The 125836-nt window shown below is 68.4% G+C and overlaps 2 protein-coding genes across 4 annotated transcripts; both read right to left on the reverse strand.

Annotated features, from left to right (window-relative positions):
- Positions 1–54270: 54270 nt before the first annotated feature.
- On the reverse strand, positions 54271–89424 carry KIF26A (kinesin family member 26A; the record flags this gene model as incomplete). Of its 3 annotated transcripts, XM_081107160.1 has the most annotated exons (16): positions 54271–55319; positions 55531–55681; positions 56020–56040; positions 56118–56320; positions 56807–59525; positions 60000–60159; positions 60436–60598; positions 60688–60859; positions 60967–61229; positions 61484–61577; positions 61996–62208; positions 65140–65326; positions 70435–70625; positions 76236–76688; positions 86500–86745; positions 87059–87100. In XM_081107160.1, the coding sequence occupies 16 exons, from the start codon at positions 87098–87100 to the stop codon at positions 55138–55140; spliced, it is 5460 nt and encodes a 1819-aa protein (XP_080963286.1). In that variant the 3' UTR covers positions 54271–55137. The 3 variants fall into 3 exon arrangements, with proteins under 3 accessions (XP_080963286.1, XP_080963285.1, XP_080963287.1); XM_081107159.1 differs by lacking the exons at positions 56020–56040; positions 87059–87100 and adding an exon at positions 89287–89424 and having other exon boundaries at positions 56085–56320; XM_081107161.1 differs by lacking the exon at positions 56020–56040 and having other exon boundaries at positions 56085–56320.
- Positions 89425–102184: 12760 nt separating this feature from the next.
- On the reverse strand, positions 102185–120212 carry ASPG (asparaginase; the record flags this gene model as incomplete). Its single annotated transcript, XM_081106989.1, has 16 exons — positions 102185–102397; positions 102905–102985; positions 103300–103399; positions 104862–104948; positions 107102–107265; positions 107421–107516; positions 109955–110068; positions 110579–110692; positions 110925–111107; positions 111646–111758; positions 115233–115359; positions 115730–115813; positions 116078–116203; positions 118039–118150; positions 118635–118743; positions 120185–120212. The coding sequence occupies 16 exons, from the start codon at positions 120210–120212 to the stop codon at positions 102377–102379; spliced, it is 1659 nt and encodes a 552-aa protein (XP_080963115.1). The 3' UTR covers positions 102185–102376.
- Positions 120213–125836: the final 5624 nt, after the last annotated feature.

The following is a 125836-nucleotide window of genomic DNA, read 5'->3' on the forward strand; positions in this document are numbered from 1 at the left end:
AAGGCGCTGCCTGAACCCCCAGCTGCCTCTGCTCAGACCGGGCAGGAAGCCGGCTGCCGCCGCCTGGGGCCGGGGGGCTCGCTGGGGGACCCCCAGGTGCCGGCACACCAGAGCTAAGCCAGGGCCAACATGCGCAAACGCAGGCTTTCCCGTCTCAGACCCCCACCCCAGGGTGTTCCCGGGCCTGGAGGGGGCCCTGTCACGGCTGCACACAGTAGGGGCACAGCAAACCCAGCAGCCTCCAGCCCCCTTAGTCCCCGCTCGGCCCGTGGGGAGCAGTCCGTCCCTCACCTGTAAGCCCCACCCACCGGGGCCCGCTCCCTGTGCTGGGCCCTGCCTGCCAGGCTCTGCTCACCTTCCCAGACGGACAGGAGCCCCAGGCGACAGGGCCACTGCCTGCACCCCATCAGCTCCCCCGTCCTGTCCTGAGCGAGGCGCCTGCCCAGTGCACCCAGCCCAGCCTGTCCCGCCCTGGGACCCACACAGCCCCCCGCCCCTCTCACTGGGACCCACACTGCCCCCCGCCCCTCTCACTGGGACCCACACAGCCCCCCCCCGCCCCTCTCACTGGGACCCACACAGCCCCCCCCCGCCCCTCTCACTGGGACCCACACAGCCGCCCCCCCCGCCCCTCTCACTGGGACCCACACAGCACCCACCCCGCCCCTCTCACTGGGACCCACACAGCCCCCCGCCCCTCTCACTGGGACCCACACAGCCCCCCGCCCCTCTCACTGGGACCCACACAGCCCCCCGCCCCTCTCACTGGGACCCATACAGCCCCCCCCCCGCCCCTCTCACTGGGACCCACACAGCCCCCCGCCCCTCTCACTGGGACCCACACAGCCCCCCGCCCCTCTCACTGGGACCCACACAGCCCCCCCCGCCCCTCTCACTGGGACCCACACAGCCCCCCGCCCCTCTCACTGGGACCCACACAGCCGCCCCCCCCGCCCCTCTCACTGGGACCCACACAGCCCCCCCCCCGCCCCTCTCACTGGGACCCACACAGCCCCCCGCCCCTCTCACTGGGACCCACACAGCCCCCCGCCCCTCTCACTGGGACCCACACAGCCCCCCCCGCCCCTCTCACTGGGACCCACACAGCCCCCCGCCCCTCTCACTGGGACCCACACAGCCGCCCCCCCCCCGCCCCTCTCACTGGGACCCACACAGCCCCCCGCCCCTCTCACTGGGACCCACACAGCCCCCCGCCCCTCTCACTGGGACCCACACAGCCCCCCGCCCCTCTCACTGGGACCCACACAGCCCCCCCCGCCCCTCTCACTGGGACCCACACAGCCGCCCCCCCCGCCCCTCTCACTGGGACCCACACAGCCCCCCCCCCGCCCCTCTCACTGGGACCCACACAGCCCCCCGCCCCTCTCACTGGGACCCACACAGCCCCCCGCCCCTCTCACTGGGACCCACACAGCCCCCCGCCCCTCTCACTGGGACCCACACAGCCCCCCGCCCCTCTCACTGGGACCCACACAGCCCCCCGCCCCGCCCCTCTCACTGGGACCCACACAGCCCCCCGCCCCTCTCACTGGGACCCACACAGCCCCCCGCCCCTCTCACTGGGACCCACACAGCCCCCCCGCCCCTCTCACTGGGACCCACACAGCCCCCCGCCCCTCTCACTGGGACCCACACAGCCCCCCGCCCCTCTCACTGGGACCCACACAGCCCCCCCCCCGCCCCTCTCACTAGGACCCACACAGCCCCCCCCCCCGCCCCTCTCACTGGGACCCACACAGCCCCCCGCCCCTCTCACTGGGACCCACACAGCCCCCCGCCCCTCTCACTGGGACCCACACAGCCCCCCCCCCGCCCCTCTCACTGGGACCCACACAGCCCCCCCCCCGCCCCTCTCACTGGGACCCACACAGCCCCCCCCCCGCCCCTCTCACTGGGACCCACACAGCCCCCCGCCCCTCTCACTGGGACCCACACAGCCCCCCCCCCCCGCCCCTCTCACTGGGACCCACACAGCCCCCCCACTGCCCCTCTCACTGGGACCCACACAGCCCCCCGCCCCTCTCACTGGGACCCACACAGCCCCCCCCCCGCCCCTCTCACTAGGACCCACACAGCCCCCCCCCGCCCCTCTCACTGGGACCCACACAGCCCCCCCCCCGCCCCTCTCACTGGGACCCACACAGCCCCCCCCCCGCCCCTCTCACTGGGACCCACACAGCCCCCCCCCTGCCCCTCTCACTGGGACCCACACAGCCCCCCCCCCGCCCCTCTCACTGGGACCCACACAGCCCCCCCCCTGCCCCTCTCACTGGGACCCACACAGCCCCCCCGCCCCTCTCACTGGGACCCACACAGCCCCCCCCCTGCCCCTCTCACTGGGACCCACACAGCCCCCCCCCCGCCCCTCTCACTGGGACCCACACAGCCCCCCCCCGCCCCTCTCACTGGGACCCACACAGCCCCCCCCCCACTCCTCTCACTGGGACCCACACAGCCCCCCCCCCCGCCCCTCTCACTGGGACCCACACAGCCCCCGCCCCTCTCACTGGGACCCACACAGCCCCCCCCCCGCCCCTCTCACTGGGACCCACACAGCCCCCCCCCCACTCCTCTCACTGGGACCCACACAGCCCCCCCCCCGCCCCTCTCACTGGGACCCACACAGCCCCCCCCCCACTCCTCTCACTGGGACCCACACAGCCCCCCCCCCGCCCCTCTCACTGGGACCCACACAGCCCCCCCCCCACTCCTCTCACTGGGACCCACACAGCCCCCCCCCCGCCCCTCTCACTGGGACCCACACAGCCCCCCCCCCACTCCTCTCACTGGGACCCACACAGCCCCCCCCCCGCCCCTCTCACTGGGACCCACACAGCCCCCCCCCCACTCCTCTCACTGGGACCCACACAGCCCCCCCCCCGCCCCTCTCACTGGGACCCACACAGCCCCCCCCGCCCCTCTCACTGGGACCCACACAGCCCCCCGCCCCTCTCACTGGGACCCACACAGCCCCCCCCTGCCCCTCTCACTGGGACCCACACAGCCCCCCGCCCCTCTCACTGGGACCCACACAGCCCCCCCTCCGCCCCTCTCACTGGGACCCACACAGCCCCCCCCCCCGCCCCTCTCACTGGGACCCACACAGCCCCCCCTCCGCCCCTCTCACTGGGACCCACACAGCCCCCCCTCCGCCCCTCTCACTGGGACCCACACAGCCCCCCGCCCCTCTCACTGGGACCCACACAGCCCCCCGCCCCTCTCACTGGGACCCACACAGCCCCCCCCCCCGCCCCTCTCACTGGGACCCACACAGCCCCCCCCCGCCCCTCTCACTGGGACCCACACAGCCCCCCCGCCCCTCTCACTGGGACCCACACAGCCCCCCCCACTCCTCTCACTGGGACCCACACAGCCCCCCCCGCCCCTCTCACTGGGACCCACACAGCCCCCCCCCCGCCCCTCTCACTGGGACCCACACAGCCCCCCCGCCCCTCTCACTGGGACCCACACAGCCCCCCCCACTCCTCTCACTGGGACCCACACAGCCCCCCCCGCCCCTCTCACTGGGACCCACACAGCCCCCCGCCCCTCTCACTGGGACCCACACAGCCCCCCGCCCCTCTCACTGGGACCCACACAGCCCCCCCTCCGCCCCTCTCACTGGGACCCACACAGCCCCCCGCCCCTCTCACTGGGACCCACACAGCCCCCCCCGCCCCTCTCACTGGGACCCACACAGCCCCCCCCCTGCCCCTCTCACTGGGACCCACACAGCCCCCCCTCCGCCCCTCTCACTGGGACCCACACAGCCCCCCCCCTGCCCCTCTCACTGGGACCCACACAAACCCCCCCCTGCCCCTCTCACTGGGACCCACACAGCCCCCCCCCCCGCCCCTCTCACTGGGACCCACACAGCCCCCCCCCTTCCCCTCTCACTGGGACCCACACAGCCCCCCCCCTGCCCCTCTCACTGGGACCCACACAGCCCCCCCCCCGCCCCTCTCACTGGGACCCACACAGCCCCCCCCCTGCCCCTCTCACTGGGACCCACACAGCCCCCCCCCTGCCCCTCTCACTGGGACCCACACAGCCCCCCCCCCCCGCCCCTCTCACTGGGACCCACACAGCCCCCCCCCTGCCCCTCTCACTGGGACCCACACAGCCCCCCCCCTGCCCCTCTCACTGGGACCCACACAGCCCCCCCCCCGCCCCTCTCACTGGGACCCACACAGCCCCCCCCCCCGCCCCTCTCACTGGGACCCACACAGCCCCCCCCCTTCCCCTCTCACTGGGACCCACACAGCCCCCCCCCTGCCCCTCTCACTGGGACCCACACAGCCCCCCCCCCGCCCCTCTCACTGGGACCCACACAGCCCCCCCCCTGCCCCTCTCACTGGGACCCACACAGCCCCCCCTGCCCCTCTCACTGGGACCCACACAGCCCCCCCCCCGCCCCTCTCACTGGGACCCACACAGCCCCCCCCCTGCCCCTCTCACTGGGACCCACACAGCCCCCCCCCCGCCCCTCTCACTGGGACCCACACAGCCCCCCCCCTGCCCCTCTCACTGGGACCCACACAGCCCCCCCCCCGCCCCTCTCACTGGGACCCACACAGCCCCCCCCCTGCCCCTCTCACTGGGACCCACACAGCCCCCCCCCTGCCCCTCTCACTGGGACCCACACAGCCCCCCCCCCCCGCCCCTCTCACTGGGACCCACACAGCCCCCCCCCTGCCCCTCTCACTGGGACCCACACAGCCCCCCCCCTGCCCCTCTCACTGGGACCCACACAGCCCCCCCCCGCCCCTCTCACTGGGACCCACACAGCCCCCCCCCTGCCCCTCTCACTGGGACCCAAACATCCCCCCGCCCCTCTCACTGGGACCCACACAGCCCCCCGCCCGTCTCACTGGGACCCACACAGCCCCCCGCCCCTCTCACTGGGACCCACACAGCCCCCCACCCACCCCTCTCAATGGGACCCACACAGCCCCCCCCCGCCCCTCTCACTGGGACCCACACAGCCCTCCCCCCACTCCTCTCACTGGGACCCACACAGCCCCCCCCCTGCCCCTCTCACTGGGACCCACACAGCCCCCCGCCCCTCTCACTGGGACCCACACAGCCCCCCCCCTGCCCCTCTCACTGGGACCCACACAGCCCCCCCCCTTCCCCTCTCACTGGGACCCACACAGCCCCCCCCCTGCCCCTCTCACTGGGACCCACACAGCCCCCCCCCGCCCCTCTCACTGGGACCCACACAGCCCCCCCCCTGCCCCTCTCACTGGGACCCACACAGCCCCCCCCCTGCCCCTCTCACTGGGACCCACACAGCCCCCCCCCCGCCCCTCTCACTGGGACCCACACAGCCCCCCCCCTGCCCCTCTCACTGGGACCCACACAGCCCCCCCCCTGCCCCTCTCACTGGGACCCACACAGCCCCCCCCCCCCGCCCCTCTCACTGGGACCCACACAGCCCCCCCCCTGCCCCTCTCACTGGGACCCACACAGCCCCCCCCCTGCCCCTCTCACTGGGACCCACACAGCCCCCCCCCGCCCCTCTCACTGGGACCCACACAGCCCCCCCCCTGCCCCTCTCACTGGGACCCAAACATCCCCCCGCCCCTCTCACTGGGACCCACACAGCCCCCCGCCCGTCTCACTGGGACCCACACAGCCCCCCGCCCCTCTCACTGGGACCCACACAGCCCCCCACCCACCCCTCTCAATGGGACCCACACAGCCCCCCCCCGCCCCTCTCACTGGGACCCACACAGCCCTCCCCCCACTCCTCTCACTGGGACCCACACAGCCCCCCCCCTGCCCCTCTCACTGGGACCCACACAGCCCCCGCCCCTCTCACTGGGACCCACACAGCCCCCCCCCTGCCCCTCTCACTGGGACCCACACAGCCCCCCACCCGCCCCTCTCACTGGGACCCACACAGCCCCCCCCCCGCCCCACTCACTGGGACCCACACAGCCCCCCGCCCCTCTCACTGGGACCCACACAGCCCCCCGCCCCTCTCACTGGGACCCACACAGCCCCCCGCCCCTCTCACTGGGACCCACACAGCCCCCCCCCCCGCCCCTCTCACTGGGACCCACACAGCCCCCCGCCCCTCTCACTGGGACCCACACAGCCCCCCCCCCCGCCCCTCTCACTGGGACCCACACAGCCCCCCCGCCCCTCTCACTGGGACCCACACAGCCCCCCGCCCCTCTCACTGGGACCCACACAGCCCCCCGCCCCTCTCACTGGGACCCACACAGCCCCCCCCCTGCCCCTCTCACTGGGACCCACACAGCCCCCCCCCTGCCCCTCTCACTGGGACCCACACAGCCCCCCCCTGCCCCTCTCACTGGGACCCACACAGCCCCCCCCCCTGCCCCTCTCACTGGGACCCACACAGCCCCCCCCCTGCCCCTCTCACTGGGACCCACACAGCCCCCCCCCTGCCCCTCTCACTGGGACCCACACAGCCCCCCCACCCCTCTCACTGGGACCCACACAGCCCCCCCCCTGCCCCTCTCACTGGGACCCACACAGCCCCCCCCCCAGCCCCTCTCACTGGGACCCACACAGCCCCCCCCCTGCCCCTCTCACTGGGACCCACACAGCCCCCGCCCCTCTCACTGGGACCCACACAGCCCCCCCCCCCCGCCCCTCTCACTGGGACCCACACAGCCCCCCACCCGCCCCTCTCACTGGGACCCACACAGCCCCCCGCCCCTCTCACTGGGACCCACACAGCCCCCCGCCCCTCTCACTGGGACCCACACCCCCCCCCTGCCCCTCTCACTGGGACCCACACAGCCCCCCGCCCCTCTCACTGGGACCCACACAGCCCCCCCGCCCCTCTCACTGGGACCCACACAGCCCCCCCCCTGCCCCTCTCACTGGGACCCACACAGCCCCCGCCCCTCTCACTGGGACCCACACAGCCCCCCCCCCCGCCCCTCTCACTGGGACCCACACAGCCCCCCACCCGCCCCTCTCACTGGGACCCACACAGCCCCCCGCCCCTCTCACTGGGACCCACACAGCCCCCCGCCCCTCTCACTGGGACCCACACCCCCCCCCTGCCCCTCTCACTGGGACCCACACAGCCCCCCGCCCCTCTCACTGGGACCCACACAGTCGCCCCCCCTCCGGCCGCCCTGAGACACCAGGAGCTGCCCTCGCCCTCACCGGCCCCCGCGTGTGTCTGGCCGCAGCACAGACAGTGACACCGTTTCTGGGGCGCCTGCACCGAGGAAGCGTCTGGAACAAACGAGATGGGATTTTATGGTTCTCTCACCGTGGGGACCACCTTTTAATGAGCTTCTACCGCAGCATCTTTGGCGACGAAACAATTCACGCTCCCGAGCCCTGGCTCCAGCCAGGTGTGCCCAGCGGCCGCCTCTGCCCCAGCCGGCTTGCCCCAGTCGGAGCAGAGGCCCCGGGACAGGTGCCCAGTGACCCGTCCTCGCGGCAGACGGCCCTGCGGTCCCCGCGGTGCTGCTGCCCGGGGTGCTGGGGGGGGGGGGGGACAGGAGGGGATGGCCGCGGGTGTGCCTGGGGGCATCACTCACGTCTCCGGGCCAAGGGAGAGCACCCCACCCTCCAGGTCACCTCCTCTGGGCAGGCACGGACGCCGGCCCCCATCCTGTGACCCAGCCCCCCAGAGGCCCCCCAGGACAGCACACCCTCCGGCCCCCACCCAGGGCTCAGCTCTGACCGGCACCATCAGGGCGTCAGGGAGGCCGTGTCCCAGCGACCCCTCCTCCCTCCCTCACTAACCCGGGCGTCAGAGGTGAGCACAGGGTCCGCATCACAGGACACCCCCCACGCCAGCCCAGAGCACCCCCACACCAACCCAGGGCACCCCTATGCCAGCCCAGGGCACCCCCACACCAGCCCAGGGCACCCCCACGCCAGCCCAGGGCACCCCCACACCAGCCCAGGGCACCCCGACGCCAGCCCAGGGCACCCCCACGCCAGCCCAGGGCAGGCCCCAGACCACGGAGCTCGCACAGCCCAGGGACCGCCTGCCTGCCAAGTGCGCCCGCTTCGAGGGGCTCGGGCTGTGGCTCTCAGCCAGTCCCCACCTGGAAGGGGGCACTGTGTCCACCCACCTGCCCCCCCACAACCCAACCCCACCCGGAGCTCAGCCCTGCCCCTCAGCCCTGCGGGGGACAGAGCCCTGAACCCAAACCATCCCATGTTTACCCCCCTGCGCCCCCTCCAGGCCTCCTGCCCAGACTCAATCACCTCCCCGCAGTGCTCAGCACGCAGTTTCCTGTCCCACTGACTCCCACACCCCCCGCTCCCCGGCCACCCCCGCCCCCCGCCCAGCCCCCCGCGGGAGAGCGCTCCCTCCACCTGCTCTCTGGAAGGAAACATCTGGGGGTGACGGAGCGAGCGCCCTGCGCCCAGACGTGCTGACCTCATTACAGAGACAGCATCTGGTTAAATCACCCCGCAGCCAGTGGAACCCTCCGGAACCCTCCCCGCTTTCCACATGGGAAACTGGGGCTCAGAGAGGTCAAGTAACTGGTCCAAAGTCACACAGCAGTGACGCGAGCAGGTGTCTGCCTCCGACTCCGCGCCTGCACCGCCCGTGTCCGCGGCATTTCCTCCTCAGCGAGGCCGCAGGTGCACGCACGCCACGGCCTGCATCGGGGACTCAGAGCCACCCCCCCAACCCCGCTTCCAACCCTTCCCGGGCGGGGTGGGAGGGACCGCCTCGCTGTGAAGTTTCTCCTGAAGGCAGACCGCCATGCCCCCCGCCCCCACGCGACTTTTAAGAAATATCACCTAATTAAAGGATGGCTGGCTCTAGGCACTGCCAACCCCCTCCCGCGGCGTCTGGCCCCAGCCCGGGCGCTCCCATATGCCGGCAGCCCTGCCAGGGAGAGCTGGCGCCCGCTCCGGCTTGGCGAGGCTGCGGCTCCCATGCCTGAGCGAGTCCCCGGCCCCCCTGACGCACGATTGGGGGTGCCACCCGCGGTCTCCCAATCCCAGCCGTCCCCAGATGGCACCCCCAGAAGCACCCCAGGTCTCCCAGCGGGAAAAGCAAACATTTCTCATCTCTCTCTCTCTCTCTCTCTCTCTCTCTCTCTCTCTCTCTCTCTCTCTCTCTCCTTCTCTCTCTCTCTCCAACAAGCCAAACATCCTCACTTTCACTCTCCTAATTATTGGAGAACAGATTTCCCCCAAAATAATTAGGCGACTTAAATCGAGCCCGCTCCCCGAGCGCTATATTTAACCCTGATTTGAATGCGATTTACACGCCGCGGCTCCCAGAGCAGCCCTGGAAGCCAGAACACGGATCAAATATTTCTCAAATGTCACGTGCGGCCTCGTTGGGGCTCCCGGAACCTATTTGTTCGGATAAGCGTTTGATCTCGGCTTCCTCCTCCCCCAGAGCAATTCCTCCTTAATCTCCACGCGACCCCCACTGCGCCCGTCGCCGGTCGGAGCACCAGGGGAGCGGCCCTCAGATCTGTCAGGCATCGCTGACGCACAAACGGCAGCAGAACGCCCCTAAGTGAAGACTCGAGGCCGTGGGTGCCGAGAACCCTGGGCCCCGGGGTCCTGGGAGGGGCCCGAGTCACCCCTGCCGCCTGGGCCAAGCCTCTGACCCCCAGGCAGCGTCCACCCAGCGAGGGCCTCCCTGGCTCCTGCTGCCCTCCCCTCTCTCCCCTTGAATAAAGTATGGCAAATGGGGCGTTAAGAGCATCTGAGAGGGCGGCATAGAGGGGTGCACACGTGCAGGACCCCCCAAGGGGTCGCAGGGCAGAGGACAGAGCAGGCCCCTAGTCCCGCCAGCCCGGGGCCACCACTGACCTCCCACGGAAAGGTGGGGAGTCTGTATCAGTCAGCTTCCGCCGGCCGATGCTGCAGTAACAAGCATCCCAGAATCAGCGTCCAGCACAGATCTGGAGTCCTTGCTCCGGTTACGTGCCGGCGACAGGCCACTGTGGTCTGCCCCGAGTGCCCTCTTTCCCATGGGGTCCAGGCTTGCATTCAGGCCTTCTCTGCGTCAGGTCGTTCTCGGGAAAGAGAGGGCAGCGGCCGACCCACCACACTGCGAAGTTTCTGCTCTGGTGTGGTACACCCCTCCCCTGCCATTGCTTGCGTGTGTGCGGACCACGGCTGGAGAGCTGGAGGGTGTGATCCCCTCATGAGAGGGCAGTGGTGTTGGGGTGCACTGCTACACCCCCCCAGTCACAAACACTCGCCTTGCTGCCCAGCCGGCGTGGCTCAGTGGTTGAGTGTGGACCCAGGAACCAGGCGGTCACGGTTCGATTCCCGATCAGGCCACATGCCCAGGTGGCAGGCTCGATCCCTAGTGTGGAGGGTGCGGGAGGCAGCCAGTCCATGATCCTCTCTTGTCATTGATGTGTCTATCTCTCTCCATCTCCCTTCCTCTCTCTCTAACAATCGATAAAACACAAAAAACAAATTAAAAACAAACAAAACAAAAGCAAATCCATATATATAAAAGCCACACAACCAGAACAGCGGAACGACTGGAACGACCAGAATGACCGGTCGCTATGACGCCTACTGTGGTGGCCAACTGCTTTGATGGGGGCCCCAACCAGCCCCCTCTCCCCCAGCCTCCTGCGTCCGTTCCCCCATGCCAGCCCAGCCCTGATTGACCCCCATCAGGGAGGGCCGGCCAGACCCCACCTGTGCACGAATTCGTGCACCAGGCAGGCCTCTAGTAAGTATATCAGAAGATACTCAGGGTCATTGATCATCTGGAAATGCAGATTAAAGCAGCTAAAGCCCAAAGATCGACAATGCTACCAGCTGGCGAGGAGACGGGACGAGGGCACCCTCGCTCACTGCGGGTGGGAACGCCCCCGATGCAGCCGCCTGGGAAGACGGCCTGGCAGTGGCTTGCGAAGCTAAACACAGTCTCACCATATGACCCAGCAGCTGAATCCCCAGGTATTTACCCAACTGATCGGAGAACATATGTGCACACAAAGCCACGTGCAAATGTCTATGGCAGCTTTAGTCATAATTACCCAGAGTGGGGCGCGACGAGGTCCTCCCTCACGGGGAGCGGTAAACAAGCAGCCGTCCGTCCACTGTTCACCCACGTGGAAGACTAGTCGGCGATAAGAATTGACGCGCTAGCAAGCCGCCCACCGACGCCGTGAGCCTGAAATGCACTTCGCTGAGTGAGAGAAGCCCAGGGGAGAGGCTGGGCATGGAGGGTCCAGAGGTGGGACATTCTGGAAAAGGCGACACTGTAGAGACGTGGGCAGATCCGTGGTCGCCGGGTCCCGGGGCAGACGGGAGGTTGAATGGGTGAGGCTGGGGATTTTAGGTGAAACCATTCTCTATGACATGACGATGGCGGAGGGTCGCATGATGCATCTGTGATCACCCCAAAGCTTGACAGCAAAAACGGGACCGTAATCGAGGCAAATGGTTTTATTATTTTTTTATATTTGTATTGGTGACAGAGAGGAAGGGAGAGGGAGAGAGAGGAACATCCATGATGAGAGAGAATCATGGATCAGCTGCCTCCTACACGCTACACACAGGGAATCGAGCCTGCAACCTGGGCATGTGCCCTGACCGGGAATCGAACCGTGACCTCCTGGTTCATAGGACGATGCTCAACCACTGAGCCACGCCGGCTGGGCTATGCAAATGGTTCTAAATGGGTCAGGAGGTCGGGGTTCCCTGGAGGAAGTGGGGACTGTGACACAGATGAATGAGCCGGCCAGGCTGAAGCAGGAGAGGGGAGGGTGGTGACCTGGTCCCTCCAGACACAAGGGGTCTGTGAGGCAGAAGGACAGCGGGGGAGTCGCCGTGCTTGGCGCTCGGCAATGAGCCTCTCCTCAGGGGTGCGGCGAGGGGTGCTGACCAGCCGCCACATACACTGGGCCCCAATGAGTGAGTTGCTGGGGTCCAACCCCAGCAGGTCCAGGGGTCCCCAAAGGTGTGGACGGAGTCAGCGAAGAAGGAATGACACGGAGACAGCGTTCAGTTGATCAGCAGCCTAGCCAGGATCTCTAGCCGAGTTCTGGTCAGGATCTCCAGTGAAGTTCTGGTTAGGATCTCCAGCCAGGTTCTGTGTCCATGTTCTCTTGCTAGGTTCTCCAGCCAGGTTCTCCAGGGTCTCCAGCCAGGTTCTGTAGCCATGTTCCCTCGCCAGGTTCTCCAGTCAGGTTCTGTCCAGGTTCTCCAGCCAGGTTCTGTAGCCATGTTCCCTCGCCAGGTTCTCCAGTCAGGTTCAGTCACCAGGTTCTAGTCAGGTTCTCTTGCCATGTTCTATCCAGGTTCTGTAGCCAGGTTCTGTCTCTAGGTTCTGTGGCCAGTTTCTGTCCAGGATCTTTTGCCATGTTCTCTCCAGCGAAGTTCTTCTGTCTCTAGGTTCTGTGTAGGTTCTGTGTCTAGGTTCTGTCTAGGTTCTGTTGTCTTGTTACATCTGTATTTATACCAGTTGATTCCAATCCTATCAATCTCTATTCCAAAGGTTAGGGCGTTTCTTATCTCCATTCCAGGGAGTAAAGATTATGTAGCTTAAGTGTGATTGTTCGTAGTTAAAGTGATTAATTACCCGCCTGGCACTTAGTTAAGGGTTTTTATTCCCTCCATAACTTCAGGGGGAAATCCCTACCTGGGGAAACAACCTTTCTCAGAGTGGTGACCTTGGTTAAAACACATAGTGCCAAGAAGGTGAGCAAACATATTAAGAACAGTATGCCATATACACCAGGTCCCTTGAAACAGCAAGGATGGACCAGCTCCCGGCAGTGAGTAACAGGCCAGTAAGTGGGAGCAGGTTCCCTGTGGGGAGCGGGGGTTACAGATCAGCTGGGGACAGGCTGAGTGGCCCGGGAGGTGGTGGTGAGAGGCGGGGACTCAGTGTGAGCCCAGCGTGGGTCCAGGGGCTGTGCTGGCTCTCTGTGTGTTCCCTGACCGGCCCCGGGCCCACAGTGAGCGCTACGCCGGCGTGTCTGTGTGTGAGGGTGGCTCCAGGGGGTTCGGCCCTGAATCGCGGCTCAGGAGAGCAGATGGCCCTCCCCAGTGCGGTGGGCCTTGTCCAATCAGGTGGAGGCCTGAACCAAACAAAAGGTGGAGGGATTTGACCCTTTATTTCGTCTCATCTTCTGCCCTCAGCCCGGGACTTGGGCCCTGGGCCCCCCCGGGTCTCAGACCTTCAGACGCGACAGAATCACACCGCCAGCTTCCTGGGCTCCAGCTCGAGGAAGGCAGGTGGTGGGGCTTCCCAGCCTCCACAGCCACGTGAGGAATTTCCCACAACAACCGTCCTCCACGCACGGCCTGCGGGTGTCTCTCTGGGGAACCCTGGCGACTGCTCCCGGGCCCTGGGGAAGTGCCAGCTCTGGGCGGGAGCACACAGGGTTCCCGGGAGCACCTGTGGGTCCAAGAGGTGAGGAGGCCCTCAACGCGGGGGCAGGCGTGTGGCCGGGCCGGGAGCCTCAGGGAGCCGCAGGGAGCCACTCGGAGGCCCCAGGCCAAGGCCGGGGGACTGAAGCACAGAATACAGCAGCCCCGGTTCTAACCCAGAGCGCAGCACAGGTGTCCCCGAGTCCCATGGAGATGGGAGTGGTGGACAGACAGCGGGACGGGGAAGGGACAGCTCTCCCTGCAGAGCAATCACGCCATTTCTGGGGGTGCTCTGCCCTTGGGGGGTCCCCAGTCCCCCAGCGCGGGTGGCCCCTGCCCGGGTCCGGGGGGTCGGAGCCCAGGGGGCGGCCCCTGCCCGGGTCCGGGGTGTCGGAGCCCAGGGGGCGGCCCCTGCCCGGGTCCGGGGGTCGGAGCCCAGGGAGGCGGCCCCTGCCCGGTCCGGGGGGTCGGAGCCCAGGGGCCCCGAGGACACAGCCCAGCGGGCGGGCGGGGCCACTGCTGGGCGCACACGCTCCGCTCGCAGCCACGCGGGAGGCGGTGGGTCTCAGGGAATTTATTTTGCCAATTTTAGAGCCGCCATAAAGAAGAAATACGGGAGGGTTTACGAGGTGCGCTGTATATCTCTAATACGCGTGTTTTCTCTCGAAACGCTCAGAATATCAATTACGTTTATGGCTTTAGGCGGGCACGCGCCAGCCCCACGGTTGGCAAAGCGAGTTTCAGCAGAAAACAAACACGAGTGGCCGCGGGGGCGCCGAGGTCCGACCGGCTCCAGGGCCTGGCCGACTTCAGACCAACCAGCGGCTCACCTGGGACTGCCCCTGTGGGCGCGTGGGTGCGCCGTGCAATTGTGCGTGTGCGTGTGCGTGTGCGTGGGAGCCCGCCCCACCTATGTTTGTGCAGAGGATGGGCCTGGGCTGGAGACGGGGTGGGAGGGGCCTGGAAGGTGCAGAAGCTGCCGGCCCCACCCCCAGCTGGAGTCTAGCCAAGGGGCTCCCCAGTCTCCAGTCCGGCCTCCACCCCAGCCCCCAGCCCTCGTGGACCCCCTGCTTCCTCCCATCCAGCCTGGGCGGGTCTCCCCAGGGGGGCCTGAGTGGGAAGGACCTTGGTGGGGGGGGGGGGAGTCAGGGGTTCCGGCTAAGAGCAGCAGCCCAGGGGTGTGGCCAGGGGTACGGGGTGGGGAGCAGCACAGGCTGGGCCAGCCCCGCCCCCTTCAGCCAGGCAATAGGGTCCTGGGATGGCTGAGCGCTGTGAGTGGGGCTCTGTGCCACCTTCACCCCACAGTGGGGAGCAGCAACCCCTGGGAGTAGCAACACCCCAGAGCGGGGACACCCCAGAGCGGGGACACCCCAGAGCGGGGACACCCCGGGAACAGCGACGCCCGGAGCAGCGGCCTCTCTGGTCTGCGCCTCTCAGATGCGCTGGGAGCCTGCAGACTCCTACTGTGCACCTGTGCTCACCCCCACACACACATGCACAGGCCCTACCGTGCACCTGTGCTCACCCCCCACACACACATGCACAGGCCCTACTGTGCACCTGTGCTCACCCCCCACACACATGCACAGGCCCTACTGTGCACCTGTGCTCACCCCCCCACACACATGCACAGGCCCTACTGTGCACCTGTGCTCACCCCACATACATGCACAGGCCCTACTGTGCACCTGTGCTCACCCCCCACACACACATGCACAGGCCCTACCGTGCACCTGTGCTCACCCCCCACACACACATGCACAGGCCCTACTGTGCACCTGTGCTCACCCCCCACACACATGCACAGGCCCTACTGTGCACCTGTGCTCACCCCCCCACATACATGCACAGGCCCTACCGTGCACCTGTGCTCACCCCCCACACACATGCACAGGCCCTACCGTGCACCTGTGCTCACCCCCCACACACATGCACAGGCCCTACCGTGCACCTGTGCTCACCCCCCACACACACATGCACAGGCCCTACCGTGCACCTGTGCTCACCCCCACACACACATGCACAGGCCCTACTGTGCACCTGTGCTCACCCCCCACACACATGCACAGGCCCTACCGTGCACCTGTGCTCACCTCCCACATACATGCACAGGCCCTACTGTGCACCTGTGCTCACGCCACACACACATGCACAGGCCCTACTGTGCACCTGTGCTCACCCCCCACACACATGCACAGGCCCTACCGTGCACCTGTGCTCACCCCCCACACACATGCACAGGCCCTACCGTGCACCTGTGCTCACCCCACACGCGTGCACAGGCCCCTCATAGAAGGCACACACGCACACGCGTGCATGCTAGCCCTGGGGTCTATGTCCTTGTGCCAATGTCTCCTAGGAACAGGCTGTCCCCGACCCTGAGCCCTGCCCACCCCGGGAGGGGAGCCCAGCACCCCCTGGCCGGCCCCTCCCGGGGGGAGCGGTGGCTCTCGGGGTGACCTGTGCGGGTGCCTCTCGGCTCCGCTGACAGTTATTTACGGCCGACGAGTGCGCTTGTGTAAAACCGGCCGCAGAATTCACCGTCTCCACCACTTACTCGGCCATTACTGGCCGCCGCCAAAGGGCCCAAGAGTCGTAACCGGCGCTGAGTTATGAGCCTCGGAACGGGGACGCGAGAGGAAATTAAACCCTTTCCCCGCGCGGTGATTTACGGGCTCGGCCGACGCGCTCCCCACGCGGGTGACGGTGGCCGGGCGTGTGGTGTCTTCCTGCCCGGGACCCAGCCTCGGCCGTGGGACTCCCCACTCCCCCCTCCCCCGTCCCCCCTCCCCCGTCCCCCCTCCCCCCTCCCTCCTCCCTGCAGGGTCAGCCCCCTCCCCCCAGCCGGTGGCAGGACCTGCTCAGGACCTGCTCGGGCCACCTCCCTCCTCCCAGTGACCTTGGGCACATCCCTGCCTCAGATAACCCCTCTGTGACAAGGGGAATAGACAGATGGGATGGGGTGAGTGAGGGCCTGACCCCCCACGGTGCCCTTCCCCGCCCCCCCTGCCCCAGCAGCGCCTGCCCCGTGACCCCCGTACTCGGGACACCCCACTGCAGGCACCCCCTCGGCGACTGGGGCAGGGCCGGCCCCAGTGCCCAGCCAGAGGTCAGGCCCGTCCTGCCCTTTGTAGAGGACCCTTTTGTCCCCGCTGTCCCCCGCCCTGTCCCAGGCAGTGCCACCAGCCTCTGTGCCCTGCAGAGCCCGCTGGTTGGGGGGCCCAAGGGCTGACTGACACCCCCTGAGAGGAAGAGGGGGGCTGGGCTGGGCTCACCCTGGGGTCCCTGGTGCTGCCCCAGGGCAGGTGGGGCCCTGTTGTCACCGAGGAAGTGCCTGGCCCTGCTCACCAGGTGGGCAGGGTGGGTCACAGCCCCGGAGGGTGAGGTGTCCCTGGGCCCCGCCCCTCCCTCCGTGGGGGTGGACATCAGAGCCCCCTCTGCAGTGGCCCCCCCCCCAGAGTCCAGACCCCCCATGCTCACTGCTGCTCCCCTGGGCCCCGTGGCTGGAGCTGAACCCCCAACAGAAAAGAGGAACAGGGTGCCCAGAAGTGGGGGCCTGGCCAGGAAACGGGGGCCCGGCCTGCGGGTCTCCCCATGAGCCCTCGCTGCAGACGGGATGAAGGCTGGGCTCTGCCTCTGAGGGTCCACCCGGGGGGCGGGGCAGGCGGGACAGAGGGTCCCGGGAGGACCCGGAGGAGGGGGCGCCCGCCCAGACTCCAGCTTTAAATGGGGAGACACGAGCCCATGAGGATGGTCTCTGTGGCGGAACCTCGGGGCAGTGACGCTGGGAATGGGGTGCAGGGGGTGCCCACCCTGTGTCCGCATGGGGGTGCCGTGTCCCGGGGCTGCCCCTCAGAAGGTGCCGGCTGTGCTGCCTCGAGCAGGGCCCAGGCTGACCCTCCGGGAGAGGTACCGGATGCTGGGGCAGCGGCGGTGCCCCTTCAGGGGACGGGGTCCACACCGAAGGCAGGGCACCCCGTCCCACCACCCCTGCCTCCGGCCCACAGGCCGGCCTCCTCCCCGCCCGCCGTCCGGCTGCACAGACAGCCTGGGGCACCTGTGGCTCCAGGCCTGAGACCGGCCTCTACGGTCCCTGCCCATCGGCCCCGGGGCCCCGCTCAGCGGCTTTCTCAGCCTCACCTCGCGTCCTCCGGGCGTGATTGAAAAATCAATGTGCTGCAGAACCTCTGCGCGAACCACAAATACAATCGTGTCCCGACACGTGAGGAATGAGCCGGCGTCCCACAGCGGCTCCCGCAGACCGGCGGCCACGCGGGCCACGCACAGGGCCGCCCCCACCCGGCTCCCGCCGCGTCCTCGCTCCCGTGACTTCGCCCGACGTGCCGCGTCCGCCCCATAAATAATGGAGCTTAACAAGCGGGCAGTTCATCCATCGTGAGCGGCCACCCGCCTCGCGCGCCTGCGTCACCTGCGCTGGCGGGACTCACCGCCTTTATCCACTCGCCTCGCGCTCCTGGGCCGCGGACCGTCCCGGCCATCACAGCCATTTGCTTTTATGGGTTCGCCAATCTCGCCCGAGGGACCGATGGGACACGCAGAGCGAGGCGCCGGGCCTGCTGAGTGAGGGCGGGCGGAGCCGGGCCGCCAGCCCCCGTGGACGCTGCCGCTCTGCCTGCCCCCACCAGCAGTCAAGCTGGAGGCTCAGCCCCCCACCCCGCTGGGCCTGCCCCCCTGCACCCCACCCCGGCCTGTGGGACAGGCTCCCACGATGCAGCCGCCCTCCCTCTGCGAGGCCGGGACACCTCCTGCCGCTGCCTTCTCTCCTCCATCCCCTGTGAGGCCCCAGGGCTACGCTGTGACCACGGCTGGCCCAGCCCCAGCCCCGGCACCTGACCCCAAAGCTGGTCCCCGCCCCACGGGACAGTGTGGGGGTGCAGAAAGCCAGGCACCCCGAGTCCCAGCCAGGCTCAGCCTCTCCTCCTGGGTGACAGGGCCCCCGAGACAGAGGGAGGAGGCAGCACCTCAGAGCCGAGGGCTCCCCAATGCCTTCCTCCACCCTGGGCCCCCTGTCTGCCCCCAGGGCAGCTCCCCTGGGCCAGGGTCAGGGACACCCCAAGACCTGCTGTCACTGCTCGTAACCCCAGATGTCACACTTTCGGGGGTGGGCCCACCTTCCCAGAGACCCCTCCCTGTGTCCTGTCCCCAAGGGTGGGCATCGAGGGACGAAGGCAACATCCCAGTGGACGGAGGTGTCACTGCCCCCCGCCCGAGCGGACTGGCTGGCCCTCTGCTCCCCCAGCCCCAGCAGCACCACCTGCCCCCTGACCTGGGTCCATGGCAGCCCCCAGAGTGGACCCACAGCTCCACGGAGGCTTGGCATTGCCCGCACCTGCTTGGGGCCAGCACACCTCTGCCCTGTCCCCAGTGAGGGTCCCCCAGGGCCTGGGGAGCCCCCAGCATCTGCCAACATCCCTCTCAGGTGGCCCACAGATGGGACAGAGCAAGGAGAGGCCGCCGGGCCTGGTGAGTGGAGGACGCCCCGTCCACCGCATGAGCCTCCTCCTGTCTGAGGGCGTCCAGCGTGCGTCTGCACTGACCACGACACATGGCTACTGCAGCTGCGGGCTGGGCTCTGTCATTTATTTCTCTAATAGCTTTATTGAAGAACCAGTGGCCCGGTGCACAGGTTCGTGCACATTGAAAGGAAATTAATTAGGAGAAATATTTTAATATCGCTATTCGCCCTTTCTCTATAATAGAAGTGTCGACCCAATTCACGTTAGACAATGACAGATCGAAACACACGTTTGCGATTCGCGCCAGCGAGAGCTTCATATGTATTGTGCATGCGCGAGCCAACTTAGCCTTTTATCCTATCTAATAATAGACAAACATTGTAATTGACCGTACCTTCGCTACGCCTCCCATTGGCTAATCAGCACGATATGCAAATTAAGCCAACCAAGATGGCGGCCAGCAGCCACGCAGCTGAAGCAAGCAGGAGGCTTGCTTGCTCCAGTGATGGAGGAAGCCAAGGTTCCCTACCTTCCGTGGCCCGGCTCTGAGCTCCGAAAACAACAAAGTTTCAATTATAGAAGCTAAACAAACCCCAGATACCTGCTTTCAGCCAGCTGTGGCCACAGAGCTGGAGTGAGCAGGAGCCTGGCTCTCAGCTCCAGTGATGGCAACAAAGTTTCAATTATAGAAGGTAAATAAATCCCAGAATTAAAAAAAAAAAAAGAAAAGAAAAAAGGAGAGGCTGGGAGCTTCAGTTGCTGGCCAGCCTGAAAACGGCCCTCAGCCCCTCACCCAGACTGGCCAGGCACCCCAGTGGGGACCCCCCACCCTGAAGGGGGTGTGACCAGCTGCAAACAGCCATCAGCCCCTCACCCAGGCTGGCCAGGCACCCAAGCGGGACCCTTATCCTGATCCAGGACACACTTCAGGGCAAACCAGCCAGCCCCCACCCGTGCACCAGGCCTCTATCCTATATAGTAAAAGGGTAATATGCAAACTGACCCTAACAGCAGGAAGACTGGGAATGACTGGTCGCTATGACACACACTGACCACCAGGGGGCAGACACTGAATGCAGGAGCTGCCCTCTGGTGGTCAGGGCGCTCTCACATGGGAGGAGCTCTGCTCAGCCACAAGCCAGGCTGATGGCTGCCAGTACAGCGGTGGTGGTGGTAGCCTCTCCTGCCTCCTCAACAGCGCAAAGGATGTCCAACTGCAGCTTAGGCCTGCTCCCCGCTGGCAACTGGACATCCCCCGAGGGCTGCCGGGCTGCCAGAGGGATGTCTGATTGCCAGCTTAGGCCCAATCCCCTGGGGAGTAGGCCTAAGCCAGCAGGTGGTCATCCCCCGAGGGGTCCCAGACTGCGAGAGGGCACAGGCCGGGCTGAGGGCCCCCCCCACCCCCCGTCCCGAGTGCACAAATTTTTGTGCACCAGGCCTCTAGTATATATATAATAAACTTGCTTAATTAGACCTGCTTTCTGATTTAGCTAAACTTTTTCCAGCCCAGTGAAGCACCCCAACTTCTCTTTCAGGTAATTGTCAGCAACAGAGCAGTAAATATCAACAGGAAGCAGATTATTATTGTAGATCATGGAGGGAGAACAAAGGGTGAAATATTTAACTGTAGCAGTGTTTGACTCTATTCTGCGCAGTGAGAAAACCTGAAGTCATTGTCAAGGTCCACCACTTCTTACTTCTTTTCAGTCGGGTCAAGTTTCTAAGCTTTCTAAATCTCCATTTTCCAGCTAATGAAAAGAAAATAGGATTCCACCGACTCTCCTATCTACCTACTCCAGGACTTCTGTGAGGATCAGATGAGACGAGGCACGGGAAAACACTTCACGGACATTTGGTTAAAGTGTACAATGCTTGCACCTGGCTATGAAGCAAGTCGTGTTCCTGGGCTGAAGAAACTCCAAGGAGGCTAGTCGCTAGGGAGAGGAAGCGGGGTGTTGCTATGTGACATCATTACCCGGTGCCCACAGCCGCCATTTCCAGGCTGGGCTGGGCTGTGGGCCACATTTTGTGCCATGCAGTCTCGGCAGCGTCGGCTGCGATTTGGTGGGCTGTCACTCCAGGGTGGTGGGGTCTGTGCCCCACTTGGGGGAAGGTGAGTGTTGGTTTGTCACAGCCAGGTCAGTGGTGCTGGCCAGTGCACGTCATGGCAGCTCCTGTGTTGAGCGTCTGCCTCCTGGTGGTCAGTGCATGTCATAGCAACCGGTCGGATGGTGGGAGGGACACTTAGCATATTAGCCTTTTATATAGATAGACTAGAGGCCCAGTGCGTGAAATCGTGCGGCCCCACTCACCCACATGAGCCCTGCCCACTCGCCTGCCGCCCGCCTGGACACCCTAACCTCTCCACCCAGAGCTCGAGTGTGCTTGGCCCCGCCCCTGACAGCTCTGGCCTTCTCTGGCTGCTTCGAGCCCCGCCCTCAGTCCCACGAGTCGCCTCAGGCTGGTCCCGCCTCCTCCAGGCGCCTCCCCACTTGGGCCCCGTCTCGGGAGCAATGTGCTGAGGCGAGCGGGGAAGCCTCGTGCCTGCTGCAGAGCTTCAAGGCTGCTTCCTGGCGGCAGGCAGGAGGCGGGCGCCCTGAATGCGAGTGGTGGGTGGCGAAGGACTGGTGAGGGGGCTCTACGGGTTCTCACCCTCGCCCTCCCTGCCACAGGATGGCCCCACCGTCTCCGGAGCAACATGGCGGCTCCGCCCCTCCGCGCACGCAGCCTCCTGCTGAACGGTCCGTCGTTACAGCGTGAGGGCGTCACGGCCATTAGCATATTAGCTCCTTGTTATGTGGGAGAGCTGGCATGGAACAAGCTGTACATGTGTAAAGTGCACAGTTTACTGGGGTTTTAAATGTCTTTGTTGATTTTTTTAGAGAGAGAGGAAGGGAGATGGAGAGAGATAGACACATCAATGATGAGAGAGAATCATGGATCGGCTGCCTCCTGCACGCCCCACACTGGGGATGGAGCCAAAACCCGGGCCTGTGCCCTGACCGGGAATCAAACCCTGACCTCCTGGTTCCTGGGTCCGTGCTCAACCACTGAGCCACACGAGCCACGCCAGCCTCGCCGGTGGGCAGTTTGCTGGGCTTTAACACCCCCAGGTCCAGGGAAGATGATGAATGTGCCACTCACCTGCCGCCACCCACCTGCCGCCACCCACCTGCCGCCAGCCGGGCAGCCCAATGGAGCCGCTCTCCTCGGTGGCGGGCAATGAGCCCAGAGGCGGGTCCCACGCCGCCCGCCATCATCTCACTCCCCAAGGGGAAGCCGGCGGCCGGACAAAGGGCCGGACAAAGGGCCGGACAAAGGCTGCCTGCAAATTGCGGGCAGATTGGGGCGGCCCCGCTGCGGGCTGGGGGCTGCGGCTGCGGTAATTGGGCTCCACTCTGAGGTGTCTGTGGGGGCGGGGCACTGACGGAGGAGAGACACAGCTAAGACCGAAACGGGGGGGGGGGGGGGGAGTCGGGGGGGGGCCGGGGGGAGTTGTGCTGGGGAGCGGCTGGAAGGCCTGCTAACAAAGGGCCAGGCGCACGCGTCCCCGTGAACAGTCCCCGCGGGCAGTGGCTCGTCCACTTCACTTCTGAACCCTTAAGTCGTTTCATTCCTTCCACAAACTCAGGTCGCGGTTCAGTCCGCCTGGCACTTGGCCGAGCTGAGGGCAGTGTGGCTCACTCACCGCGTCTCTTCGGTGTGTGTCTCCCCTCCCTTCGCCCCCCCCCCCATGGCGAGGTTGGGGTGGGCAGTGAGCCTGCAGACGGCACCCCTCCTCTTGGGGGGCTGGGAGGCAGGTCACGACAGCCCCCACCCCCACCCCACAGCCCCGCCTTCGTGCAGCTGCGAGGGCCCAGCTGCGAGGGACTGCGGGGGGCCCCGTCCCCGTGGCGGGCTCGGGGCCCAGCTGGGGTGTCCCTGGCTCTGGCTGGGCCATCGTGGGCACAATTCCACTCTAATTGCCAGTGTCCTGGGGCGGGGGGGGGGGGCAGCGATCTCCCCTCCCAGGCTGCGGGGCTGGTATGAGAAGGAAGGTGAGGCCCTGGCAGCAGGGGGCATGGCCAGCGGCGGGTCAGGACGGGCCGAGGCCATGGCGAGATGAGTAAGAGGGGGAGCCCCCCCAGGCCCGCTTTCTGAACAAGAGACTTAAAATGCGTCTCTGGCCCGGTCGGCCCGGCTCAGTGGGTGAGCGTCGACCTATGAACCAGGAGGTCACGGTTCAATTCCCGGTCAGGGCACAGGCCCGGGCTGCGGGCTCCATCCCCAGTGTGGGGCACGCAGCAGGCAGCCGATCCACGATTCTCTCTCCTCATGGATGTTTCTCTCCCCCTCCCTCTCCCTTCTTCTCTGAAATCAGTAAAACATATTAAAAGTGGGGGGCTGTGTCTCTGGGAAGTCGCCTGGATGGTTTGCTCCCGACAGAACTCCCTGGGCCCGGAGGCAGAGGTGGGGGTGCAGGGGACACCGCACGGCCAGGCCCCGGCCCCACAGACACCCGCCTCCGTCTACAGGAGGAATATCCAACCTCCCACCCCTCATGGGCTGCCTGTGTCCCCCAGACCCTTCTGGGGAAGCCCTCGCCCCAGCACCCAGAGTGGCCGCATTGGAGAGAAGGTCTTTAAAGGGTTAACTGAGCGAAAACAGGGTTAGGTGGGTCCTAAGCCGGCTGATTGGGGAACCTCTAAGAAGAGGAGGTGGGACACAGACACACAGGGGGCGGCCATGTGAGGACCCGGGGAAGGTGGCCGTCCGCACGCCCAGGAGAGAAGCCTCGGGGAGCCACCCTGGGCCGCCGGCTCTGGGCCCCACACCTGCTCAGGACTCCGGCCTCAGGCGGGGAGAGAAGCGTGTCCAGCTGCCCCCACCCCCCACCCCCACCCCGCCGTGGTGGTTGGTCCCAGAGGCCCTCGGACCTGGCACACCAGCCTCCTTCCCCGACTCCCTGATCCCCTTGCGCTGGACAGGCTCCCGGAGGCTCTGCCACCACCTGTCCCCGAGGGGCTCAGGGCCCCAGGTGCAGACCCCACCCATGGAGAGGCCAAGGCAGGGCTGGCCTGCCCCCCACTCCAGCCTGGGGGCCACAGGAGACCACCTTCCATCACTCTGTCCCGCCACACCCCAGCCGGGCTCTGCCCTCCAGGACCCCCTCCGCCTTGGCCCTGGGGAGCCCTGGCCCCTCCATTCAGCCCTGGGAGCCCCGGCCGCTCTCCACTCGGCACTGGGAGCCCTGGCCCCTCCACTCGGCACTGGGAGCCCCGGCCGCCCTCCACTCGGCACTGGGAGCCCTGGCCCCTCCACTCGGCACTGGGAGCCCCAGCCCCCTCCGCAGGCTGCGCCGCCCCAGCCCCCCTGCCTTCCCTGGGGCTGAGCTGGGTCTGCACCAAGCAGGTTTGATGACATCCAAATTGCCGCGCAGCGGGGTCCCCTAGTGCAGACCCGAGAAAGGAGCCAGCTATCGATTTTCCCGTCCGTCCAGCCTGTCACCCGCCCTCACAGCCTCGCCCGGGCTCTCAAGGCGCAGCTCCCAGGAATGAACAAGTTACATGCAAATCAGGCGGCGGAGACAAAGTCTCCCTTCAAGCCCTTGTCAGGCGGGGAGGGCTGTGCCGCAGCCTGAGGGTCCTGGTGCTGAGCTGGGAGCCCCGGAACCGGGAACCGGGCCCTGCAGGTCCCAGGGCTCAGCCTGCAGCCCCCACCCCCTGCCCTGCACCCCCACCCCCTGCTCCCCTGCCTACACGCCCACCTGGCCAGGAGGCCCTTGGGGAGGAAGGAGTAGGCTGCCCATGATAAACTGCCCGTCCTGCAGCCCCGGATTCACCTCAGCCAATCCAGGCCCCTGTCCCCTCTCACCCAGCACCCAGGACGCCCCCCCCCCCGTACTCTCTGCCCACAGCACTGGGTCCTGGTGACTTTGGGGGTCAGTGTGCCCCACACACGCACCCTATATTGTCCCTGAACCCCAGCCGGGAGCAGGCAGCAGGGCAGCCTCCACTCGGGCCTTCTCCCATGCTCGCCACTCCGTCCGCTTCCTGCGCAGCCCATGGCCTCCGAGCCCACGCGGCCTGTGGTCATCTCTGCGTTAGGCCCTGGTCCCGGCACCAGTCGAGGTCCCAGCTGCAGGCCAGGCCAGCGGCCACCTGGAGTGGGACACGCTCGCAGACAAGCAGACAAGCCCCCGCCGGCATCTCCCCCGGCATCTCCGCGGCACAGCCGTCCGCTGCAAGTGTCGACGCTTCATGTCGGCGCATTAAGCGATCTTACCTCTCATCCGTCCGCCGGGTCCCCGGGGCGCTCAGAGGCTGCAGGTGCAGGAGCTCCAAGCTCCGTACCCACAGCGCACGGGCTCCCGGCCGCGCCACTGCAGCCTGACCGTGTGACCTGCTCATCGCAGCCCCGACCCGCAGAAGGGCCCCTGCCCAGCGAGAGAGGCTGAGGCTGGGGCCGCGGGGCCTCGCTGGGGCCCGTGCTACGTGTGACCACAGGGTCTCTGGGCTGAGGGCCCAGCCAGGTGCCCAAAGACCTGAGCCCCTGACTCTCCTGAGCCTCAGTTTCCCCCTGAAATAGGGCTCTCCCCAACCCTGCCATTCTCCCAGCACCAACACCCCACGGGGCTGGCCCGGTGCTGGGAGCCCAGCAGACGTACGCGCCCCCCTACATCCCCCCCAAACACACACACACACACACACACACACACACACACGACACATAAACGCTCCAGGGCCCAGGGAGAGGGCTCGGCCAGCAGTGAGGGCAGCTCAGCGCACGCCCCCACCAGGTAGGCGTGGCGTGCCTGCCCCCCGAGACGAGTGCGGGGCTCAGTGGGACTGGGTGCCCCTGATCTGTGTGGAAGCCCCTGGCCGTGGACAGCCCCTCCGTCTCCCAGCCTCCTGGCCGCCTCCTGGGAACCGAGGCCACAGTGACAGCCGCTCCGTGGACAGAGCCCCACCTTGGGGAGGGTGCTGCTGGGCGGCTCTGCTGCTGCCGCTGTCCTGCACCCACGTCCCCACTGGGGGGTGGGGGGGGAGCACTGCCTCCTCCCGGCAGCCGCTGCCCAGCGAGGAGTGAGGACGGGAGCAGGCAGGCAGGAGGCGACGCTGGCGGCCCCCACATGTCCCTGGAATCCCAGCCTCCCAATCGGCCTCAGGGACAAGGAGGACGACCCCCAGGCCATGTGGGTGGAAGTGCTGACTCCAAGCTACGGCGGTGACCCCGTGAGCGCCAGGGCCTGGCCTGAGCTCTGTCCTGGGGGGCCCAGGGTACCCCCTTCCTGCCCCCCCCACCTGGCCCCTGGTGGTCTGTTCACCTCCCACACCCCCTCGGGGAGGGTGACAGGCCCATCTCAGCCCAGAGAGGACTTTCACCTCCCACAGCCTGCAGCCCGGGCCCCACGGTGTCAGCCGCTGCAGGGCCCCCAACACTCCCTGTGCCTGTCCCGCCTGCCCAGGCCCAGGGAGCGCAGAGGGGACACGGTGCCACGGGAGCCACGGGAGCCACGGTACTGGTGGCCACGCGTATTTTTGGCTTCGGCCGGAATTCGGGGTCAGGGACGAGGACTAATTATGGCTGGAGGATAAACGCGCACAGCAGCTGTGCCCGCGGCAGGCAGCTGCCCTCAGAGGCGCACCCCCAGTTCCTGGGCCCGAGTGCGCATTCTTGGGCGTCTGTGAGGCACGGGCTCCCCCTAAACCGGGATTCCAAAGAGGCCGGCAGCTGGCTGGGCCCCCGGGATCCGGCCCGCAGGCTGGTCGCCGTGGCCTCTTACGACCGTCACTGTCAAATCCGCTCTGTCATGGGAAGCCTGCCTCCCGGCCCCCAACGTCCCCTGAGCAGCCACCGTGGACACAGCAGCACCCGGGGATGTGGGACGGTCCCGTCAGGGAGGGGCGGGGGCTCAGAGCGCTGGGAGGCGACCCGCCCAGAGCCGTGGGCAGTGCCAACCCTGCTCGCTCGCTCGCTCTGTGGTTCTGTGCAAGGCTGCCCGGCCCGCACAGCCCAGGCCGGACGGGCCCTGCTTTGCACAAGCAGCAACCACCAGGCTGGAGACAGACCCCAGGCGTGCGTGTGGCCGGTGGACGGCGGCATGCTCGCGGCTTTCTCCTTCCTCCGTCATCTCCACTTTGCCCACAATGACCCGTTCTGTGCTGAGAACAGGAAATAGAGGGCGCCCAGTGCGAGGGCTCGGTGGTGAGGCCCAGCCCCCCCAGGAGCGCCTGGAGACAAGCAGCTTCCATCGTCTTCAAGGCGAGAGAGATCCGACCAGCTAGCGAGGGATGAAGCACCAGGCCCAGCCGCAGAGGCGGCCGGCGGCCAGCAGGTGAGCCCCGAAGTCACAGGGGCTTCTGCCTCACAGGACCGGGCAGCCTGGCTGAAGCCAGCCATGCTGATTGGCCCCGGGAGGCAGCGGGCGAGGGGTGGCCAGGGGGCCTGCAGCCGGCTCCTCCAGCTCCGAGAGCTGGTTGTGCGTGGCCACAGTCAATGTGATGCCGTGGCTCCAAACCAGCCACGGAGGGAGTATTTACACCAGGGCAATGGGCAGGCGCTGCCCATCGGGGCTTGTGCTTCAGGAAGGCGGGTTGTTAAATCTGTCCCAGCAGATCTGAAACGGAAGCGAAGAAAAATGTCTACATCTGGAAAACAACCAAAAATCAGAACCCGATGGACAGGTTCGACGGCAGGGTAAGCTGGAGGACCGTCCGGAAGGTTCCGGTGAGAATGTAGCACAGAGACTTGGGGGGGGCGGGGGGGGGGGGGCGGTACACATTCACATTGCATTTCCACACCAACAAACAAGCAGACACGTAACTTAAAAGCGTCAGAGAACATTGGCTATCCAGGGGTACAGCCAACAGCGTTATACCAGACTCCCACAAAGACTGGGGTTCGGCAAGAAGTAAAGGAACCCCAAGTAAGAAGAGATAACCCATGTTCGTGGGTTGGAAGAGTCAACGTTGTCAAAGAGGCCAGTTCCTGCCTGGCCGGCGTGGCTCGGTGGCTGAGCGCCGACCTATGAACCAGGAGGTCACAGTTCGATCCCCGGTCAGGGCACAGGCCCGGGCTGCGGGCTCGATCCCCAGTGTGGGCGTGCAGGAGGCAGCCGATCCATGATTCTCTCTCGGCACTGATGTGTCTACCTCTCTCCCTCTCCCTTCCTCTCTGAAATCAACATAAAGAGATTTTAAAAATAAAGTTTACTAATTGAAGAAACAGATCGTCACTCTCCGGCAGGGTTGACGATAGGCCGGCCCGGAACCCGGCATCCAGTCCCGAGAAGGCAGACCCGGGGGAGCATGGGCACCGTGCCCCTCAGCCGCCAAACGGTCCATCGCGGGGACAGAAGGACGGACGGGGCGTGTCCTGCGGGGCCGCCAGGGCCACCACGCCGAGGACTCCCGCTGGAAGTCACAGACCAGCGACCAGCGAAGAGGGCCCGTCCCCGTGTCAGAGACGCAGCGTTAGGAGGACGGGCGGACGTCACCACCGAGTCCCCGGTGAAAGAACCAAACACCAAGCGGTGACCCCCAGGGCTGGGGCCGAGCCCACCAAGCTCTGGCGCAGGGGCCAGAGGGAGGGAGCGGCCGGAGGGGCAGGGGCGGGGGCGCCGGAGCGGGCAGCACGCGGCTCGGACGACGGTCCCTCGGACGCGGGCCGAGCAGTCAGTTCTCGCCTTGCACGTTCGCGGCGTGACTGCTCTGCCTGCTACACGGACAGTGACGTGAGTGTGGAGTAAGAATGGGCCTTGTTTTGTGATTTGGCTTGTTCTTGACTCGAGGCACACGTCACAGCCGCTGCCCCGCTCCGGTCCCAGCTGGGGCGAGGCCGTGTGGGCGGCGGCCCCCTGCCCTGTCGGCGCGCCCTCGCCACGAGCCGAGCTCCCCTCCCACATGCGCAGAGAGAGGGTGACAGATGGGGTGTCGCCGCGACCACAGGAGCCCACTGCTCCGCCAGCACCGGCGGCGGGAGCCCGTGTCAGCCGACAGGAAGCAGCCATCGGCACGCGCTGAGCTGATCAATAATTAATCTGAACATTAAAAAGCATTTTCTTTGCCTGACAAGGAGCTGATTGCTGAAGTTGCCCCGGAGCCCCCGAGCCATTTTTCTCCCTCATCCTCTGGGCGGGAGGGGGCATCGGCCGGCAGGGCAGGGGGGCCTGGCTGCAGTGGGGCCGCCAGCATCGGGGTCACTGCCAGCCTCTCTCCATCCTCACCCCCCACCTCCGTCCTCGCAGCTCTGCCCCCCAGTGCCCAGCGGACTTCACCCTGTCCCCCGGACTTCATGGATCCGCTCAGAGGGCACCCCCTGTGCATGTCCCCTCTTGGACTCCATGCAGTGCCCCTGGCCTCCTATGGCCCCCCACGGCCCCTTCAGCCCCCGACCCCCCACCTGGGCCCTGCCTGGCCTCCTGGGGAGCATTTCCCTGTGAGGGGGGTGGTGTCATCACCTTGCAGACAGGGGCAAAGGGGCGGGGACCCTGCCTGCCTGGCCCCGAGTCAGGCTCTTTGGGGGGCACCTGCCTGGTCCTCACAGTCGCTGGCCCTGTCGGACCTCGGGGTCTGGAGGGCCTGTGTGGGCATCCTTTGCCCACTGGGCGGGCCCCACAACACCCCCTTTTTAAATACCAAGAGGTGACCTGAGTGTGCCCCAGGGAGGTAACTGTAGACCTCCACCCGCAGCCCCGAGCAAGGGGGACCTGGGGGGGAGCACCCACAGCCCTGAGCAAGGGGAACCTGGGGGAGGGGAGCACCCACAGCCCCGAGCAAGGGGGACCTGGGGGGGAGCAGCACCCACAGCCCTGAGCAAGGGGGACCTGGGGGGGGAGAGCAGCACCCACAGCCCCGAGCAAGGGGGACCTGGGGGGGGAGAGCAGCACCCACAGCCCTGAGCAAGGGGGACCTGGGGGGGGAGCAGCACCCACAGCCCCGAGCAAGGGGGACCTGGGGGGGAGCAGCACCCACAGCCCTGAGCAAGGGGGACCTGGGGGGGAGCAGCACCCACAGCCCTGAGCAAGGGGGACCTGGGGGGGAGCAGCACCCACAGCCCTGAGCAAGGGGGACCTGGAGGGGGAGAGCAGCACCCACAGCCCTGAGCAAGGGGGGATCAAGGGGGGAGCAGCACCCACAGCCCTGAGCAAGGGGGACCTGGGGGGGAGCAGCACCCACAGCCCTGAGCAAGGGGGGCAGGGAGCAGCACTCTGAATGGGGCTCCTCCTTCCGGCCCCTCCACTTAAGCCACGAGCTGCCAGGAGGCACACAGGTGTGGGTGGGGGAGCCGAGAGTAGGCACTGGGACCCGCAGGCCCATACGAAATAACTCGGGCAGAGGAGGCCACCTTGTGAGCACCCGCTCAAGTGAGCATTGAACACAGTGTCACTGCGCTGCCCAAACCCAGCCAACTTGAAGTAGACCCCTCCCTGGGGCTTTCACCCGGCCCTCCAGCAGGAACCATGGTGATGGTGGTGGTGATGGTGGTGATGGTGGTGATGGTGATGATGGTGGTGATGGTGGTGATGATGGTGGTGGTGGTGATGGTGGTGTTGATGGTGGTGGTGGTGATGGTGGTGGTGGTGATGGTGGTGACAATGATGATGATGGTGGTGGTGGTGGTGGTGGTGGAGATGATAGCGGTGATGGTGGTGACAATGGTGGTGATGGTGGTGGAGATGATAGCGGTGATGGTGGTGACAATGGTGGTGATGGTGGTGGAGATGATAGCGGTGATGGTGGTGACAATGGTGGTGATGGTGGTGGAGATGATAGCGGTGATGGTGGTGATGGTGGTGATGGTGGTGGAGATGATAGCGGTGATGGTGGTGACAATGATGATGATGGTGGTGGAGATGATAGCGGTGATGGTGGTGACAATGGTGGTGATGGTGGTGGAGATGATAGCGGTGATGGTGGTGATGGTGGTGGAGATGATAGCGGTGATGGTGGTGATGGTGGTGATGGTGGTGGAGATGATAGCGGTGATGGTGGTGACAATGATGATGATGGTGGTGGAGATGATAGCGGTGATGGTGGTGACAATGGTGGTGATGGTGGTGGAGATGATAGCGGTGATGGTGGTGATGGTGGTGGAGATGATAGCGGTGATGGTGGTGATGGTGGTGATGGTGGTGGAGATGATAGCGGTGATGGTGGTGACAATGGTGGTGATGGTGGTGGAGATGATAGCGGTGATGGTGGTGACAATGGTGGTGATGGTGGTGGAGATGATAGCGGTGATGGTGGTGACAATGATGATGATGGTGGTGGAGATGATAGCGGTGATGGTGGTGACAATGATGATGATGGTGGTGGAGATGATAGCGGTGATGGTGGTGGTGATGGTGGTGATGGTGGTGGAGATGATAGCGGTGATGGTGGTGATGGTGGTGATGGTGGTGGAGATGATAGCGGTGATGGTGGTGGTGATGGTGGTGATGGTGGTGGAGATGATAGCGGTGATGGTGGTGACAATGGTGGTGATGGTGGTGGAGATGATAGCGGTGATGGTGGTGATGGTGGTGATGGTGGTGGAGATGATAGCGGTGATGGTGGTGGTGATGGTGGTGATGGTGGTGGAGATGATAGCGGTGATGGTGGTGACAATGGTGGTGATGGTGGTGGAGATGATAGCGGTGATGGTGGTGATGGTGGTGATGGTGGTGATGGTGGTGGAGATGATAGCGGTGATGGTGGTGATGGTGGTGATGGTGGTGGAGATGATAGCGGTGATGGTGGTGATGGTGGTGATGGTGGTGGAGATGATAGCGGTGATGGTGGTGACAATGATGATGATGGTGGTGGAGATGATAGCGGTGATGGTGGTGACAATGGTGGTGATGGTGGTGGAGATGATAGCGGTGATGGTGGTGATGGTGGTGATGGTGGTGATGGTGGTGGAGATGATAGCGGTGATGGTGGTGGTGATGGTGGTGATGGTGGTGGAGATGATAGCGGTGATGGTGGTGACAATGATGATGATGGTGGTGGTGGTGATGATGACCATTCTAATGATGGGAATAATGACAGTCATCCTTTATTAGGCACCAGCTGCACACTGGTACTGCCATGCCTTCTCCATTTGATTCTCACAACCATTCAGAAAGGTGAATGGCACCTCCTTCCCCCAGAGGCACAGACTCCATACATGACATGTCTGCCAGAGTGGACAGACCCAGGGCTGGAGCTGAGCAGGGGGTCAGGCCCAGGGTCAGCGTCTGTCCGTGACCGGCAGGTGTGAGCAGCAGCATCCGGTTGGTGAAGAGGCAGGAGGAGGCCAACCACGCGCAGCTGGCAGCTTCGGAATAACAGCCACCGTCGTCCTCACCGGCCTGCAGGCAGCCGGAGGCCACAGGCAGCCCCGTGGCTCCCAGCCCAGTGCCCCTGCCCTTTCTGCCAGGCTCCAGGCCCATCAATGGGCTCAGGCCACACCCAGCCCAGGCCAGGGCATTAGCAGGGTGACAGGTACCTGAGGCCAGGCCGCCCTCAGCACCTCCTGGGACAGCCCAGCACCCACCTGGACAGCCCAGCACCCACCTGACAGCCCATCACCCACCAGGACAGCCCATCACCCACCTGGACAGCCCAGCACCCACCTAGACAGCCCAGCATCCACCTGGACACCTACCACCCACCTGGACAGCCCAGCAAGCAGTGAAATGGTTAAGGTCTTCTGCCCAACCCCCCAATGGGCTCATTATCATTTCTAATACAAATCGATACCCACCAGGCACCTGACAGCGTCTAGCACATGCCCCCCCACCCCACCCCCGCCTCCCAACATGAAAGGCCCCCTAAGCCCCTGCTCCTGCCCCCCCCCCCGCACCTCATCTCCATCTTGCTTGGGACCAAATCGATGGACCCCATTGATCACCCCCCTTCCTCTCACTGACATTCCGCCCCTCCCCCAGGCAGCGGGCTCATGGGCCCCGCCTCCCGGGTAAGTGGGGGCCTCGTCAAAGCCCCTGATTGCTCTGGGCCGGGCAGCTCACAGCGAGGGGCCGCCCGCGACATATGCTGCCACCCGCCGCCGGCTTTGTCTGCGGCGTTAGCAACAGCGCCTCTTCCTCTCCAGCCCCCGTCCATGGATCAAGCCTGGCGCTGACCAGCCGCCTCTCCCATTGGCGGCCGGGCGTGGGGGCTCAATAGGGACGCGCACGTGGAATTGCGTGATCAGGCCGCTCTGGGCCGGAACAAAGGACACATGAGGCTCCGGGAGGCGGCTCCCTCGTCAGACACACAAAGGGGCAGAAAGGAGGGGCGGCCGGTGCAATGCCACCTCCTTTCACCGTCAGAGCCAGGGGAGGGGCGCGGGGTCCCGGCGGGTTCCCCGGGGCGGGGCGCCTGCCACCCTGCACCTTGGCTCCCCCTCGGCACCGCCTCACGGTGCTGGGGCCCGAGGGGAGATGAAGGCGAAGGCTCTTAACTGACCTGCTCACTGGACAGCAGCTCGGGGGGCCGCCTCCCCCAGGGCCACGGGAGACACTGCCGTCGGCACGTGTCCTGTTGTGAATGTCACTTGCTCAAGCCCCCGGGACCCCGGCTGGCCGGCCTCCCACCTGCGCAGAGGTGCTCCCACAAGCCAGGGGCCGGGGGCCTGCGCGCGGCCGTGGGACTCCGGGCAGGGCGGTGCCCGCCGTGTTGGCAGCCCTGGGACTCCACGGAACCTCTCAGCAAACGCTCCGGGCCACGCGGGCCAGGCGGGCCAGGCGGCAGCTGGAAGTCGAGCAGAGGCCATAAACACCGCGCAGCCGGAACCGCGACCGTGTCACTGCCTGTGAGCGAATGACACCCCGAGGAGCCCAGCCAGGGACTCACGCCGCCCGCCCCCGGAACTCGGTGCGATCCACCGAGGGAGGCCGGGGAGAGGACGCGGCCGGGACACGACGGCAGCCACGGTCGGCTTCACGCGGACGTGGCCCCTCCTGAGGGGCGCGAGAAGGCCCCTCCAGGCTGCTCCCAGGACGCCCTCTGTGTCCCATTGCTCTCCTCGGGGACAGGAGGGCGGGCCTCCTGCCCGTTTCAATCTCAATGTAGACACAGGCCCTGGCCGGTTAGCTCAGTGAATAGAGCGTCGGCCGGGTTCGATTCCGGTCAAGGGCACCTGCCTCCACTGAAGGCTCCCCCCCGCCGGCCTGGGCCCTGGCTGGGGTGCGTGCAGGAGGCAGCCCATCGATGTGTCTCTCTCACATCCATCGATGTGTCTCTCTGTCTGTCCCTCTCTCTTCCACTCTCTCTAAAAATCAATGGGAAGATATCCCCGGGTGAGGATTAACCAAAATAAATCAAAAATGAGTTACTGTTGGCACGATTGGGCCGGAGCCCTAAGCACCATGCCAGCCCCAGTGGCTCACAGGTCCGCTCTGTGGGCGACAGGAGCAGAGAGCAGGTCCTACCCAGCTTTAGGGGCAGGTCCCTCCCTAGCCCAGGCCGCACGTGCCCCCAGGAGCCCCGCCCCAGGAGGGGAACCCCAGGCCGGGTCTGGCAGCACCACCTGGCGCGGGGGCCTGACCACTGTCCCTCCCAACCCTGCCTGACCCCAGGCCCTGCCCTGGAGGCTGCCTGGCCAGGGGCCTGTGGGCTCATGAAGGGGCCCCAGCTGCCCTCTGGCCGAGGTCTGCACGCACCACTGGCCACAGCTGCCCGGTTCCCGCTGGGCACGGGGCTGAGGCCACGGACATGCCCCCCTGAGGCCGCGGCCTGAGCCGATTAGCTGGAAACGGGCTTCGTGTCCTCCGCCCCGGGCACTTCCTCCTGGTCCCCAGGCCCTCGAAGGTGACAGCTGCCTGTCTGCCAGGGAACGCGCCCACCGGGCTCCCCGAGCCACACCCCCAGGGGCAGCCCAGGCCACTTCCGTCCACCTCGCCCGAACCAGCACCGCGTGGGGCCACGTCCACGGGCCACCCACCTTCCTGGAGGCCGCCAGCCCCGTGAGATGATCCGGGGCCTCAGCACCAGGGGCAGCTGTCACCCCCGCCCTGACCCCGACACAGCGAGAAGGGCGTGTCCGTGTCACAGCCGGCGGCCAGGGGCTGAGACATTTATTTATGAGCCCAGAGCCCAGGCCGCCCCACACGCCCTCCTGGCCGCTGGCCACGGCTCCCGGGCACCCAGGGCCGGCAGGAGCTGGCGCCCAGCCCTGAGCTGCGCCTGGGGAGGGGCACTGCCTCATGCACGGCCGCCCTGGGTCTCCGCCGCCAGCCCGGCTCAGGCGTGTGGATGCGACCGGGAGGGCGGCCATGTGCGGTGGGGGTGGTGACACCTGCAAAGGGGCCTGTGCGGGGCCCTGGTGTGCGTCTCAGAGGGCGGGGGCTGCCAAAGCAAAGAAAAGCTCCTTCCAGCTGAGTCCCTGGGGGAGACACAGCAGGGGGGGCCCTGGGAGGAGCCTCCCTCCAGTCCCACTGGCCCCCCAAACCCCACTGGCCCTCCAGCCCTGCCTGGTCCCCCAGCCCCGCCAGTCCCCCAGCCCCCCAGCCCCCCAAGCCCCACATGGTCCTCCAGCCCCCAGCCCCGCTCGGCCCCCCAGCGCAGCCCACCCAGACGCCGCCACAGGCCGCTAATTGCTGGAAGCTAGTCGAGCGCATTAACATTCATCGCCACGCTCCCCGCTCCCTGCTCCCCAGGCCGTCGCCTGCCTGGCCAATCGCTGAGGGGTGGCCTGTGAGCTCCCTGTGGAACCTCTGTCCCTCTGTCCTCTGTCCCTCTGTCCTCTGTCCCTGTCCTCTGTCCCTGTCCTCTGTCCCTCTGTCCCTCTGTCCCTCTGTCCTCTGTCCCTGTCCTCTGTCCCTGTCCTCTGTCCCTCTGTCCCTCTGTCCCTCTGTCCTCTGTCCCTCTGTCCCTCTGTCCTCTGTCCCTCTGTCCTCTGTCCCTCTGTCCTCTGTTCCTCTGTCCCTCTGTCCTCTGTCCCTCTGTCCCTCTGTCGCTGTCACATCAGGAGGGGCCGCCGCAGGACGTCCACCCCCAGCATCACCGCTCGTCGTTAAACATCAGTGAGAGGCTCAGGGAGGCGCCTTGCAAACTAAGCATCGACCTCGGGCAGGGCTGAGAGGAGGGGGGCAGGGGCGCGGGGCCCACCCTCCAGCCTCTGCCCCCGCTGTCCCGCCCCGGGCAGACCCCTGGGCCCACTCCACTCGCTGCCTGCGCGTTTTTATTCTGTTCGTTAATGGGAGCGTTTGACTTCTTTTCACCTAATAGACGTGCAAATGTCTCAGACCTGCGGCCGCACGCGTGTTCTCCCCTTAAAGCGCATCTTCCCTGTCGCAGGCGTGACCGTTACAGACGGCCCCTCGGAGGCTGCCCCGCCCCCGCCCGCCCTCCCAGGCCCTCGTCTGCTCGTCCCCATCGTCCCCCCCATCCCCCTCCCCGAGGGCCCCCGTCTGCTCGTCCCCATCTCGGGATCTTCTGTTCGCCGTCCACCTCGTTCATGCGACGCCGTGGGAGTGGCCACGTGGTCTCGTCTTTCTCTGAAAGCCCCTTTGCCACACGCCCTCAAAGAAGGAAGGACTCGGCCGCTGTGAAGAGGGGACGCCTCCGGGTCACCGAGGCCTGGACACGGCCCTGACCGCGGGTGGGAAGGCCCAGCAGCCTTCGAGGGGAGGCGGGAAGGTAGGGGCTGCGACGGCGGCACCTGGTCGTGAGCCCCACCCTCACATGCACCTGCATTCAGCCACACACTGACCCTCCGCCTGAGGGCGCCCTCGGCCACGCCCCTAGGGGAGGCCCCGCACCCCGCCCCATGCAGGCGGAGCCGTGGGCACCTCTCCCCGCTTCATTGGCCGTGGCCCAGGGGGGGCTCTCAGTCCACCAGTCCCCGGGGGCACCCGCCAAACCCTGAGAGTGTGAGTCCAGAGGGTGTGGCCCCTTCACACATGGAGAAACTGAGGCAGAGAAGCAAAACCACCCGCCCAAAAACCCAAACTGGTCCTTTGCAAGAAGGGGGGCAACGCTGGGCCGGGCTCCAGGGCCGCCTTCTGTATCCACGGCCGGCTCTCCCGCCCCCCGGCCCCGGCCCGTCCTCGGCCCCGGCCTGCGCCCTCCCTGCCCGTCAGGGACCCACGAACGTCCTTCCCTCGGAAACAGGGCGGCCGCTCCGCCTCCCGGGACACAGGAGGCGGTTCATTGCCCCCCACACACCCCAGCGCCCACGCAGCCCACGCAGCCCACGCAGCCACCGCCACGCGGCTGCCACCGGGCACCCCCCCCCCAGCTGGGCCTGGTGTGTGCACGCGAGGAGCGCGGATGCAGGACTGAAGGCCTGTTTCTGAGTGGACGTCGGTTCTGAGCAATTTCTCTGCAATAAACTCTGCCCCGGCCGGCGCTTCCCGTACCTGTGCGCTGGCCTCTCCAGCCCGGGGCCTGGGGCTGGGACCCGCCCCCCAGCAGGGACCCTGGGCGGGAGCGGGGCATGGGGTGCAGTCGGCTCTCCAGGGAGGCCCTGAGCCCCAGGTAGGAAGGACCCAGCTGAGGAGGGCAGGACCCTCAGGGCTCCAGGCTGTGCCAGTCCCAGGGCAGGGGCAGCGCCTTGCCAAGCGCCTGGCTTTGACCGGGTGGCCCAGGGACCCCGGCTCCTTCGCCCTGGCACACCCTGGTGTGCCCCGCCCAGCCCCCCCAAAACCCTGCTTCCAGGCATCGACTCCACTCTGCACGCCCCAGGCCCTGTCACTGCGCCCGGAGCCCCAGGGCCACTGCCCCTCTGGGGGGTGGGGACCCTCCCTTACAAGCTTTCGGGACCTGCAGGCGCAGGCCGGGGCAGAAAACAGGCAGGGGTGAGGCCGCAGGGAGGGGGGCGCCCTTTCAGCTCCTGCAGCCTCGAGCCCTCCCCCCCTCTGACGCAGGAGGAGGTGCTGGGAGGCACTCACTCGCGTCTAATTAGACCCCGTCGGGTTTCTATGGAGATCGCTGGAGCGGAGCGGGAGGACCAAGGTCCCCCCTCGCTGCCGGCTGTGGATGGAGGGGCAGGAGGACAGGGGGGGGACAGGCAGCTCCGTCCTCGGGCCAGGGGTCAGCTAGCGAACCCCCGGGCAGAGACCCCACTGAGCCCCGGGTCAGCTCTCCTGGGGACCCGCCTCCCTGCGCCCAGGGCCCCACCCAGACCTCCAGAGGGGCCGGCGCCCGAGGAGCTGTGGGTGGTGTGGACCCAGAGGACCCAGCCAGCTGTGCCCCTGCAGGTGCCCTGCCCAGCACCCCTCCAAGCCCTGGCTGCCCCCTGGGGTGGGCAGGGCACACGGCCACGGAGCAGAGACAGCCTAGCGAGGGAGCCCAGAGTGGGGGGACCGAGGCTCGCCCTGCCGCCTCCTGCGCCTTCCCTGATTCTCCTCCCTCTTTCCAGAACGTTCTCTGACCCGCCCTGCCACGCACGACTCCCTCCCTCCCCCCTGCAGCAGCATCTGTGCCAAGGCCCAGGCGCCCCGCCCGGGCCCAGGCCTCGGGGCACAGCCCAGCCCTGTGAGGTCACCACGTGCACGTGCCCCTCAGGCCCCAACAGGCTGGGGACGGACACAGGAGCCGCCGCCAGGACGTGGCAACCTGCCTCCACATGGGGGGGGGACGGGGCGGCTCCAGCGTTCGGACAGGTTCAAGCCTCGGACTGAGGAGAGGACACAGTCCTCTCATGGCAAAGCCACGTGCAAGTCCCCGCTGGAGGGCAGGGCCCTCCCAGCACCATTACAGCCACAGCTGTGGCTGTGAGCTTGAGCCTGCGGTCCGAACACGTGGCCCCACGTGCCTGAGTGACGTGGGCTCGGTGTCGTTCAGGTGCCTGTAGCTGAGTGGGATTGAAACCCACGGAACGTTGTAACCACGCCCTTACTTGGCCTCGTGGGATCTGCTATCAAATAAAGACACGCTGGCAGGCTCTGGCGCTGTCTCTCCATCAGCCAGCTTTCTCCTCTTGTCTGTCTTTTCTCCATCCTTCACAGCCCCCCCCCCCCCCAGGCTCACCCTTGGCCGTGCTGGTGCGGCACAGGGCGGGGTGGGGGGGGGAGGCACCAGCACCCCCAGAACAGCCACGGGCAGGGCCACACTGGCCTGGCCAGGTGGATGCAAGCCGGGCCCCGATGGCTGGTGGGTGCTCACCGAGCGGCCGTGGGACTGAGCAGCCCGCTCCCCGAGGCGTCAGCACGGCAGGGCGAGGGCGGAGCCCCCTGCACCCCCCGCCGGGAGGGCAGCTTCCCCCCAGGCCTCCCGGCGCCCACCCTGCCTCCTCCGCACTGTGGTGGCCATGCGGCTGCCGGGGCAGAGCCCAGGCTCAGGCTCCAGCCAGGGGTGCGGCCGGGGACCCTGGGGGGCTCTTCCCAGGCAAAGACCCAGGACCCCCCCCTCCCCACCGCCCCTTCCCACGGGGGCTGTCATTGGAGGCCCCAGGGACAGGCACACCTCGCTGCCAGGACACAAGCCGCCCCCTCCCCCCCGGTCTCCAGCAAAGATCAGGCTGGCCTGGGCCCTAACCCTCACCCTCCCGGGAGGGGGCCCAGGTGCCGCGGCCAGACCTGCACTGAGACTCTAATTGGCACCAGGATGGGGCGTCCCCAGGGCTGCTCTCGGGCGCAGGGGGAGGGGGGTCGAGCCAGGGCTGGGGGCCCCTGTGTCTGGAGGGGGTGGGTCTGCGTGGGCCCAGGACCAGAGCCGCTCAGGACCGTAGGGTGTGCCTGTGCGTGCGGCCCCGCACCTCGGCGGCTGTTCCAGAGAGGCGGGCGGCACCCACGGGCCTGACAGAAGGGGTGGGAGGGGGGTGGGGAGGAGGCGGGGTCACGCTGAGCTGTTCTCCGGGGCAGGAGGGGCTATCGGCGGCTCTCTCTGTTTTCTTTTTCTTAAATAACTTTCTTGTTGAGTCTTGCAGATGCCCCCTTTCACCCCGCATTCAGCCCTCCAGCCGCCCCGCCCGCCCCAGCCCTGGCCACCTGCAGCCTGTGTCCATGGGCCACACCCATGTGCACACAAGGTCCCTGGTCGGTCACCTCCCACCCACCCGCCCCCCGCTTCCCCCCAAGGCTCCTCAGCAGCTCCTTCCATGCCCTGGGCACCCGCCCCCCTCCGTCTCCCAGTCTGTGTCCTGGGCACACACCCCCGCCCCGTCTCTGTCTGAGGGGAGACCGGCCGCATGTCTGCCTGGTGCCCACCGAGGGGAGCTGCCCGCAGGCAGGCGAGACTGTCCCAGACTCCACGGCTCCTGCCCCGGTTCCCCTGCTCCAGGCCCCCAAGGACACCCCGCCCTGGGTCCCCGTCAGAACCTCAGGACGCCCCTATTCCAGCAGAGCAAGCCACCTCCCAAGGGTCCCCAACCTGCCACACTCCCCGTCCCCAAGCCCTCCTCCCGGGGCCCAGGTCCACCCCGAGCCCTGTCCTCACCTTCCGCTGTCACCCACCACTCCTCCCTGAGGGTCCGCTGCCCGCCCAGGGGAGCCCCCCGGGGACACCCGGCCTCCACGGTACCCGAGAGGACACGCTCCCCGTCACAGGGACCGCACCCGGCCGAGCTGCAGACCCAGGAAGCCCACCCACCAGGTCAACAGAGAGCAGAGCGCTTCCCGGGCACATACACGCACACACGCACACACACGCGCGCACGCGCGCACACGTGAACACACGCACACATGGGTACACACACGTGCATGCATGCAACTAGGCATACATATGCACACACGTGTGCACGCTGCATTGGACGTCTGTGCCCACCGCTACACATGCACACACCTGTACACACACACATGCATTTGCACACGCACACATGGCAGGCATTCCCCATCATGCACCCTGCTTGCTGGATGGATGCCCGAGGCCGCCCCCCCGCCCCCACCCCCGTGTTCCCTGCACAAGTCCCACCCCCAGGTGATGACTGAACACCCCCGCGTGGCCCCCTGCCTCGCCCCGAGGTCCCGTGGCCGCATCACCGACGCTCCCGGAAGAAGGCGGCCCTGAGGTAGCCGGGGACCCGGTGCAGGCGGAGGCCGGGGGCAGAGCGTGACACATCCGACTATTAATTGTGCCCATTGCGAACCGACAGCCCCATGCGGCGAGATAAAGGCCCCCCCTCGGTTCACACGCATAATTTACCCTCCATTAGCGCGGACACGCTGACAAATTAGGGGCCGTGCACCGGCTCCGTCTGTGGCCGTCGGCGGGAGGGGCCCTGCCTGCTTCCAACGCTTAAGCCTCCGCATAAAACCGGCCCGGAGCGTGTGCAGCGGGAGCGTGTGCGGCGGGAGCCTCACGCTATCTTCAGGGGCGAGGCCTGCCCGTCCCCCTCACTCCCCCGATGCAAATGTCCCGCCTTTATCTGCGGCTCACAGGCGTGTCAAATAGGATTAGAAAACCATTTCGTGAAATGGAAACGAACAAGATTTAATGGAAAAACCAAAAGACGGTCCGAGACCCATTTTTCTTTAATGGTGTTTCTGGCCAGGAGGTCCCCTGGAATCACCTCCTGGGCTGCTCCTCCCCCAGTACACCTCCCCCAAAGTGGGCCAAACGCCAGACAGAGCTGGGGGACCCTGGAGGGGCCCGGGGAGCAGGCCCGGCCACCCGCCGGCCGGAAGCCATCACGCCATTGATCTGCCGGGAAAATTCACTTAACGGCTTTGCTGGGCTCGGTGGCAGGAACGACTTAATCTCTGGCCCCTAACTCCCCCTGGGTCCCCGGGGGCCCGCCCTCCACACCTCAGCCCAGGAGGCCCCGGCGGAGGGCACACCGCAGCTGCCGGCCGGAGGTGGAGGCTGGCACGCCGACCTGCAGGCTGGCCACACACCCAGCGGGGGTCTGAGACATGGACCAGCCCTGTCTGCCCTCTGCCCATCCCCCCGGTGCCCCAGGCCGATACCCGCCCTCGTCACTCCCGACAGGTGGCTGCAGTCTGGCCCCAGCACTCGCCCTGCCGCTCAGTGCAAAGGCCGTAGACAGAGATTCTCGAGTCTTGTGGCTTCGGGGGACCCCTCACCCTTGCTCTGCCCTCAGCGGGGCTCTCCACACCCACCCCCTGCCAGCCTCAGACCCGACTCCTAGAACCCCATCCACAAGCCCCGGCCCCCAGGCCCCAGGCCCCGTCTCCACAGGTGTCCACAGCCCCCAGCCCAGCACCCCCTAGCCCAGACCCTGTCTGACGCCCGTCTCCCCAGAACTCGATGCTGGGGAGCCCCGCCTGCCACCCAGGCCCACCCAGAGCCAGGAGTGTCGCTTGCTCCCTCCTCCCCACATCGCCAGGACGGGACTGGCTGGGCGAACCCCATCCCAGGAGTCAGGCAGCTTCCAACCCAGGCGGCCTTTTTACACCGAAAATAAACCCGTCCTCACAGCGTGTGTCTCCCACAGACGCCCAGAGGAAGGCAGAGAGGGGGGTGGCTGGAGCATCACCCCAACCCTGGTGGGCCAGACCTGAGCAGCCAGAGCCTCGTTCCTGCCCCCCACCTCCCCTCCCCTCCCCTCCCCTCCCCGGCCCCGGCCCTGGCCCCACATCGGGACACGGACGAGCCCGGCCTGTGCTGAGCCCTTCTGCGTGGGCTGCCTCCGCCCGTGGCCTGAGGAGCTGCTGAAGGAGGGAGCGTGTGTCAGAGGCACTCACGCTCCACCCCTCCCCACGGCATCGGCCTGAGCCTCTCCAGCGGGTGCCGGAGCTCAGCGTGGGGTGGGGGAGGGGGGTCAGTGTCCTGGCGAGAAGTAAGAACTCATGGCCCCACCGCGTGGCTCCGTGGGTGAGCGTCAACCTATGAACCAGGAAGTCAGGGTTCGAGTCCCCATCCGGGCACCTGCCTGGGTTGCGGGCTCCATCCCCAGTGGGGGGTGTGCAGGAGGCAGCCCATCAGTGATTCTCATCATTGATGTTTCTCTCTCTCTCCCTCTCCCTTCCTCTCTGAGATCCATAAAGATATGTTTTTTAAAAAGACTCATACGTGGGCCCCACGTCCTGCTTGCACAGAGCCCGGACACGCCTCTCTGCATGGGGTCCCCGAGTTGACCTCCAGGGTTGGGGGTGAGGTGCAGAGGGGTTCCCGCTGCCAAGCAGAGGTGCGGCCATCTCAGCCTCTGACAGCTGTCCCCCCGGCCGTGTCACCCCTGCCCTGCGCCCTCCTCCGTGCGCCCGCCCACCTGCTGCCGCCGGTCAGGGGCCGGTCTGCACGGGGCCTGCGTGCCGCTGGGGGCTGGCCGGCCAGGCACACCCCCCCACCCCCCCGCCAGGGCCCTGGAGGCGTGGCAGGGTTATTGGGCTCTAGGAACGAAACTGTATTTTAAAATCCAGTATTTAGGTGCGATTCCTTACACTTAAGTTTGTTGTTTTTTTCGTGTTTCAAAACAGCTCAAGGTCCTTGAGAAAATCCAACCGATACAGAAAAGGCGGCGACTGCCCGTGTCCCGGCCCCCAGTCCCCCGTGATCCTTGTGCCCCAGGCCCCAGGGCTGGGGGTGGGGGCTCCCGTCCTGTGCCCCCCACAGTGAGGCATCAGGGCCATTGTCCTGCACGGCCAGGCGCCGGGCACAGAGGACGGGGTGCTGGCTCGTCCCCACGACCCAGCGGCAGAGGCAGGCCCGGGAGCTGCAGCGACAGCGGGTCCACGGCCGCCCGGAGCCGAGCCGCCGAGCGGGACCTCGGTCCCAGCAGCCGGCGGACGGCACAGGACAGCGTGGGGCCCCTCTGTGTCCGCCCTGCACCGGCCACCAGGCCGGGGCCCCCGGGGAGCTGAGGGGGAGGAAGGCCAACGCACCCCGGTCCCACCGGCACGGGCCTGTGGCCAGCGCGTCCCCCGGCTCCGCCCCGGCCCGAGGAGGGACAGCAGGTCAGAAGGAAGGTCACGGAGTCCGCCTGGAGAGGCCGCTTTGCTCTGTCACTCTCCCTCCCCCCTCCCCCCGACCCCCGACCCCCTCCCCCTCCTCCTCCTCCTACCCCCTCCTTCCTCTTGTCCCCCCCTCTCCCCCGCCCCCCCCCCGCCCCGTCCCCCATCTGCTGCTTGTGGGCCGTGTTTACATCATTAGCGTTTCACAAACATTCGTCAGCCAGAGCGGCTTATGGTGTGCGAGGCGCTGCACACACGTGCACACGGCAGCCGCCAACTCCCCCCCTCAGCTGCATGAGCCGCGCCCCCCAGATCGAGGGCTGGAGGCTGCCCCATGCAGGCCCCCTGCAGATGGGCCCTGTCTGCCCCGCCCACCCCCTGCAGGGGGCGCCCCTCCTCACCACCAGCAGGTGGGAGCAGAAGGATGCCCTGGGCTGCACAGCGGGTTCCGGCCCAGGGTCCTCGTGCCCAGGGCCCTGTGGGAGCTCCCTCGCCCCTGGGGCCGCGCTAGGGTCCCCTGAGGACACTCCCCACTTCAGGGCCGGGGACAGGACTTGCCCCCGGTCCCGAGTGTCCCCTGAGGACCTGCCCATCTCACCCTCAGAGGTCACCCTGTGCGCCCCATCCTGTGGGGCCTCAGCCTGTGGGGAGGCACCAGCCAGGCCACCACTCCACCCAACTTCCCGCCTCCAGAGCATGAGAAAGCGCCTGCTGTCGGCGGTGGCCCATCGGGCACAGGTAGGGCAGCGAGCAAACCCGTGCCGACACCTGTCCCAGGAAGCGAGGCGCAGGACGAGATGGGGGCGGGGGCACCTCTGAACTCCTCGCCCGGCTGACCCGCCCCAGGCCCTGGGCCTGAGCTTCCCCTCCCTCCCCCTCCCCCTCCCCCTGAAACCCACCAGGTGCAGCCTCCCCCTCCACGCCTCCTCCCGCTCAGCCCCCGCCCCCACTGGGACCCCCTCGGGGAGGCGGAGGGGACGCAGCCCCCTGGTTCCCCAGCCCGACTGACCGGCCTCCGGGAGCGAGGGCAAACCCCCTCCCCCACCACCCCAATCAGCCTTTTGCCGAACACAGTCAATAAATTATTCAGTTTGCAAAATGCCATTATGTGTGAGTTTACTTAATTGAATAGAATAATTTATGGTAAAACCTGGGGAAAGAAAGATCGATGGGGCCGCGAGCGGAAGAATGATTGAGTTTCGCGGAGGCAATTTGATTTTTATCCCTCATTATAATAACGTTAAGGGGGGCATCAACGCGGGTCAGAATCAATATTTGCCGCGTGGCCGGGCCATGAATTCTCGCTGGAGGTGGCGCGGGGGCTGGTGGCCGTCGGTCACGAACGCCGCGTCCGCCCCGGACAACAGCGGCCCCCACCCCGCCCGCCGCGTCGCCGGCGGCCATAAAAGGTGATTTAGGAACAAGTCTGCTCAAGACACGCGGGCGACACCCGGACATGATTCAGGACCAGTTACACGGCCGCTCCCCGCAAATCACCGGGAGACACGCGGCGCGAGGCCCGCCGCTCCCTCCGGCCGAGGGGCGTCCAGACGCCAGTACCTGACCAGCTCAGCCCGCAGCCGGCCACGGCCACGGCCACGGCCACGGCCGCCTGACCCTGCGCCCGACGCCAGGCCTGGCCGCCCCTCCCGCCCGCCGAGGGCACCTCAGGGGACAGGGGGGCTCGGCCACCCGCCAGCGTGGGCCCCGGCACGGCGCCTGCCTGCCTCCGGGAGCCTGGGCCACGCAGGAGGCCGCGGCTGCAGGAAGGGCTGCTCCTGGCTGGCTCCCTCCTGCTGAGAGGGCTGAGCTGGTGCGTTGAGCCCGACTCCGGCCGGCCGGGTCCACAAGCTCACGGCCAGACGCCCACGGCCACGCCTGCAGAGAAAACGTCTGGCGTCAGGCCTGCGGGTCTGCGGGCAGCAGGCGGCCCCCGGGGCCCGGGCAGCTCTCCAGCCTCAGTCCCCGAGCTCCCTGCCCCTGGACTCTGGAGCCTCCCCAGCCCCCCCCCCCCCGGCCCCTCGGTGCCCCCGGCACACACAGAGTCAGCTCAGGGGGCCCGGCGTGTGCACACGCACTCAGGACCGCCACCCCATTGATAGATGAGGAACGGGCTCAGGGCTTGAGGGACCTGCCCAGGGTCACCCCCCCAGGCGGCAGAACCAGGTTCAGGGCTGCCCACGCTGCCCCCTCCCCTTCGGACGACCCAGCCACTTGGTGCGCCCGGCGTCCGTGCGGAGGGAGGCAGCACAGTGCCAGGGCCCGAGGGCCTGGCAGGCAGCCCAGGCACAGCCACCACTTCAGGCCTCTGTGGGGACCGGGACATCTGTTCTGAACAGAAAGTGGCCGCCAGCCATTGGCCTTGTGGGCAGAGGGTGGCACCAGGGCCCTGGCTCACGGAGTGGCCTTGGGTGTGGTCCTCCCCTCTCTGGCTCTCCTCCCAGTTTCTAAGCGCCTCTCCAAGCCCTGTGTCCCCTGGGCTGGGGGCAGGGGTGGGCGGTGGGCCAGGATCCCTCCTCTCATTCAGCCTCAACTCACAGCACAGAAAGCCCAGATGACGGCCCGCGGAGAGCCGTGCCCACCGCAGCGTCTCCCCTGCACTGTGGGGGCCAGAGCCCAGCCCGGCTCATGACGGCACAAATGGCCTGAACACTTTCCCGTATTTCACAGATGCTTCACCTGCCTACAGGCCGAGGGGTCCCCAAGCACAGGGGCTGTGTCTACCTCATGTCTGTGCCCCCCCCCCCCCCAGCCCTGAGTCCAACACCAAGTAGCTCTAAGTGCGATAGGATAGGATGGTGAGTGGGTTGGTGGATGGGTGGGTGGATGGGTGGATATTACAGATGGATAAATGGGTGGTAGGTGGATGGGTAGATGAATGGGTGGATGGATGGATGGATGGATGAGTGGATGGTGAAAGATGAATGGATGGGTGGGTGAATAGATGGATGGATAAATGGATGGATGGGTAGGTGGATGGTTGTGTATTACAGATGGATGAATGGGTGGGTAGATGAATGGGTGGGTGGGTGGATGGATGGATGGATGGATGAGTGGGTGGATGGGTGAAAGATGAATGGATGGGTGGGTGAATAGATGGATAGACAAATGGATGGATGGGTGAATGGATGGGTAGGTGGATGGTTGGGTATTACAGATGGATGAGTGGGTGGGTAGATGGATGGGTGAGTGGATGGATGGGTGAGTGGATGGATGGGTGAGTGGATGGATGGGTGAGTGGATGGACAGGTGGGTAGATGGATGGGTGAGTGGATGGATAGGTGAATGGATAGATGGATGGATAAATGGATGGATGGGTGAATGGATGGGTAGGTGGATGGTTGGGTATTACGGATGGATGAATGAGTGAATGAATGAATGAATGGATGGATGAGTGAATGCATGGATGAATGAATGAATGAATGAGTGAAATGAATGAATGAGTAAGTGGGGGTGGGAGTGGGTAAGGGGGTGAGGGAGTGGGGGAGGGAGGAAGGGAGGAGGGAGGGAGGGGTCCCTGGAACAGCAAGCCCACCCTCGCACTGTATTGGCAGGACCAGAGGCTCTGACCGCTGTGTGTCCCAGCATCGCGGAGACGAAGCCGTCTCTCCTCTATTTCTATACATTTGCAGTCAAAGGAAGGGACGTGGGTGGGTGACATGGAATCCATTGGTGACAGACTAGAGAGGCGGGAGGAAGCAAAGCAGGGAAACCCCTGGGATTGGATAAGAAGTGAAGTGATGGACACGTGCTTAGGTGGGTGCAGGGACAATTAACACGATGATGAAGGAACCTGTGGTGTCTGTCCTGGCGCCCAGCACAGTAGGTGGGGCCCCGAGGGTGGGGGGGAAGGGAAGTTACCAAGTACCCAGACATTTCCAGGCTGTGTTATCATAGATGCAAAAGGACAGACTGCAAATGCATAGAAATAGAGGAGAGACGGCCGTTCTCCGGGGCATCATCTCAGTACGTTGACGCCCTGCTTCCCGGCAACTGGCCACGGTTTGGCTCAAATAAACTCACAAACGTTCTCTGCAGGTGTGAGTGTTTTCACGTGAACACTGCCCACCGGCTCGCACACACCTGCAGGCTCGGTGCTGGTCTCCCCTCCGCACCCGGTCTCAGCCCAGAGCCCCGCCACGGCTGTCGGAGTCGGGGCGCAGCTGTGCACCTCAGGCCAAGCGGGTCCCAGCAGCTGGCAGCCGCAGTCCACTCCCGCTGAGCCGTGTCCTCGCCGGGCTGTCCACTGCGGGGGACCCACGGAGAGACCGGAGCCATGAGATTCTCTCGGACCACGCGGGTCCCTCGGGAAGCAGCTCGGCAGACGGACAGCCGTGACGCAAAACGCACCAGAGAGAGGCGCCGGGACCATGTTCTTGGAGCAAGGGGACCGCCGGCCTGTGCCGCTGAGCTCCCATTCCTGCTCCCTCCCCAGGGCGGGCTGGGAGCCCGGTGTGGGGACCCAGTGTGGCTGTGGGCCTGGAGGGGGGCGGGGGGGGCAGCCCAGGCTCCGGGAAGGGGAGGAGAATACAGTGAGAGAAGGTTCCGGGGCACAGGGGGCTCTGGTTTCCACCCTGCAAATCTGGGGAGTCCACGCGAGATGGGGGGGCCGATGGAGTCGCAAACGTGGAATCTGGGGGCCCCAGCGTCGAGGAGTCATGACGTCACTCGTGGGAGGGAGGTGGTCCCGGGGAGAGCGTGCAGGGAGCGGGCCACCCAAGGGGCAGAGCAAGGACCCCCGGGGCCAAGGACCTCCAGAGAGAGGAGGGGGGAGGGCCCCTGATTCCAGGAGCGGCCTGTGGCTCTCACCTGTACCCTCGGGGGCAGCCCCGCCACCTTGTGGGGGAGGGGAGACTGGGTGCCGCCCTGCCAGGCTGTGGGCCCTCCGCAAGGCCAGCGCCCTCCAGCCCCGGCTTCACACCCCACACACCAGCGCCCGCAGCCCTGCCTGCCGCCGCCTGGGGAGCTGCCGCCTCTGGGCTCAGAGCATGGGGCCCGCTCCTCACCGGCCCTCCAGCCCTGGCTCTGGGGGAGACCCTGGGGTTAGGCAGGAGGGGGCGCGCAGGCCTAGGCCAGACTGGGGCCCAGGGTTTCCTGGAGGGGAGGGGGCAGGGGCAGAGCTCTCCCCCTCCCACCCCACGCAGGTCCGGAGAAACCACAGGCCAGTTGGAGTGCCCAGGGCATCACAGATCCCAGCCCTCTGCACCTGACCCTCCAGCTCCTTCTCTCAGCCGCCCTGGCCCACCCCCCTCCTCATCTCAAGCCCCTGGCCCAGCCCCTCCCTCACCCCAGCCCCTCCCTGACCTCAGGACCCAGCATCCTGGTGGGTGTCAGTGGCCCAGCGTCAGACGCTAAGCAGCTCTGGGGACAAAGGGCCCAGGAATCATGTGTGTGTGAGTGCATGTGTGTGCATGTGAGTAAATATGTGCATGTGTGAGTGCATGTGAATGCCTTATGGTATGGGCATGTGTGAATGTGTGTGTACATGTATGTGTGTATTTGTGAGTGCATGTGTGGTGCATGCATAGGATGGCGTGGGGACACGTGTGAGTGGTGATGGGCAGGCGGGTGGCATGGGGACACGTGTGAGTGGTGATGGGCAGGCGGGTGGCGTGGGGACACGTGTGAGTGGTGATGGGCAGGCGGGTGGCATGGGGACACGTGTGAGTGGTGATGGGCAGGCGGGTGGCGTGGGGACACGTGTGGGAGGCGGGCAGCGGGCTGTAGATCACCCTCCTGTCCCAGGTCCTCGCCGCGGCCCGTCCTGCCTCGTAAAGATGCCAGCGCTGCCGCACGGGCGGCCACAAATCAGGGCAGCTCTGGTTCAGAGCGGCCCCTCAGCCGGAGATGGGCTCCCGGACGCGGAGGCTGAAGAAATACGGCGCCATCTGCACAGCTGGGGAAGCAGGAGCGATTTTCCAGCCCGAGGCCTTGGCCCACGTCTGGGCGGCGCAGACACCGGAGGCGCCCCCTCGACGGGAGGGAGGTCCAGGCACAGGCGGGGCCTGCAGAACAGCGGCCGGTCCCCCCCACACCCCAGTCGCGTGTGGCTCAGAGCGGGGGAGGGGAGGGGGCTGGCACTGGAGGCGGCGTGTCCCAACTGACCAGAGTGCGAGGGGTGACCGCAGGAGGGCGGGCGTGGTGACCTCAGCGCGGAGGGAGCCGCCCTGTGCTCGGCCGTCCCGGCCCCCCCGCCCCCCACGCAGCCCCGGCTGGGCCGCCCGCCAGGCACCCTGGCATCACTGTGCCCTCAGCACTAGGCCACAGCCCTGCCCACGGGCCAGCGGTCAGCGGCTGCACCAGCCCTCACCCTCCATGGAGCTCTGCGACCACGGAGGGGACCGCTCAGCCTCGGCAGCCCCGTGACCACCTGGCTTCCTGGTCTCCCGGCTGCTCACGGGCCTGGGCTGCCTCCGGCTCCAGCTTAGGGAGGCCCGGGGCCCGGCCCCTGCTCCCGCCGCCTGCACCGAGACCGGCTCCCGGGCGCTCAGGTGCCCGTGGGGGTGGGGAGGCCGGGGAGGCCAGGCCCATGGGCAGCACGTGCCCTGACGATGATGGGTGCCCACTCCGGACGGGGCCACCCTGGGAGGCCCAGGGCTCCACGCCCGACAAGGACCCTAAAATGGCTCTGACCGCCTGGCTGGTGGGCCACAGGGTCCTGGGTTCGATTCCAGTCAAGGGCACGACCTCGGTTGCAGATTTGATCCCGGCCCTGGTCAGGCGTGTGCCGGGGCAACCAATCACGTGTCTCTCTCACATCGCTGTCTCTCCCCCATTCCCTTCCACTCTCTAAAAATCCATGGGACAATAGCCTCTGGTGAGGATTAACAAAAAATAAAAAAATAAAAGATAAAATAAAAGAGGGCTCTGAAAAGGGTGGGGGTGGGTGGTGGGTGCCAATGACATTCTGCTTATCTCTGTGGGGGCATTTCAGAAGGGGAAGAAGGGTGGGAGGAGGGGAGGGAGGAGGGGGAGGGGGCTGAGGGGGAGGGGAGGGAAGAGGGGGAGGGGAGGGAGGGGGAGGGGAGGGAGGAGGGGAGGGAGGAGAGGGGAGGATGGGGAAGAGGGGGAGGGGATGGGGAAGAGGAGGAGGGGAGGGGGCAGGGGGGGAGGGAGGAAGACATTCCGAGCTCCCTGGGACGGGCTCAGAGCCGCCTGTTGGGGCTGAGGAGGGCATTTGTGGATCTCACCTGGAAGGGGTGCTGGGGCCTCCGCTCCTCCCCTGCCCAGAGGACCTTCCCTGGACCTCAGATGACCCTGGATGCAGGCGGGACACCCACAGCCTGTCCTGTGTGCTGGGAAGTCGTCCCCGGCCTGGGCCTCAGCGTCCAGGGGAAGGGGTACGAGGACGTGCCCGGCCGCCCCGTCCTGGGCTCTGGGTGGGCAGGGCCCTCCGGGCTCCGGGCTGCCCCCTCCCCGCCCCCCGCTGCCCCCTCGCAGGCCTGACCCACGGGAAGCGGCTCCTTGGCAGCCGGGGACCCCTCCCGCCTCCGCCTCCCGGCTTCCTGTGTGGAAACGGCCAGGATCCGCCTGGTGAACAGTGTCGGGAGGGGGTCGCCCGTCCAGCTTCCTGTTTGCTGGGAGCAGACGCGGGCCCAGCCCGGCCCAGGGCCCAGGCACCCAGGGGGGCGGGGCCGGCGGCTGCTGTCCCCCGAGGTGGAGCCGGGCCCTGAGCCGGCAGTGAGCACGGCCGTGCACCCCCAGGTGGCAGGGGGGGCAGACCCAGCCCTCAGCCCTGGACCCACAGCACAGGCCGGAGGACGAGGCCCTGCCCTCCGGCCCTGCCTCCAGCCTCAGGGCGGCCGGGTGTCCGAGGGGAGGGCAGGCAGGTGGGCGCTGGCGCTGACCCCTCACCTCCTCCCAGGCCCCGCCCACACCTGCAGGGCCCAGCCAGTGGGAGCCCACGGAGGTGCTGCTGAGACCTCACCCCGTTTCCCAGGGGGGCGCCGTCAGGAGAGGGCAAGGCCCCATCTGGCTTCCCCGGGGCCAGCGCCGGGGACAGTGCCCGGGACAGGTGCCCAGAGGAGCAGGGACTGGGGCCTTGGTAGTGTGCCCGGGCTCCGGGGGCAGCAGGCCGTCTCCCAGGCTCACCCGTCTCTGCGTCCCGTCCCCACTCTCACTGCTGCCACCCCCCCCCCCCCCGACGGACCACACCACACGGATGCCACCCTCTCCGCAGCCATCGCTGTGGTCACTTTCGCCGCCTGATGGCAGTGACCACAGAGGCGGCTCGGGCCAAGCCCGCTCTCAGGAGGCTGCGGCTGCTCCCCTGGGCCCCCCGCCTGGATGAGGCCCAGGGAGGAGGCGCCAGGATGCGGGGACAGGTGGGCCCCGGGGCCCAGGCCGTGGGTCAGCTCAGCCTGCAGAACAGGGCTCCGGCCCTGCCTCCACGGGCCCCAGCCCAGCTGACCCCACCTGGCCTGCCTCCCCACGGCCTCCGGGTGCCAGCCTGGTGGGCGGGTGCCGAGCAGGCCTGGACTCGCGGAGTGAGTCAGGCAGGCACGGAGCCCAGGGAGCCGGCCGGCTGAGAGACGGCGTCTGCGCCAGTTCATGCCCTGGTCCCGCACGGCCCAGGCAGGGCCCAGCCGCCTCCCACCGGCTCCCAGGCCGCCGCCCCCGCCCACCCCACCCCCGCCCCAGGCCCCGTCCCTGGCCGCCTCCCTGTGAGCTCGGACTCCGTCCCTCCAGGGAGAAGGGACTCCAGTGCCCGCTGGGGCTGCTTCCCCAGATGGTCCCCAGCAGGAGGCCTGCGGACGCAGCAGGCTGCACGGGCGGCCTGGCCTTGGCAGCCGCCGGGCCTCACCGCTCCCATCCATAAAATGGGCGTCCTGGTTCCCAGCCCGTAATGACAGGGCCGACCGACCGAGGGCTTTGATGTCCCAGATGAAAGCAGCCTGGGCTCGGGGCCCAGGACAGGGGTTCCCTCCAGAAGCAGGCACTGCCCTCCCGGCTCCCCAGTCTGTGGGAAGTGGGCCCCACCAGCCGGTCCCAAAGCTCAGCCAGGTCCGCTCCAGCGAGGCCCCAGCCAGGACCCCAGGGTGGTGCTGGGAGGGGGATCCACCCGAGGGCCCCTCCGTGTGCATGTGCGTGGGAGAAGCAGGCCCTGGGCTCATCCAATGATTGACAGAGGGGAGGGGAGGGGAGGGGAGGGGAGGGGAGGGGAGGGGAGGGGAGGGGAGGGGCAGGGTTGCTCTCTGCAAAGGAAGGGACCGCCCAGCAAGCCCCACACGCGTCCCCACCCCTCACAGCCCAGGGTCACGGCTCCTGCGCGCCTCCCTTAGACATCAGGTCCCCAAAGGATCCATCTCCCATCACACCCACCGGCCCCCCAACCCCCTAAATCCAGTGACAGGGGAGCCGGGTGGGCGGCATGTGGCTGGGAACCCCCATGTGGCCTTGGAACAGAGAGGGAGGGAGACGGGGGGCGGGGCGGGAGAGGGGAGTCCGGCCGGGTGCCTCCAGGCTGATGTACCCAGTCCCACAGGCTGGGCCCGGGCCAGCGGCAGCCCAGTGAGGAGGCGGCCTGGGCAGGGGCTGGGCACAGCCGGCTCCGGGGCTGACCCACAGGGGCCAGTGGCCACGTGAGGACCAGGCCGGCTTTAGGCCGAAAGGAGGGTCCGGGCAGGCACCCGGCAAACTCAAGTGCTGTGGGTCTTGGGCCACTTCCGGCCCAGCTGGACCCTCTGTGATGAGAGGCCTCCCTCCCCCACTTCCCCCTCCCCCCTCCCTCTTTTCTCCCCTCAGCAGCCACGGAGCCGCCCAGGGGCCCGCCCTGCACCCACGTGGGGGAGCAGCAATGACTCAGACCCCGCCCCACCCTGGGTGCCCCCTGGGGTGGGAGACAGGCTAGACCACACAGGGGGGACGCCCCAGTGGAGGGGCCGGGGCAGGGGGGGGGCAGCGGGGCCACCAAGGAGGGCCCCCCACTCACTGCCTGGAGGGTGATGCCCAGATACAGGGCTGCACAGAGCCCAGGGCTGGGGGGGGAGGGGGGGCTGGGGTGCCTGGAGCCCGAGGCCAGGACCCAGCGGGTGGGCAGTACCAAGGTGGCCCAGGACTCAGAGCAGCCTGAGGCTGAGGTGTGGGGGGGGCGGGGGGGGCGGGGGGGCTCGCGTAGCTGGGACAGCTGAGCTCCAGGCCCCCAGACCCCAGGAGGCCCCAATACCAGGGGAGGGGCGCCGGGGACCGTGACCCCAAAGGGTCCAGGGGCCCTGTGTCTACACAGAGCAGGGGCCCAGTCCTCCAGGACGCGCCCCAACCCCAGGCCCCAGCGGGGGCGGCTGAGCGGGCTGGGTTCCTGCGGCTCCTGGGCCTGGGCCCTGGCATGTCCTCAGGGTGCCTGCTGCCTCTCCTGGAGGGGCCAGGGGCGAAGCGGGGAGACCAGGGGCCTCCAGGGGCACACCCCCACCCCTGCCTCGGTTTACCCAGCTAACAGACCCCCGGGGGCCAGGAGCCAGGAGCCAGGAGCCAGCAGGAAACAGCTTCCCCACAGCCCAGCCCGTCCCCTGCCTCAGCCTCGCGGCACCAGCGTGGCTGGGGAAGGAGACGGGGAGCGGGGGCAGCTGCAGGCTGGTCCAGCGTGGGCGCCGCAGGGCTCGAGGGCCGAGTCCCCCGCTTCCCAAAGCCCTTGGACCCCCGGACGCCTGCCTCCCCGACCCCAGGCCCCTCGGAGGGCTGAGCACTCAGTGACTCAGGAGCCGCGGGAACAATCGATGCGTCTTTTATTCACAAATAGAAGCCACGGAAAGTGAAATCTACACATTTGTACAAAGGGGTGGGCGCCCCCCCAAAAAGCGCACTGCGGTCAGAAAACAGCCCGCCGTGGCGGGGACGCCCTCGCGCCCCCCCCCCCGTGCTGCCCGGGGGCCCCAGAGAGCCCCCCGAGGGCACCTTCCATAGAAAACCGTAAAAACATAGACCCTTTGTCTGCAAACCCCACGGCAAATACCGCGTTTATCACAAAATGATACAAAACACGGCCTGACAGAACTGCTGCAAACCCCACCCCGTCCCCTGTGTGCGGGTTGTCTTTGCTGTGGTTTTGGTAAGAATTCCTGCCGTGGAAGAAGGTGCCGCGTGCTGTGGGCTCGGCCTTGGGCACTGCCTCCGGGTCCTGGGACAGAGCAGGTCCCGGGCGGGAGGAGCCTGTGGGCGGAGGCAGCAGGAAGGAGACGGGCTGACTCCTGATGGGACCGGGGGGCCCAGCCTGCAGCCACGTGAACCTGCTGCAAAGGAGACAAGACCCCCCCAAACACAGCCGACCCCACGCCCGCCCCACGGCCAGGGGCCCGGCACAGCGGCTGCTGGTGTCTGGAGTCCTTAGCACCAAACGTCAAGGAAGAGAAGTCCAATTCCAGTTAAGGCACTTGCGTTGCTGTCTGGGTGGCGACAGTCCCCTTGTCACGTGCACTCAGCCCTCCGTCCACGCCTCGCCCTCGTGTTACATCAACTCCCAGCCCCCGTCCTGCACGGGGCCCCACATCCACGTCCCCCCAGCCCCCCCACATCCTCCGTCCACCCCACATCCCGCCTCAGCCCTGCACGTCCCGCCCCGAGTCACGGTCTCCAGCCTCAGACGTCCACCTCCTGCGGCCCCGGGGTGGCGGCCGGGGTGGCGACGCTGATGTCGAAGCAGGTGACCATCATAACGTGGGCCTTGCACAGGTTCACGTACTGCTCCAGCGCGGCCGTGGCGCGCTCCAGGGCCGCCAGGTACTCGACCGACTCGGGCTCCAGCGCCGGGTCCACCTCAACTGGGAGGGGCAGCAGGCAGCTGGTCAGGCCGGGCGGCTGGCGCTCCCAGAGGGGGGCCGGGGACGCATGGCGGGCAAGGGAACCGGGGCGGGGGGGTGGGGTCAGAGGCCTGCAACCTCTGCCTCGGGGGGGGGGGGGGGTAGGGTCTCACTGCGCCAGCCAGCGGGGGGTGGGGGGGGGGGGTGCAGGGGGGTGGAGAACAGGACTCACACTGCGCCAGCCAGCGGCCGGGCTCCACCATCAGCCGGCCCTGAGTCTCTGCCAGCTCCATGCAAAGGCGCCGGTGCTTGGCCTGTACGTCCTGCAGCCTCTGCTGCCTGCGCTCGGCCAGCCGCAGCTGCGCACTGGCGCACACCAGGCCCTGGGCGGGGGCGGGTCTCAGGCAGGAAGGACTCCCAGGGCCCCCGGCACCCCAGCCCCGCCCATGAGCCTCCCTCCCCCTCCAGGCCTGGGTGGGCACAGTGGGTTTCGAAGGTGGGCAGGGGCGGGCCCGGGCCCTCAGGTGGGGCTGGCACCAGGTGGTGCTCCCAAGCAGCCCGCCAGGGCCCATCTGGAACTGGCCCAGGATGGGTGGGCACAGGGGGGGAACCCCCACCCGGCGCGACTCCAGGGAACAGCAGGGGAGGCCGAAGGACCCCTCCAGCACCCCCCTGCCCACAGCGGGCATCGGGCCACCAGGGGCTCAGGGCGGCTTCCTACCTTCCCCGTGTCCTGGGAGGGCTGTGGACAAGAGGGGAAGGTGAGGTCAGAGGTCTGCCGGCCACGCCCCCCGCCCCCCTGCCAGGCCCCCACCCGACCTCCACGGCCTCGCGAGGGGGCGGCCGGTGCCGCTGCAGGCGCTCCACGTCGTCGATCTCGTACACCTTGATCTCGAAGGGCTCCTTCAGCGAGGTGCCCAGGGGCGGGGGCAGGTCCACCCACTGCCCGGGGAGGCTGGGCTTGCGGCCCAGGGCCACGGCGTCGGGCAGTGGGGCGGGGATCAGCCGTCTGCGCTGCAGGCCTGGAACAGAGAGGGCGTGGGTGAGCCCCTGGCCGGGTCCCATCGGGGCGAGCGCAGGCCCAGACCAGGCCTGCCCGCCACGGCTGCCCGTGGGGCAGATGCGGCCTCAGCCCCGGCTGCTAACGAGCACCCTGATTGGCCGCACCGCGTCCGAGCTTGCTGCCTCACAGACCCCCAAGCCAGGCCCCCATCTCCCCACCGCTGTCCCACCCATCTCGGCCTCAGAGCGTGTGGCCCCTCCCGCACATCAGCCAATGGCTAGGCCCCCCCCACCACAGTGTGAGGAACGAGCCCCCCCCCTCCAGGTCCCCAGAGACAGAGGGTCCAATGGATGGAGGCAGGGCTTCAGGCAGCTGGGCCCCGGCCCCAAACCCAGGTCCTCTCCCATCAGGGTGACCCGTGCAGCCACCCTCTGGGGCAGAGGCGGGCACACCGGGCGTGTCTGTAAACTGCAGAGGCTGTGCCAGGCGGGCAGGCAGCACCCACCTGTGGCCCTCTTCTTGGGGGACTTGAGGCTGCGGGCGCGGGAGCCCGGGGAGGCGGCCCCGCTGTCGCTCATGGAGTCGGGCGCGGAGGAGGCACTGCCCGTGGCCTCGCTGTCGCGCATCATGCTCTCGTAGCCGCTGCTGCCCCCGCTGTGGTAGAACAGCGCCGTGCGGCCCATGGCGGGCGGCAGCTCCCCGCTCAGCACGCTGCTGTTGTCGCTGCCGTGGCCGCTGCTGTAGCGCTGGGGCCGCCGCGGGGCCGTCACCTTGCTGTAGGGCGAGGGCAGCGTGGGGCCCGCGGGCGGCCGCTCCTCGCCCACGTTCACGCCGCTGTCGTTGCCGCTGTCCGAGTCGGCCGAGCCCCAGGAGGGGCCGCCTCGGCCGGGGCCGCCGCTGGCCGCCAGCTCGTTCACGCGGCTGTGGGCGGCCCGGAGCGCCTGCTTGGTGCCCATGATGGTGCCCCGGCTGGGCTTGGCCCCAGTGCCCGGGGGGGCCCGGGGAGCCGCCCTAGGTCCTGCCACGGGGCTGCCGGGACTCCTGCCCGCCACGGGGGCCAGCAGCTTCGCCGACGCTCCCAGAGCCCTTGACCCGCCGGCAGCCAGGCTGCGGCCCTTGCTGCCTCCAGCTGGGGACTTGGGGAGCCCCACGCCCTTGACCGGGCTGCCCCTACAGGCAGGAGCGGGCCCGGGCGGGGCGCCGGTGGGGGGCACACCCAACCTGGGCACGGCCCGAGCAGGCCTCCCGGCGGCCTCCCGGGCCTTGCTGCCGCCGTGGGCCAGCCCCTCGCTCCGCTCCAGGGACCCGTGGGTGGGGGAGCGGCATGCGGCCTCCGCCTTGCCCGCCCGGACCTTCAGGCTGGACGCGGCCCTGGAGACGGAGTGGTCGGCCCGGCCGCTGGGCCTGGCCTCTTCCTCCCCCCGGCAGAAGGCGGCAGCCCCGGGCCTGGTCAGGGCCCCGGCCGGGGGAGGGGCGGGCGCCAGGCCGGCCTTGTGCTCCAGGCTGGACTTGCGCACGGGCGGGGCCGGGGGGGCGGAGCCGCCGGGCCTGGGGACCAGGGTCCCCTTGGGAGCCACACTCTTCTTGCTGCTGGGGGCGGCCTTTGCGCTGCCCAGACCAGCCGCTGCCTCGGCCGGGACCTCCCCACAGGGCGTGGCGGGTGTGCTCACGCCCAGGGTGGTGGCCCCCCTCCGCAGCGGCGGGATCTGAGCCACGGCCTGGGGCCTGGGGGCCCCCCTGGCTGCCACCTCACAGCCATCCACCACCCTCCGGGAGCAAGACATCACAGCGGCCGGGCTGGGCATCCTGCCGGCGGCCCCCTGAAGCGGGCCACACTCATGCCCCCGGAGCAGCCAGGGGTCCTCGAACAGGCCTCCGGGGCCCGGCGGGCTCAGCGCCAGGCGCGGGCAGCCCGCGTGGCTGGCGGCGGAGGTAGCTCTGGGTGTCCGGGGAAGGCTGGAGTGGATGGTCTGCGCCGGGGCTGCCCCGTGTGGGGACCCGGCCCAGGGTTCCCTGCCCGGCCGGACCGAGTCTGCGGCAGCCACGGGGCCAGGACCATCCGGGCTGCCACACTCTGAGGACCCCAAGTTGCCGTCCTCCGGGGGGCTGTCCGGGATCGGGGGGCCCAGAGGGCCGGGCCCTGCTGAGTCGGGGCTGAAAGGGTCCGGGCTGGCCCGCGAGGGCGGCTGCGGGGTGGGGCCGCGGCTGGGGGTGCAGGCGCTGAGCTCGCTGAGCCGGGAGCTGCTGGAGGAGCCAGCGGCCTGCGCGGTGTAGGCGTCAAACTCGTCGTTGATGCTGCTGATGATGCTCACGGGCCTCGAACCCGAGGCCAGGGCCTGGAGGGAGCAGTCGCTGCTGAGGCTGGCGAGGCTGGCGGGGCGCCCGCCCAGGGCCAGCTCCTCCACCACCGTGAACACCAGCTCGTCCTCGCCGTTCAGCTCCAGGGGCTGCTGCAGCGTCACCGTGGTGGTCAGCAGGCCCCGCGTGCACGGGCGCGGGTGGCCCCCCTGTCCGCTCATGCCCACCGGGGGTGTCCGGACCACGTCGTCCACGGGCTGGTCGGGGGCTCGGCCAGCGTCCAGCTTCCCAGGTGGCGGAGGAGCTGGGCTGGGCAGTGGCCTCCTGCCTCCGCCACCTGTGACCTTGCCTGGCCCCAGCAGCTCAGGCCTGGAGCTGCCGCCCTCCCGCAGGTCCCTGGTGGCCTGGGAGGGCTCCGGGGCGCCCCGGTGGGGGTCTGGGCCAGGGCTGCTGTGAGGCGTGCTGGCGGCCAGCGGGGTGCCCACGGCCATCCTGGGGGCCGCGGCCTCGGGCAGCGACGGCTTCCTGCCCCCCTGGGCTGGGCCGGGGGGCCCCTCACTGCCGTCGATGCACTCCAGCCGCTCCTGCAGCTCCGCGAAGGTGCTGCAGCGGAAGTGGTCGGCATCCCGTGGGCCCCCGGACGGCCAGCGGCGGCTCAGCGCCGGAATGATGGGCACGAAGTCGGGCGGGCCCTCGTTGTCCGTGAGCTCGCGGTCCGACAACGCCGCCCCGCCGGGTCCCACGTAGATGACCGTGTCGCAAGACTGCTCACTGCTGGACGAGTAGTCGGGGTCGCCGGGCGAGCTGGGGGCCAGGCGGCCGGGATCCTGGGCCCCGGAGCGGGGGTGGAAGGGAGGCAGGGGCGGGGGGCGGCGGGCACGGCCTTCCTCACAGGAGCTGTCCCCCCCAGAGGAGCTGGACGCATACTGGGGGCAGAGCAGGCTGGTGTGAGCCGGTCCCCACACGGCTCCTCCTGCCCCCATGCACCCCAGCTGCACACACCCTCTCATGAAAGGCGTCAGCAGCCACCCGCCGGGTCCCACCGAGCATGGGGGACCGACACCTCAGACACAAGCCCAGCCCAACCCTCAGCAGCATCCAAGGAACGGCCAGAACCGAACCAGGGAGGCCCACAGCCCCTGCCCAACACTTCGGAGCCGGGACCCAGACCCAGGTCCCTCTGGCCCATCTCTGCCCTTTCACCAGGGAGCGCTCCAGCCACCCACCCACCCTGGCCAGGCAGCTGGAAGGCCTGCCTCCTCCGGCCCTGGCAGGTGGGCGCAGCCCCGAGCCCCCAGGACCCACGGGGAGTCTCAGGTCCCCAGGGTGTGGGACAGAGGCCCTGGCAGGACAGGGACCCAGGTGCTCGGGTGGGAGGGGCAGGCAGAGAGGGAACCGACCTTGACCTTCTTCCTGCGCAGGCGGTGAATGCGGGCGGCCAGCTGCGCGGTGCTGAGAGTCTCAGCGTGGCGGGCTGGGGCGGCGGAGACGTGGGCGATCATGGTGGCGTGGCAGCCGGGGGCCAGGGCCTCCCGCAGCAGCATGGTGAGCCGGTGCTCCCTGGGCCGAGGGTCCGGGTGAGAGGCCAGCCAGGCGCAGGGCGCGGGGCTGCAGCGGGGGAGGCGGGCCCCTCACCCGACCAGGGCCCTGCCTGCATCGCCAGGGGTGGGTCTGCCACCCGCCTCTGTCCCCGGGGTGCTGGGGACCCCTCCAGGCCTGGGCTAGCGAGGCCCCTCAGGTGGCGGAGCCACAGAGCTAAAGCGCTCAGGCCGGACGCAGGGACCTGCCCGGCCCGCACCTGCTCCCCCAGCACCAGCGCCCGAGGCCTCCGCTCACCTGTAGGGCACATGCTTGGCTCCGCTGACCAGGGCCAGGATGACGCTGCCCAAGGCCGACAGGGACAGACTCGGGGGACCACCGGGAGCCTCCCCGCTCCGGCTGGGCGCCCCCTCGCAGCTGCCCAGGTCAATGAGGTGCAGGCGGCTGCGGCCCCCGGACACTGAAACCACAGGGCGGGTGGGTGAGGCGCGGCCACGACAGTGACCCTGCGCCCGACCCCAGCCTGCGGCGGGCGCAGTGGGCACCTACTTCCGCCCTTGCCGCACTTCTCCACGCGGTACTGGTAGACGTGCAGCGTGAAGAGCATGTGGGAGCCCCGGGCGTCCTGGGGGCAGCTGGCGCTGCGGGCCGCCAGGGCCGCGTCCAGGTAGAAGGCCGCCTTCTCGGCCGTGGGCGCCCGCAGCTCGCTCTGGTTCTGCAGCTGCGCCGGGGAGGACACGCTGCCTCAGTGGCTCAGGGCCAGGACGCAGCCCCCGCCCGCCGCCCGCCCCTGCTCCCCGCACGACGCCGGCGGAGGTGGGGGCCTACCTGCGCCCCACAGACGGGGTCCTCCCGCAGGTACACGCCCGGGGACTGCGCGTCCTGGAGGCTGCCCGAGGCCACCTCGGCCAGCAGGTCCCGCAGGCCCTGGTCGCGGCCGCACACCTCCACGGCCGAGACGCGGACGGAGAAGCGGGTGCCCGTCCGCTCCTTGCGCTCGTCGATGAGCCGGAAGAGCCAGGAGATGGCGCAGGGCGCGACGCCCAGGCTCTGGGGCGAGCTGTCCCTCCCGATCATGGTGTAGGACTTGCCTGGGGGCCACGCCGACGAGTCAGGGCCCCTCACGCTCAGCTGGACGGGCCCTCGGAGCCCCGCTGACCCGGCGGCTGCCTCGCTGGCCCTGCCCGGGCCTCTCAGGGGCTCTCACTGAGACCCAGGGGCCGCCCTACCTGCTCCCAGGCCCCGTCTTCCATGCCTGGCCCGCCATCCCGTGTGCCCACCCCCTGCCCTCTCCCCTCCAGAAACAGGGCCCAGGGACCGCAGGGTGGGAGACGGGGGCACTCACCAAGGCCCGTGTGGCCGAAGGAAAAAATGCAGCCGTCAGCCCCACTGACCACCGACTGGAGCACGTCGGCCACGGCGCCCGCGCAGACCTCGGCCTGGGGGAGGAACAGTCAGGCGGGCCCCGGAGTCACGGGACCCGTCACCCGCCTCCCTCCACGTCCGCGTGTCACAGGGCGGCCAGGCCGGCGCACACAGACCCAGGACAGAGCTCTATGCACAGAGAACACACAGACAGGACACGGATGCACACGCAGCCTGAACCGGCCCGACACACGGCTGCCAGGCACGCAGGGGTCGCAGCGCCATGGGGAACCCAGCCGGGACCCAGACCACGGCACATCCAGGGCCAGACACGTGGGTCCAAGAGCCCCCGGGGCAGGGGGTGCTTCCCTGGGAAACGGCCCGGAGCCGGGCCGGCAGCCGGTGGAGACCCGAGAGGCCGGGCGGCAGGAGGCAGGGAACCGCCTGGGCCCGCCCTGCGCCCACCAGCCCCGGCCCGGCCCCCAGGCTCACCTGCTCCGCGTCCTGGGGGAAGACGGCGTCGAAGGCGAACATCTTCGGGACCGTGGTGGTGGCCGCGCGCCGGGGGCTGGTGCTGCCTGGGGGCCCGGCGGGCGGGTCGTAGAGGGTCACCTGCTTCCTCCGCGGGTCCACCTTCAGGAAGGCCGTGGACTCGGCCGCGCGCTGGGCCCCCTGGGCGGGCCAGACCCTCAGCATGACCTTCACCTGGGGAGGCAGGTGGGCCGGCCTCTGAGCACCACCCTCCGTCCCGGTGCCGTTCATTACGAGGCGGGTGGGCGTGGGGGGCAGAGCCGGGGAGGTCAGGACAGCAGGCCCAGCCGCGGCTGGGACCCCCCGCAGGAACGCAGGCCCGTGCCCCTGCTCCAGGCCAGAACCCGGGAGGTCAGCGGGCAGGCAGAGCGTGGGGCGGAGCACGTGGGCCCTGGACAGGACGGGGCCACGAGACAGCGGGGGGGACAGCGGGAGGACAGGGGGGCCGGGGCGGCGAGGCCAGGACAGGGGGCAGGCTCTGGACACCCCGTGGGCAGAGGGACAGAGTGTAGGGACTGAACCCAGTGACTGTGCCTGCCCTCGATGGGGGTTCAGTGCAGAACAGGGGACCCCAGAGGCTCAGAACGTTTGCGAGCAAGTCAACCCCACACACATGCGCAGCTCGGCCAGCTTCCTGCGTGGGGCTGCCACATGGCGACCCCCCGACCCAGCCCCCTAGGCTAGAGCTCAGAGAGGTCAGCTGGGGTCACAGTCTGAGCGTGGTCTCCTAAAACCCCAACCGTATCTGAGGGCAGGAGGAGGAAGAGGCCAACAGAGGGGGCGGCAACCCCCCAAAAGAAAGATGTTGGCCCACAGCCCTCCCAGCAGGGCCCATCTCCGTGCTTCCCCCCCACACAGGAGGAGGCGGCAGCCAGGCCCCCCTGGGCCCCTCCAACTCCTGATGTGGGGACCAGCTCGGGAACTAAGCGCAGTGGGTGGAGGGACCCCCTGGACTGGGGCCGGGACCCAAGGCAGAGGCGCTCAGCCCGAGGCACAGCTCACTCCCGGCTAAGAAGGGAGCGCACCCCCCCCCCCCGCGCCCCCAGATGTCTCAGTGCAGCCTTTCTCCCCTGGGGCCCCTCCTCCCTCCCGGCCAAGCGCAGAGGCCACGCAGCCGGAGGAGGCGGAGGAGGCGGTGGAGTGGTGGCAAGATGCCCGGGCGGCTCTGGACACCCCGGGCGCAGGCGGGTCCTGGCTGCCGTGAGCCAGAGGACAGGCGGGAGGGAGAGAACTCGGTGGCCCCGCCCGAGAAGAGAACCCTGAGGCCTGGGAGGGGGGCGGCCAGGACGGCCGGGCAGGGAGGGAGGGGCACAGCAGGGTGGTCCAGCACAGCCAGCAGCCGGCCAGGCGGCCTCTGCCAGTTTCCGAAAAACACAAAACGCAGATGCAGAACCGTGTGCCCGGCAGGAGACAGCGTCCTGGAGGCTGCCCAGCCCGCAGGCACGGAGGCTGGGGCGGAGGCCCGGGAACCGAGATGCCCACCTGCCGAAGCCACCCCCACAGGGCGCCCGTGTTCAGCCTGCGCCCCCCAAGGTCCCGCGGGGGGGGGCCCCTCTGAACAGGCCCTGCTTTCTGGGGAGGCCCCTCGGTCCCGCCCCGCGGGCTCCACCACAGCGAAAACCGAATCACCAGACTCATCCCAGAGCCGCTATTTTTCAGGGACTTCATTGTAAGTGATACATCACGCCCGCAAAGTACGTTTCCCGTGGGCAGTGCATGCGGGCACCACGGCCCCCCCACCCCCCAGCGTGGGGCACGGCGTGCACAGCCGCCCAGGAAGGAGCGTGCCCGTCCTCGGGGACACGCGGGGCACTTTTCTGCGGCTCTTCCACCGGCTCCTCCACCGGCTCCATTAGCCCAAATCGATTCTTTACTCCCCGGCCACCGAACACAACTATTTCATTTCCGAACGCCGCGGCCGAGCGGCCGCCCTGTGCCCTGCCCAGTCGTTTGGGGCCGTTTTGTTCAGCGTGAGCTCCGGCCACTGCAGGCACTCCTGGCGGGGAGAGCCCCCACGCAGCCGCGGTCCAGCTAACGGCCCGGCCATTGTCCGCGAGGACCCTGCTGGCCTGCGAGCCCAGGCTGCGAGCAGAAGGCTCAGACAGTACAAAGCCGCGATCGCTGTGGCTAGAAACACGTATTCTGCATAAGAAAGGGGCTTCCTCTCCTAAGGGGTGGCCCAGCGCGAGGGGGAGGGGCGCGCCCACGTGACGGCGAGGCGATGAATTACCGTCAGTGACACATTCACGTCAGGATCCAGCCTAACCCAACTTCTTCCTGAGACAATATCAAATGCCTTCAGGAGGCACTTTCTGAAGGTGACGCTGGTGCAGATGACAGGCAGTGACAGGCAGGGAGGGGCCCTGGGTGGGCGGTGACAGGACTGACTGCAGGGGCGGGGGGGCGGGGGGGGAGTCACCCACAGAGAAGGGAGGACCCTGCCCAGGAGGAGGGGTGCCTGCCGGTGAGAACCCTCAGCCGCCCACCTGAGACCCAGCCCGTCCCTACCCACCCGCCTGCACACAGGGCTCAGATGCTACAGAGAGGCCAAGCGACCAGGCCAAGGTCAAAGCCTGGCCCGGGGTGTTGTAGCTTCTCCCCAGAGCCAGCTTGCTCTGTCCAGCTGCAGCCTCCCCCGGCCCAGGGGGGCTCAGGGCCCCGTCCACAGCTCCCGGCGGCACCGATGCCACGCCTCCACGGGCACAAGGGGCCCAGCTCACTAAATGGGCATGAGCCCGAGTGTGCGCACGGATCCGCACACACAGGGTCCTGACTGGGGCAGCGCCGTGACCCGCAACCCCGGGGGCCCAGGGCTCAGAGCCAGGGGGGCCGCCCTTCTCCCCTGTGGGCCTCGGTTCTCCCGTCTGAACGGAAGCACGTTCCCCCTTTACCCGACGGGAGAGCCCCCAGCCCCAACAGAGGCGAGGCCAAGGGGCTCCTGGGGCCAGACCCCAGCCTGTTTCCCGGACCCCTCCCCGTCTCCCAGGCCCAGGCCACCACCTGGAGCCCACAAGGCTGGCCTGGGCCTGTCTTCCTGTTTGTACCCCAACCTGGGGAAGGAGGCAGAGCCCTGCCGGGGTCACCCCAGGTCCAGGCCAGGCCTACCTTTCCGGCACTGCTGGGGTGGTCCTTGGCCTTGGAGGCGGCCCTGAGCAGGCAGGGGGGCACGGGGGGCGGCCACAGCTGCAGGACCCCGCTGAAGTCCGTCGGGTAGGTGGAGGCGCCTCGGGCGGCGGGGGCCGGCGGCGGGTGGGGCTTCTTGCGCTTGGCCAGGCTGAGCTTCTGGGCGGCCCTGGGAGGGGGACAGGCGGCGGGCGGGGTGCTCAGAGCCGTCCCAGCACCGGGCCCTAAATGCCGCTGCCCGCCCCAACCTCATTTCTCCCAGTGAAGCAGGGGCCCAGGGCTGGGCTGCTGTCGGGGGCCTGGCTAGGCCCCTCCCCGACCCCCCCGGCAGCCTCAGACCTGCCCCGCGGCTGCTGGGGGAGCAGGACCCGCCAGACACTCGCAGGCCCAGGACCTGGCATGCTGACTTGGTCTCTCCCTGCCTCAGTTTCCCCACCTCTAGGGTGTGGGGCCCTGATGAGCCAGTGCACCCTCACACAGGGGGAGCCCCCACGCAGGGCTGGAGGGAGGAGAGCCGCTCTCAGGGCAGAGACCCACCGCCCCAGCCCCGGGCACTCCCTCTGCTGCCAGGCGCCCGGCCGCCTCCCACGTGGAGACCTGCACGGCGCTGGCGCGGCTCCTCTCGTCGGCACAGGGCTTGTCTTCTAAGAGGCCCCAGGGACACGTTCCTCCTCGTGAGGTGTCATCGCGGGAAATAAAAGTGAGCTATGGTGCTGGGGCCTCAACCGCAGGGGCGGTGCCACTGGGGCCGGGGCGGGGGTCCCGATGCACCCCACGGGCTCAGCAGGGGCCCAGACCATGCAGGGCGCCCTTGGCCACGGCAGATATCAACCGACTCCCGCCCAAGCCTCCTGCACGGAAGAGCCCCCTCGAGCCCCCCGCCCCCCTCAAGCCTCCCTGTCCCCCTTGAGCCTCCCCGCCCCCCTCGAGCCTCCCCACCCTCAAGCCTCCCCGTCCCCCTCGAACCCCCCCATCCCCCCCGCTGGACGACCACACGCAGATCAAGGACAGAAGGGAGGCCACGAGCCTGACCTGAGCACAGGTGAGGTGGGCATGGGGACAGGCGCTCTGAGAACGCTGGGCAGGTGACGGGGGGGGGGGGGAGGGGGGGCAGGTAGCCAGCAGGGTGGGACCAAGAAGACCTGGGCTGGGCCGGGGGAGTCTGATCATCATCCCAGAACCTCCGCTCAGGGGCTCCTATGCCCCACCCAGTGCCCAGCCCGGCTTCCTGTCCAGAACCCCAACCACCATGGGTTTCACTGCAGCTTCCCGCCAACCCACCTGGGGGGTACGGGGGAGGGGGGGAGGAAGGACATCGCCCCCAGCAGGCAGCCCCCCACCCCGCCTGGCACTGCCCTGGGGGCACAGGGAGGACGGGGCAGCTATGGGAGGGAGGCGGGGCCTGGCCTGACTGTAAAGCTCACGGAGCCTGTGGACTCCTCTCCCATCTGTGCCCGGCAGTGGCGCCCACCCTGGGACCTGGGGGAGGCAGCACCAGGGCCGCCCACACCAGCCTGAGCTGAAAGGCGTCGGCTCGGCTCCCAGGTTGGCGTGACAGGTCAGCAATCAGCCAGGGGGTGTGCCCCCAACCCTAAGCTGGCTCCCTGCACCCCCAGGAGCAACAGGGACCCCGAGGCTGCGGGGGCAGAGCATCCTGACCCACACCCCCAAGCCTCTGGGGACGAGGAGGCCGGGGGGACGCCTGGCCGATAGGGGAGGTGCCTGGGAGGCCAGGGGACTGGAGCCTCCAGTCCACAGAGGCCAGGACCAAGGGCAGGGCTGGCCGTGCGGGGCCCTAGGGCTCCGACCCTCTGTGACCCCCTGGGAGCCAGGAGCTGAGCACAGGTCTCCGCCCGGCCCCCCCTGCCCAGCCATGCAGCGCAGGGAGGTTCCTTTCCCCCGGACACGCCCAGGCCCCACCTGTGCAGACACAGGGCCGGTCCTCTGAGGTCCTGCCAGCCTGGAATGTTACTGGCCGGCGTCTCCGCCCACGGGGTGACCTAACTCAGGGTGCCTCTCCCCTGCTGGGCCTGCAGGGCTGAGGGCGGGGAGCTGCACCCGGCCGGCCCGCCCAATCCGCTCCCCCAGCTCTGTGGCCACAGGAGTCAGCGGTGCATCACTGCGCTCACAAGGCCGGGGGCACTCTCTCCTTCGCTGAAAGCCAGGCCCCGGTGAACTGGGACGGGGGCGAGTGCACCCGGCGGGCCCCGCCTGCTGGGCTCTGAGGGCCTCTGCGGGGCCAGGCCTGCTCTGCCCTCGAGGGCCCCAGTGTGTTTTGGGGACACAGACCTGGTTTCTGAGCAGTGGGGTGGGGGGTGGGGGGTGGAGACGGGACCATGAACGCCCACTGCCCAGGTAGGGGGCGGGGCCCAAAGTGGGACCCGCAGGCGTGAGGAATGCTGGGAGGAGAGATGTGCGGGGGGCGGACGGCAGTCTGAGGGGCCAGCCCGTAGGGAAGATAAAAGAGCAGGACCTGCCCTAACTGGTGTGGCTCAGTGGATAGAGCGTCGGCCTGCAGACTCAAGGGTCCCAGGTTCGATTCCGGTCAAGGACATGTACCTTGGTTGTGGGCACATCCCCAGTAGGGAGTGTGCAGGAGGCAGCTGATCGATGTCTCTCTCTCATCGATGTTTCTAACTCTCTGTCCCTCTCCCTTCCTCTCTGTAAAAAATCAATAAAATATATTTTTAATAAAATAAAAGAGCAGAACCTTCACCTACAACAGAGCCTGCTCATGCCTAGGACGCCGCCTCCAGGAAGCCCGCCCTGAAGCCCAGGCGACGGCTGGAACCTCCTGCCCTGAACTCCAGTTACATGGCTGCGCCCACCCCAACCCCAGGCAGCGGCTCTGAGGAAGCCAGGCCCAGGACACAGGGGCAGCGCGGGACGCGGCCGTGTGTGATGAGGGCTCCTGGCCATCCGCCGGCCCCTCGCTGCCAGCCCTGGTCATCGACGCAGGGAAACAGAGACACATTTTGCCTTTTTACAGAGAAAAATTGTCTCTTCCCCACAGGAAGGTAACAACAACAGGCAGGCAGCTGGATGGGGAGGCCCTGGACTGCCCAGGAGACACGCGGGCCTGCCCAGACAGGTGTGGGTCAGCTACGGGCAAGCCGCGGCTTCCTAACGGGCGGTTACCAGGCTGCTGGACCGGCCACGCCCCACACACCCATCTGCGTCCACCCGGGGAGCTGCCACCCGCAGGCCCTGAGGACCCAGGATCTGCCAAGGGGTTCCGGAGCCCTGACGCCGGGACCGGGTCCAGCATCCTGACCCTGGCCCTGGCCAGGCCGGCATTCCCCAGGTCCCCAGAGGCTGCGAGGCGTCCTCAGCCCCGCCTCCTGCTCTGCGTGCCCACCAGCAGGCAGACACCGGAGGCGCTGCACTGAGGCTGCCCTGGGCACCCTCCCCCACCCCTGCTGAGCCTCTAGCTTCAGGGAGCTGACCCCCCAGAAAGGCCCCGAAGGGCGGACAGGTGGAGAGGCCGCTAATGGAGGCCTCTGGGAGGAGGGAGGCGAGGCCGGAAGAACACGACGTCACAGGCTGCGTGGGGGATGCAGGAAAGGGAGTCAAGGTCACCAGCGCCTCTGGAGAAGATGTGATTGTGCTGCCGGCCCGAGGCCCAGCCTGCGCAGACGCCGGTGGGGGCTGGTGCTGAGCTCTGGCCCAGCTGTGGCCGCTGAGCCCCGTGGCCAACCTGGACCCAGCTCAGGGGTGCACGGTGGCAGGCCTCACTCCCAGGCTCCGAGGCACCCACAAAACATCCCCACCTCGGCCTCCCAGCACGAAGGTGAGCAGCACAGAGGGTCCTGAGGGGGCCCTGGGGGGTGCTCGGGGGCCAGCGAGAACCCCAGCTCCTGACCCGCACACCACCTGCCTCCCCTTGGCAAACACCAGGCTCCTACTCAACCCTCAAAGCCCCCCTCGTGGTGCCCAGCCCTGTGGACAGCACTTGCTTCAGTTCCATGCTGCCCTAAGGCCGCCTCCACAGGCACCCACACTGGCCAGAAACTTACAGGGGCCGGGGCCAGCTCTGCCCCCCAGTCCCCGGGAGCACAGAGCATAGCTCAGCGGGCACCTCAGGGCCCGGGTGGGGTCCGGCAGCTCCACGTCTCCTGGGACTCTACATAAGCCCCTTCCCTCTCTGAGCGGCAGCCCCACAAGACAAAGGAGGGCGTTCACCTGCGGGGCACCCCATTTCTCCCAACAGCAAAGGCCGCTGCCGCCCCAAAGAGCAGCAGGTCTCGGGCCCCAGTCAGGCAGGAGCTGGGGGCCCTGTCCCCGGCCGGGACACCACCCCCTTCCGGACCGTAACCCTTCAGACGCCGCTGGGACTCGGGCGTGCAACAGGCTGGAAGTAATGGCAGCGGGCAGCGCCCTCCCCGCGGACCCCGGAAACCTGCCTTCCGTCCCTGACGATGCGCCTGTTTCTATGGTAACTCCCAAGGTCGGCGGCAGCCTCTTGAGGCTCCAGACAAAGGCGCGTGTGGCTCCGCGGGGCCAGAGGCCTCTAATGAGCCAGGGAAGCCCCAGGACTCTGGACCTCAGCCACTCCACCGCTCACCAGAGGGTCTCACGGCGGCTCCCGGCCACCTCGCCCGATGGAGCGGCTCCCCCGCCAGGGCAGGCACGCTGGGAGGGGCATTCTCAGCTGCGGGCCTGTCCCCGCAGCCCCGGGTCCCGGACCCAATCTCAGCCTTTATTTGGGGCAGCAGGCCCTGCGCCCCAAAACACCCTCATCACACACCCCACCCACCACCCCCAATCAGGCCATGCAGCCCCCTGAACCCCCAGTAAGGCACCTGGTCCCACCACCAGGCGTGACTCATGGCCAAGCTCAGCGCGCAGGGCTGCTCCTGGGACAGGGGCCCCCACTGGGCTCCTCACCACCACCCACCCCGCGATCCGCAGGACGACAGCTGGCCCCACTGCCTCCCACCCCCAAACCTGGGCTCACGCAGCGCCCCCTGCCAGGCAGGCCTCCGCAGCTGGCCTCCCAGGACACATCCAGGCATCCTGGGCTCCAGGGACGCCCACACACCAGGGCCCGCGCCTCAGACGGGGACCCCCTGGCTCCTGGCTGTGGGCCTGGAACGCACCCCGTGGCAGCCCCCTCCGGGACCCTCCCTGTTCACCCCAACCTCTTGCCCATCACCCATAAAGGCTCCGTCGGGCCCTGTTCCACCCCCACCCCGACCCCCGCTCCTATCCAAGCCGCCCTGAGCCAGGCCGGGCCCCACGCGACGTACCCCACGCGACGTACCCCACGCGACGTACCTGACAAAGAAGGAGGCTGCCGCCGATGGGCCTGCAGAGCCCGCAGCCGGGGTGCCCGGGGCCGGGGAGACCAGGGCTGTGGTGCAGGCCCCCCCGCGGCCCCACATCCTTGACACGCCATCGGGGCCCCCGGAGGGAGGGCCATCTCGGACCGTGTCTGCCACCGCCACTGCGGCCACCGCCGCCTCCGCCTGCAGGAGAGAGAACCTCGTGAGGGACGGACGCCGAGGCGCGGGCACCCCACCCCAGCCCGCAGCCCCCAGGCCCCGCACAGGCCCCGCCGGCTCAGGGCGCCGGGCACTCCGCCCCAGGGAGGGAAGACGCCCGCCTGGGGCCTGACTGCAGCCCCTCCTCCATCGAGTCCCGGAAAAGCCTGGCCGCAGCGGTCAGGGCAGAGGGACAGGGCCCCGCGCCCTCACCCCCGGGCTGTCCATCTGGGGGCACCCGGACGCATCGTTAGAGAAGAAACTGCGATAAATATTTGTCACGAGCGCTAATTGCCTCGCGGAGGGTAATGTATGAGGTTCCGCGCCTGAAACACTACCCTGGCATTTCCCGCTAATTAGCTAAAATAAATCCCAGGGAGGAGGACAGTCTCGTAATGAGGCACAAATGTGATTACGTGCTCGGGGGACGGCGCCAGCCACCTGGAGGCCCCGCCGCGCTGCGTCCCCGTGCACATGGCGGCCCTGGCCCCCAGGCCCCGCGGCCGCGCCCAGCCAGCCGGTGCGGGCGGCAGCCACAGCCGGAGGCCCCTGTGAGGACCTGGCAGGGGCGTTCGGGGGAGAACCCAGGGGCACCAGGCTCTGGAGGGTCTGCCAAGTGACACAGCCAGAGGCCGGGGGTCGGGGGGCACTTCAGCAGAATAAGACACAGGGGCCAGGAGGAATGTTCCGGAAGGAGGTCCTGTCCCCTCGGGTCTCACCCCACCCAGCCCGGGGTACGCATGGCTTCCATGCCCTCTTGGGACACAGAGAAAACACGCTGCTGGGAAGCTCACAGGAGCCCCAGCCCCAGGCGGACGGAAGCCAGGCACCCGCTCTGGCCCGGGTGCCGCTCCTCCGGGCGCTCTGAAGGTTGGCGGCAGAGACGGGCACACTGGCACAGCCCAGGCCCTCACCGGGCGCTGCACCAGCATGCGGGCCCTGCCACCGACCTCGCCTCCGCCTAGCGGGCAGGGGCTCCCTGCCTCCCCCAGAACCCAGCCCTCCCCCTCCAGGCCATTCCCTGCGCCCGCCTCCCTGAGCCCTGGGACCTCTCCTCAGCTCCCCACCGCCTGTCTACCCAGCTCGTCAGCCCCTCCCGCTCCCCTTCTCCCCCTTTCACGGGCACCTAGAGCAAGCTGGGCAGGAGGCCCTAGAGGTGCTGGCACGCTGCCTGACACATAGGTGTTCCATAAGCCTGTCCTCCCAGAGCACGCAGCCTGGTGGGGACACAGAACCAAGACGGACCCAGCCCACGGCTGGGAGGTGGGCCCCACACCAGAGGGCAATGGGGCTGCAGGGGCAGAGCGGGCACAGCTAACCGGAACATTCCGGAAGGAGGGTCAGCCAGGCCCCGGCCTGGGCAATGAGAACCGGGAGCCGAGTTCCTTCATCACTCAGCACGTGCTCCCACGAAAGCTCCCGGCCCCGCCCAGCGGGGGCACAGGAAAGGCTTAGGGCTACTCACGCTGGTGTCACCACCAGGGCCTGCGCTGCTCAGGACAGAGCCGGCTGAACTGAGCCCCACAGCCGGCCGGGGCCCTGGGACCCACACGGGCTGGCGGGGCCCACTCCCAGCAGCCCAGGCCCCGCGGCCCACGTTCACTGGGGTGTCCTGAGGGCAGGGTGGAGGGCCGCACCCCGCCCTCCAGTCCCCACGCCCCCACCGGCCCAGCCATGCCACCGGCTCCCGCGGGCACCGGCCTCCCGCCAGCGAAGCGCAGGCCACCCAGCGAGCCTGCAGCGGCTGAGCCCCTCACTGACCTGTCTCGGGCGTCCCGCATGCCTCGGCTCCGCTGCCCCGCGAGCTGCCGGGACACGGCTCCGGCCACTGGGACAGCCGCCGCCGCCTCCTGCCGGAGCAGACCCGGGCGCACCAAAAGAAGCCGGGGGGTTGGGGGGCGGCGAGAGGGAAGACCACAACACAGGGACAGGAGACAGAGGGGTGAGTGGTGGGCAGGTGGCCAAACAGAAAACGTGATGGAGGTGCCAGGGCAGCAACGAAAGAAAAGTGAGAGGAGAGCGGAGAGCGTGAGGCCACTGTCCAGAGGGGCCTGCCCAGCAGAGGGTCCTGCCGGCAGCCACGCCAGGTCTCCAGGGGTGCCCACAGGGGATGCTGAGGTTCCACGGAACACGGTTTGGGAAACACCACACTAAGCCATTTCCTAGGGACCCTCGAGGCCTGAAGTCCACGTGGGTCTGATTCTGTCATGAGAAGGGCAGCGGGCACCAGTCCGTACCTCCCGGGGTTACTGGGGCCGGGAGCGGGGAGGGGGGAGCGGAGGGGCAGGGGCTAAGGGGTGGCCAGGTGAACCTCGCAAGCACAGCATCAGCCTGCACAGAGCAGGGGTGGCATCGCTCAGTGGGCGTCTGCCAGGCCCCGGGCCCTAGTGAGGCAGCCCCGGCCGCTCCCTCAAAGCTCGGCCTGGTCACCCAGAGGCCCCAGCTGGCCCGGTCCTGCAGGCGGTGCCTCCTCCCACCGTCACGGAGCAGCTCTGCTGCGGCCTCACGGGGAGAGGGGACCTCCCGTCCAACCTCACCCACGGCGGGTAAACTGAGGCACCAGCAACAGGTCACATTAGAGAGGCAGGCCAGAACCCACAAAGCTCCAGCCACACCCCACCGTCCCAGCCACGGCCCTGAGGACCCCACCAGGGACCCCAGGGCTCACAGAGAGGCAGGGACACAAGCAGGCTGACATGGGGTGCAGCGGGAGGAACGCCCCAAGCCTGTGCCCCCCAACCTCTGAGGATAGAGGAAAACCCTGGCTCCCCTCCCACCCTGCAGTCAAAGCCGCATGCGGCACCTCCTCCAGGGAGCCCTCCACCCTCCCCATCCAGGCCCACCGCCCCCGGCCCAGGCCGCGACTGGCCAGAAACCCTCTGCTCCAGTTCCTCCCTGAACTGTGAGCCCTGGGACCCCAGGCAGGGCCTGACCTGCACCCATGGGACTCAGAACATCTGCCTGGCCCGCTGGCCCGGCCCGGCAGCAGCCAGCACGTGTTCCTCGGCCCCACCCTGCCTGCGCAGCCTCTGGGGGGCCTGAGGCCAGAGCTCATCGTGGCATCTGGCTGTCAACGAGCGCAGGTCCTGGCAGCGTCTGCCCGGCACGCTGTTGGCACGGGGGACACACAGCGCCATCCACAGCTGTGCGGGCCACGGGCACCGGGCGGTCTGGGAGACAGCCAGGAGCCTCAGCACACACTCGGGGGGCGGAACGCCCCGGAAAGGGCCGAGCTCTGCGCCACCAACACGGGAAGTGGCTGCGGTTTGACTAAGGCCATGGCTGGCCGAGGGCTGCCTCACCGGGACGTGGGGCTCCCCAGATGGCCACGCCCACAGCAGGACCCCCAGCGGCCACAGGGCAGGCTCCCCCGGGCCCTCGGAGCTCTGGGTCCCACCTCCAAAGACCATCCCTCTGCCCAGGGCCGGCGCCTCCTCCAGCACCCCCTGCCCTGCCCCTGCTCTCCCTACCCCTGCCGGCCCAGACCCCCGTGTGCCCTGTGTGACAGGCCCTGTCGGGAACTCACAGCACATCCCCCCCGAAGTGTTCACTGCTACTGCCCAGTCCCAGGGCCATCGCTAATGACCGATGCCCTGGTTCAGGGGAAATTACCTCATCTGAGTCCTGAAGTCCCATTTACGGTTCTAATAATCTCCCCATCGACCGCCAGGGCTGTCGCCTAATTATAAATCCATTCCCCCCACCGGAGGCGATCGATGCACCCATAAAACAAGGGCCTTAAATGCCCACACTTCATGGGGCACAGACCACGGGCAGGGCCACCCGGGCTCCAGCAACACCAACCCCGCCCCCCGCCCCCAACACCCGCACTACTGCTCACAACCCCCCTCTCCTCCGGGCACCCTGAGAGGCCCCGGCAAGACGTGCACTGGCTCCCTCCCCAGGTTAGGAGCCCCGTGCCTATTTCCAGGGGCCTCCACCGTCCCCACCACACCTTGCACTGGGCCACCATCTCCGACACCTCCCTCTGGGCCCCGATCAACGCCACCTCCTCCAGGAAGCTCTCCTGAGCTGCTTCCCCACCTTGGCGCTGCCGCCGGCACATCCCTCCCGAGCGACCCAGCTCCCAGGCGGAAGCACCGGGTGCGGAGGGCTGGCCTCCCCCAGCAGAAGAAGGGAGGACAGGAAGCTGCGGTGCCGGGCCCTGGGCGCATCGTCCCAACTGAGACTGGTTCAGGTCCCGTTCTCCCCAAGAGCTGTCCGTGCCCCCTCCCCACGCCACCAGGAGCCGGGGCCCAGGACAGCAGCGGCCATGGGGCCGAGGCCTAGCAAGGGCAAGACCTCCCCAAGGCCACGCCAAAGCGGCAACGTCCATCCCCATCCCGCTGACCTCAGAGGGGCCAGAGCCCGGGCGGTGGGGGGTGGCAGGGCACTGAGACTGGCAGGGCTTTGCCCAGTCACTGGACCCGCCCTGTGTGCCTAGCAGCCCCACTGGGCACCGAGGCTGCGGCAGATGCCTGCCCGTCCGTCGCTCTGCCTCAGAGACACTTGCTGGGCGAGCCTGTGGGGCGGCTTGTAGTGTCTGAGCTGTGGGCCGGGCGGCACGCGGGGGGCTCCCCCATGTACCTGCACACAGCTGTGCCGCCCATCACCTGGCCCACCTGGCCTGGCCATGCCCCGCACCCACCTCCCCTCCCCAGCCCTGTCCCCTGGGACGGCCCCAGGCCGCACCCTCCAGGAGGGACTCCAGGCCTCCCCTGGCCGTTCCCTCTGCAGGGACAGCCCCTCCTCCTCCTGTGTCCGGAGAAGTCCTACCCTGGACACGGCATGTTCTCCCCCTCGGCCCCCCTCTCCTGACCCCCCCCATGGCACCCCTTCTCCTGGAAACGGGACACAGAGGACACCCAGGAGAGACCCCGCCAGCAAAGCTCCACGGCCAGTAGGAAAGCACGGGCGCCTGCTCACCCCCACCCCCACAACTCGCCCAGTGGTTTCATCTCGGACTGTGCGGCCGACCCTGGTCAGGGCCCTCCCTGGAACACCCGGCCCAGGTCCGTGGCCCACAGCCCCACGGGTGCAGGGCTGGTTCCGGAGGCCATGCCCCTGCTGCGGGACGACCTGGTGGCCAGCGGGGGGCTGGGGGGACAGGCATTCTGCAACCGATTGAAATAAGGCGGCTCCTGAGAACAGGCCCTGTGAGCAGCGGCACAGACCTCCTCCCTGCACCCCAGCTCCGGGCCCCTGTCCGTGGGGCAGGTCCGGGTCACCCTGGCCACGCCCCCGGGGCAGCCTGGCCTGGCAGGCGAGCTCAGAGGGGGAGGGACCACTGGGGACCCTCCTCAGGCGGAAATGTTCGCCCCGCCCCCACCCCCCAAGGATGAAGAGCTGACCTCGTCCCAGGAGTCCACGGGACCCTCCGCCAGCCCACAGTGCCACCCCCCACCCCCAGGCTGGCGCTGTGAGGACGCAACGCCCCAGGGGGCATGAGAGGGGGTTGCCCACCGTGACCTGGCGGGCAGACTTGTGGCCTCGGGACTGGCCTGGGCCGCCTCCATGCCCACAGCCCAGCACTGCCGGCTCGGACCCCCTGCCTGGCGGTGGTGCCAGGGCCGCAGCCACCCCGAGGGCACTCACCAGGCAGGATGGGGGCAGGAAGCTGTTGACCCTGGAGACGCTCCACATGCCCTCCAGGCACTGCTGAGCCTGGATGGTGACGGTGCTCAGTGCCCCGCCCAGGCCGGCAGGCGCCACCGACACCTGGACGCTGGGCCCCGCGGGCCAGGCCAGCCCCTTCCTCCTGTCAGGCCCCGCTCGGCCCGGCGGCCTCCCGGCTGGGCCCGCCACCGCTGGTCCATCCCGCGGGCCGGTCATGGGGCCGGGGCCGGGCGGCACGAGGCCGGGGCCTCCGTGCGGGGCGTCGAGGTCCTCCCGGCCGGCGGGGGCCTGCAGCAGCCGCAGGGCCTCCCGCGTGAGCTGGCTCAGGTGGGTGGCGCAGACGGCGCAGCGGCGCTCGGCCTCCGGGTGGCACGATGGCAGGGCCCCGGGCACCGGGAGCTTGTCGAGCAGCAGAGCAGAGAAGCAAGGGTCCTGGGGAAGAAGGGACAGTGGTCAGAGCCCAGGCGCCAGGGCCGCCCGCCCCTCCCTCCCTCCCCGGCGGGGCCCGCCCGCCACAGCCGCGCATCATCCATAACTAACAAGCCCCGAACGGTTTCACCTGCGCTCACCCTGCAGGGAAGTAATTGCAGGAGCTGCACGGCGAGGCCCACCTTCCCGCCGTCCTCACCGGGCGCGCTCATGATAACGGGGCATCTGCGTGTCCCCGACCACTAGGCCACATGGCTGAGGAGCAGCCAGGAGGCTGCAGCACGGGGCAGACCCCACCCGGCCCTGGGCCGTCCCGGGTCAGCGCCTGGGCCCCGGTGCGTAGCCACGTGTATTCCAGAGCCACAGCGGGTTCCCTGGACCCACCGGGCGCGGCGGGCCTGGTGCCTGCACACCCTCTCCCTGCCTCTGCGAAGGCCCAGCCCGTCGGGGTCCGGAGGAAAATGAAATGGGGCCGGCGTCCATGTCCGTGTGGTCACTCAGAGGGGAGCCGGGCAGCCGGGCCGCCAGGCTGGAGGCAAGGCTCATGCCCACCCAGAGCCGTGCTGATTGGTGGGAGGGCGGGGGACACGACACACAGGTCCCCCTAACCCTGAGCCTGGTGTCAGAGAGGGCTAAGAACAGGAGCAGGCCAGCCGAGCAGAGGCCCCCCGCTCGCACGGAGATCACAGAGGGCTTCCAGGAGGAAGTGCCACCTCTGATAGGAGGATCCCCACCAGAGGGCCCATCCTGTTCCTCCACCCCCCACCCGACGCTACTCACCACCTCCCAGGACAGCCCGCAGGGGTCGGGGTCGGGGTCAGGGTCTGAGCCCCTTCCCCGAGGGCTGAGTTCCAACCACAGGGGCCTGGCCGGGGCAGACCCTCGGCCCAGCCGGACAGGGCCACGCGCACCCAGGCTCTCCCAGTGCGGACCCAGCAGGGCAGATCCCGAATGCGGGCCTGTCTCCACCTCAGCCAGCTGGCCGCCTCGCTGGCCCGCACCCCTGCCCCTCGCCCCCACCCGCAGACCAGGGCCTCCCTGCCTCGCTGGCCACAGGCACCCTGCTCACCACTGGCCACACACCCAAGCGGTGGCCTGTCCGCCCAGCTGCCCTGCTGGCCACAGGAGGGACCAGGCCCCCTAAACACAGCCTCCTCTGAGCCTGACACGTGGCGGCCCTGCCGTGTCCACGGCGCCTGGGAAGCTCACAGGCGTGGCAGTGGGAGCAGTGGCCTTGCTGTGAGGCGGCAGGTCCCCCGGATCACCCACGCCCCAGGCAGCCGAAGCCACGGGGCTGTCCCCGCACCCCGGCAGGCAGGTCGCACGAAAGGGCGACCCGGCCACGCCTGGACCCGCTGCCTGAGTGGGCCACGCGGAGGCCTGGACGTGCTCCGCCGGGCGGCAGGAGGGCCCGGAGCCGCTGGGAGCTGAGCGGGAGCCTGGCTGGGATTAGTGACCCCTCCCTGCTGCCGCCTGGGGGGAGGCGGGAGGTGGACAAGAGCCCTGCGGGGAGCGGAGGGCATGGAAACGCAGGCAGCTCGGGCCACAGATGGAATCCAGACGCCGGCACGCCCCCCATTTCCCAGGTCCTGGCTCTGATTACTCTGGTTTTTCCACTCAGCAGGAGGCCATGGAGGGTGGTGGGTGAGGGGAAGGAAGTGCCTGCTGGAGCCATTAACCCGACTTGAAAGGCGGCCCAGCCCCTGCCGGCCGGCCCAGCAGCCATTGTTCTTAATCGAGGGCCTCTGCCTGTCTTAGGGACCTCAGACCCCTAGGGGAGCCCCTAGCCCCCCTCCAGGGGCTACCCAGGAGGAGGCAGGAAGGGGGCGGCTGACCCGGCACCAACCACAACCAGCCAGGCACAGGTGAGGCAGGCGACAGGAAGCCAAAGCAGCCCCCACGCCTGCCCAGCCCCCTTCTGCCCAGCCCCCATCCCTGCCCAGCCCCCTTCTGCCCAGCTGTGTGTGAGGAATTCAGACAGCAGCTGTCAGGAGGCCCCGCCCACTCAGGCCTGGGCACTAGTCAAAGACCCTGGAGAGTGTGGGGCACCCGGGGCAGCCTGGTCACCTGCTCAGCCAGCACCAGCCCCCCAGGCCCTGCTCCCACCAGCCCTTCCCTGACAGCCTCAGGCGGCAGGAGGCCCACCCCCATGATCAAAGCCCAGCCAAGCCCCCTCTCAGGCCCCCACCTCCTGGCTGCAGAGCCTGGCCTGGAGCAGGGGCCAGCTCTCCCTCCTTTGTCTCAGGACACATGCCGGACACCCAGAGGCCGCACGGGAGAGGCCTGCCTGGGCTCGGTGTGAGCCCCGCCCTGAGCCTCCAGGCGGGCCAGGCAGCGGGCTCCAGGGCGGCGGTGGGCCCAGGACACACTGCCGCCCCCTCTCTGAGCCACACGCCCGCACCAGAGGCCCCGGGACCTCGCCAGTCTGCCTGGCCAGCTGGGGACCAGCAAGCTGTGGGCTGGGCAGACCCAGAGCCGGCTCTCCCCCCCAGCACTCGGGCCCAGGGTTCAGGACTGGGAGGGAGGGAGGGCGTTCTCCCAGCGGCTGGCACCGGCCACACCCAGGACGGGCGAGGGCAGGCAGCATCTCCACACCACCCGATGCCCTGCGGCCTCTCTGGCTTCCATAGCACAGCCAGCACCTCAGCACCAAAGGCTGGGGCCCAAGGGCCAGCTGACTGCACCCCAACCCTTCCCAGAGGCCTCTCCCAGCCACGGGGTTCACAGGCCCCAGCCCCCCACCCAGGGGTCACAGCCAGGCCCTGAGAGCCCTGCCCCTGCACCGCCCATCACCGCCCCCCGCTCCCGCCCCCCCCCCCCTCAGCCCGGCACCTCCAGGAGACAGTAATCACCCCGCTGCAAAATATTACTTTGAATCTCCTCTTTATGGCCTAATTAAACAGATATTTTACTTGCACTTGAAAATGTTTTTCTTAATTTGATTCAATTTAGCATCGCACACCCCTACCAGGCAGGCCACCGGGGTGTTAGGGAGCCTCCCCCCTTGAAAATGACTGGGTCTCTAAGCCGCTCTAAGTCATCCCTCCATCTTCCCCAGCTGGGCCGCCAGCTTCCTCCAGCCTGGCCCCAGGCCCACCTGGGGAGCTGGGCCGGAGCTGACCACACCCCCACAGAGGCCACCAAGGGGGGTGGGAGGGGTCTGCTTCCCAACTCAGAGAAGCCCCAAGACCTCAGGGCTGTGGGACAACCCTCTCCAAGTCCTCATCACCCCGTCCTTAGAAAGGGGGCCACAGAACCCAGGGGGAGGGCCACTGGGAGGGCAAACTGACCAGATGCCCAGCCTGGAGGAGTGCCCGAGCCCAGGGTTCCCTCCCCAGATGGAAGTGAGCCTGCAGGTGGGGGTGAGCTTGGGTCCAAGCTAGGGTCCTCCCCAGGAGCCCCTCTGTCCTCCCCCAGCACAGCCCCTGCCTCCCCTCCCCCCCAGCACAGGCCCCACCTCCCCCCTCCCCCAACACAGCCCCCGCCTCCCCCATCCCCCAACACAGCCCCTGCCTCCCCCCTCCCCCAACACAGTCCCGGCCTCCCCTCCCCCCAGCATAGCCCCCGCCTCCCCCCTCCCCCAGCACAGCCCCCGCCTCCCCCTCCAGCATAGCCCCCGCCTCCCCTCCCCCCCAGCACAGCCCCCGCCTCCCCCCTCCCCCAACACAGTTCCGGCCTCCCCTCCCCCCAGCATAGCCCCCGCCTCCCCCCTCCCCCAGCACAGCCCCCGCCTCCCCCCCCCAGCACAGCCCCCGCCTCCCCCCCCCAGCATAGCCCCCGCCTCCCCTCCCCCCCAGCACAGCCCCCGCCTCCCCTCCCCCCCAGCAGGGCGAGCAGAACCAGCAGTGACCCCGCAGCCACTGCTTCCGGAGTTGACAACAGGTCCAGGAAGGGACCCCTGCCCCGGGCCGGGCGCCGCCCCGACTCTGCTGTCCAGGCTGAGGACATTCCGATGTCGCGTGCAGCCTGGTGGGACTGGGGCAGGTCAGGGGTCAGGGCTCAGTTTTCCAGCCTGGAAACCGCCAGGCTGTGGCCGGCCTCTGGGCGGCCCAGGCCCCTCCCTCCCACCCGGCAGCTCACCAAGGGCCCACCTCCCAGCCCGAGGCTGGTTCCACGGGACCTAGAGACCCAGAGACCCGCCAGCCAGGCTCCTTGTCCCACATCCCAGCCCCCTCGGCCTGAAGTCCTGAGGCCGGGGCTGACCCAGGCTCCCTCTCTGCCAGGAGGCGGGGGCAGGGGGCACAGCCCAGCGCACCCAGCACTGACCAGCACCGTCCCAAGGCCCGGTGCCAGGAGCCAGCCAGCCGGGCAGCCGGGCAGCCCAGGGCACAGGAGTGCATTGAGGCCGTCTCTCCTCAATGGGGTCCCCTGTCCTCCGCCCGGTGCCACTGAAGGGCCCGGGGGGGGGGGCGGGGGGGGAGGCGGGCTAAAGGCGCCTGAGCGGGTGGGGGAGGGTGGCAGGGAGGTGGCCTCCTCAGGACCCCGCTGCTCAGAGGAGGGACTCGGCATGTTTCGGGGGCCTGGACTCACCCAGACTCCCTTCAGCCCAGCACGTGGGTGCGGGGTGTGGGCCTGTCCCTCATCTGAACCTGGCAACAGCAGACTCCCTCCGCCAGGGTCGGGGCACCACCCTGCAGGCAGTCCTCACCCATCACCCACCGCCAGGCGCCCCCAAGGCTCCCACGGCCCCCTGCGTTGGCTGGACCAGGCCCCTCAGAGTGCCGGGCACCCGCCTCCACAGACCCCACCCCACGGGGAACTGCCCTGCTTGCTGGCTGCCACGAGCACGCCCCCTGACAGATCGGGGTTCAGAGAAGCTAAGACACTTGGCTCAGGCCACACAGCAGAATTGGATCTCAAAGTGTGGGAGGCACAGAAAGGGATGGGGCCAAGGAGCGGGGCCCCAGGGACCAGCCCAGGAGGGGCTGTGGCTGGGCAAAGGGCAGCCATCGGCGGGCCAAGCTGAGACGGTGGGCCGACACCCCCTGGTTTTGGACAGGCCCAGTGTACAGGGCTGGCGGGGGTTCCAGGAGCCAGTGCTGGGCTGTGGTCTGGCACCAAGGGGGCGGGGAGGACCGGGCATTTAGGGAGGGGCCGTCCTGCAGCCACACCCCTGAGCTGGGCACGAGGCAGGGCCAGGGCCTGGCACGCTCCACCTGGAAACGCGGGTCAGGGGTGAAGGCACGCAGCGGTGTAAGGCCATCATCTGAGACCGGACACAGCGGGCGTGGGGCGGCCTGGCGCTGGGCGTGCAGGACCACGAATCCGCCAGCCCCGGCGCCTGGCTGAGCTGCTCCCCCGCCCCACAGCCTGGGGTGCTGCCAGGGGGCAGGGCCAGAGAGCTTCCCACAGAGCACCAGACACCTGGCAGACAGCCCTCGAGCCACCCAGCCACGGGGTCCCCCAGCCACAACACATGACACAGAAGCCAGAGTCCCCTAACCCGGGGAGCAGTCAGGCCAAGGCCCTGCTCACAATGGGGGGAGCTTGGGTCGGACAAGGAGGACCGGCCTGGGGAGCCGGCCACCGCCACAGGGACCCTGACTAGGGACAACGCAGCATCGGCTCCCACTCCCCTCCCCGACGTGGAGCAGCGAGGGGACACTCACTGCACCCCCAGCTTCCTGCCCAGAACCTGCGGCGGCTCCCGGGAGCACTCAGCACAAAGACAGAGCCCACGACCACAGTCACGTCCACACCAGGAGGGGCCGGCTCCCACGGACACGTGAGAAAGGCCCGTGTGGCTGGTGGAGGCTGGAGAGCTGTGAGCTCCCTGGCGGGCAAAGGGAAATGGAAACTACACTCTCCTTGCTCTTTAAGGAAAGACCCAGCTCGCCCTGGCTGGCTGCTCAGTGGTTAGAGCGTCGGCGGGTCTCGGGTCCCATTCCTGGTCAAGGGCACGTACCTCGCTGCAGGCTCAGTCCCTGGCCCCAGTCGGGATGCGTGTGGGAGACAACCCATCGATGTGTCTCTCTCGCATCGATGTTTCTCTCTTTCTCTCTGTTTCTCTCTCTCTCTCCCTCTCTCTCTCCTCTCCTTCCTCCCCTACACTCTCCCCCAAAAATCAATGGAAAAAACATCCTCAAACCCCCAGGCCAGGCTCTGAGCAGCCTGAGGTTCAGGGGTGACCTCCCCCCCACCCCCCCTCCTCTCTGCAGAGGGGCAGCCAGGCCAGTCACAGCCCACCCAGGTCCCTGCTCAGCCCCACCTCTGACGGCAGCTGGACTCCTTGGCCAAGAACCCAGCTCCTGGCAGCGCCCGCCTGGCGCTCCCAAGGCCCCACCTCCGCCCTGGCTGAGGCCCAGAGGGCACCGTCCGCCCAGCCCCACCCCCACTGGCCTCACCCTGAGACCCCGAACCAGCAACAAGATGGGATGAGCATGGGAGCCGGGAGCCAGGAGCCGGGAGCCAGGAGCCGGGAGCCGGGAGCCCATCGCTCCATCACTGGACAAGGTGGGCCCCAGGGACGGGGAGGCCCAGCTGGAGAGGGGCCGGCTGAGGTCAGAGACGGTCGAGGAAGCCAGGCCTGGCCAGCCTCCCCTGTCCCCTGCCAGGTCTGTCCCCCGAGTGGCCTGGGAGCCTGGAGTCCCGCAGACGGATTCCTCGGCTGAGTCACCCGGTCCCCTGCCAGCTGGGAGCCTGCCCGGCAGCCCAGGGAGGGCCGCCCCTTCACACCTCGGCTACCCTGGAGCCTGCCAACACCTGGCTCAGCTGGGTGCGCCCTGGAGCCCGAAGGCAGACACTGTGGCCCTGGTTCCGGGTGGTCCCAGGAGCTGGTGCAGCTCAAGTCAGACTCCAACCAGCTGGGGAGTGGAGGGGGGACGCTGCCCCCCCCCCCCAGCAGCACACAGCCAACACCAGCTGGGCCCCGCCCGCCGCCCCTGCCCACCCAGGGCCACAGCCATCAGACGACAGACCCCGGACCACCCCCCTCACACCGGCGGAATCGCAGTGGGCGCATGGACACGGGGCCAGGGAAGCCTCCCAGGGGAATGGACAGCTGGCAGGACCGCCATCCGCAGACCAGGCCCAGAGCCGGGAGCGGGGCTCTGGCTTCCAGCCCCAGGGCCAGGTCAGGCCACCGAGCAGCAGGATGAGACCCCTGCCGGGGGAGGGGGGAGGGAGATCGGCAAGAGCTGAATGAGAATTGATCACTTTGCCCAGGGGGCCGCTAATCAATTCAGCACCTGTATTGACACTTCGAGTGTCGAGTGTTGAGTGTCGGATGTCACTTCACCGCACCTCTGCCACCGCTGTCACACGCATCTGGGTGGCAGCTGGACCAGATCCCCGCCAGGACCCCGCCCCCACGGCTGCCAGGAGCAGGGCTGCAGCCTCGGTGGGGGTGGGGGTGGGGGTGGGGGTGGGGGTGGGGAGAGTGCTGGACCCTGGACCGGCCCAGCTGGCCTGGGGTGAACTCAGCAGGTGCAGAAGGGACAGTGGTCACTGAGTCGTTCAGCGAACGTGGCGGGGTGACCGGCCCTGCACCCGCCCTGCACACTGGACACCGCCCACGCCGTGGCCGAGGGGGTGGAGGGGCTGAGGAGGGCCGAGGCCGGGCGGCCTCCTGAGGAGGCTGGGTTGGGCTGGAGCGGGGAGCCTGGATGCATGTGGGGGGCCCAGACCTCTGTGCTGTGAAGTCAGAGAGGCGGTCAGCGGGGCCTGAGCCCCCGCCACGGTCAGTGCCACGGGACAGATGGGGAAGCCGAGGCCGGCATCCGGCGGAGAGCATAGGGCAGCACCGGAGAGGAGGCGTCACACCCAGGCCCACGCTAACCGCCACCCCCCGCCCAGCCCGGGCCCCGCCCCCAAACACCAGTCACAGTCCCTCCAGCTGCCTCAACAGGGCTACGTGTGCAGTCGCCTGTGCTGGGCACTGCCCGGTGGATGCCCCTGTGTATCCCGGGTACAGAGAGGGAAACAGGCCCAGGTCTCGGCGCACCTGCCCAACGTCCCACAGCAGGACCTGTGTGCTGGCAGGAGGGCGGGCAAGGGGCCCTGGAGTCTACCTGAGACCAGCCAGGGCCTCACGGGCCCCCCAGCAGCAGCGGGAGCCCAGCAAGCCCGCACCCAGCGAGCTAACAGGCACCCCGCGGGCTGAGCGCTGTCCTCATGAAGTCATCTCCTGAGGAGCCCGCGCAAACCCCGAGGGAAACTCCCAGAAGCAGGCCTGTGCGCTCGCCTGGCCGCGCCGCCCGCTGCCCCAGAGCCTCCCTCCCCCCACAACCAGCAGCAGCAGCTGCCTGTGGGCCTGTCCATCCGGACACCGCCTCCCCCTTCCCTGAGCAAAGTCCCGGGCAGGCTGGCCGGGCTGCAGGCTGCAAGTCAGCCAGGACGTGGGGAGTCGGGGTCGCACAGGACAGTGACACGCCCTGTGGCCCAGGTGCCTAAGCCCCCCATGGCCCTGTCTCACCCTCTCTACAGCGGACAAGGGCCTTCCCTCCCCCGCACAGCACCCTACAGGGTGGACAGCACTCCCAGCCCAGGCCCTGGAACTGCCCATCCGACACAGGAAACAGCGGGGAGGGGCTGCAGAGCAGGAGCAAAGCCTGGGGCCCTGGTCTGCCTGGTGAGCGGGCCACTGGGCACCAGGGAATGCAGGGGACGGGGTGAACCCACCTGGCACGGGGGCGAGCCAGTGTCGAAGGCCAAGCTCAGGAGAGGCCAGGGGAGGTGGAGAGGGGAGGTGGGGGGGCTTCCCTGATGAGCTGTCTGCAGAAAGAGACCACTAGGCCCCTCCCCCCAGGAATTCACCAGTGACTGGTGTGACCTGCAGCCTCTCCATCGGAAGCCCCGCCCACCTTGGACCAGCGGCCCCTTGACCTGGGCCACCAGGCAAAGCCCAGCTCAGTCAGAAAGTCCCTCCTCTCTCTGGCCTCAGACTCCCCTGACGGCTCCCTAGCAGACAGGCCCCGGGGAGTCTGTCTTGGACACACCCTCCTGAGGGCCTGAGTTCGCGCCAGTGTCTTTTCAACCCGGCTCAGGCCATCTGGGCACAGAGCTTGGCACGGCTTCCCCCTCATCACAGCGGAGGGGGAGTCCAGCCCCACCCCAGGGACGGCCACAGGTCAGGAACCAGACTCACGCCACCCCGCCTGCCCTAGACGGGGGACACATGGGAACGCGGGGGGGGGGACCCCAGGAGCCTGGGGCCACACCCTACCCCCGGGCCATGGCCTCCGGGGAGAACTATATTTAGATTCAATGGGGTCTGGGCGACTTCCCAGGAACCAAACGCTTTCAAAGGCTGAAGGTTGCGGGAAGGGCTTCCTCTGCAGACCCCCACCTTCCCGTTTCGCCAACTTCCAGATGCATTGTTCCTCGAACAATGGTCCAGCTTCTTCCCAGGCCAGGGCAAGCCCACTGGCTGCAGGATGCCCCCCCACACACACACACACCTTGGCAGCTGGGACTGAAGCCTGGGGAACCCAGGGGCCCAGCCACTCAACTCCCAGATGGGTGGCCACTGCCCAGGGGGCAGAGCCCAGAGGCAACCCACACACAGTTCTTGGCTACGAGGGGCAGGCAGAGCCACCGGCTCCTTCCAAGCCCTCCTGCCCCAGATGGCGGCCCTGGTGGCCCAAGGGCAACGGCACACCAAGTAACCCCGCCGGAGCAGGTGCTGTCCTGCCTGGGGGGAGTCCCTGCCCTCGCCCTCCCTCTCCCCTCCCCCTCCCTAACTGACCGCGGCTCCAGCTGCAGCAACGCCCACCCCCCCTCCCACCCCACCCCCAACTCCTACACATGGTTGCAGACGGGGAAACTGAGACCCAGAGGGAAGGGACTGGCCAAACCCACGGGAAAGGTCACATACCCGGAGGGGCGTCCCGGGCCCGCTGACCAGCTTCCAGGCCTGTCGCTTGAGCTCGGCGAGCTTCGTGTGGCAGTGGCGGCACCAGCCCCCTCCGCCGGCCGAGTGGCCGTGTTCGGCGCCTGCCCCCGCGCCCTCGGGCGCAGGGCGGCTGCCACATGGGTCCTGCTGGGGCCCGGCGGGCAGCCTCTTGCAGGGGGGCAGGTCCACGGGCTGCAGCGGCTCCCGGGCCGGGCCAGCCTCGACCACCTGCGGGGAGTGGGTGCGGAAGGGGACGGTGAGCCCAGGCCGCTGCGGCGGGATCCCGCCGCCCAGCACCGGGGACCCCAGACCTCAGCGCGTTCCGGCCCCCGCCTCCCCCGACAGTGAAACACTCGACAAAGTTAGGAGCACGGGGCGCGGACCTGCGCCCCCACCAGGAGGCCCCGCAGCCCCTGGCCCCTCCAGGCCCAGCCCTACCGGGCGCCCCGCACCCCGCGACCATCTCCAGCGTCTAGAACTCTGTCCCCGGTGCCCTCCGGCCCCTGCCGCCCGCCTCCCGCTCGGGCCCGGCCGCGCGTACCGCGGGGTGCGCCGCGCACAGGGGGACGCCGCGGCCGCCCATGGCCCCGGCGCAGGAAGGGCCGCGCGGGCTGTCCGGGGCGGCGCGGCTACGTGACCCGGCCCGGGGGCGCCCCCATCGTCCCGCCGGCCGCTCCGAAGTTGGCGGCGCTGGCGGTCGAGTGGCGGAGGGCGCGCGCCGGCGGCGGGAGCGCGGGGGGGAGGCGGGCCGGGGGCGGGGCCCGGGCCGGGGGCGGGGCGCGGGGAGGACTGCCCCGCCCGCCCCTGCCCTCCGCTCGGTGGTGGGGAGGGGAGGGGAGAGGAGGGGAGGGGACCCTGCCCCGCCGCGCGCCCCTCCCACTCCAAGGACCCCAACTAGTTGGGTGAGTCCCAGGCCTAGGGAGGGGCGCCCTAGGGAGGGCCGCGCTCGCACACGCGCCTTCCTGCTCTGTCGCCGGGACACGGGGGTCTGCGAGTCTCCGCGGAGGCCAACGCACTCCTCACTCACCCGCGCGGAACTGCGGCCGGGCCGGGAAGGTCTTGCCCAAAGTCACTCCAGGAGGCGGGACGAGGAAGGGGCCGAACCCAGGCCCGATTCCCGGTCACTTCCTCCTGCAAAGCCGGCGCACGCCGGTGTCGCTGGCCACCCTTTGGGTCTAAGTGCCGCGCGCGGGTGAGTGACTCCGCGGTGTGCGCCTGGAACGTGCCATGCCCCCGGCAGTGTACCGCGTCTAGGCGTGTCGGCGAGCGGCACGCGTGTCTCCGCAGCCGCGCGTGCGCCGGAAGGTCGGTCGGTGTGCGAGCTGTGTGCCGGGGAGCGGGGGGAGGTGGCGCGGCTGGCCCTGGGCTGCGCGCGGGACCTGTTGTCAGCCGGCCCGGCAGATGGGAACTGCGCTCCGGAATTAATTGCCTGTTTGTCTCCGGCTGGGAGGTCTCCCTTCCCCTCCCCCGTCTCCGGCGACCAGTTGCTCGCGCTCCAGTTCAGCCCTCGGAGTCGCTGCTCTCCGAGGCGGCGGGAGGTCCTGGGTCCCCGGTCCGGGTCAGCCCGAAACCAGGGTCAGGCTGGGCGGGCGGGGATGCCCGCCTTCCCGTGACGCGGGCGACCCCTGCCGGCCACCGCGCCCCGCCGCCGGAGCCTGGAGAGGGACCTGGCACCGCTGCTCCAGGGCGCGAGGCTCTCCCCGGGGCCCAGGGGCTGGGGTCCAGGCGGAGACCGCGGCCCGCGGCTCCCCGCGCGCAGAGACCCACGCACACGTTAGAGGCGCTCCCGCCTCTCCTGCGCCCCTCAGAGCTGCCTTCTCCATTGCGTTTTACCCACCACCCTTTTACTTGGAAAGCGCTCCCCACCCGCACACGCACTGTCCCCAAAAGAGGTGGATCGTCTCCTCCTGGCATCCGAGTTGTTTCCGACCTGTAGGTGGCGGGAGCGGGGGGGGGGGGGATAAAGTGGGGAGGGGCTCCCCACTCTCACACTGCGCGAGGTCCCACAGCCTCCAGTCCCTCAACACCCGGCCCGCTGAGGACAACAGGCGTCAGCCCGCATCCGGATCCGGGTACCGGGACCCCACCACCGATGGGCTTCCCCCCCCCCCCGCCCCCCGCCTGCAGACAGCACCGCCCCCGCCCCTCAGCTGCTCTGGGCCACACACACACACACACACACACACACACACGCCCCGGGCCGGAAAGAGCGGCTGTCTCCCCCGTCCCCCCCCCCCCACACACACACACACACACACTCACTTGCCCACATGCGCTCCTGGAAACACCGACGCGGAGCCCTGGTCCTAACACCAGGGCCGGCCACACCCGAAACTTCGGTTGTCCGCATGCACCGCTGCGGCGCTTCGGGAAGCACACGCTCCCACCCCACACCCGGGTCCCCCGAGGGGACGGGACACAGCCCCGCAGATTCTGGAGGTGCACGCGGGACGTGGAGTCACCTAGGGACTCGGGCTCAGCCGCCAGCCGCCGACTCCATGCCTCGCCCACCCAGCCGGGCGCGCGGTGGGACCCCGAGTCCCAGCGCTGCGCTCTCCGCCCCGGCCGACCGCCTCCGGCTCAGGACGCAGCCGGGAGAGGAGAGGGAGATGGGGCGGCACCAATGGGCGAGGGGGGGGGTGAGCCCGCGAGTCCCGCCGCTCAGGACCGGTGCCTCCTTCCCCGCGCCGCACCCTCAGCCGCGGGAGCCGCGCCGCAAAGTCGCGGGACAGCGCCTCCGCCGCCAGCGGTCCCGCCGCCCTCCCTCACCTTGGCTCGCCGCCGCAGGAGGTGGTTGGTGAAGCCCAGGATGATCTCCGAGTCCAGGCAGAGCGCCCCCATCTCCAGCAGGCTGGGCGCCTTGCGGGGCGCGCCGCGGGGCTGCTCGGGCGGCCCGGGCAGCGCCATGGAGGAGCAGAGCGCGGGGAGCGGCTCCCAGCTCCTCCCGCCGCCGCCGCCGCCACGTCCCCGCCCGCGCGCTCACTGGCCGCGCGCCCGCCGCCGCCGCCGCGCCCCGCACGGCGCACAGCCGCCTGCCAGGCCCCCCGATCCTCGGCGGCCCGCGCCCGCGGCACCTGCGCTCGCTTCGCGCCGCGCGCCCCCGCGCTCCGGCCCCGCCTGCCAGCGCCGACAGCGCCCCCTCCGCCCCGGCGGCGAGCCCGAAACCCCGACACGCGCCCCCGAGGACGAGAGTCGGGAGGGGACGAGGGCCCCACTCGCTGTGGGTCCTCATCCCCCTGCCTCGCACCCCCCCTTCCTGGTGCCACAGCCCGGCGGCTCAGGGAGGGAGGTGGCCGCGCTGCTGAGCTGGGCTCCGAGAAACCTCTGCCGACAGGGGGCGTGTCGCAGGCCCTTCCCCCTCCCCGCAGCCCCCACCGCCCTCCCCGCAGCCCCCACCCCCCTCCTCCAGTCACCCCGGGATCTCCGCGCCTTGGGGTCCCAGTCCCCGGAGACGTGTCCGGAGCACAGTGACCTTGAGCTCCCCACTCTGTCTCGGTCAGCCCCCCACGCCGCAGCCTCGGTCTGTGGACCGCAAGGCCCACCCCCAGGACCCCAGAGCAGCGCAGTGGGACTTGTGCCCCTCTGTGCTCCACTCCAAACCCCAGTTCCGCCGCCACCCGCCGCCTCTCCGCCCTGGACCCGGAACCCTCGGGCCGCTCCAGTGACTCCCTGCGGCTCGGGGATTCGGTGTCGGCCCCTGGCGCGGCCACATCAGGTCGGAATGAGGGGCGGGCGCGCTGCCTGCCCGGCTGCAAACTCAGGCCCGGATCCCGCGCCCCTGCTGCGCGCGCTGAGCCCGGCCGCTCTCGCGTGCTCGCAGGCGCCCCCTGCGGGCGCAGGCGGAGCGGGCCAGCCGCCTGCTTGGGGAGAGGAGCAGAGAGGCAGGGTCTCCTAAATCAGTTGGCCCGGGGAAAGGTTTGGGGAGTGAAGGGGTCAGGGAACACTGCCCGGGGGAGATGGGCCGTGATGGGGCCTGTAGGTAAACGGCAAGGCGCGGAGAAGATTGAAAAAGGGGGCCCGGAGGTCAGGACGCTGGCGCCTCTCAGATGGCAGGACAGGACAGGACAGCTTGGCTGGGGTGCTAAGGCTGCGCCCTTTCTGGCCCCTAGGGAGGACCATGGAACCTCCCTACCCCACCCCCACTCACGGGTTCCTCCCCTGACTCCCTGAAGTGGCAGCTGAGGCTGTGTCTCCACCCGCTACCCCTCCCCACACCCCACCTCCCTCCTACCCCCTCACACACACACCAGCTCATCATAAACACATCTGTGGGTCACAGAATCCCCCCCCCCCCAGGCCTCGGGTCAGGAGTGAGGGCCACCCATGGCCTGGGGCAGAGATCAGGACAAGCCATGGGGGGATCCCCTCATTCTGGCTCCTCCCTGTCCCTTTTCTGCCGCCTCCTGCCGGCCCCTGTGGTCTGGATTGGGAGGAGCTAGGATCCTGGAGGCCGGCCTGGGCCCCGCCTTCCTCCCTCCTCCACCCGCTGCTGGCACCCAGGAGCCTGTCCTGACCCCTCCTCTCCTCCAGGCGCCTGAGCCCCGGGAGGGGCCTCCCTCCTGGGGACCCGGCTTCCTGGGAGGAGCTGCCACCATCTCAGCGGGTTGATTAAAGTCGTCACAGGGTTGTTTTGAACATTTAATTTACCAGGCACTCGGCGCGGTGAGAGCTGCCCCTGGGGAAATCTAGGCCCAGCGAGCAGAGGCAAACCCTCACCAAGCACAGCTCAGGCCCATTCATTGCTGGACTCACCTCCCATCAGCCCCAGTGGCGACACCTCGGGAAGGCAGGGCGACACTGGGCTGGAGGGCCAGGTTCCTGCACAGGCCTGGGGAGACGAGTCCTCATACCCCTCACCCCCACCTGCGGGGGTCATGAGGGACCCCCCCCCATGCACATGCACATGCATTCTACACACAGACAGCCCCTCCTGGGCCCACCCAGCCAGCTTTCCAAGAAGGGACCAGGCCCGTCAGCCAGCGGTTGGAGAGCTGGGGTGCCCGCACGCTCGCACAGGCCTGTGGGGCGGAGACTGCAGCAGTCACACTGCGACGGGGGAAACCTGGGCCCGAGGGGAATGGACAACGTGGACGCAGGTCAAAAACCAGGGCTTGTCTTCGGCCTGCGCACTGAAGGGTCCCGGTCAAGGGCACGGACCTCGTTTGCAGGCTCCTCCCCGGCCCGGTCCCTGGTCGGGGCGCATGCAGGAGGCAACCCATCAATGTGTTTCTCTCACTCACATCAATATTTCTCTCTGTCTCTCCCTCTCTCTCCACTCTCTCTACAAATCAGTGGGAACATATCCTGGGGTGAGGAATCTAAAAGAACACCAGGGCTCGTGCAAAGCCGCCCCAACACAATGTGCACATGACCCGGCTTGTGTGTGTAGAGACCATCTGTGCCCAGAAGGGCCGGGACCCTCCCTGGCAGCCATGAGAGTCCTCACCTCCAGGGAGAGGGGAGGCTGGCCCCCGAAGGGACCTTCCTTCCCATTGCGTCCTCCTGGCCGACTCGAGCTGTGTGGGATGTGTAACCATGGCAGGCCGGGTTCCATAGGAGGCAGGAAGGCTGGGAGTGCCCGGGCTGCCAGGCAATGCCGAGGCCCGTGCCAGGACCACATGGGGCATGGACCCATCCTCGTCCCCTCGAGGGTGGGAGGGTGAGACCTTCTTTCTCATCTCAAGGGGCTTCCCCAGGGCTGGTCAGCACAGCAGGGCCCCTGTCACACCACTCCTGGAGGCTGGGCCCGTGCCCGGAGAGGGGGGAGGATGCCTAGGGGAGCAGCCGGTGACCACAGCCCAGCGAGCCCAGCCCAGTGAGCCTCGGAGGGAAGCCATCCTGCTCAGGCTGTGCCCCCCGCAGCCTGAGGGCAGGTGTCAGGTGCAAGGGGGTTGCTGTCACTGCGCCAATCCTCCTTCAAGGGCATCTGCTGCTGGGGAGGCCCATCGGCCAGGGGTATTTTCCTGACCCCCATCTTGCAGATGAGGAAACTGAGGCAGAGGACTCATCCCAGGCACTGCACCGAGGCTGCCACCCCTGCGTTCTGCTGCGGCCTCCCTCCCGGGCGCCAGCGCCAGGCCGCAGGAGTGCAGCCAGGGAGGGCAGGGAAGGTTGTGAGCTGGGAGCTCCCCGAAGGAGGCGGGGCAGGAGCAGAGGATGGTCAGCCCGGCAGCCAACTGAGGGTGAGGGTTTGTCCGGTGGAGAGAGAGAGGCCAGCGGGGTCAGGCCGGCCTCTGGAGATGGGTCACTCAGCCAGCCCACGGCCCTCCTGCCTTCCTGCCCTCCTGCCCTCTGCCCACCCCGACCAGCTCCTCACATCCGGAGGCCCAGGCCCAGACTCTCAGCGCCGCGGGCGCCGCGGTTTCAGCACCTCGGCCAGCGCCCCGGCCCTGCCTCCTCCCGCGGGTGGGCTGGGCGTCTGGACCTGGAGGTGTTGGGTGGTCCCCGCTTCATTTACTCCCGCACTCGCCCCGAGTCCGCCTGGACCCCCATTGCTGTCATCGCCCCGCTCTCTGTCTCCAGGACCGCCTGTCCCTTGCGGGTGTGTCCGCAGTCAGACCTCCCCTCGGCCTGCGCCTCAGGCCCAGGCCGGCCACCCACCTCTTCACTGCGAGGCCCCGCCTGGGGGCTCTGCGCCCACCGCCGCCCCCTGGGGGCTGGTCTCCGCACTGCAGCCGGGGGGAGGGGGGATTTAAGAAGGTGACGGTGTGCTCTGGCCCTCAGCCTGCCCGCCAGGGCGCCCAGGCGGGGTCTCCAGCTCTCTGGGCCCGTCGCCCCCACCCCCTCCATGCCCAACCCCCAAGTCCTACACATCGCCTGTCCGCTTGGCCTGGGCTTCTTCCTCACAGCTGGCCAGCTCCAACTCCAGGTCAAAGTCAGGTGCCACCTCTTCCAGGAAGGCCCCCAGCCCCAGGCAGAACGAGTCCCCCAGTCCTCGCTCTCCTGCCAGAGCTGGGCTAGACTCACCTCGGGCGCCCAGAGCCCAGCTCCGGCTCCGCCGAGCACTCCCGGGTGTCAGTGGACATTTAAGGAAAGCAGGCAGCCGGGCAGGTGGCAGGAGCAGACCCCTCCTCCCGACCCCCTGGGGTCAGACACCGGGAGCCAGGACCCTGGGAGCCAAGCTGTGCACCCGCAGCCACATCTGGAATGGGGGCACTTCCCAGCGCAGCCAGCAGGTGGCGCACCTGGGCCGCAGTCGCTGCTCAAAGGAAAGTACTAGTATGTGAGACCACCTGGTGCAGTTTCCCCCTTATGCAGATGGGGAAGCTGAGGCCCTGGGAGGGGCGGGGCGGGCCTTCCACCCCTGAGAGGGAGCCCCGCCAGCCCCGTGGCCTCCCCAGCATCCCTTCCACACCACCCACAGGCCTGGGCCACCCACCCCACACCCCTGCCTTCCTACTCCGTTCTGGTACCTGTGCCGCTGCCTCTACCCACCCAAGTCCTGGGCTCGGCCTCCAGCTTGAGAACAGGCACCGAGCGGGGCAGAGGGACACGTGGGGGCCGAGTCCCACGGAGCTCCCCGGGCCCCTTTGCCTGAAGCTGTGGTCCGGAAAGCTCCGGAAAAGCCCCCGGGGCAGCTGCAGCGCCACCTTGTCACTACCCCAGACACGGCACGGCCTCGCCACGTCCCTCCCGACCTCCTAGTTCAGTGGTCGGCAAATTGCATCTTGCGAGCCACATGCGGCTCTTTGGCCCCTTGAGTGTGGCTCTTCCACAAAATACCAATTTCTGCGCATGGGCCACGAAGTTTCAACCACACTGAACATGTGTGCCCGCACGCAGAGGAGACCCCATCAGACTCCTGCGGGTGGACAAGGCCGTGTCCCGGATGAAAATGACACGGTGGGACCGAAGCGAAGTGGACACTTCAGAAAACACACGTCGATGGAATTCTCCGAAACTATTCTCGATGACGCAGAACGCGAGGCTACGGCCATGAGGGGAGCCGCGGGACGGCGAGTCCACCCCAGGCAGCTGCTGAGGGAACAGGAAAGGGAAGAAAATGAAATGGAAGCAGGAACAGGAAGGAGCAGAGGTCAGAGTGGAAAGCAGCGAAACAGAAGACTCAGAGAGAGTCAACGCAACCAGAAGCCGGTTCTTGCAGAAGATCAATAAAAATGATAAACCGCTGGCCAGGCCGAGAAAACACCAATCATCAATATTCAGAATGAGAGAGGGGCCTGGCCGGGAGCTCGGTTGGTGAGAGCGTCGTCCCGGGGCGCCAAGGGTGCAGGTTCGACCTCCGGTCAGGGCACATACAAGGGGCAGCCAGTGAGTGCACAGGTAAGTAGAACAATGTCAATCTTTCTCTCTTTCTCTCGCTCTCGCTCTAAAATCAATTTTTTAAAAAAGAATGAGATGGAACATTGCCACAGAGCCTACAGATATTAAAAAGAGTACAATGGAGCTTTTTATTGATCTCAGAGAGGAAGGGAGAGGGAGAGAAAGATAGAAACGTCAATGATGAGAAAGAATCATGGATCTTCTGCCTCCTGCACACCACACCCCACACTGGGCATCGAGCCCGCAACCCAGACATGTGCCCTGACCAGGAATCGAACCGTGACCTCCTGGCTCAGAGGTCGACGCTCACCCACTGAGCCAGGCTGGTGGGCAGTAATGGAGTTTTATGCCAGTAACGCTGACAACTTAGATGGACAGATTCCTGGAAAGCTAGGAACTGCTACAACTCAACTGAGAAGAAGCAGGCTGAACAGCTGCCTCTGTTACAGATGCTGAATGCGCTGCTGAAAATCTCCCAACAGAAAAGCAACATCAGGGCAGGGCCTCAGGGGCAGGGCCCTGGGACAAGGACCGAAGGGCCACAAAGACCCAGGGTGGCCCTCTGGGTGGTGGGTCTGCTGGCTTGACTGCACGAGGCTTCACGGTGCACACATCACATGTCATCAGGGGACGCCGTAACACGGGCAGCTCACCATGTGCCCTCACACCTGTGAACTGGACAGTGAGGAGCAGGGTTTTCCCCAAAGACTGAGGGAGGCTCAAGGAGACTTCACTTGAACATGTCCCCCTATCCATGTCCCCATCTGTGTCCCCCATCCATGTACCCCATCCATGTATCCCAACCATGTACCCTATCTGTGTCCCCCATCCGTGTCCCCATCCATGTATCCCAACCATGTACCCCCATCTGTGTCCCCATCCATGTCCCCCATCCGTGTCCCCCATCTGTGTCCCCATCTGTGTCCCCCATCCATGTCCCCCACCTGTGTCCCCCATCTGTGTCCCCCATCCGTGTCCCCCATCTGTGTCCCCATCTGTGTCCCCCATCCGTGTCCCCCATCTGTGTCCCCCATCCATGTCCCCCTATCTGTGTCCCCCATCTGTGTCCCCATCCGTGTCCCCATCCATGTCCCCCATCTGTGTCCCCCATCTGTGTCCCCATCCATGTCCCCCATCTGTGTCCCCCATCTGTGTCCCCCATCCATGTCCCCCATCTGTGTCCCCATCTGTGTCCCCATCCATGTCCCCCATCTGTGTCCCCACCCATGTCCCCCATCTGTGTCCCCCATCTGTGTCCCCCATCCATGTCCCCCATCTGTGTCCCCCATCTGTGTCCCCCATCCATGTCCCCCATCTGTGTCCCCATCCATGTCCCCCATCTGTGTCCCCCATCCGTGTCCCCCATCTGTGTCCCCCACCCATGTCCCCCTATCTGTGTCCCCCCACCCGTGTCCCCCTCCATGTCCCCTGAAGCCTCTCAGACCAGAGCAGAAGCTCAGCCAGGTCCCCGCTGGCCCGGAGCCCTCCCAGGTGGACAGGTCTGTTTTTCGGGGTTCACCTGTCACTGAGGGTGTGGAGAAAGTGAGGAGCCGTCCCCTGCTCTCCTCCCACAGCAGTGGCGGCAGTGGGCGGAAGCCCTCAGGGCAGCCAGGGCATACGGAAGGGCAGGGAGGCTGTGCCCGCTGGGGGCTCCTCGGCTGAGGACCGGAGGGCCGGCAGGACCAGGGCATCCCCCGAAGGCCCAGGCCGGGGCTGTGTCCCCTCCGTCCACCCTGTTCTCCGGCTGAGGTCTAGCACCTCAGCCTCAGGCCTGTCACCCTGGACTTGGGCAGCGCCCCGGCTCCTTGCCAGCCCCCGGGGACGCGCACGCAGCGGCTTGGGCAGCGCGGGCTCCGGAGGCTGCCTGGTGGAGCTCCGTGAACAGAGAGCAGCGGCTTGGGAAGGACAGGGGTTTATTTCTCTGGCGGAAAAGACGAGCGGTCCCAGGAGCGAGGGCCGCGTGTCCCCCGGCCGGGGCTCCAGGACCGACTCGGAGCTGCAGCCGGGAAGTCCCGCGGTGAGCGGGCCCTCGGGGGCCTGGCTGGGCCGGGAGGGGGAGGACGGGGCAGGTGCACTGGGCAGAGCCCCACGCCAGCAGCCCGTGTGCTAAGAAGGGAGGCGGACTCCGTCCGCAGGGTGAAGGCAGAGGAGAGGGTGGGATGCAGGGGCCAAGACCCGGGAGGACTGGGCTTGTGTCTGCCAAGCAGGAGCTGCCAGAGACCCGGGAATGGAGGGGACACTTTTGAGACGCCACCCCGTTGCCACCCGGCTTCCCCCACCAGCCCTCCCACAGGAGCTCGGGCCCAGGCCAGCGCCTGGGGATTGGGCTGCATCACCTCCGAGGAGCCTCCAGTAGCCCCACGAGGTGGGCAGGTGGGCGCCGCTCCCTTTAACCAGAGAGGGGGGTGCTCTGCGGGAGGAGGGACTGGCCAGGTCACCTGCTCATAGGCAGCGGGGCTGGGATGTGAACCCCATGGACTCCCCGCCTGTGTCATGCCGGCCCTGGGGGAGGGGGGGGTCCTTGGTCCTCCAGCCTCGCCCCTGCAGAGGACCAGGGCCCCAGCCAGACATGAGGGGAGCAGCCAGGGGGCCTGGGAGAGGCTGGGAGCAGGGTGGAGTGGGCTGGGGGATCCCCTCCCCTCCCCTCTCTCCCCTCCCCTCCCTAAGGCAGCTGCTCCAAGCGGAAGGGAGCCGGGAGGCAAGGACCTGTCTCCGGAAGGCGGGAGCAGGTCTGCTGAGTCCTGGAGCCCTTCCCTGCGGAGGGGCGCTGTGGCAGGGGTGGGGGTCTCCTGAGACCAGAGCCAGAGGCAGGGCTGGGCCAGGCCCGCCTGGTCCTCGGGGATGAGAAGGGAGGGGGAGACCCCACATGAGGATGCCTCCCGAGGGAGGAAGGACTGCGGCCCGGGAGCGGTTCAGTGTTGGATCAGGTGTTTATTTCCGTGGGTCACAACGTGCACATCCACCGCGGACACAGTGCCCAGCCCCAAACAGCACCGGAGGCTCCCAGGCCCGCAGCGGGCCCAGGCTCTGGCCACCAGGTGTCACACCAGGTGTCCCGCCCTCCTCCGCACCCTGTCCCTGTCCCAGGGACCCCTCATTCATTCGCGCTCACCGGACGCCTGCGCGCCCCCAGGGCCTCGGGAAGTGCGGGCTCCGACGGCACAATCCCAGCTGCTCCCAGCGCCCGGGGGTGACCAGCTCCCGGCCAGGAGGGCACCGGCTGCACCTCGCCAGCTCCAGGCGGGCAGAGCGCACCTCGCCAGCTCAGGAAGCCGAAGCCGGGGCGTGCCCTCCCTCCGCGGGGCCCACCGCCAGGTCCCGGCTGGGAATTCTGCGGAGTTTCGAGAAGGGTGGGGCGCTCCGGGCGCTGGAGGGCGGCGGTGGCGTCTCCCGGCCGGCAGCGCGCCAGGAGCATGGGGGCGGGGGCGGCCGCAGCACCGGGCGGCTCCCCGCGGTCCGGTGGCCACCAGCGCCGGGCATCCCCACGTCCGCCCACCTCCCAGCAGCACGCGCCCCTCGGCCAGGGCCGGGCTGCCGGCCGCCCCACCGAACTCGGAGGAGACGGGCGGATCCGGCGCGCCCCTGCCCCTGACTCTGCGCGGAGCGGGGCCGCACGGGACGCGCCGTCGGTGTCGCTCGCGCCGTCAGTGTCGCTTTCGCTGCCGCCGCCGGGCGCGCCGGGGCTAGTGGTCCTAAACATTTCACAATTGCGCTACAGACTGTTGAACTGTTGAGAACCACTGGCCCCTGCGCGCTGTCCGCCGCCGCCGCGCTGCGGAGAGAAGCCCGCCACCCGCCCGGGCCGGCCCGGCGCTCCGTGCGCCCCGACAGCCGGACGGCGCGGACGCCCGGCCCGGCGCAGGGGAGCACAGCCCGGGGCCGGCACGCCCGCCGCGCCGCGTCCGTCCGCGGAGCCCCGAACCCCCGACGTCCCTGCGCGTGGCCGGCGGTGCGTCGTTGCCGCGGAGGCCAGCGCGGCGGCGCCTTTTAAGCCACGGCCGAGGCGCCCTCCCCCGCCCGGAATGCGCCCGCGCGGCGCTGGCCCGACCGGTTCTTCCGGGCGGGGCGGCTCCCGCCGGCCCGTGGGTCGCGCGGCGGGTCGTCCGCAGCCGGTACCTGCGGGTGCGCCCCTGCGGGGGTGGCCCTGACTCACCGGCCGTGGCCCCGCCCGGCGCACCTGGCGTCCCCCGGGTCTCGCTCCCGGTGGGGGGGCCACGCCCGCACCGTCTGGCGTGGGGCGGGGGCGGGTGACACAGGCCGCCGGGCCCGGGAGGCCGGCGGGAGGACGCAGCCTGTGGGCGGGGGGCCGGGCCTGGGCCGCGCGCCCATCCCTGTCCCTCTCACTTCAAAGGAGCTCGGTGGGAGGGGAGGAGGGGAACAAAGAGAAAGTGAAACCAGAGGTGGGAGCGCGCGCAGGTTTCTAGGTCTCAGGCCCAGTGCCTTCCCAGAGGGAGGGCGGCGCCGAATCCAGCCCGGCACCCACACTGGGCGCCCGCCCTGCCCCCTCCCTCCCACAGGGGCCCAGCCTGCCCCCCCCCCCACACATACAGTGCTCCATGCCCCATGCCCTGCGGTCTGGCCTCCTGGTCACCTGGAGATGCGGGGGGGGGGGGGGGCGGCCAGGGTGACGGTCAGTGAGCTGCCCATGGCAGGCACACGGGCGGGGGGTTGAGGGGGGACGGGGTTCGAGCTTTAGAAAGAGAAAGCTTGGGGGGAGGTGGCCCCAAAAGCCCTTGGCCACCTGGAGCCAGGGGTGTGGCTGCATGGGATGGGGCTGGGCCCGAGTCCAGGGACTGCACATTAGGGAAACTGAGGCTCAGAGAGGGGCAGCGACCTCCCGGAGGTTTCACAGGGCCCGGTGGTGGGGTCAGGGGCTGGGGCCAGGGTGGGGGAGTGATCGTCACCGAAGTGTGTGACCAAGAGGAGCCTAGGCGTTCCTGCCCCCAGACCTCCACCTCGGGGGCCAGAGGACTCCCCTCTCCATCCCCAGCTGAAGCCCAGCCCCAGTCAGACCCCCCTCCACACCCTCTCCTGCCTGCACTGTCTCTGCACCAGAGGGTTAGAAGGAAGAGGGGATGGGAGGGACTGAGGTGTGAGCAGAGGGGAGGCGGGGCGGCCCGGGGCGGGGCTGCCGAAAAGCCTGACTTTATGATGGAAAGCGCTGGGTGATGGCACTGGCAGCCGGAGATCCAGAGATAGGCCGGGACGGGATCCACCAGGAGCCAAGCCCCACCCAGAGGGAATTGCTAGGTGTGAGCTTGCGGGGGAGGCTGGTCCCTCGGGCACCCTGAGGGGCCCTGGCTGCCTCCCACGCTCACCCCGCCCTCGCCATGCCAGGCCTTGCTCCCTGTCTCAGGCCAGCCCCACTCCACGTCCAGGAGCTGAGGAGGCTGCCCCGGTCAGTGCCAGGCGGGCGCATCGCCAGCCGCCACGGGCAGCGTGGGACCCTGCTCGCACACTGGGCCTCGCGTCTTCAGCTGTAAAGGGGGTGGGCCAGGGCCCCTCGGGCATTCGGACAAAAGAAGCTGCACGCGGCATTGTCCTGGGTGGGGCTGCCCCATGCCACGGTGTCCTGCGTGCCAGCCTGGACCCCGGGGCCATTCTCGGAGGAGCTGGCCTGGCTCCGGACACAAAACAGCCTGAGGAACTTTCCCACTTGTGCCTGCGACTCCCCCAGCTTCCTGAGGTGCGGGCTGGTCCCGGGCCGCTCACCGCGGGGCTCTGTGTCCCCGAGTGTGGGGGCCCGAGAACGGGGCCAGCCGGCCGGCCCTGGGGGCGAGGGGGAGCGCCTGCATCTGCTGGCCGAGCCGCCCCTGCCATCCGTGACCCACTTGGAGAAGGCCCGGCTGGCAGCGTCTCCTCCGTGGGCATGCAGGACAGTGGGCGTCTCAGCTGGCAGGACCCATCCCAGGACAGGGTTCCGCACCAGCAGGCCGGCACCTGCTCTGGGCGGGCGGTGCGCTGTGGGGTGACAGGAGCGGCTTTCACAATCCCTCGTCCCCAGTCCCCTCAGAGCAGGGCCAGAGGCGGGGGGGGGGGGGCGCCCGAGAGGACGGGTGCCCAGCTTGAGCCCCCACCTGGCTTTTGTCTGGCTGCCCGCCCCCAGCCTTCTGAGGGTCCCAGCCCCCCAGCAGCAGTGGGGCTCCTCCAGCCCCTCCTCCCCAACTACGGCCCCCACACCCCACCATCAAGTGTGGGGCAGAGGCCCAGGGCCCACCGTGCCCACGTGGCGTCACTGGTTGTGCAAGGCCCTGGCACACCCGAGGCTGGGTGAGAATCTGGGCGGCGGCCAGCCGGGCCTGGGAACCAGGCTGAGGAGCCTGGGGCGCAGGTGGCGCCGCCCCCGGCCTGGCCCACCTGGGAGAGGCCCCAGCTGCACGGTGGGTGCCAAGGTTGAGTTCTGAGTTCATGCTTTTGCCCCAAACCTACAGGGCACAGGCTCTCCGCCCGGGGGCACAGACAGACGGACAGACAGCCGAGAACCCTCCTATGGGTAGTTGAAGAGGTGCCAGGGGCTGGGGGACCTGGAAGGAGGCAGCCCCCGGCTCCTCAGGCCCATCAGGGAGGGGTTGGGGGTGTGTGGGGGGGAGGGGAAGGGATCCCCCGGGCAACCCAGGCAGAGTCACAGGTGGGGCCGAGCCTGGGGTGTGCCCACCCCACTGGACCATGTAGACGGACAGAGGACCAGCTTGGGGACCAGACGCCTGGTCTCAGTCCCACCTGGGCCTCTGAGGACGGAGCTGCCCAACGGCCTGGGCCTGCCCGCCCACCTCACACCTGCGGGGGCGCGGGGGAGGGCAGCCATCCGCCCACCCGGAACCAGGGCTGCACAGGCCACCCCCTCTGGCTCCCCAGGCAGGTGGCCTGGCCGGCGGGGCTCACAGTGAGTAGTGAGTCAGGGCCCCGGGCAGATCGGGACTGGCATGAACCCCGTGGAAGGGCTGGCCCACTGCAGGGGCCCCCAGGTAGCAGCAGGCAGGCGAGGACCTGAGAGACGACCCCTCAGGAGAGTTAGAGGGGAGCGCACATGGGTGGGGGGCTGCCTGGAGGAGGTGACTCCAAGCTCTAAGAATGAGGATTCCCACGGAGGGGATGGGGCAGAGGTTGTCTGGAGGAGGGAACAGCCCGCAGGCGGGGAGACAGGGCAGTGGGGAAAGGGGACCACTGGCCCTCCCGGCAGGGCCTGGCGCGCACTCCCGTTGCCTGGGACAGGCTGGCTCAGTGTCTCACCCGGCGTGCTGGTCACCACCCTGTGAGCCAGCATCTGGGCCTCACCCCTCCCCACCCAACACACACACACACACATGCACACACATACATACATGTACACACACACATACACACACACACAGCGCGGGGCCCCAGACAGACCCACGCACAGGCTCTGGGGACCCAAGCGGGAGTGTCCCTGAGACTTTATTGTCACGCCGCCCAGCACAGACACGAGGTCGGTCTCGGGAACAGGACAGACAGAGTCCTGGCAGCGGGAGCACCAGTCAGAGCCACAGGGAGGGGTGCCCGCGACACCCCCTGCAGGTCACATGAGGGATGGCTGATGCCGCAGCAGCCGGTTCGGTCAGACACCAGGCAGCACTTCCTGAAAAGAGAGGTCTGCTGAGGCCCATGGCGGACGGACAAGCCCGGGCTTTCACCGGGAGGGGCCCCCTGAGGCCCAGACACATCCACCAGCCTCGCGCATCTTCCCGAGGCCGCGGGGGGAGTGCGGGTGGGCTGGCGGCGGGGGCCTGGCCAGCACAGCCGGGGAGGAAGGGGGGCACCCGGTCAGGGGGGCCCTGGGGTAAGTGGGTCAGGGCGGGCAGGACACGCAGCAGAGGCATCCGAGCACCGTTGGGCCTTGAGGACCTGCTTGGCCATGGCCGGACTCTCCAGGGCTGTGGTAGGTGTGTCAAGGGGCGGTTGACAGGACAGAGTCCAGGAGGTCTGAGGTGGCCCCTCCTCCAGGCAGCCCTCCCTGACTCCCATCTCCCACCAGCACATTCACCTCCCCCTACACAGTGGGTGCCCGCCCACAGGAGAGGCTCTGGCCCACGCTGGGGTCCGGCCACACAGCTGGGAGTGGTCGGCCCTGCCTGGGGGGACTTACCGGCCCCGGAGCCGGGGCCCCAGCCCCACCCTGGAGGCTCTGTAGGAGAGTCACCACCTCCACGTTTCCAGCGGCTTCTGCCTGCAGGAGGGGGCCCGAGGGAGGAGCTGCTGAAGGGTTACTGACCAGCCACCTGGCTTCCGCCCAACCTTCCCCAGCCCAGGAGCCCCCCGTCCCGCCTTCTCCTGCCCAGGCACACGGGGCCCATGTGTCACTCTCGCCCCCACAGCTCCGGCACTGGAAGGGGGTCATCCCCCCCCCAGCCCGGGCCCCCAAGTGTGAAGCGTGTTCACCAGGAGAGTGTGGGCATTTGTGGGAGGGGCAGGGGGGCTTGCGGAGCTTCAGGGAGGCCTTCCTGGAGGAGGCGGTGGTCCTGGAGCCCAGGGGGCACTCACCACAAGCAGGGCGCTGCGCCCATCGTAGCCCGGCTGCCCCAGGTCAGCCCCTGCCTGCCACCACGCCCACAGGCCTTCGCTGTCCGCCCTGGAGGCCAGCCTGGGAGGGGAGCCAAGGGGGGCCATCAGGGCCTGCTGGGCGCCGGCCGGCCATCAGCCCACCTGCCTGCCCAGGTGCCGGCAGCGTTGGTACAGAGCCAACGCCAAACAGCTGACCCAGCAGCGCCGGGCCGGCCCAGGGGGCGGGAGGCGGGAGTGGCAGCCTGGGTCTGGTTTCACCCAGCGCGGGTGCCTGTGACTCAGGTCAGGGGTGCACACACACGCACACACACACACGCACGCACACGCAGGAGCACGCACACACGGGCATGCAGGCCCGGGCACACGTACACACCCCGTGCTGAGAGCTGCATGCCAGTTTCACATTTCACAACACGCTCTCCCTGGGCGGGGCCCGCGGGGCCAGGAGAGTCTGAGGCAGACCCGGGGGAGGGGGGGCAGGATGGAGTGAGCCCGGCAGCTCACGGAGGGGCCTGCCTGCCCTGGAGGAGGGGGTGGCGGGTGGCAACCCCCAAACCCCTGCCCTCTTGGAGGAGCCCACCCCCAGCTCTGGGACCTGGGGGTGCGGGCAGCCCCCCAAAGCGGCCCTAGTGACCCCCTCCTAGTCAGGAACCCACAGCAGTCCTCATGGCGGTACTGGGTAACTTCTGGGTGCACCCACCATCCCCTCTGGGACCTGGCTGACCCGACCGCTCCCTGCCTTGGTTTCCCCTTCTGTCAGTGAAGCCAAAAAGGCCCACCTGCGGGTGCAGCCTGCACCAGAAGTCCCTCTCAATCCAGACCAGAGGCTGTGGGCGGCCGCACAGGTTCAGCCCGAGCTCCTCCCTCCTGGCCCACCCCCATCTGCTGGCCCAGCACACCCTCCTCCCTGACAGAGTGGTGGGGGCAGGGCCCGTTAGCCCTCAGGCGTGACCCCCACGACCCTGAAGCCAGGGCTGGAGGGGAGCTGGGGCTTTGGGGTGGGTGAGGGGGCAGAGCTGGGGGTCTTCTCCCTGTGAGCAGGCAGCTCGCCCCTCCTCACTCCCCGCCCATCGTCCCGAGATACCAACGTCATCTCAGCCTCTGGGACCGGGCTCTGAGCTTCAGGGGAGCACACCCCAGCCCCGGCCAGCGCGCCAACCCAGCCACACGGGACAGGCCTCGCCCTGCTGTCCTCCCCGCTGCCCCCGTGCCGTCCTCCCGCCTCCACCGCCCGCAGGCCAGCCTGTGGGCAGCCCGGCCGGACGCGGGAGCTGCTGGTGGCTCAGGGGGCAGCGGCGGGGCCTGGTCACCCTGGGGAGGGTCCCAGGGACGGAGGAAGCCTTGGCCTGCCCTCCGCAGCCACCCACACCCTCAGCGGGGACCTCCAGGCCCGCCCTCCCTGTGCCTGTCCCCTAGGCTGGCTGTGGTGGTCGCTCAGGGCAGCTGGGAGGTCAGTCATGCTGGCAACGGGCATGGTGCTCCGAAGCCCCCACCAGCCGCCCTCCCACAGGCCTCCCTCCCTGCCCGGCCCCAGGCCTCACCTGCACAGCTCTGTCCCCACATCCTCCAGCTCCCGGGCCGAAAGGCAGGCCCCGGCCGCCCGCAGGAGCCCGATGGCACCCCGGTGCCTGCACGGGAAGGGGCGCTGAGACACCGCGGGGCTCCGGGCCTGCGCTCAGGACAAGAGCCCCCTGCCCCAGACCAGACCCCACACCCCCGCGAGTCCAGGGCACCCTGGCTCCCCAGGGCGGGCCAGCCAGCCCCCTGGGAAGCTCCTGCCTCGCCCCCTGAGGTCTCCCCGCCCCCCATTCTGGGGCTGCGGCACCCCTGTGAGCACCTGGGACAGCCCGCCTGGGGGACAGTCCCCAGGCCCAGCTGCCCGCCCCCTGGCACACCCACCCCGGCCGTGCTGGGTGGGGAGGGGATGAACGTGGGCTGGGCTGGGGGAGCAGACCTGGTGTGGACAGGTGTCAGAGGCCGAGTCCCCGGGCCAGCCGGGCTGAGCCGGCCACGGGAAGGTGGGTGGGTGTAGCTCGGGAAGCCAGGGCAGCCCAGCCGCTGCAGTGGAGGGCGGAGACCCCCCCCCCCCCCCACAGTGTCCAGGTCGACCAGAACCCCACGGCCACCTCCCCTCAAGGAGGCTGGAAGGAGGGTGACCCCAGCCCTCCCTCCCCCTCCCCACGATGCCAAGAGCCTGCGGAACCACCCCAGGGCACAGTAGGGTGGGCAGGGGGAGGAGGCAGGGAGACCGGTTTGGGGGGTGTTGTGACAGCCGTGGCGCGGGTGGGGAGGAGGGTGGGACCCAGGTGGGGTGACCTCATGTGCTACCCATCCCCGCCCCTGTGAGCTCCAGCCAGATCGCTGGGCACTGGGGTCCACCCTGAAGGCCCCTCCGCCCTCCGCCCTCCGCCCTCCGCCCTCTGCCCACCGCCTACCACCAGGCCTGTGCTGAGGGCTCCGTGCTCACAGGAGCCTGGGAAGGAGGTGGAGCCCTTCACCCCTTCACCAGGGGATGCACCCCGCCCAGGGTGCACAGTGGAGGAGGGCACCAGGGCTGGGCCCTGACAGTCTGGAGGCCCAGGCCCCATACCCTCACCATCTGCCCTGAGACTCCGGAGCCTCTCCCTGAGATAACTCAGGACCCACAAGCACGCCCCATGCCCCCCCACCCCGCCCAGAGAATGCTGAGGGGCCCAGGCCAGGGTGGGGCCGGGGTGGAGGCTGGGAGGGGGGCTGGGAGGGGGGCCGGGGTGGGGCCGGGGTGGGGGCTGGGAGGGGGGCCGGGGTGGGGGCTGGAAGGGGGACTTGGGGGGGTTGGGAGTGGGGCTGGGAGGGGGGCCAGGAGGGGGGCTGGGAGGGGGGCCGGGGTGGGGCCAGGGTGGGGGCTGGGAGGGGGGCTGGGAGGGGGGCCGGGGTGGGGCCGGGGTGGGGGCTGGGAGGGGGGCCGGGGTGGGGGCTGGAAGGGGGACTTGGGGGGGTTGGGAGTGGGGCTGGGAGGGGGGCCGGGAGGGGGGCTGGGAGGGGGGCTGGGAGGGGGGCCGGTGCTATGGACACGGCAAGCCTGGCTCTGCCCTGGGAGGAGGAAGACTTCCCAGGGGTGAAGAGCAACGCTGAGGTCACTGCCCAACACACGTGTTCATGCGTGCTCACAGAGACGCACACACAGCTGCGTCTGGGGCTGCTCTGGGCACACGCGGGCAATGGGGCCGGACACCAGCGGCCCCACCCCACCTCCTGGGCAGCCACAGCACCTGCCCAGCCCCTCCGGCCCTGTCACCTCAGGGCCACCACCCCCGGGTGTGGACTGTCCGTCAGGGCAGGTGAGGGCGGCCCCGGAGAGAGGCCGGCCTGGGGAGGGCGAGGTGACGCCGGAGAAGGCAGGCGGCACCCTCAGGCCCACGGCCCGCCCGCCTGACCACGGGAGGGAGTCACCGGGCAGCCCAACAGGTGCAGCCCCTCACGGCAGCGCGTCCGGAGGCCCCCGGTTCCGGCCCGGCCCCCGGGCAGGACACCCCACTGCCTCTCCGCCCGGTGTCCTCTGCCCCCTCCCTCAAGGAGACCCCACTGGCACCCCAAACACGCCCCGGCTGGGCCCCTGCCTCTGAGAAACAGGGTGTGGGCCCCCCTTGGAGGCACTCCTCCCGCCGCCGGGCAGGCTGAGCCTGTCTGAGGGCACCTGTGCCCACCCAGCCTGGCGCCTGGCACCGTCAGCCAGCCCATAGCTTGCCCCGCCCGGAGGTAGCTGGGTCCAGCCCCTGCCCACATGTGCGCGGGCCGGTACCTGCCCCTGACGGCCAGCAGCAGGGGGCTGAGGCCCTCCTGGTCCCGGGCGTCCACGGCCGCCCCGCAACGCAGCAGCAGGCTCACCGCCGCCGTGTGGCCCCTCCGCGCGGCCGCGTGCAGCGGGGTTTGACCCTGAAAGTCCTCCAGGCTCAGGTCGCTGCCCTGGGGTGACGTAAGGACAGGTCCCCACTGCGGAAGGGCTGGCAGGGTGAGGTGGGCCACCGGGAAGGGACCGGCGGGGCGGGGTGCCCCGGGTGGGGCCCGGCACGGGGCCCTGCCCCCGCCCCCGGCCCAGGGTCGCACCCCCGGGGGCTCACCCGCTCTGCCAGGGCCTGCAAGGCCTCCAGGTCGCCGGCGTGGGCCGCGGCGCAGGCCAGGCTGGGGGTCAGGGCGTCTCGAACAGCATCCGCCTCCTGGGTGGGGGGGACGCAGCATCTGGGACCTTGCCTCACCCGGGGTTCGCAGCATCCCCCAGAGCAAGTCCAGGGCGGGACGCTGCCACCCGCACTGTCCTCAACAGCTGTGCCCAGGGCCCCTGCCCCTGAGACCCGCCTCCTGCACCACCTTCCGGAACATGTGACCACGGGACTCGGGGCTCTTGGGAGGGAGCCAGCCCCCCCCCCCCAGAAAGAGCCCCGCTCCACACATCCCAGAGCCCCAGCACCAGGAATGTGGGCTATCTAGCAGCTCACCCGATGCCAGAGGCCGGGGGTCCCAGCAGAGGCCGGGCCAGGCAGCCCCGCACCGGGCTCAGCCCACGCCCAGCCCACGCCCAGCCCACCTCAGCCCGCACCTGTGGCCGGGCCTGACCACAAGGCCACCCTAATAACAGGCCACACGCATCCGGCCTCATCTGACCACCACCCAGGGGAACCGCAGTTAAAGCTCCAAAGCTCCCATGACAGGTCCGCCCACCCCTGCGTGCGGAGGGGAAACTGAGGCACCGGGCATGACCCAGAGCCACCCTGGGTGCGTGTTCTGTTCCTGCCAGGCTCCCACGCCAGGTTTCACGTCACCCGAGGTCGGGTGTGTGAGGGGCACAGGGAGGCCCCAGCCTCCCCTGCAGACCTGGCCCCCAGCCCCCCTCCTCTGCCCTTCCTGGTCCCGGCAGCCCGGCCGAGAAGGGGGAGGAGAGAGAGAGCTTGAGGCCGGCGAGGCCGTGGGGCCTAGAGCCTCACCTGGTGGAGCCCGTGCTCAGAGCCTGAGAGACCCCTGAGCTGGAGCCCTCCATTCCAGCCCCCAGGACCCCACCTCACGAGGCAGCCTGCACCAGGGCCACAGCGGCACCGACAGCAGCCTGGCACCGTCCCTCCAGCGACAGTCCCACCAGCGACAGTCCCTCCAGCGACAGTCCCTCCAGCGACAGTCCCACCAGCGACAGTCCCACCAGCGACAGTCCCTCCAGCGACAGTCCCACCAGCGACAGTCCCTCCAGCGACAGTCCCTCCAGCGACAGTCCCACCAGCGACAGTCCCACCAGCGACAGTCCCACCAGCGGCAGTCCCACCAGCGACAGTCCCACCAGCGACAGTCCCACCAGCGACAGTCCCTCCAGCCACAGTCCCACCAGCGACAGTCCCTCCAGCGACAGTCCCTCCAGCGACAGTCCCACCAGCGACAGTCCCACCAGCGACAGTCCCACCAGCGACAGTCCCTCCAGCGACAGTCCCACCAGCGACAGTCCCACCAGCGACAGTCCCTCCAGCGACAGTCCCTCCAGCCACAGTCCCTCCAGCCACAGTCCCACCAGCGACAGTCCCTCCAGCGACAGTCCCTCCAGCCACAGTCCCTCCAGCCACAGTCCCTCCAGCCACAGTCCCTCCAGCGACACCGTCCCACCTGCGACAGTCCCTCCAGCGACAGTCCCACCAGCGACAGTCCCTCCAGCGACAGTCCCACCAGCGACAGTCCCTCCAGCGACAGTCCCACCAGCGACAGTCCCTCCAGCGACAGTCCCACCAGCGACAGTCCCTCCAGCGACAGTCCCACCAGCGACACCGTCCCACCTGCGACAGTCCCTCCAGCGACAGTCCCACCAGCGACAGTCCCACCAGCGACACCGTCCCACCTGCGACAGTCCCTCCAGCGACAGTCCCACCAGCGACAGTCCCACCAGCGACAGTCCCACCTGCGACAGTCCCTCCAGCGACAGTCCCACCAGCGACACCGTCCCACCTGCGACAGTCCCTCCAGCGACAGTCCCACCTGCGACAGTCCCTCCAGCGACAGTCCCACCAGCGACAGTCCCACCAGCGACAGTCCCTCCAGCGACAGTCCCTCCAGCGACAGTCCCACCAGCGACAGTCCCTCCAGCGACAGTCCCACCAGCGACAGTCCCTCCAGCGACAGTCCCACCAGCGACAGTCCCACCAGCCACAGTCCCTCCAGCGACAGTCCCTCCAGCGACAGTCCCACCAGCGACAGTCCCTCCAGCGACAGTCCCTCCAGCGACAGTCCCACCAGCGACAGTCCCACCAGCGACAGTCCCTCCAGCGACAGTCCCACCAGCGACAGTCCCACCAGCGACAGTCCCTCCAGCCACAGTCCCACCAGCGACAGTCCCTCCAGCGACAGTCCCTCCAGCCACAGTCCCACCAGTGACAGTCCCTCCAGCGACAGTCCCACCAGCGACAGTCCCTCCAGCCACAGTCCCACCAGCGACAGTCCCTCCAGCCACAGTCCCACCAGTGACAGGCTGCAGAGGCTCCCCCGCTCCCCGGCCTCCTCCCTCGCTGCTCCATCAACTCGCAAACCCTCCCGCTGTGGATCTGACCTCGGAAACAGGGGACCTGGGTCCGTGCCTGGTGGCCGGCGCCGGGCACATCCCGCGGACCCGCCCCCACGGGCGTACCTGGCTGAGGCTGAGGAGCTGGGCCACCCCGAGTCCCAGGCTGCTCTGAGGGGAGGGCCGGCACGTGTCCGCCTCGGGCAGCGTCATCTCGCCCCGGAGGTCCCTGGCCAGCAGCTGGGGGATCACAGAAGGGCGGGCCTCGACGCAGCCCCGCGGCCAGCGCCCCGTGGACTTGCAGTGCGGGGCGCCCTGGGCCTGCGGCTCCTCCATTCGGGCTCCATCCGTCAGCCTGAGCACCAGGCCCTGCAGGCCAGCCCGCCCTCCACCCCTCCTTGCTCAGGGTCCCCAAGGCCCAAGGCCCAGGCCTCCGCCCAACCAGGTGGCTGTGCCTGGGGCTGCCTGGGGGGTGTGAGGGACTCTCTGGGGCAGTTTGGGGAGCCTCTGGGAGTGCCCGACCTCAGGCTCCCCAAGAAGGTGAAAGGACACGTGGGGGTCGGCAAAGGGTGGGGAGCGGGGGCCCCAGAGCGGTCCCTTTGCAGCATGGGAGGCCCATATCCTGCCCCCTTTCCAAACACAGGCACAGCCCTGGACCCCGCCCCCCGCCCCCCTCCCCCGTCTGCCCTGTCACACCCCAGCCCACCCTCAGGATCCCACTGACATGCCCATAGCCCATGGGGCTCACACCTCCTTCCTGTCGTCCAGGCTCAGCCCGGGCTGGCCCAGCACATACGACAGCTTGGCCAGGGCAGCCTCGGACGTCATGTCGAAGCCCGAGATGATGCCAGCTCCCGCCGAGGCCTGTGGGGGAGGGGCGGCAGTAAACTGGTGTGGGTCCCAGCCCAGCTCGCCCTGTGCCCTCACCAGCCCCTCTGCCCTCTCCCCCCACCCCCACTATGCCCACCGCAGTCTTCAGAGGGGCGCGGTGGGGGGGGAGGGGCGGTGGTGCCCTCGCCCACCCGCTCCAGGCCCAGCCCTGCCCACCATGCTCGCTGCGCCATGCCCTCGCCAGCCCCCTCTGGGCCCTGCCCACCATGCCCGCCGCGTAGTCTGAGGTCACGGTGCCCTGCAGGCAGTGGGTGCAGTTGAGGATGAGCAGGCCGCGCGCAGCCGCCCCCCGCAGCTCCCGCAGCAGGTCCGGCTTGGTGGGCCCGTTCCCGGAGCCAAAGGTCTCCATGACCACACCCTTCAGGGGCGGCTGCAGGAAGGCCCGGACCTGCGGGCCAGGAGGGTGTGAGGCCTGGGCATCCTGGGGGACCGGCCAGAGGCAGCCGCTGCCACTGTGCTCCAGCGTGGCGGGCACTCCACCCATCCTCCCAGCGGGCCCCTGGCCCCTGCTATGTGTGCGCGGCTGTGGCCGGTGTGGGGATGCCCCGGCCACGGGAAAGGGGTCAGAGGGGGCTCCCACCTCCCTCCTGGCCTAGCCCACCCACCCAGCCGCCCGCACACGGGGAGGCTCCCAGCAGCCGGGGTTTGGGGAAGGCCTTGCAGCTAAGCCCACATCCCCAAAAGGTGAGATTGGACCCCAAGGCCCCGAGGAGGGGGGAGGGTGCAGGTCCCCCACCCGAGCCCGGGACACAACCCCTCCAGGCACGAGGGTAGCCCTGCCTGAGGCCGGCTTCCGGTGCTGAGCAGCATGTGCAGCGGGGGCAGGACGGCAGGGCAGGCGGGCAGGGCCAGCTGGTGCCGCACTGGGGAGCCCCGGGGGCAGGGGAGCGAGGGCACTCGGGTGGGGGGGGTTCGGCGGGACCTACCAGGCTGGCAGGGATCCCGGGGTAGAGGCGCAGCAGGCCCACATCACGCTCCATGCAGCTGTGCACCGCCAGCCGGGCCTGCCCACGCGCCTTCCTCACCAGCTCCCGGTTGACTGTGGGGGCAGAGGGGCCGCGTGGGGCCAGGGAGCCACCTTCGGGCCAAGACCCCAGCCCAGCTCCTCAGCCCTCTGTGCTGCTGGCTCCCCGCCTGCCCCCGGCCCTCCGCCAGTCCCCGCCATTTCCAGAGCCCTGAGCGTCCCCCGGCCACTGGGCCCTCCTGACGCCCAGCCCTGGGCTCACCAATACCTGGCGTGTGCCAGGTCCCTGGGGCACAGTGCCCAGGGGGGAGGAGGACCCCGGGGTGGGGCCTGCCTGAGCTGCGGCTGCATAGGTGGTGGTGGGGAGAAAGGCATTTGAGATGGAGAAACAGCAGGTGGGAAGGCCAGGAGGCACAACAGATGGGGCCAGCCGCAGGATCCCCAGCAAAGTCTGCTGTCCGGGACCCCGGGGGAAGTCGGGGTGGCCTTCTCAGAACAGACAGCCTCACCTGCCCCTACTGGGCACCTACCTGCCACAGCTGAGAGAGTGAAGGAATGAGTGAGTGAATGAATGAGTCTTCTGGACCCCTCCCCGTTGGGGAAAACAGCCTCCATCGGATTCACCCCAAAGCCTCAGAGGCCTAATGTGTGCCCACCACTCCCCATGGCAGGGTGGGTGACGGGGGTCCCAGCCCTGTGGGTGGAGGGGCAGATGCTTGGGGTTGGTACCCCTCAAGCCGCCATGCAGAGGCTCGGGGTCTCCAGTCTGAAGGCCACTGCACCGCCAGGACCGACCATGGGGGTCCCCGGGGACGAGGGGCTGGGCAGCAGGTCCGGCCTGTGAGCCCCAGGAGCCCGGTGCCCAGCGGGAGCCCCTCTCGGCCCGGCAGCCTGGCTGGGGTTAGAGCCCATCCCGGGCACAGGCACCGAGAGGCCCGCCCATCCCAGGACACGGAGGCCCGGGGGGGAGCCCAGCCGCGGCTGCCCGAGTCAGGGCAGGGGCTGGAGGGGACGGGGCTCTCGGATCTCCGCCCCCACGGGGTGGGTGTCAGCCTCTGTGCCCGCTGTACCCGCCAGAGCAATGCACACGTGATAACGACCTGGGAGACATTCCAGACACGCTGCCCTCTCACGGGGAGCTGGGAGGCAGGGGGCAGGGGGCACTGGAGGGTAGGCAGCCGGGAGGGGCCAGGAGGGCAGAGGCTAGGAGACCCCGGAGCCAGGGCAGCAACCAAAGGGCCTTTAATTCAGGGCCCCTGGCCCCAGGTGGGGAGCAGATAAGACAGTGGCGGGCGGGGGCTGAATCCACGAGGGGGTTATGGCTGCAGAGGGTTTAGAGACAAAGGTGGCCACGTCCCCACAGACGCCACCCCCTGAGCCCACAGGGCCAAGTCCCCGCCCTGCCAGGCGCGCTGCCCACCACCAGAGAGGACGAGGCCTCCTGGGGGCCCGGTGTGGACCACGTCCTCGGCCGTTGGACAGCTGCGGTCCACAGCTGGGGGGTCAGGGGCTGGCTGCCCCCTCGGACCCGGCGGGGCAGGCCCGCAGCACCCCCGCGCCCACCCGCACGGCTGTCTCCTGAGTCCCCTGCCCGCCGCCTGCGGGACCTCTGGGAGGGCAGTGAAAACACAAGAATCGGGGAGGGGCCCTCCGGCTGCCGTGCCCACACCCCAACCACCCAGGGCCCCGCCAGCCACACCCTGGGCCTGGGCAGAGCTCCCTGTTTCTCAACAGCAGCTGCCAAACCGGACAGGCCTGGGCGGGCGAGGCCGGGTTCTCACACCCGCACGCAGCCCAGCCGGTGGGAAGCCAGCAGGGATCTGGGCCTGGGGGCTCCGGGGCCTCTTCCCTGGGGCCAGCCTCAGCCCTGCACCCGCCGAGCCTCTGGGCCTGGCAGAGCAGGTGGTCCTGTGCCCGTGGCCTGCCTGGGCTTGGCGAGACCCCGCCAGGGGCCCAGGACCCAGCACCCTCCTCCATGCCCGCCAGCAGGCTTCACCCCCCAGGCTCCACTCCTAAGCTCCAGATAAGGGGTGACTCAGCCCCCACGGGGGAGGGTCCCTGCTCCTTCCTTCTTCAGCTGGGCTGGGTCTCCCCACAGGGGCAGGAGAGGCTGAGTGCCACCACCCAGCATGGGCAGGGAAGCCAGGCCTTCTGTCAGCGCCAGCATAGGTGCCAGCCCCTCCAGGAAGCCCCCTGGATTGCTCCAGCTCTCAGCGAGCAGGAAGACCCTTCCCCAGCCCCCAGAGTCCTGGGAGTGCTGCACAGGCGTGAGGTGCACTGACATGTCCTGGGCCTCACTCCCCCGGGAGGCCCCCCAGAGGGAATGAGGGAATGGGTGGGGTGGGCCCGGTGGGGTGCAGGTCAGAACTCGGGAATGGGAGTCAGGGCTCGGGGCCAAGTCAATGCCCCCCGTGTGGCCCTGCCCCTTTCCACCTCAGTCCCACCATGGGGCCCTCCTGCCCTGACGCCCTGAGCCCCTGGCAGAGGGACCCGCCCGTCACTGTGCCTGACCCCACAGCTGTGTCCTGACCTGAGATCCGAAGGCTCTGGGGGCGTTCAGGGTCACACGACCAGCCCGCCTGCTGGGAAAGAGCCCGTCCCTGCAGGACTGCACCCTAGGCCTCCAGGGCTCCCCCCTGCAGACCCCGCGGGCGCCACCTCGCAGGGGCAGAGGCCGTGTGGGCGAGGCCACCTCCTTGTTCCGAGGGCCGGACGCTCAGGCAGGCGGACCAACCAGAAGAGCTGGTCCTGTGTGTCCCACAGAAGCGGCCCCACCCGCAGCGAGGCCCCAGGGCCCAGCGCCCCCAGGAAGGGGCCACAGCGGGGCAGGGTGGGTGCTCCAGAGCCCCTGCTCCACCAGGAAGCACAGGCACAGCGGGCTGGGGTGTCCCTTACACGACGGGGCCGGGGTGGCCAGGCCCCTGGGGAGGACCCACATGCCACAGGGCCGTGGGGACGCTCCGGCCTGTCCCAGGAGGGCTGCCTGGGTGTGGGGGGGCGGGGAGGCACTGGCCAGCCCACTCGGACCCGGACAGTGGGGGACACCACGGGCCTGCAGGTCTAGGGGACCCTTCGGGGCCATTCGGTGGCCCTGAGCTCGGCCCAGCAGCCTGGTTGAGCAGCTCCCACACCCAAAGCAAGTGGGGCGTCCTCCCCAGAGGTCAGGACACATGACCTGCTGGAGACAAGGGGTGCGGGCTGCCTGCCAGGCCCAGGGGACAGAGAGAAGGGCCCTGGGACCAAGGTGCATGGTGGAGCCGTGGCCTCTGAGAGGGCCTCCTGGGCTGGGGCCACCTGGCGGGGGGTGGGGGGGCACACGAGAGGCAAGTCCCCCAAACCTGCTCCTCCTCCGGCCGACTCCTGGCCCGGGATCCTCCCGCCCCCCCCCCCAAGTCCCCCCCCTTATCCCCCCAGCCCCGGGGCAGAGCCGAGCTGCGCTGTCCCAGCTCAGGGGTGGTGGGTGCTCCCGGCCCAGTCTCTCCACCCAGCTCCCTGCAGGGTCCGCAGGCGCCTCCCACCGCCCACGGCCCCTTCCCGCACCCCGCTTACTGGTGACGTCGGCGCCCACCACAGCCAGCGGCGGCAGGTTCGGGGAGCAGAAGGCGGCGAACTTGCGGGCATCCACCTTGGTCACCCGCGTGCCCCGAAACAGCTGGTTCTGGAAGAACAGGCAGACCTACGGGCGGGGGGGAGAGGGGGGGCAGCGGGTGACAGGGGCCCGACCGCCCCTCCGTGAAGGCCCCCCGCCATGGGGGGGGGGGCGGGAACCTCATGAATGACTCCTGGGCCCACGCGCCGGGGCCAGATGCTGAGGATGGAACGGCCGGCTCAGAACCACGGGTTCCGTCTGCCTCGTGGGGGCTCACCCACGGGCACCAGAAAGGCGCCAGCTCTGGAGGGAAACGCATAGACTACGGCGCGCCCGGAGGCCACGTGGGCAACCTCCCTCCCTCCCTCCCTCTCCCACAGCGCACGTGCGTGTCAATCACAGGTGCGGGCAGCCCTCAGACCCGAGCCCCTGCCTCCTGGGGTGGGGGGTGGGGTACCTCGGGGATCACGTACTGGCCGGCCATGAGCAGGGCCCCCAGCAGGTTCTCGCGGCCGTCGCTCCACAGCGCGTGGATGGGCACCTGGGGAGGCGCACGGAGCTAAGGCCGCGGCTCAGGCTGGGGAAGCGGGGTCTGCGGGCCCTGCCCCCCCCCCCCGAGAACCGCTCCTGCTGATGCTACTGGCCCAGCCCGCCCTTCCCCTCGCTGCCCCCGCTGGTCCCCACACTGGGAGGCTCCCGCCGGCCTTCCTGCCACCCACAGGGACCTCACCACTGCCCAGCCCAGCCCCTGGTCCCGAGGGCACCGCGCTCCTCGCTGCCCCGGGCAGGACGGGCCCCGGGTCACCTGGGCGCCCGTGAGGACCACGGTCTTCTGCAGGTTCTCCAGCGCGAAGGCGAGCGCGGCGGCGGCGAAGGCCATGGTGTCGGTGCCGTGGATCACCACGAAGCCGTCGAACTGCTCGTAGCGTGTCTGCGGAGGGCGGCTCGCTCAGCCCGGCGGCCGCGGCCTCCTCCTGGGAGCGGGGGCCTTCCCCTCCACCGCCGGCCACGGGAAGGGCCCGATGCAGAGCGGGGCGGGGTGGGCGCCGGGGACCTGGCCTTGAGGCCGGCTGGGCAGGCTGGAGTCCCGGCCCCGCTCCCCCCGCCCCGGGACGGCTCCTTCCCTGGCTCCAGCTGTGAGCCCATGGTGTCGGGGTCAGTGGACGTCCCCCGAGGACAAGCAGGGCCCCCTCTCGGCTTCCCGGTAGTGTCCCCCCGAGGGGAGGCCCAGGCAGGACTCCCGAGAACACTGGTCAGTGGGGGACCGGCCAGAACCCAGCTCAGAGAGCCCTGTGCTGAGTGACATCCGCCCCAGGGCAGCAGGAGGGTGGGGGGAGCAAGCCCTGGGCCTGGCTGTCCAGCGGGTGGGCCAGGCATGGGCACAGCGATGGGCGGAGGCACAGGCAGCACTGGGAGCGGCAGGGGATGCGGGCAGGCGGGCAGGTGCCAGCGGGCAGGGGGGAAAGGTCCTTCCAGGCATAGCCCTCCTGGCCAGCTTGGCAGGAGTGAGCGTGGCTGCGGGGACAGCCTCCGGTCACCACCTCCTGGAGGGCCGCCAAGACTGAGCTTCTGAGTGGTTGCGAGGGGCCTAGTTTTGGGACAAGGGGACCGTGGTGGAAAGACCAGCAGCTGGCGGGGATGGCAGAGCTGAGCCACCGGGCGGGCTGGGGCGCCATCTGCTGGCCACACAGGGCTCGGTCACAGGCAGGTGACCGGCTCCAAAGGCCCTGCCTGGGCTGGCTGGACCCTGCAGCCAGGACAGTGGGCATGTGCTCAGCAGCGCGCAGGCCCCTCGGAAGGGAGACTGCCCCAGACAAGGGCCCCGACACGCCCACTGGTAGCCGGTGGCCCCATTCAGGGACATAGGGGCCAGGCCCAGCCACACGCCCTGTCCCAGACGCTCACAGTGAAGGGGGAGGCAGGAGGCAAGCCGTGACTGTGGGCCAGGCCCTGGGCTGCCAGGGAAGGGGAGCCTGTGTGATGAACCTCTGGGGGCCAGTGAGAAGTGGGCCTGGAGGATGGGAGGGCCCCCACCCCTGGAGCCAGGACCAGGATCGTCCAGGATGGGGTGGGGGGCGGGGGACAGAGAGGACAGCTGGTGGAGGGCGCCCGGGCCTCCGGAAAGGCGTGCTGTGAGCCAAGACACCCCTCGGGGCCCTGCACCCTTTCCTGGCCCTGCCTCGCGGGTGGGCGCGGGGCGGGCAGCGGCGAAAGGGCCAGGTGTGGGGCTTGTCAGTCTTCGGGCAGGTGCCACACACCCGGACTCAGGTTCCTACTGGACAAACCAAGCGCATGAACCAACCAGAACCGCTGTCTGCCACCGGAAAGAGCTACCCTCCCCTTGCACGGGGGAGGGGAGGGCGGAATGAGGGTGGGCAAGGGCCTCAGAGGCTCTGCAGCTGGGAGGTGACCCGAGGGCCAGGCACTTTCCTGAAACCGCAGACCCACCACATACCCAGAGCGCGCTGCCCAATAGCCCTGCCTGACTGCAGCCCCGCCCACAGTCCCAGCCCCACCCACATCCTGCAGCCCCGCCCACAATTCCAGCTCCACTCATACCTCAGCCCCTCCCACTGCCACAGCCCCTCCCACTGCCACAGCCCCGCCCACAATCCCAGCTCCACCCATACCTCAGCCCCTCCCACATGCTAAAGCCCCTCCCACTGCCACAGCCCTGCTCAGCACGCACAGCCCCGCCCACAATCCCAGCTCCACCCATACCTCAGCCCCGCCCACTGCCACAGCCCCGCCCACACTCCCTGCTACCTCAATGGTCTGGGCAATCTGAACCCACTCAGTGATGGTCATGTCACTGGAGTCGAAGAGGGGCTGGCACTCCAGCACCGTGTAGAGGATCCTCTGGTCGGGACTGGCGGGCCTGCGGGGGCAGAAGGGCGGTGCCCACTGACTCCACCTTGGCCACCTGTTCCCCTCCAGCCGGGGCCTCTGCACCAGGCTGTGTCTGCGCTTCCACACTCGCATCCTGAGTACAGGGCCCGCCTCCCTCCCTCCACCCGGCCTTCCCAGGAGCAGGGACGTGGGGCTGGGAGGGCCGAGCACAGCCCTGAGGCATGGGCCAGGCCGGCCTGGGAGGCGGTGGCGGCCGAGGAAGGTCAGTGACCAGGAGGGCGACTCCCCACGCGCCTGCCAGCCGTGAAGGGCACCAGGCAGCTGGGCCGAGAGCCGGGAAGCAGGGCCTTCACGTGGGGGGAGGGGCCAGCGGGCCACCCCAGCGGGTGGGGTCTGAGGCGCTCTCCAAGGGGGACTGGGTCAGGTTAAAGCCGTGGGAGTGGACATGAGTGACGGCCCTCCCCCGGACAGCCAGCCGCCGCCCTGGCCACCCCGAGGGAGCCCACACTCACGGCAGCACCAGGGTGTCCTCGGGGAGGCCGCGGGCCCGGGCGTGCTCCTCGTCGTGGAACATGGGCAGTGTCCTCAGGACGGCGGCCAGGCCGCTCCCCGGGACCAGCACTGCGGGGGGGAGGGGGTCAGGGGCTGGTGGCCACCACCAGCTCCCACAGCCGCGGGCCCCTCCATTCTGTGCTGGGCATTTACTGCCCCACGCTGGGGGCCAGGCCTGGGCAGGGGTGTGGGCAGGGAGCAGGGCTGGCCCAGGTGAGCTCGGGCCTCAGGGAAGTCGGAGGCCAGGTGGACAGGCCTGCAGCTGCCAGGGCCCCATGTCCAGGTGAGCCCACCCGGGCTCCTGGGGCCTTCGCCCTCTGTGGCCTCTTTCTCAGATGCCCACTCTCCTGCCCCCACTCCACAGAGCACCCACAGACACGCTCCTGGCTCTGCCAGGAAGTTCTCAGCCCCAGCTCTCTTCCAGCCTGTCAGGTGCTTCACCCCAGCTCAGGACACTGCCTCCAGGAAGCCCTCCATGATGCCCAGGCCCTGGTGCCTTTCCCACATGCCCTCCACGGCCTCTGCTCCCTTGCTGGGCTGTGTGCCACCCCTCCAGGGTCCAGCCCAGGCCTCCACCTGCAGCCTCCGTGCCCCAGAAACATGCTTCTGCCGAAGGCCCTGGCAGAAAGGGCGCCGGGTTCTAGGCAAACCCTAAAATAGGGGTGGGGACGTCCAGCCCCGCCATGGCATCAGGGGTGAATTAGTTCAATGTCTGACCTCATAGAGCAGGCTCCTTTTTAAGTGGATCATTTTGTGTGGCCCGAGGGTGACGTTACAAATGTCCAACGACCCTGGCAGGGAAAAGGGTGCCCACCCCTTCCCTAGGCAGTCACAGTGTGCCTCCTGGAGACACGACTCCTCAGCACAGGCCTCCGCCCCACACTGCTCCCTCCAGGCACCGCACCCTCGGGCACAGTCACTCCTCGCTGAGGCTCTGCTGGGCGTCTCCCATGTGCTCGGCTGCACTGGGCACCGGGACTCAGCAGCAAGGACAACAAGGTCCCCACCCACCCCCACCGAGAAGTATCCTCGGCTGGAACATGTAAGGCCTTCAGGACCACGGTCAGCGGTCACTCCCGGGTGACAGGCTTGCCCCAGCCTTCGAATCTGCCGGGTGTATCAGTCCCCGCTGCTGTGTAACAAACTGCCCCAGGCTGGGCTGCGTAAAACAGCATCACTGCTGCCTCGCGGCTCGGGGAGTGTTGGGGGCTGTGTCCCAGCTCCCTCGGCTGTTGTCAGAATCCGGTCCCATGTGCGGACCACTGTCCCGGCTGACCCGTCACCCTTGGCTTCTCCAGCTCCCAGCTCTCAGGCCCGGGCCCCTGGCTCTGCCTTCAACGCCAGGTCGAGTCCTCACGCTTCGAACCTCTCTGACCTCCTCTGCTCATCTTTTCCCTTAAGGAGCCCAGAAACCCGCTAGCCTGATCCCCGAGGGTCCGTCTCTGGGGCTCGGGGCCAGTCCGCTCCCTCCCTCGGGGTCAGCAGCTGAGCTCAGACCCCCACTCCTCACCCTTGGGCGAGGGGGCACCAGTTTCCATCCTGTTATGTGTCCCGACAGCTTGGCCTTAGGACCAGGGCAGTGTCTTCTCTGGTGTCCGCCACCTGGAAGGCGCACTGACCGGGTGCATAGGCCGCGGGTCCAGCCCCGCTTGGTCCGGCCCCGCCAGCTCCCAGGCCACTGTGTCAGGGGGCCCAGCCCACAGGGGCTCTGGTCCTCTCAACCTGTGTTGCTTGTCAGCGCTGGAAACAAAGGGCTTCGCTTCCTCCACTTTCTTGTTTCCCATAAACGGCTCATCGTTTGCGTCGCGCTCAACCCCAGGCCCGACCATAAACCCTTTTTCTTAGAAAAATTTCTACATGGAAAACAAAGCAGCTGTTTTCCGGGAAAGCTCTCCTATCGGTGGAATACCTGGTCATTAGGTTCCCTCAATGAGCCCGGCCGCTGGCTCCGCGCTGAGCGACGCCCTATGAACCAGGCAGTCACCTGTGGGAAGCCGCCTATTGTCTTCTCCAGCAGAGAGGTGTGGACGAGGAGCCGGGAGGCTGGTGACCCTGAAGCCCTGGCAAAGGTCAGGGCTGTGCACCCACTGTCAGTCCAGACAATGGCAGCTGAAGCCACTTCCCCATTTACTATTATGTAAATCCTTGCAGATGGGCTAGTCAGCCTGTTCCTGGAAACTGCCTGCCTAAGGGCCATGGGTGGATCCCAAACCAATAAAAGGTTGGTGAGGCCTGAGCACCAGGGGGAGTCCTTCCCCTTGAGTTGGACTTGCCCGCCTGGCCCCCCAATATTTCCAAATTATTACTTGTCTCATCTCTTTCATTTGCGTGCGTGCTCCTCTTCCAGATCCTGAACCCTGAACCACGTGGGACATGGGGGAACAAACATACAACTCTACACATCTGGCGCCTCAACGGGACCTCTGGAAGAGAAGACTTCACTAGAGCGAAGACGCGAAGGTTCACCGTAAAGGTGGGGAAGAATTCACCGTAAAGGTGGGGGGATATTTCACCGCACACAAAGCCCACAATCAGCCGCAGAATCACGACCTGTAAGTAGGCTGGGAACGTTTCCTTAGCCAGGCGAATGGGGCAGAATTCGGCTTAAAAAGTAAGAAACTTTATTGAAGGTTTTTGGTTTGCATGCTTAAGGAGTTTAAGCTTCAGAAGGTAATCTCTTACAGCTTTTGCATGTTATTATAGAACGTAACCCTTGGTTTCTTGAAGAAGGTACATTAGATCTTGAATGTTTTGCCAAAAGTTGGTCAGAACTTGAAAAAAAGGTCAGCAGCAGGGAAAAACGTGCCTCCAAACTGTCTCCCCTTGTGGAACATGATATTTCATTTGCTAGAGCCTTTAGGAGAGGCCGGGAGGATAGATCTCCTCCCCTTGCACCCTCTGCTCCTATGTTGGGCCGGAATGAAACTTACTACAGACTGATTCATCTGCCTCTCAGTATAACCACTATCGCTTGTCTCATTTTTGTTCTCATGTTTATTTCTAGTCTGCGAATGGGGAATGAAGAGTCTTAAAAGGACTCGAACCCTTTTAGGTGGCATTCACTTTTCAAGATTTTTTTAAGGAAAAGAGAAGGGGGAGATGTGGGAAGCCGCCTATTGTCTTCTCCAGCAGAGAGGTGTGGACGAGGAGCCGGGAGGCTGGTGACCCTGAAGCCCTGGCAAGGTCAGGACTGTGCACCCACTGTTAGTCCAGACAATGGCAGCTGAAGCCACTTCCCCATTTACTATTATGTAAATCCTTGCAGATGGGCTAGTCAGCCTGTTCCTGGAAACTGCCTGCCTAAGGGCCATGGGTGGATCCCAAACCAATAAAAGGTTGGTGAGGCCTGAGCACCAGGGGGAGTCCTTCCCCTTGAGTTGGACTTGCCCACCTGGCCCCCCAATATTTCCAAATTATTACTTGTCTCATCTCTTTCATTTGCTTGCGGCTCCTCTTCCGGATCCTGAACCCTGAACCACGCGGGACGTGGGGGAACAAACACATCTACTCAGTCACAGCTCGATTCGTGGTCAGGGCACAGCCCGGGTTGCGGGTTCGATCCCCAGTGTGGGCGTGCGGGAGGCAGCCCATCAGTGATGTTTCTCTCTCCTCCTTTCCTCTCCCTAAAACGCAATAAAAGCAGATACACACATTAAAGATCCCTCAATAAGATCCAAGGGCAGCGGTCACATGACCAGCCCACCTGCTGGGAGAGAGCCCATCCCTGCAGGGGCTCCACCTAAGCCCTCCTCTGCCCCTCACCCCCCTCGCTGCCCTGACCTTGGCACGGTTTGGCCGAGCCGTGTGCCCTGGCGGCTGCTGTTTACCTGCAGGCGCAGAAGTGCCCTCGACAGTGACGATCCAGACAGCTTTGCTGAGGCCGGGCCACCTCCCTCCCGACCTCCCGGGGGCAGAGCCCACGTCAGCAGCCCGGCCAGTTAATCATTGACACCGACACCATCCGAGGGAACGCCTGGGCGGGGGGCCTGCAGTCCCAAGTTCACCCCCCTCCACCCCCCACCCCTGCCGGGCCAACTCTGCCCTGGACATGGAAAGGTCCACGCCACCCGTGTCTGAGGACAGCCAGACACCTCAGTGCGGGCCAGGGGCACCGGGGCCCTCGCTGCTCCTCTCCTAGGGGGTCAGCAGGGACAGGCTCAGGTCTCCCCTCCTTCACCCCATGGCCTTTCGTCTGGGCCACCACTGCCTCCTGCGGGGGAGGGTCTGGCAGCGGCGGGAGGCACGGGGGCAGGTGCCCAGTGGCTGGTTCCTTCTGGGGCAGAGCCCTCAGTTCAGAGCAAAGACGCTGCCACCGCCGCCGCGATCCCAGTGGGCCAGGCTGGGGTGCCTGCTCTGAGACTGCAGGGCTCAGAAGGCCAGTGTCCCAGCTGGCTGGGGCAGGCTGGCTGCTCTGAGCCTGAAGGGGACGCCAGGGGGCCAGCCCCAGACGAGTGGGCAGGACAGCCCTCGAGGGAGCAGCGGCCTCTCTCCCCAGCCCTCCCAGACACAGGCTGGTCCGGCAGTCAGGTGCCCGCGGCCCCGCGGCAGGCTCCTCTGGGACCACCCCAGTCCCGGGGGCTGCTGGTTTAAGGTCCAAGCTGAAGGACTGGCAGCCCTGTGGTGGGAGTGTGGCATGGCCCTCCTGGCGTCCACCAGCGGCAAACTGTCCAGATCGGGGATGCGGGAGGCACAGCAGCGGACAGCAGGCTCCTGGCAGCCCGGGGAGCCTCGGCCACGATGCAGAGCACCCTGTCCCAGAGCCCGAGCCCCTCCGACAGGGCCCGGCCACTGGGCGCCCTGAGGATGTCTGTGAAGTGACCGTCGCGTGTGGTGGATGGACTAATGGGGGCTGAGGCCCGGGAAGCACTGTCGGAGGGCAGAGGGCAGAGGGCTGAGGGGCTGCTTCGGTGGGCAGCGTGGGGAAGGAGGGAGGAAGGGACAGGAAGTGCCCAAGGACGGGCCAGGGCAAAGGAGAACGTTAGATCTGGGGGGGTGGCGGGGTGGAGGGGTGCTGAGTTAGCGCTGAGGCAGGGAGGCAGGGAGGCAGGGAGGCAGGGAGGCAGGCCTCAGAGGGCTCCTGGGAGCGGGTGGGGAGGACGCCCAGGGCCGGGTGTGGGGCCGCCCCAGGTGTGGCCGGCACGTGGGGGAGCGGCTGGGAGGTGGCAGGACAGGGCCTGGGAAGTGGGGCTCCCGAGGGACAGTTCACCTGTGGACGGCCCGGAGGGGGAAGGGGCTGGAGGATGAGGCTGAGGCTGTCCTGCCGCCCGGGGAGGCGCCACACAGGCCGGTCACGGCGCCCGGAGTAGCCCCTGCGGCGGGACCCGCAGCGCCGCCGGGAACCGGACAGCGATGCTCTTCCCTCCCCGAAGGCAGCCCGGCCGGCAGCCTTGGGACTGGGAGCCCTGGCGGTCCTCGCCGCACACAGAGCGGCCACCCGTGCTGACTCCGGTCAGGCCTGGGCCACAGGCAGACAAGACACAGCCCCACGCCCCCGGCACGCTGACCTCCCCCAAAGGGTCAGAGCGCCCAGGCGGCCAGGAGCTCAGAGCAACAGGGTGGCTGGGCCGCATCACCGCGCTCAGGTCCTGGAGAGGCGCCCGCGGCGGTCGGCGGGGGAAGGGGCGACCGGTGCCCGGCCCCGCCTCCCACCCCAGGCCGGGCAGGCACCGCAGGACGCGCTGGCCGCACGCCCCCTGCCCTCCAGGTTCAGGCACCTGGGCCGGAGGGGCTCGGTCCGCGGCTGGGACCACCCGTCCCGCCGACCGGAGGCCGCCCTTCCCTGCCGCCCGCCGACTCACCGCCGCGGTGGCTCCGCATCCCGATGGTGCCCCCCGTGTAGATGGCCAGGAGCCGCCGCTCGGGGCCCGCCGCGCGCGCCATGCTGGCAGGGGCCGAGGGAAGCGGGCAGAGAGGGCCGCGGGCGCAGGCAAGGCTGCGGGGGAGCCCGGGGACTTCGGGGGGCTCTGGGGGCGGCGGGAGCCGGGACTGAGGAGGAGAGCGCCCAGGGCACCGGGGATGGTGGTGCTCGCTGGGGGCGGGGCCTGCTCGGGGAGGGGCCTATTGGGGCGGGGCCTATTGGGGAGGGGCCTGGAGGGCGGGGCCTGAGCTCCCCGCGATCCCCGTGTCCCAGGACCTGTGACAGGGGCGTAGGCTCGTGCCCCACAGACAGTGGTATCAGCAGCCGCATGGACCCGGTGCCCAGAGAGCCGGCGCTGTTGACCACCTTCGGTGTCCACTCCATGGGGGCCGGGCACGGGCAGAGACCACAGCCCGCCCCTTGCACCCCGTCCAGGAAGCCCGAGGGGACCAAGGGGATCTCCAGGGCAGAGCCAGGAAGAAAGTAGCTGCAGCGCAGGCTCCCTGCGGACTGATATGGAGCCTCCCTCCTGGGCACCAGCCCCCCAGCGGGCGGGGCTCTGTATCGGTTTGTGGGGCATCTGTATCAGTTTGTGGGGGGTCTGTATCGGTTTGCTGGGAGTCCGTATCGGTTTGTGGGGGGTCCGTATCGGTTTGTGGGAGGTCTGTATCGGTTTGCGGGGGGGTCTGTATCGGTTTGCTGGGGGGGTCTGTATCGGTTTGTGGGGGGTCCGTATCGGTTTGTGGGGGGGTCTGTATCGGTTTGTGGGAGGTCTGTATCGGTTTGCTGGGGGGTCTGTATCGGTTTGCTGGGGGGGTCTGTATCGGTTTGTGGGAGGTCTGTATCGGTTTGCTGGGGGGTCTGTATCGGTTTGCTGGGGGGTCTGTATCGGTTTGTGGGGGGTCTGTATTGGTTTGTGGGGGGGTCGATGTCAGTTTGCTCTGGCAGCCCCAGCAGGGGGGCAGATGGGCAGCTTATACACAGACCGTGTCTCGGTCCTGGAGGCTGGAGTCTGAGGTCTGGGCTCCGCCCCAGGCCCCTCCTACACGTGATCCCCGGTGTCTGTGTCCACAGCTCCTCTACAAGGTCACCGGTCGGGCTGGCTGGGACCCACACTCACGGCCTCCATTTACTCTAGTCCCCCCCAAAGGCCTGGTCTCCGAGCACAGTCGCATTCTGAGGTGCTGGGACCAGGGTTTCCACACGTGGGCGGCGGGGGTGGGGCGGGGGGAGGGGACCCAGGCCACCCAGGCTGCAGCTCCTGTCACTCTCCTGCTCTGCGTCTGCCTTGGGCTCTCCCTGCGG

The sequence above is a fragment of the Myotis nattereri genome (assembly GCF_964212035.1).
Source record: "Myotis nattereri genome assembly, chromosome: 1".
Classification (NCBI taxonomy): domain Eukaryota; kingdom Metazoa; phylum Chordata; class Mammalia; order Chiroptera; family Vespertilionidae; genus Myotis; species Myotis nattereri.